This window comes from Equus asinus, chromosome 25, assembly GCF_041296235.1.
Source record: "Equus asinus isolate D_3611 breed Donkey chromosome 25, EquAss-T2T_v2, whole genome shotgun sequence".
In the NCBI taxonomy this organism is placed as follows: domain Eukaryota; kingdom Metazoa; phylum Chordata; class Mammalia; order Perissodactyla; family Equidae; genus Equus; species Equus asinus.
In genome coordinates this window covers 14,712,631-14,856,211 of record NC_091814.1, presented here as the reverse complement: position 1 = coordinate 14,856,211, position 143,581 = coordinate 14,712,631, and the positions used below count along the sequence as shown (strand labels likewise).

Sequence of the window (143,581 nt, the reverse complement as noted above, 5' to 3'; positions counted from 1 at the left end):
AACACTAGACAAACAGAGAGAAGATATAAAGAATATTATGAATTAAAATGTTATATATCTTCAAACCTACAATAAAGCAGAGAATAAAAAGATAAAAATAAAATGCTATCAATAACTATATTCTAATAACGTTGAAAGCTTAGAAAAAATGGGAAATATACATAGAAAAGTATAATTTACTAAAATAAGTTTAAGAAACAAAAAGTATGAATACTCTTATAAGTAATAAAGAAACTAAAGTACAGTTTAAAATCATTCCTACAAATTAACAACAGCACAGATGGTTTTATACGCAAGTAGTAAAAATTTTAAAGGACTGTATCTTTTCAAATTTATTCAAGGAAGGTGGGCATAAAATTCATACAATCACTTTTTAAAATAGATAAGCACTTTTTTGTAAATGTAAGTCCTTAAATATTAAATACACCAAGTTTCAGCAATTCTTCTTCTAGAAGACGTGTACAAGAATGTTAGCGCATAGCAAAAACCTGAAAACTGCAAAAATTGCCACTTTATAGGAGATAGAGGGTCAAAACTAGGATGCGTGCATACCATATGACTCAGCTGTCAAAATGAACTACAGTGAAATGCAGCAATTTGGACAAATCTTAGAACTATAGCATTAAGTATAAAAAGATTATGTACAGCATATATTTTAAAAAATAAAAACATACTGAAATCAATCATGTGAATGTGTTAAAACAATAAACAGGAAGGAAAAGAACAATAATTATTTTAATTATTAAGTAAAATACATGCTAGAAGGATAGATAGATTTAGATGAACAGGTACATGAGTACATAAACAGGGCCCTATGCCTCAAACACGAGAGGGTGCCTGGGACCAAAGATTATGATTAATTCAACTGTGTGCCTTAGAGATTTCTTAAGACACATAGAAGAAAAAGGCAGTCGGGCTCATATACTGCTGATGCTTTAACAACAGTTAAACATAAAGGATAGCAGGCACTCTTCTCTCTGGCTATAAAATCTGTAATGCAAAGAAACGTGAGATCCTTTGGGTTCTATTCTTGCAACATCCCCACGTGACTTTTACCAACTGTCTATGGATCACAGAGCAGAGAAAGAAGGGACCTGGGCATGGACCCGTGAGCAGGAGGAGCACTTTGGTGAGAAGCACTCAGGGAGCAGAGAAAAAGGTGGCATCAGAAGAAGGTCACCTCTCCACAGGGCCTGGGAGGGGACACTTTGTGAGCCCAGCTCCATTAGCTCAGGGTCATGCAGGTTGGAGCAGGGGGTAGAACCTAGTGTCCCCTGTGAAAGCCCAGGATGGGCTGGGATTTTGGAGGCTCCTCTTAATGGAGGAATAAATGGGGAAGCTGAAGTTTGGGTAAAAATTCTGCTGAGTTTGGGAGTGAGGAGTGGGTAGGTCACTGGTAATTGACCCTAAAGGATGAAGGAATGATAAAGACCACGGAGCAATGTAAGCAGAAAATGGGAGGCTTATTGTCACTTCAGGAAAAAGTCAGAGGCAAAATTCAAAAAGTCTAGTAAACAATTGGGATAATGGATCAAACAGAAATATCTACCATTAAAATATACTAAGTTTCCCCAGACCTTTTCAGCCTCCAAGTTATAGGAAGAGAGGGGTGAGGAGAAAGCATCAGGTTGTGGAGGGTCCATGATTATTTGGTTCTTCCTTTGTTGCTCCTCAGTGGTCCTCAGGGCCCAGGTCAGCAGCAGTCCCCAGAGCCTCCGCAGCAGCCGGAGCCCCCCGAGGGCTCACCCTCACAGCAGTCTCGGCTCTGGTGCCGCCGCTGGTGGAAGAGACGGGGCCTGTGGTGGCTCAGGCAGCAGCCCCCTCCCCCAGAGCTGCAGCAGCCCCCAGAGCTGGAGCCACAGCAGGAGGAGACTGGAGGGGGACACGGGGCTGGGCACTGGGGTGGGCACTTGGGGGGACATTTAGGGGTGGGACACTTTGGGAGGCACTTGGGAGGAGTCTGGCACTGCTGCTGGTTCTGCTGGCAGGACATCTCAATGGGAATTAAAGCAACCTTAAAGTAAAATTAAAACCAAATAAAATACATCACACGTAGAATAAGAATGTCTTCTACTCTCAAAGTATTTTCACTGTGCTAGTAACATGTTTGTTAGGCGTACTCTCATTCCAGAACAAAAGTCCTATAAGTGTGTGCAGCTGACATTAAAGTTCTGTGCATAGAATGTATGCTACATATAAAGATCAGTTTGTCACCATTTTATCCACGTGCCTCTACCCATGAAATGAATTCACAATTAGACAGAGGTCCATTGTCTTTAGACACATCAAGTGTATGTGTGAAATCTGCCCAGGGGACAATCAACAGAGACTTGGAGGAGCTGCTCCCTCTCCCTCTGGTCACAAGGACTGTGATCCCCAAGGCTAATCCCTGTTCACACTAGAACTCCCTCTATGTTTCCACCCTTGACCTTTCCTCTTCACTCTGTTCTGTTCTTTCATCCACCATGTCTGGGATATTCTCCAGGTCCTTCTTCTCTATAAACCCAGAACCCTCCCTTGGGCTTGCACAGACTCACCAGGACCAGACTCAGAGTCAGCTCAGGCTCCTGAGGCGTCAGAGAGGATGAGGAAGAAGGACCAAGGAAACCTTTTATAGGGAGTCCCCATCATGGGCTTAGAGGTGAGCCTTTTCTCTGGGAGGAGCAGCAGAAGCTCTTACATAACCAAGGAATGTGTGGGGCCATTCCTGACATTGCCCTCCTGGAAGTCTCCTTCCCAGAAAGCTATAGGAACACCCAGGTTTCTCACTAGCACCCAAGAACTGAATGGGCCTTCAACCAGTCACACCCTTTCCCTAAGATAAGCCTCAGATAACCTGAGAGTCCCAAGAAGCTGGTCACTGGGCTGAGACTCCAGGGTCTTGGGTCACTGTGTGCCAGGCCCTTCTCATGAGGTATATGGTCACACTTTTCACTCCAGGCTTTGTGAGGTGGGGCATATGATGGGAGAAGTAGGAATGAGAGGATAGAAAGGATTAAGAGAACTTTTCGGAAGAATCTGTAAGAATTGATATCTCTTTGTACGTGTACAATGGAGAAAATGGATAAATCAAGAATTATACCAAGATATCAAATCTCATGACCAGGAAAATGATCTTGTGATGGAGAAAGAACAAATATTGGGAGGGGTATAGATTTGAGGTCCTAGTAATACACTCAGGTAGAGAGATCCAAGAGACATTTAGAGTTACCAGCCTGGAGGTTATTATTTCCCAGGCTAAAGGGACTTGGAGGCAAAATTCACCCTGGCATTCATCATCATTTATATGTACATCCAATATGTTTATTTATTTGAGCAACCAAGCATGCCAGGCGTTTTTCTGGACCCCAGAAGAAGAAGGTTTCTTTATTCAGTGGGTCTCACATTCTGATGGGATCCACACTGTGGAGATAAACACAAATACCTAGAATATTTTAAAATACTGACGGCAAGACCCATGGGGCAGGGACCACTCTTGAAATAGCAGACTGTTTCAAACTCATTTCAGGTCATGGTACAGGATGAGGCACACTGAAAGAAAATTTGACAGAAGTTATAGTGAAGTGCTTCTCTATCCCCCAGCCGGTGGAATTGGCTTTTCTGTGTTTTTCTATTCGACCCCCAAATAAACACACACACACCCCTATCTTTACTCTCACTCCATCATCGTTACAAACATCTCTTCTCAGAGAATGAGGAAACTCAGGATGACAACAGCAAAGACAGAGTAGACTAACCACAAATCTCATTGTGAAATAGTGATTCAAGAGATGAGATTCAACTCATCTTCTTTGGCTCTCGTGGACCTTTCTCATGCAAAGAAGAATTCCAAAAAGTCCAGTGAACTATGAACTTCTCAGGGCAGAGGTTGTGTCTGATTCACCTCTGAATCCCAAATTCCTAACAGATTTACACAGACCCGAGCTGATGTGCTAAATGAATTCCATTTAACCAAATACTTTGTTAGTGTGTTGATTCATTTCACCCTCGACCTGAAAGCTCTTGGAGAGTAGGCTCTATGTCTGAAAATAGATAATAAAAATTAGAGATGGGGTACCTCTGGGCTAAAATGGACTTACAGGTTATTCCATCTCCTCCTTATTTTGGGACCCCAATGAGGATGAGGCCATCTCTGTTTTGTTCGCAGCTGTCCCTGTCCATAGCACTAGCACAATGAGTGGCACATCTTATGCTTTCAACAAGTGAATAAATTAATCTATCTAGTCCAAACTCTTCCCTGATCACTCACTGACAAGCTGAACTCAATCTCTCAGTCAACGTCACCCCCTACCCATACCCATCCCCAGCGATAATTGAGCTCTCAGTTCAAAAGACGCCCAGCGTGATGAACTTCTCCCAGGGCTCCTATTGTAGTTTAGGGATACGCTCCTTGAGAGTTGCGATCATAAGCGCCTATCTCTAGACTGCACATAAGGTCCAGATGCCAGTAATTTATTTTAACAAACATTATTAAGCATCTTCTATGTGCCAAATATACGACACATCTTTTAATTTCTTAATGTTCAAATCAATGAATAAAATCATCATTTGAAAAAAGAACAGTGATATTTAGGAAACATGAGTGATATTTCAAAGGTCATGTAAAGAGCTAAAACGTACCCCAGCTTCCTGGCTAGAGTTATAGAGGTCTGACCTCCATAGCCTGCCTACTTCTCACCAAGTTAAGTGTTCATTGTCTTGACACTCATCACTGTCCTTACAACTAAAGGAAATCAAGTCGACACGACCAGTTCTCAGGGTGCATCAGAGGGAGAAGCAGAGACTCAGGGTCCCCACTGAAGAGCAGACCCAGGAAGGCTGTGTGGATGGAGAGAATTAGTCCCAGTTAAAGGCTCCTGGGCAACCAGCCTGGGAATGGTAAGTACTGAAAGCAGACCTAAAAGACAACCTGGAGTGTAGGACGGAATCAGAATGGAATATTTCCCCAATGACAAAAAAATCAAAAATGAAACAACCTACAGCTTCGAACTGAGGTTTCCCAGAGGACATATAGAGTCTTTGTCCAGGCACTGGTCCCTTGGGAGTCCCAAGTCAACTCTCCAAGGCTCCAGCCTACGGGACACTGTGACTGGTAAAACCTCTCTAGACTCCAGCCCCAGATGAGGGTCCCAGGAAATCCCAAGGCCTCCTGGGAGGCAGGAACAAGGAGGCAGGGGAATGTCACGAATGACCTAGCACATGCCTGGTTGTGCAAGAGCCACCTCCTGCCCCTCCCAGAGCCAAGCCTGAGGCCTATAAAACATGACCTGGATCCAGCATGTCATCTGCTCTGACACCCCAGGGACGAGTCTGTGATCCTGCCTGTGACCGGGTGAGTGGAATATGGAATTCAGAGGGGACTCGGAGCAGGACAAGGAAGGAGGTGACAGCTGAGAGGTGAAGAGCAGAACAGAAGGATGGGGAGGAAGGAGGGAGGCTTAGGAAAGAGGGTGACATCTTTATTGTTTTTTGAGGAAGATCAGCCCTGAGCTAACTGCTGCCAATCCTCCTCTTTTCTCTGAGGAAAACTGGCCCTGAGCTAACATCCACGCCCATCTTCCTCTACTTTTTTATATGTGGGACGCCTACCACAGCATGGTGTGCCAAGCGGCGCCATGTCCGCACCCGGCATCCGAACCGGTGAACCCCGGGCCACTGAAGCAGAACGTGTGCACTTAACTGCTGTGCCACTGGACTGACCCCGGGGGTGACATCTTTGATTTCTGCCACACTGAGCAGGAATAAAATTCAGAAGAAGAGGAAAAGACCATATTGTGGCTTAAGAGGTCACTGGCACTTGGCCATTCTGGAAACTGACCTGGCCTAGCAGGCAAGTGTGTCAACCTCATCTAGATTAGGGGCTTATCTCTATGTTAAGACCATGGCACTTCAGAGACTTTTGAGCACTGCATGCAGGACCCTGAAGACTGAGAAATCCCTGCTTCCAAGGGGCATAAAATGTTTACATCTGGATTTAAGTCTATATACTTTTAACCAGAGGAACCATTATATTGTTTCCTTCTGGATACTTACTCGTCTGTTCTAGATATTATCTACCATGGATTGATGCTGAAGAAGGTAAAGCTCATCACCCTTGATTGAACCTGTCAAAACTAAGTCATTATTCTCTTCCAAACTGACTGAACTCCTGCTGAGATGTCCTGCCAGCAGAACCAGCAGCAGTGCCAGCCTCCTCCCAAGTGCCTCCCCAAGTGCCCCACCCCTAAATGTCCCCCCAAGTGCCCACCCCAGTGTCCAGCCCCGTGTCCCCCTCCAGTCTCCTCCTGCTGTGGCCCCAGCTCTGGGGGCTGCCGCAGCTCTGGGGGAGGGGGCTGCTGCCTGAGCCATCACAGGTCCCGTCTCTTCCACCGGCAGCGCAGGCACCAGAGCCCCGACTGCTGTGAGGGTGAGCCCTCGGGGGACCCTGGCCGCTGTGGCGGCTCTGGGGGCTGCTGCTGACCTGGGCCCTGAGGACCCCGGAAGAACAAGTGGAACAAAGCACCAAATTTTTTGCTTCCCCTCCTCCCACTCCCTCACTTCGATATCCTGACATCCTGGAGCTGACAGGTCTTATGCTAACTTAGGCATCTCTGCACGTGGAAATTTCTGCTTCCCCTGCATTACCTTTGCAAAAATAAAGTTTCTGTTTCCTACTCAGAAAGTGTCCTGGTCACTCCCTCAGGCCTCCCTCAGTCAGCCCCTCTCTGAGGGGCCTGGGACAAGGGCAGGGCATGGCTAAGGGGTGGGTAGCTGGGCATTTCCCAGGGCTTCATTTTATAAGATATGGGAAAACATCACCAGAAGTGTAATGAAACTGAGGAACATGTGCTAACCAGAGTCTGTCTGGAGGAGAGAACGTATGTTGATGACAGAAATGGGGAAGCAGGTGGAAGTGAGAATGTGCTATTTGATCACAACACCATGGTCGTAAACTGCCTTCTAAGAAGAGTAAATTCCCAGCTAACTACAGAACTTTATTTTTCTCAATTGTAATACATCTTTTTGCTTAAGCCTTCCCTAACATAGAACTCATTCTCTCGTCTGAATCCGTGTTGAACAAATAATTACATGATAACAGATTCAAGTGGGCCAAATTACACGTGAGTCCAGACGCCTGCATGAATCCAGCCTGGCGCGTCACCTGGTTGTTAAGAGCACAGACTCTGGACCAAAGCTCTTGGGTTTAAATCCCAGCCCTTCTGCTTACTAGCTTCTCTGAGCCTCAGTTTCACCATCTCTAAAATGGGGATAACAACAGTATCTTCCTTAAAGGGTTGTTGTGAGTTAAAAAGGTTAGTATATGTAACGTGTGAAGAACAGTGCTGTCTCCAAAGGAAGCCTGTACAAATGTTAGCTATTTTGGCTGTTGTTGCTGCTGCTGTTTTGTTGCTAAAAGTGAGTCTGGGTTGCCAAAGGGACTGGACCAGGAGTGTGGGTCAATGTCCATTTGGACTCTTTTGGCAAACAGGCCTCCCAGAGGAGGCAATAGCTGATGGCCACCACGCTCGTCTTCTCTGCTTGCTGGGGCCAAGAGCAGGTGAGAGGTGGGGATAAATTGTTGGAACACTTGCAAGCCCCAGGATCCAACCAGAGCCTCTCCTTTCATTTCTTTCTCCCCCAGCTTAATCCTCCAGGGCCCACAGGGCTCATGACTCAGCAGAATGTGGGAAAACATGGCTCAGGTACCAACAGGGAAACGAAGACAACTCTCCATAGTGCCAGGCTGAGAAGAATCTGTGTGGGGAAAATTCTAGACTCAAATTGAACAGACATCCCGATAACAGAGCGGCTCTGCATACGACACGGCCGTCTGCTCTCCTCTGCCCCCGTGGCCACCAACCACAGCGTAGGTTTATCTCCTGACCTAGAACAACAGCTGGCTTGGGGGCGCCCTGCCAGCAGGCTTACCCCAACAAATATATCCTGCATAGTACACAAGTAACCATTTAGGTTCCTTTTTCAATCAACTTTAAAATTGTAAAAATAATTTGTGCTCAAAATAAAACAGCTGTAAATTATAGGAAAACAGAGAATAGGTCAATCGTCCTCACATATCCCATGACCCAGACAGTGCCATTGCCATCCCCATTCATTGGCCCCAGAGAGCATCTTGCATTCGGCTGCCTCTCAGCACATGCTCATCCTCTCCCCATGTTTGGAATAGCCCCCTTCCTCCTTCCTCTCCACCCATCAGAGTTATTCTGAGAGCGCTTAACATGTTGGAACGTGAAAAAGCAGGGCATTGCGCTGCTAGAATTCATGTGTCCTATGGCACAAGGACAATTTTACTTGAAGAAAATAAGTACATGGATAAAGGTTTATACATCTCAAAAAAACATAATACACATTTTGCTTTCAGCAAATCTCTTTCAGAGTTTTCAATTAACAGTAGTTTAGGTTTCATTTGTTTTGTTGCACAACAGATCAAAGTATTGAAAAGGATTCCCCAGGGCAGACCCTAAGACAAGAATTTCTGTGCAAGAGATATTTTAAGGTAGGACTTCCAGAAGAAACTGTTAAGGGAGGGAGAGAGCAAGGCAGAGAACCGGGAGAAGCCACGCAAGGTGCAACCCCCAGCAAAGTGCCCTGGATAGTAGCTGCTGCGTCAGCTGCAGGGGAGCTCTGGAGTGAGAGTCTGTGCTCAGATGTTGTCTCAGCTGGAGGAGGTAGAGGTGGCCTTTCATAGTCCCACACCAGTCACTTGTTGGCTAAAGGCTGTCCTAGAGGAAGCTACTTCAGACTGTTTACCTGAAGCTAAAACTTACTTAGGCATCCTGTATTTTACCTGGCAAGCCTACATCGAGGCAATGAGAACAGGCAGTGCCAAGATTTGGAAATGGAAGGATGCCAAACAGGGCGAGGCTGGTATTTGGGACACATACCCCCTCCAGTCATTTGTGGGTTCTGAAAGAGAAATTGGTGACTAAGAAGCTGAGAGGCTGAATCCACAGGAGTCCAGAGCTCACCAAGAAGCAAGGGGCACAGGAAAACAGCAGGATTCAGTTGGAGCCCCAAGGAGTAACACTTGAAGGAAGGGCAAACCAGAGATACACTGACCTTCATGAGACTGAACCCTTGCATCAGCGACCTTGCTCTGTGTACATTTTAATTCCAATGTGTAGATTCTTTACCATTTTCTGTGTACACTATCACTTTGTCCATGAATAATGATGATGAGGGCCTTGAAGTTTCTGCCATCTTGATCAAACTTTAGACAGGTTTCTTTCTGACTGTAGGCCCCATCTCCCTTTTCTTAGAGCATTTACTTTAGAAAACTTGCAATTGCAAATTCTCTCTCCATTTCTTTAAGATGTAAGTCTTCTCTCAGCCTCTTGCCTGTTTCACAAGCCAGGAATGTCTTTCTTAAGGCCCTGAGAGTTACCCCTTTGAAAGGAAATCATCAAGGAAGATAGAGCCCCGATCACCCAGTCTCTGTGAGAAGATAGGAGCTTAACTTCAACAAGCACCAAAGAGCAAACACAGGGGGTCTAATCACGTTGGCCATCCTCCCCACTAAAGCCCTCCAGTACTTTTCCACTAACTGCTCCAGCGCCTAAAGATCCTCCCACCTTTTGCTCCAGCAGAGTTTAGTTCAGTCTCACTCCCCTATTGCGAGTCTTAAATAAAGTCTTCCTGGCCCATTTCATTCTTTCTAGTGCAATGTTCTTTACAATAATGGCAGTTTTTATCTATTTGTTATATTTTCTGTCCTGTTGCCCTGGGTTATGGCTATGATCTCCAATACGATGTAAAACTGAGTTCCTTATCTCAGAAAGATTTCAACATTTTTAGCCACCCTTTATTCGCTTGAGCAACTTCATTTCTGTTTTTAATTAGCAGAGTTTTTTTTAATTTATAATGAATGAATGTTGAATATTACTAAACCGGTTTTCTGTATCTATTGGTACAATCACATGATTTTCTCTTTATTTTGTAAATGTGATGAGTTGCATTAATTGACTTTCAAATATAAAACCAATCTCTCACTCCAAAAATAAACTTAATTTGGTCATTATGCACTGCTTTTTTAATGTATATTGCTACGTTAAAATGTACTAATATTCTTAGGATCTTAAAGATTTTTGCATGTATGTTTATGAAAACATTGGCCTGAAATTTTCGTTTCCTTGATATTCTTGCCAGATTTTGGTGTCATAGTTATACTGGCTTAATACAATGTGTTGAAAGTCTCCCATATGGAAAAGTATGTGTAAAAGTGATATCATTTCTTCCTTAAATGTTTGCTAAACTTCACCTAAGGAGGCATCTGCATCTGGAGATTTCTTTCTGGAAAGAATCTTAATATTATAGATTCCATTTCCTTAGCATGTATGTATGTGTGCATATATATATAAGGTTATTTACATTTTTTATTTATTATTGTATTTGTTTGGGGAAGTTATATGTTTTTCTAGAAATTTGCCAGTTTCATTTAAATTTTAAAATGTATGGAAATAAAAATTTTATGGTGTCTTCCTACTATCTTTGTCAGGTTTGTAAGATCCGTATAATGATGTCCTGTTTTCGTTTTTTATATTGGAAATTTTGCTTTTCCTCTTGATTCTCTTGAGCAGCCTTGCTAAAATTCTATTGATTTTATTAATCTTTTCAAAGAATCACCTATTGGTTTATCGATTTTTATATATCTTACATTTGTTCACTTTTTTATTTCTCTCATTTTCCTTCATTCTATCTTTAAGTTTAATTTTCTCTTCTTTTCTAATTTCTTGAGATAGGTATTTAAAGCACTGATTTCTTTCTTATCACTGTCTTTATTGATTGCTTTTTTATTTAGAATATTGTCTTTCTTCTCTTCTAATACCTACATTTATGTCTCTAAGTTATTCTCTAAGCAAAGATTTGGCTATTTTCCGCAAAGTTTTTTTTTATCGTATTTTGGTTATCACTTAATCCACAATCCCTAATTTACATTGTGCTTTGTTTTTGATTCATGAGTTATTTAGAAGTAACTGTGTAATTTCAAAACACTTGGGGATTTTCCACTTATCTTCCTTTTTGTTATTAATCCACTGTGGTTTTATACATATATATACATATCCTGAAAGATTTCAATGCTTCATAATGTTTAAGGCCCCTTTTATGATCCAAATATAGTCAGTTTTGGTAAATGCACAAATGCACTTGAAAAAAGAATATGAGTCCTGTCATTGTTGGTTGTTGTGTCTGTATATGCCCAAAATATTAAATTTGTTCATCATGTTTTTCCTATCTTCTATATCCTCACTGAAGTTTTTAATGATTTTTCCATCAATAACTGAAATATTACATGTCCATATCTACTAATATATTTGTGGTTTTACTTTTCCATTTGGTTCTGTAAATATTTATTATTGTTATATTCAGTCAACATCCATCTAGATTTATTGTTTTTTTATTCCTTCCTACAACTTTAAGCTAATACCTGGGGTTATTTTCCTTCTGCGTGAAGATCTCTTTTTCATATTTCCCTCTGCCTGGTCTTCTGCTAATAATTATCTCCATCTCTCTTTGTTATAAAAATGCCTTTGTTTTTCAATGGTATTTCCAGCATGTATAAGTGCTAAATTGATTGCACTAATGACCTCCATTCTTCACTCCTCTTTATACTCATGCCTGTTGCTACATGACTTTGCAGCTCCTTCTATCAAAGGATAGAATATGTTTCCAGAATCCTTGATTTTCTGTGTCATCTTGTGACTCGCTTTGGCCAATGGGATGTTAGCAAACATGATAAGCGGAAGCTTGGGAAAATAGTGTTGCACATTTCTGCCTTGCCATTTCCATGAGAACATGCCTTATCTAATATTTTAGATGATCAGAGAATCATGAAGCAAAGCCAGGATGTTCCAGTCATCCCAGCTTCGTCCAACCTAGATCTGCCAAGAGCTAACTCACAGATATGTGAGCAAGTCTAGCCAAGATCAGCAAAACTGCCCAGTCAATCCAGATGTGTAGCTCATGAGTACTTGTCCCATGCTACCGAGATTTATGGTTGTTTTTTACACAGCATTATTTGGCAATAGATAACCGATCAATAAATAATTGTAAGTTGGCAGTTACTTTGTTTAGGCACGTTGATGATGTCATTAATAGTTTCAACTGACTTCCATTATTTCTGTTGAGAAGTCAGCTATCAATCTGATTTCTTGCTCCTTTGAAGATCTTTTCCCTTTTCCCTCTTATTTAGAGGGACTTTTATTTAAGTCTTAAATTTTTATTTATTTTGGTTGTCTCCATTTTAATAGGATATGCCTAGGATTCATTTTCTTGGCATTTATTGCACTTGGGAGTCACAATCATTTTTGAACCTGTGGCTTGGCAAAATTCTGGGGCATTATCTCTTCATATACTGCTTCTTTCTGTTCTCTTCTTCTGGGACTCCAAGTAGAATTACCCATGTGTTAGACCTTTCACCATAGTCTGTATATCTCTTATGTACTTTTCTGTATTTTCCAACCCTTTGTCTTTTCATGCTTCATTATTTTCTTCTATCCAGTATAACGATTGTCTAATTATCTATTCTGCTGTGTCCAGTCTATTTTACCTCTCCACTAAGTTCTTAATTTCAGCTATTTATTTTTCAGTTTTAATCTTCCATTTTGTTACTTTTTATAATTTCTACATCTCTGGCAGAAGCTCCCCACCTTGCTTTTTCATTTCCTGAGCATACTAATCATGGATATTTTCAAGTCTATGTCCAATGACTACATTAGCTAGACTTCCTGTGGTCTGTTTGTGTTGTCTGTTTTTCTCTTGGTTTTTCAGTCCAGTGATTTTTCTTATATATTTGGTTGTTCGGGGAATAACTGTAGAGCTTTGTGGGAAAAAATAATGGAGGCAATTTGAGTCTCTGAATATTGACTTTTTTTATTTCTAGCAGGCATCTAGGCTAGAAGAACAGTCAATCCCAGATAATATTAATCTGATCAGGGACTGAGATCATTCAATGCTTACCTCCAGTCTCCTTGCAGGCTGGTCTATTTCTGGTTCTCTTTACTCCTAGTTTATAACATTTCTGGTGCTGACCAAAGCCTGGAGTTTTTACCAAAGTCCTTGATCCTTGACAGCCCTGAGCTCCAATTTTTGCCCTTCACTCACCCAACTCCACTGAATTTTTTGAGAGATATGCTCCACTTCTCAACTTCCTAGCTATGGATTTCAATATAGCAAAAACATCAAGGGAAAATCTACACTAAATGCCTAGGCTAATTTCTCAGTTTCTCTTCTCTCTTAGAATTCGATCTTCAAATCTTCACTTGACTGATAGATTTGTGACACACTCAGACAGACATTTTATTACATATTATCTAGTTTTTGCAGTTACTCTCAGTGTAAATTTCAATCCAAAGTAAATCCCTGCTTCTATGCCTAAAGTCATTTAAATTGCCTGTAAATTTTCTTTTAATTTCTTTAGAAGGGTATATTACAAGTCTCAGGATTTAAATGTGTGTGTTAATTTGGAAACTAGTGTCAGCCAGCACTAGATTCACCAGTCATTTTCAAAGTTAAAGAATAATTTGATACAACTCCCAGTGATTAATTTCAAGAAATTATTCAATTCTATTTAATGTTTTGTTTATACAGTGACCACAGTGTACTGAAAATTAGAAGAGCACCCCACAAAATTCTTAGACTTAATGAGCCCCAGGATTCTCATAGAATCTCATTGAGGGAGAGCCCCTAACCAAAAGGCTAACAGAAGATTTCCTGCTAACTCTGACTGGGGGCAAGCCAGATTTAATTCAACTTAGAAAAAACCTAAAGATATGACATTTCTCACTCCCAAATGTTTTAGAGCGTATACACAGATGAATTTCAGATATTTTATTTTATCTTCAATTGGTTTGTGTGAATAAATTTATAAGTAAATTTATAAATGAAAGTTTTGCCAAATAGCTTACATTGGCCCCAAATTGCAATGATTTCAGAAGTAGCTAATTTTTTATGCATTCCATATTATTTTCATAGCTTTTCTCCAAATGGAAATTCTTTCTATAATAAATGACTTTTTTCCCATAACTCTATGCCTGTTGCTAGAAAAAAATTGCACTAGGGAGGGAGGTAACACTGCTTTACTGGACATCTCTGGGCTTAAATAACCCTGATAGAGAGCAAACTAGTCCAAAATGCATAAGTTCAGGTCCATCTGTCCATATTGAGTATGGAAGCCCAGGGGCCCACTGACATTTCTTGGAGAGCTCAGCAAAGATGAGGACTTAGTTTGGGAGGACCCTTCATTGATATCTGAGAGCCCTGAATAATCACCCATGGACATCAAGCAACAATTCTTCAGAGGTTCTGGTCCAAAGGCATATTTTGGGATCCATTTCATTGCCTTGTTTATTTTACCCTTAAGTGCTTGTATTCCACAATACCAGTTTAATCCCCACTTTATTGGCAAGCAAATTGAGGCACAGAGAAGTTAAGTAATTTACAAAAAGTAAATTTACAGAAGCCCATAGAGGCTCCCTCCGTGTTTACCCCAGATCCTGCACAGCTCTTTATCACACCTTTCACCTCGACGCTTTTTCTCCCACAAATGCCCTTATCTTCAGTCTGCTCAACCCTTACCCACATCAGCGGCAGAGTTTGATTCCATCCCATAGATATCCTATATGGTTTAGAGAATATTCAGAGATTGTTCAGCTGAATTCAGACAACTTTTTCTCTAACATTTATTTTCTTATTAAATATAATCCCTAAGATCCCTTTCCTAAGGAATGAATAAAGAGTAGGATATTATTGTGTTCATGTGAGGGAATCCTGAAATAGGAGCAGAACATTTTCAGGCATCCCTCCCCCCTTTCTGAAGGAAAATGATAATATTGCCTCTACTCCTCTCCCAGAGTCCTAAATTAGTCTTCAGCCTCCTTAGTTCTCTCTGACTCTCTGCTGCTGGGACCCCATGAATATCCCAATGACGAGATTCTTCAGCCTACTCCAGATGCTGCTTCCTGCTTCCACACCCTTGCCCAGAACAGGATCTCTTCTGTTAGATCCCTTGATTCTATTCTGGGCTCAATGCCTCCCCAGCTTTATCTAAGCACAGAGCAAGGAGGAAGCTCTTCCAAGGCCAGGGGAGCATGTTCACCCCGACACCAAAATACCTGCTGAGACTCAAGTCCCATCTGGAGAGGATGGAAATTCAGGAGGCAGAAGCAGAGCAGACTATGTGAGTAGGGCAGGACTACTCAGCTGTCAGAAGCCCAGACATGGGGCAAAAGCATGAGGGATGTGCCATGGGAATTCCTGCCTCTAGCTAAAACCCTTTTTTTTCTGTGACTCTCGCTTTATGATCTCCAATTTCTCATTGAATTTGTTGGCAGACACGGTCTCTGTTCTCTCAGAGCTTTGAGTTTAACTCAGTAAAGGTTAATTAAATACACTGATGTGATCAATCCTCAGTCCATCATTGCTTAGGAAGTCAAAGATGATAACACATGATCCCCACTCCAGGTTGTTCATAGTTCAGTGGATTTTTGAAAGCCATCTTACGATACATACACACACGCGCGCACACACATCATGTGCGTGGGTTTGAGGATTGAACAGTTCTGAGTCATTCTTTCCAATGAGATTTTGGGGACAGGATAATCCAGAAATAGCCTTGGTTATGTCATCCATGGTTTCCTCATTCTGTTTGACAGAGTCATTTGTAAAGGAATAGCAAGGGAGTTGTGTATGTGTCTGCATATGTGGGGAATGTGTATGCATATGTGTGCTCAGAGAGGGACATGAGAAGTCTCTAGTGCATGCAGCCCTTAACCTCCAGGGAAATTCACAGTTGTACCATAAACTTGGAACTACTAGAAACATTGTTCTATTGATAAAGCGGCCATTTCCTCCATGAATTTAGAATCAGTGGTTTAGAGTTTTAGGTATTTTTTTTACCCACCCTCCACTTTCAGCTGACTGAAGACCCCATGACTATAGAAACATTGTGGTTGCTATACACTGGTTCTGTTATACAAGAGATCAAGTAGGTTCTTGGTGAGTAAGGCAATATAAGGAAGAAAGGAAAGAAGGAAGGGAAAAAGGAAGAAGATGGAGGAAGGGAAGGGAGGAGGGAGGAGAGAAGGAAGAAAATAATCAGAGTGCATTTCAGAAGTTTCTTTCTAGGTCTCTCTTGACTAGAATGTCACCAGGCTCCAGGTTCACCTCTCTAAACATCCTAGGGATCTATCTACCTCAGAGTGCTGCTGTGATCTCAAGCTCAAAATTCTCTAAAAAGAGCCCTCCACCTTGCTTCCTGATCTTGTTCATGATCATTCTATTCCTTTAGCCATCAAGCTGGACATCAACAGCATCATTCTTGGTTCATCTATGTTCTCCATCTTGCATAGGCAATGACTCACTATGTCTTGTATATACCTCCTACACAGTCTCTTTTAATCCATGCCATTCTCTCAGCCCATGACACCAACAGATCTCCCTTTCCCCTGCCATCTTTCAAATAAGTTAAAGGAGAGGGTGTATCCAGATGTTTCCTAAAAAAGGACAGATCCTCTGAGACCTGGAGCCCCAAAATCTCTAACTCAATTATTGGTTCCTTTGGAATCCCCAGGCTTCAGTGGGGACCCAGCCTGAGAAAAAGGTGTGCTTTGATGAATCTTCGTCTCATCTGCAAACATCAGAAAGGTCACTTGGGAGCTCCTGTGGTGCCATGCTGGAAGAGATGAGCAAGGAGGCAGGAGAATGCCAGGAAAGGCCCTCACCCACCCTTCTTGTGGAAGAGGCTGCAACTTCTCCTCCAAGAGTCATACCGTATCTCAGAGCCTGAGCCTGAGCCTGGGATCTCCCAGGAAAGGTGTCTTCATCACAAGCTCTTCGTGTAATCTAACTCCACAGGAAAAATGTCTTTTCTGAAATCAGGGAAGCTTCTCTATATCAGGACTCACAAGTCTTAGAAGAAGAAATGGGAATGAAGGCACAAAGAAAAATGGAAGACAATGGAGAATAGACAGAAGTCCAGAGAAGGGCAGAGAAGGAGCCAGCCCTGGAATTATAGCCTTGAAGGTCAAGGTAAAGTGATTCAGGCCAGCCTCTCTTCAGCCTCCAGTGGCTGAGTTTCTACAAGTAGCTGGGAGTCTGGCCAAGGCCATGTAGATCTATGGAGGTATATTTCTTCTGATACTTGTTTACTCTACCCATATATTACCCACATAATGTGATTTAATTTCATAAGAAAAAAAGTTTGGTTATTATTTGGTGCATCTCAGTAGATGTTGAATAGGCACTGCTGATGAAACCATCGGCTGTACCAATCGCCTGCCAAGTGCACCCCCTCAGCAGCTCCCCAAGAGCCCTTCATACACCCATTCTTGTGTCCATCTCTGTGTCTAGTCTCTTGCTGCCATGGCTCCAGCTCTGGGGATGGCTGCTGCCTGAGTAGACTTGGTGCCTGCAATCCTACCATTGCCACCAGAGCTCCCACTTCCAGGGAAGTGCAGCAGTCAGTGGCTGGGGTCTCCAGCTGTTGCCACAGGTCCCAGGACTATTGCTGATCTGGGGCCTAAGGTCTCAGAGGAACAGTATTAGATGAACCAAAAGTCCAAGATGCAGGTAGTTTCCTTTCCAATCCGTTCTCTTCAACCTTTGGGGGATGAGTTGATTACATCATATCTGGAGAAGGCATAGGGTTCTCCTCAGAAGACTCACTTGCTATTGACACCAGGTACTTGGGAGTCACTGTAAATATTCCATAAGATTACCTTTTGACCTCATTATGAAAAGAAATTAATCTTGTCAATTTGCTCTTTTGTCATTTAATCTGAGGGGTAACTCAAGGGTCACAAGGATTTGTGAGCTTGTTTAACAGAAGAGAGAGATTGCCTTCAGGGAAGTTACAGCCATCAGATAACCAGCCCCCAGCTGCCTTTGATGCCCAGGAGTCAGATTTCCTAAGGGCTTATCTGGGGTGAAAGAAACAGAGATTACCTCTTTGTTTCTCAAAAACTCCTCCTGCTAAACCCTTTAGCTCTTTAAAACCCCCTACTTTCTTCCCTTGTGGCAGATTTGAGAGAAGCTATCCTCCTACCTTCTCATACTGGCCAATTTGAATAAACTTTTCTCCATCTCCAAGCACCAATGTCTCCCTGATTGGCTTACTGCACATCTGGCAAACAGTATGATTAAGAGGTTAAGAGGTTCCCTGAGATTAAGAGGTTAGGTATTAATTTTCGTAAACCAGCCAGGAGGCTTGTGCCCATGGATGGACTGCCCCAGTGAGAGTTCAAGCCATTGATGGTCACCAGCAGCACCCAGGCATCTTTCCCCTGGGGACATCTGGACTGCCCTTAGCAGATTCCTCTTGCAGTGGAAAAATGTTTTAGACCCCAGTATACTTTCAGTTTTGTATTTGCTAAGAGTTGGATTTTGTCCTTGTGCGGATGTGTTTGTCTTGTATGTGAGTAGCTTTGGTTCTGCTTTTGCCAGGTAAGTCACCACAAAATGCAAGGTCGTCAATTCTCTGTCTCTCCATTTGCATTTTGTGTGATTGGAAAGGAGACACTCATTTGGGAAATATCTAGGGGATTGTTGAACTTGGCCTTTTGTTTTTGTCCTGCAGGAGTCTGATTTTGTCTTTGCGTGGGTGCATTTATCTTGTATGTGAATCAGCTATGGGGAATATTAATTTGATCCCCAACTGTAGCCCCCTGAGCTACATTCTCCAAAATTTACTGACTTTTAGCTACAAGCTCATGAAAAAGGAAAAAGATGATTTTTTTTTATAACAGCACATGGCCACAGTATTCTTTAGACTCCAGAGAAAATTGGACAGATGATGAATCCTTAAATTGGAAAACTTTGAAAGTGGAAAAATTTTTAGAGAGCTTTCATCATAATTGTTTTTTGTTGGTACCTATGAAAAGACCAAATTAAAAAGGAAATACAAAAAATAATGACTGGCCTTAAGACCTTGACTCAGACTACAATTAAATTGAAAAAAATGTATAAGTATTGATAAGATTATAAAGGTTGGAATGTTTGAGCTAATTTTATATAAAGAGATTATATCAACTTTGCCTGAATGTGTTTTCAAAATGGGCATTGTGTGTGACTGGGAATGCTTCCCATACCCGATATTATAAGACCAGAACTTGTTGATGAAGTCCTAATGAAAGCTATGATTAGAGGTATGAGTTGATGGAATTAAGTGATTACATCTCATTTGCAACATTGTATTATAAATTGTGTGGACAGATATCGTATCTCACTGGGGGAAACATTCCCCCCCACTATTGATATTCTAAAACAGCATATAAATCATAATTTTAGCTCTGCTTTTGCAAATATGTTTCATCTTCAGAGAGATTCATGGAAAAGACTCTGACACTTACTCTGGAGTACAGGTTCCTGATGAACATCATAAAACTGAACTGGGTAGGAAATAACAGAACTCTAATGGAAAAATATGAATCATGAAACAGCTAACAAAAGATCAAGAGTTGATTACATGGAACTAAATGAACTGATGAGGATGACTATAATTTTTGTGACTTTCTGTTTGAAATTGCTTATTTTTTAATGTTTTGTCTTTTCAAATTTAAGAAAACCTTTTTCTCTTTTCTCTTAAGTAACTATGGCTTATAGCAATTTGGTAAAGTATACTTTTGTAAGTAGAATTTAAACATTTATCTTTTTCTCCCTGCATGATCCTTCCAGAATTTAGAAACTTTTAGTGAATGAATCATGGCAACATAGTTATTTGCATAAGTTCAATAAGAATCTGTTCTCCTTATAACAGAACACAATTGGAAACAATGGTTACATTACTAAAGCTTTGACTGAAATATTACATTTGAAAGAAACATGCAGACTCAGATATGACCAGACAGCTAAGGGACAAAGATTGAATTTATGAAATAAAGCAACTTGGAAATATTGCCCTGGTACCTTGCTTACAGGATTCCCAGTAACCTTACCAGTTGAGTAAAGAAGATCACTTTCCTGGCAGGTGCAAAGAACCACAGGATATTTGGAGAAAACTCAAGAGAAGAGAGGAATTCTCTCAAATCTATAAGTATTGCAGACAGAGTCTGATGACAAGTCTTTGGCTTGTCCTGGCCTCAAGAGCCTTTAAAGTTCAATCTGGGATTCCTTATAAGAATTTTCAGCAAAGCAGATCTAAAAGAGCCTGTATGATCAATGACTATTCTTGCTATACATATGTAAACAATTTGGGTCAAGCCAACCAATTAATCTTAATTTGTCTATCTTTGGTAAAAATGAGGAAAATTATGTTCAAGTAGAAACTGTTGTAACCAAGCAAGGACTCATTCTGCTCACCACAACCTTGAAGTCAATCAATTGCAAGATGAGTCAGTGGTTGAGAAAGGGCTTTATTCGATCAGGCAGGAAAATCAAACGATGGTAAAGTCATGTCCCAAAGACTATCTTAAACAAGCATAAAGTTTAAGTAGTTTTATAGGGCTAGTGAGATATGAAGGAGGGGCTCACGAATGTTGCCCACCTGGCATTGGCAACTGGAGGCATCACACCAAGTCTTTCAGTTGTCATTGATTATGGATGTCAGTATAGAAGTTCTTCTTTGAGGAGGCTGTCATATTCCTAAGAAACTCAAAAGAACAAAGTTATTCTCTATCACTACAGGTAGGTATATGTGTCAGCCAGGACTATAAAATCTACAGGGCATGCACATTTCCCAGAGGATAGCTATTTATCACCCAGGCTACATGCAAGTTAAAATGTGTACAGCTGGGTGAGCTGGGTAGAGCTTATTCTAAGCTACAATATGACTTCCTCATGTGAACTTTGCTTTAGGCCTGTATCACTATAATACGCACTTGTGAATATTAGATTCTAGTCATATAAATTGTCTTTGAAGTTTTTGTTTTCTATCTTTAAACTGGCTATTATACTTCCTTGTTGACTTTGACCCCCAACCCTGGAATGACAATTGGGTTATTAGAATTTCTCAGATGTTTGCAAAGGCAAGTAATCTTTCCAAAGGTTTGATATGTCATCACAAACCCTATTCAGTACATGACCATGAGGACTCCTTGGTAATTCTGGTTTATAATGTCCAGACTAGTTTTCAGAACTGTTCTCTTATATTCCCCAAAGGATTAGATCTATTCTTCAGGGGCTAATAAAATTTGGGTTGCCTAGTCTTCTTATCCTCTGGCCAGACATTTGATGGTAAAATGTCCTTTTAAATGTTATACTAAAACTGTTGAATGAAATGCAAAAATTCTAATAACGCAAGATGCAAAATATAACCTGGTACCTGAGAGTATTTCCAACCTCAGGTTGAAAATTTTCATTCCTTGTTTTCCCCATCTTTGCCTCCCTTTCAGCAGGAAGTAGCGAGAATGATTGATGCTCCACTTCCTACAAGAATGAGGAAGGGAAAAAAAGCGAGTGGGGATTGAAGCCAGGTATGTCAGGGTTACTGTAAATATTCAGTAAGATTATCTTTTGACTTTGTTATTAAAATAAGTTAACCTTGCCAATGTCTTGTTTAATCTGAGGGGTGACTTAGAGGTCACAAGGATTTGTGAGTTTATTTTACAGAAGAAAGAGAATGCTTCCAAGGAAGTTATGATCGCCAGATGTCAGATTGCCCAAGAGCTTATCTGGGGTGAAAGAAACACAGATTACCCCTTTGTTTCTCCAAAACTCCTCCTGCTAAACCCCTTAGCTCTATAAAAACCCCTGCTTTCTTCCCTTGTTAAGGCAGATTTAAGAGAACCTATCATCCTGTGTTCTCTTTTTGGCCAATTTGAATAAATTTTCTCCATCTCCAAGGACCAATGTCTCAGTGGTTGGCTTACTTCACATCAGGCACACAAACTTGAAATTAAGAGGTTCAGTATCACTATGATCTTCCAAACCATGTCCTTTTCTCCATACCTTAGAACAGTTCAATCCCTGCTTCCTAGACCTGTTCTGAACCTACATCTGAATATGTGAAAGTACAAGGCTTCTTTTTCTGAGTACTCCTTGTCTCTTATGTACTTACATCCCCACCCACCTTGCTCAGGGATGCTTTCTACACTTTCACTCTGCCAAATACAGCAATGCTGTGCACTAAGTATGGAAGCCTGGTTCAACACAAGAAAAACTTAAAAATCTGACTCTCCTTCATTCACAGGTAACCTATAGGAATTGAGAGGGTAGGGGGAAGGCGTGTATTTGTCAGCACAAAAATTTCATGGGTAGATATATGTGAAGCATTTCCCAGCCTTTTTGATAAACATACTCACACTGATTTCACAGCACTAATTCTTGGAAGACATAGCCCTAGTTAAGCAATGTAGCATTCATCTTTCAATGTGGATATGGAGGAGGACCCAAGAAATGCACTTAGCACAAAGATGAATAGTCTGAACTCAGTTCTGCACAAACACAAAACATTTTTACTTTTTCCCAAATGCTGCCTTGTCCTATGCTCAGATAAATCATCCTTTATAATCACTGGAAGATATCTCAGTCTCATTCCATGCCTTTCTATTCACTTCTAAGTATATTTTAAAAAAAAAATAAAAGAAAAGAATCCAGCTCAGTTCAACTTAATTCAATTTAAATTTTAATCTCAAATCCTCCCCTCCCCCAGTGCAAGTTAGACTTAGTTGATGGGACTTCCTTCTCCTTCACCTTCTGGGTAGGCTTTTATCTTCCCATGTAAACTTGAGGCCAGACAAAGGGCAGGGGGATAGGGAGAGAATGAAATATTTCTTGTTAACTGGTCTTGCAGTACAATTCCCCTCTCCATTTTTAACTCTTGAAGGAAATGAAGGAGATATGTGACCTGCAAGGACCTCCCGACAGTCTGGTGGCAAGATCAGCCAACATCACCATCCTTTTGCCCATAGACAACCCTCCTGAGCAGAACACTGGCACAACAGCTCAAGCCTGGCTTCCTTTCCCAGTGCCCAATTGCCCTATCAAACAGCAAGCATATAAACTGGCTTCATGCTGCCAGTTTTCTAAACTGCCCATTCTTTTCCTCCCATCACAATAGATGCCGAGAACAGACGCAATGCCATAACCTAAGCAAGGATTGAAATACTCATCCTTCTTTGTTGCAGACACATCTGACATCTATGAGTGGCCCCCTAGAGCCTCTTCACTTGGCTGTGTGGGAGGAGTGTCCTGCTCCCTACTACATTGTGGAGGAGAAGAAAAATGCCATAGACCTTTTCCTCAAGATGGTGATGCACTACATGACAGTTTTCCCTATTCCTAGTCTCCCCTTTATATAGGCTGGAATGCAGGTGGAGGACAGGAGCAGTGATGGTGGCAGGGCCAGTTCTGCCACTACATGATGAGGCCCATTTATATCCATTGTCTTTAGAAAGAGAGGCACTTTGTCTTCTATTGTTTTCAACCTTTGAGGTCTAGCCAAAATCCTTACAAAAGAGTATATGTACCTTCAAAACTCTACTAGAGCTTGATTCAGAATTTTCAGTAGAAATGAGTCAGTGCTTTATATACAAAATGGAGTAATTAGGACCCAGAGAAGAACTCAGGGAAAAGCATCCTTAACTTGGAAGCCAAGGCAGCATTTCCGGGCTCCCTAATTCCACCTTCCCTGTAAATGATTTAATTGCTTTTCACAGGATGTAGATGGTCTTAGTGATGGAGAAGACTTGGCCAGGAAGGGACTGATTGATTAAGGAAAAAGTGTTCCACATGTGTTTGTATGTACAGTCCTCGGATGGTTGATTAGTTTGCCACTGATACACCTTGGTCAAATGCACTTCCTGGAATTAAATCTGCAAACGTCACTTTTTGCCTCTAATTTAATATTCCATTTAATAAAGACAACTTAGTGGTTGGAAGGAGTATTTTAAAAATCTGCTATGTTGCACTGCATTTTGCTATTATACCAGTCAGCATAACCAGATGATGGACTTTTGCAAAGTCCATCATTAAAATCAATTAGTTAAAGCAGGTTCAGTCTTCACTATGTTTCCACAGGACCCCAGAGTGTCAGGACCACTCAGGATGAATGCTCATGTGTTTTCCATCCCTAGTTGCCCTCATGCTTTGGGAGAAGTTACTGGTTGATGAGTCTTTTTCCTGTCAGCACAGGACTTCTGCCTGTCGGTCAATCTTTGACTCTGACGATCAAAAGGATGGGCTCTAAAGTGGGAATTATGATTCATCTTCTCCAGAATGAAGAGATGGGAAGAAATTGGCACAAAAACATCAACATAGGGAATCAAGGATGGGATTTAAGGAAGTGACCCAGAAATCCATTTGCTTTTCATAATAACAATTCCATGAAATGTCTCTGAGATGTTTTAGTCCTTTGGATCTTGACCAATCTGTGCGACTTATATCATGCCCTGATTCTTCCTTGCAAAGATCCAAGACTGCCTAAGTTTGGACTGAAAATTGCCTGTGCTTGTTCCTGAAAACTGTGAGTGATGAAAAAAGAAAGTATCTACCCCTGGAGCTCTCTGAGCTCCACACTAGGTCAGCCTCCTTCCCCACAGAAGAGCTGAATTTTCCTCCAGGATGGCTCATCACTGTTGTGTTTGATGCTTGCCCAATTTGCTAGTTTCTAAGCTCTCTGAGGACAGAGACTGTGTCTCTCTCCTTCACTGCTGGATCCTTGATGCTGAGGATGGTGTCTGGCCTATAGCTGATGCCCAAGAAGTGGTTCTTCAATAAAGAAATATGGGATTAAATGAGTGAGAAAGAATTCCAGAACAGAGAGCAGGTGATGACTCAGGCCAAACCTCAGGCTGTGAGAGGTAAGACAGGGACACAGATAAGGACCGAGCCAACAGAAGGCCCAAGGTCCTTGCAAGCACACTTTTCCCTCGGGCTGACCCCTGTCTGCCATTTTCTCATGCCCAGCTCTCCTGACAAAGTCGGAGTGCAGCATGAATAGAGCTATGTTTGCTTCCTCTCTCTTCTGTCCTCAGCCACGCCACCTAGTCTGGCATTTCACAGTGCCCACTTTCATCCTTTGTAATTGTCTCTTTTTATTATAGTATTTCCATGTGAGGGTAGAGGGGATGGGCAGCGTACTTGATAATATAAGGGCAATGTCGCTTCCAGCCTAGCTCTGAGGCTAAATCAGAACATGGTGTCCTGAGGACCCCATTCCTGAAAACATGATGCCTGTCCCAGCCTTTCACTACCTCTCCATCTGGAATTCCCATTCCTCCATTCACAATTCTACAGAATTCTTGAAAGACCTCATGGTATCACAATTGTTTAAAGTGGGGTGATAGGCAGAGGGGAAGAAGAAGGAACTAACATCCCCTTACAATGTATTTTGTGCCAAAGAACAAGTATCTGATCCTAAAGCCTTTCATAAACTCTGATCAAAACAATGTTTTGTTTAAAATTACAGCATAATTTAAATTTATGATTATTAGAAAATACCATCTTAATTGTGATTCTTTTCTTTGGAAACACATAGTATAAATAAAGCTTTTTTTAAATTCATGACAGTGGGGTTTTTTGGAGGCTCTAATTTATTTTATTATATTGTTACAGAGTATTTCAATGATGAATTTATCAGTAATATCATAATTAAAACCAAATGCAAAATAATATTTAGCTTACACGAACTCACCATGTACAAACCTCAAGCATTATCATAGCTATTTGGCAACTGAAATGCATACAACTCCATCAACCTCATTGTTATCATCAAATTTAAGAAAATCTTCATTGATTACAATATAATATAGTAGAATTAGATTCAGCCTCACACATCCCAGACATCCACAAATAGATGTCTTTTGTTTTCTATTAATTGTGACTTCTATCAGTTCCTCAGATGGAGCTCACATTTTGAGATCATCTGCTTTTTCACCAAGACCTACCCCAGTTCTACTTTCCTTCACCCCACACCCCGTGCTGCATTTCAGATGCTATGAGGTTCTCTTAAGGGCTGTGCCTCTCAAGGCGTGGTCCCAGCTCCATTTTTCCACTCCTTACCCACTCATTTCCAAGTGAGCTCAGTTTAGTCAACACCCCTAAGACAGGAGCTGATCACTCATCCCCGTGAGGGACTCTACAGGGTAGCGGGGGATTGACACCCAAAGGCGGTAGCCCCGGACCTGATGCCTTTACACACGCTTGTGCTGCAACGCTTAGCACATGGGATCTACTTAACTTTTCAGTTGTCCAAATGTCTTCCTGACAGTCTCTGAGCTAGTCTAGAGCACTTCTGTTGGCCTCCACATTACCAATGCCCACAAAGGTACTTCCTGATTGCAGGGCATGAGAGCTAAATCAATAAATAAAAGCGAAATGTCAGCCAGTGGGCCAGAGCTGTGGGTAATTGGACCATCATCAAGATTTCCTGCTTTTTTTCTGCCGTTCCTCAAAATATGTGCCTAGGAAAATGCTGAAAGCCTGATCCTGGGAGTATGTGGTATTGTCACCTTGGGTTGAGAACAAAGACACATTCTTGGGCTGTGCATCATAAAACTCAGCATAAGGGCTCAGGTGCTGGGTTCCTTGGCCCACAATCGCCTCAGAAAGAGCCTTCTCCTCCTTCCACAGAATCATGTGAGTGTCCAGTGGTGGGGAGAGCCTGACCTGGAAGGACTGAGCGGATGTGTCTGTACTTCAGCAAGGAGAGAGCAGTAGGAAGACAGGATGGGGCGTGGTGGGCAGCCGGGCAGGAGAAGGATGGGGTTGTGAGGAGGAAGAATACACGAGCCACGTCAGGGATCCTGTGATGCAGTTTACCTCAGGCTCTCTCTTCCTTATCTTCCCAGCCATGCCCTCATTTCCTCCTCACACCCTCGCTGATTGTCATCCTCCTCACAGGTGTCCAGAGAAGCCCTGGATGGTTATGGGACAGTGTGTGTTTTGTGCACTGAATACCTGCAGGTGGCACTGTTCGCCTTGTGTCTGTGCGACAGACCAGCTGTGGGGTTATGTGCAGTGGCCCTGGAGGCTCGTCTAGAAGTCTGCCAGCTTTCATTCCCATTGGGAAAGAGGAAGGAAGGACAGCTTACTGGGCCAATTTAACTCAAAATCAATGAATGAGGAAACCATTGAATGAGGAGACCAATGACTGAGGAAACTTTGACCTGAAGCCTCTAAGTTGACACATAGTTTGTTTTGTATTTATTTTGCCCAGGCTCACTCACCTCCCACCAAGATGTCCTGCCAGCGGAACCAGCAACAGTGCCAGCCCCTCCCAAGTGCCCCACAAAGATCCCCACACAGTGTTTGCCTCCAGCCTCCTCTGGCTGTCCTCCAAGCTCCGGGGGCTGCTATGGCCCCAGCTCTGAGGACGGCTGCTGCCTGAGCCCCCACAGGCACTGCAGGTCCCCCCAACACCAGCACCAGAGCTCTGGCTCCTGTGACAGTGGCAGTGGTCAGCAGTCTGGGGGCTCCCACTGTGGCCAGAGCCCTGAGGGCTGCTGCTGACCTGGATCATGAGATTAGCAAAAACATTTGAAAGCTCCAAAATGAGTGGAACCGACCCCAGCTTGTGCATCCTGTTCCTGTCCCCTCTCTCTGTTTCTGAGATATTTCTTGAAGGTTTTCAAGTGCTCCCATGGAGGGTTGATCCTACTGCTCTCCAGGAACTCAGTGCTTCCCCTCACCTTCTTTACGTCCCTGTGAAAAAGTAAAGCTTTCCTTTCACAGTGCAACCTCTGTCTAACATGGCCATTTCTTTGCCCCACCCAGGCTGCCCAACATTGGTTACAGAATCCTGTCTCAGGAACAGAAACATAGCAGATCAGACTCCCCTCACCTCACAAGAGCCTTTGGAGGAGATTGTGTATTAGGATGGAGGTCGGGTTAGGGAGAGGTGTTGGTGGGAACGAATTAGTGAAAGCCTTGAGTTTTCCTGTGTGAAATGAGATGTGATATGATCTCATGTTGCAGTCCCCAGCGTCTGCTCATGGAGTTCCTGTAAGAATACTGTTCTGGGCTCTGTAAGAATACTGTATGACAGGGGTGAGACGGACAGAGAATCAGAAATGAGCAATGAAGAACAAGACCAAAGAGGATGGAGGAGGAGAATAGCCATTCAAATGAAGACTGAGAAAGAGAGGAGAGAGGGTAGAGTATGAAAGGTGACGAATTTGAAACTGGGGCACAGAGGGAGAGACAGATTGAGAAAGTTCATAAACGAGGGGTTCTGGAGGGTGTGGGCTGGGCAGAAGATGCAGGAGGGATAGCTTGGGTCAATGGGAGAAGGTAATAGACAGGAGCGCTGCTCAGGAGTGGAGGAAATGGGGGTAGCAAAGACACTCACACCAGGCTCAAATCACAGGAGGCCGTTCACTGGCAATCTTTGATTTTTCACTGAACTCAGTTTCCAGAGACACCCTTTGAGTGGGGGAAAACCTACTTCCTCCCCCTCCTCTGGTCCTGTGGTCCCTAAAACTTGCAGTGCAGGGCTGTTCTCTGGGACGTAAAAAGAAGGGAAAACCCTGGGTTGCCTGGAAAAGGGCGAGTGGGTAGTGGAGTGGTACAAACCCACTGTCAGATGGCACTCAAGTGGAAAATCTTTATAAATCCACAAGTCAAAGACAGGGGCACAAGTCAGGAGTAAACAGAGCTCTGAAAAGCAAAGGAAATGAGCTTCATGGGAAGTCCAGATCCTTCAGAGTACCATCTTGGGAGCCCAGTCTGACATGTGGCAGAGAGGAAAAGAGGAAGATGAATACTGCTCCTCAGTTGCTGATATGCAGCTAGAATTTGACTGATGTGTCTCAGCTGCCATTCACCCCTGAAATACACAGGTCCCTATGGATTTGGGGCCAACCAGCACAGATTCATCAATGTTTATGGCTTCGAATGCACAAACATAGCTGAGTGTGGGGTTTGCATGTTCTCAACTGAGGTTCCCAAATCTTTTCTGCACAGAGCTTGCCCATCCTTTTTCTTTTATTCTGTTATGTAATTAATTCTGACTTTTAAAGAATACTTTCCAAGAATGTCTTAAATGTCCAGGAGAAAGTAGCTCATCACACGGATTCCAAAGCCTGCTCGAGGATAATCCCCACATCTGTGGCCACTTCCTCGGGGAACCCCAACTCGGCAAGGTCAGTGATTTCACTGGCAGCCCATTTTGGGCTTCAACCTCCAATCAGGGTTCATGTTGACGCTTTTTGTTCCAGCTTCTTGAGAAATTATATGTCCAAGAATATTGGAGCAAAACTAACTTCCAGTTTATCACTTTTTAAAACACTTTTTAAAAAATGAAATAACAAAAAACTTATTTCTTTCAGATGAATTCCCAAAATATCACATAGGTTTTGTCCTCTGTCTAGAATTTTCACACTCAAATTCTGTTTTCTCTCAAAAATTTCATCTTGGATTGTACCCACAGTTATATGGTATATTTTCATCCTTGTGAAGTTATTTCAAGAACCATTATGGCTTGGATCTAACAGACCCCTGTTCTTTTGCACCTTTATTTCAAAAATTTGGCAATTCAAGTGAAACAGCACTCTTGGTTCACATCGAGAATGACCATTTCAGTTTGGGGTATAGATAAACACTGCCCTATTCGAAAGCTGGGGCAGGAAAAGAATCCGATGTGACCGTAACACAGCTATGTCTCTTTGATGCTGCTGAGTTTGAGAGGAAGCATTCAACAGACAAAAAATAAGGAAAATGAGTTCCATTCTATCTAAAATCTCTTGAGAAAAGTTTAAGGTATCCAATCTGTAACCCTCTGAGACATTTCTCATGTCCTCTTTTTCTCAGTTCTTTGAGAGTTCAGAACTTCTCAGTGATGAATGCCCCATGCATTCTTTCTGGCAAAACCTTCAATTCCAGTTTCTTCAGAATTTACCAGCTTTCCACTCGGCTCTCTCTCTAAAGTCCATCATTCATAAGTTGACTTGATCTTCCTCCCTCAGATCTTTCTTTCTACCTCCATGCCCTCCATCCTTTTTGGCCTCAATCTTCTCAATTTCTGACCCTCTATACTACCCTCAACTAAGATTCTGATACATGACAACAGGGGGATTCTGATGTCAGACCCTTCCTCCTCACAGATTGCACAAGAAAAGTCAAGTCTTCTGTTGAGAGTGTTCTCAGCAACTCTCCACGCTTACCTTTCCTCCCACCTTCCCAACCTCAAAGCTCCCACAAGACCCCTCTGTGTGAAGAAAAGTCTGACCCATTAATCTTCCATCCCCATGACAAGATTATTCCCTGGTGCTGACATGCTGGACCCTCGGGAGCTGAGGGAGGGGAGCCCACTGCACAGCCTTGGGTGGAGCCATCAAAGAACAAGTGAGAGGCAGATGGTGTGAGACAAGACTTTATTTCTCTAAATGATCAGACACAGGTGACAACACTGTGAGGCACAGAGGAGGGGGAGCCCACAGACCCTTAGAAATACATGTGTGGAGCCTTCTGGGGAGAATTCACCCCGCCCCTGTGAACATCACAGCTGCTCAGCCCCAGAAAGGGAGATTAGGGTGTCTGAGAAAGGCTGCGTCAAGCTGAGGCTTTTCCTTGGCTCTTTGGATTCTTGTTTCCTCTAGAGTTGCTCATCTCAGAATCAGGAACCCAGGTCAGCAGCAGCCCCCAGAGCCCTGGCCACAGCCTGAGCCCCCGGACTGCTGACCGCTGCCACGGTCACAGGAGTTGGAGCTCCGGCGCCGGCATCGGTGGGACCTGCGGCGCCCGTGGTGGCTCAGGCAGCAGCCGCCCTCGGAGCTTGGAGCACAGCCCGAGGAGGCTGGAGGTGAACACTGTGCGGGGCTCTTTGGGGGGCACTTGGGCGAGGGGCACTTGGGAGGGGGCTGGCACTGCTGCTGGTGCTGCTGGGAGGACATCTCGGCGGGAGGTGAGTGAGCCTGGATGGATTAAAGGAAATGTCAGTGCAAAACATTGAGGCCAGTGTCTCCTCTATGAGTGGTTTTATAAAGCCCTTCCTCCTAATACCAGCTGCTTCCTGAGCTGTGGCCTTCAGGAGAAAATGGGAACCACTCTCAAGTTAAACTGACGTGGCAAGACATTTCTTTTACTCAGCCCTCCTTCCTAAACCAATGATGATACCTTCTAACTGGGCCCCAAGTCTGTCTGTCTCCATAGAAACATGGACGCAAATATGCCCAAGTGGGTAATGACTCCTGGAGAATGTCTCTGGGCATGTGTGCATCTTTCAGGATAAAGAGCGGAGGGGATGCTGAGAGTCAGGGCTCTGGTGTGTCACAGACCTTGATGTTACAGACCACAGAGCTTCCTTACTCACTGTCCCCACACTGTCCCCAGCTGCCCTCCAAGGTCCTCTTCTTGCTGTCTCTACATCAGACACCTCTGCTTCCCCCTTCTTCACTATAGTCTGAGCTCATCTGCCCAACACTCCCAGCTAAGGTTCTGTCCCCTTCCAGACACTCACCGATGCAGAGGAGGCAGGAGAAGGCTGTTCCTGAGGAGGCTGTGGATGAGGAACCTGGGGCAGGCGCCCTTTTATCCTGTGCTGGGTTTGTGATACACGGCCTGAGCATGCAGCTGCTTTCACAACCGGGGGAGCGTGACAGTGCCACACACTTCCTAATTGCCTCCCTCCAGTATCTTCCTGGACAGCAGACTAGAGTTCTATTAAAGTGGAACCAGGATATCCTTGTGACTGCCCAATTACTTCCTACTCCGATCTGCCCTGGACCAGCTGCTGCCCCTTTATTCATTCACTCACTTACACACCTTGACACAGGCTCTGTTATTTTTACTTCACACACCAGTAATAATATACAGAGCTATATGATACCATTCTTCCCTGAGTACCTCACAGCCTAAATGGACCATCACTTAGATGAGTAAATACATTGGGTCTGATGGGCTATTTGGTATCACAGAAGTGCTTACAAAGACCTCAAACCTAAGATTCCAGCTTTTGGAGGTCAATCCCCCATTACACTCTAAGTCTCAAAGGGTGGTAGAGCCTTTAGCTGTTCTCTGGAGTTGACAATTGGACAAGATCATCGTCCTGTGGGAGTGTGATGTCTGGAGTAAGGGATAAAAGTTTGGAGCCAGTTCTTGTCAAAGACAGAAAGGTTCCTAAGAGGACCTCTTTGTCCCCATATGGCACCATGGGGAGCAGCAGAGGAGTTAGAGTGAAGAAGGGACTTACAACTCTAGATGTGACAAGATTCATATTTGATATTATTGAGAAGGAGGAGGGGGCCAGTCCAGTGTCACAGCAGGTAAGTTCACACGTTCTGCTTTGGCAGCTTGGGGTTTGCTGGTTCGGATCCCGGGTGCAGACCTATGCACTGCTTGTCAAGTCATACTGTGCCCGGTGTCCCACATAAAAAGTAGAGGAAATTGGACACGGATGTTAGCTCAGGGCCAGTCTTCCTTAGCAAAAAGAGAAGGATTTGAGGCAGATGTTAGCTCAGAACTAATCTTCCTCAAAAAATAAAATAAAATAATTTTAAAAAAGAAGGAGGAGGAGGAGAAGTGGGAAGAGGCGGTGGAAGATGGGGAGAAGAAGATCCAGTTCTTCACTGTGGCTCCATTGCGTCCTCATCTGCCTACCTGTGGGACGTGTGCTATTGATTCTAACTCTGTAGAAGTTGATGGAAGGAAATGGCTCATGTGCTTGGAAGAGTTGAGGAAAAAGTGTGCAAATGATGATAATGAACCATTTTTCAAAATGGTTGATAATGGTAAGGTTGACGATGCTGGAGGTGATACGTGTAGCTCATTTGATAGCATAGACCTCATAATGGCTAAGCTTTACGTAAACTGAATACTGTCTTCCCATTTGATTCAACTGTGGTGTTACAAATGTATTCCTCATCAAATTTGGTCTCAAATATGATAATAAAATATATTACATTATATTCACCAAAAAAAATTATCATTGGAACTTTAACCTTCACGTACTTAAATTTAATTGAATGAAATTAAATAAAACTTCATCACAGCTAATGTAATATATTACATTCTGATTTTCTGTAAGCCTAAAGGACTGGCTACCTGTTTTTAGATACAAATTAATAGTAAAGGCCACAGTTTCCTTTTTCTCTCCAATCTACAATTTACTCATTTTGAATCAGTGATTCCAACAGTTCTTTCAAGTTATGTGTGCAAACCTGAATGGTCCTGGACATGGAGATGGGTGTCTGATGGTGGGCACAGGAGAGCTGGGCAGGTTTCCATGTCCTCTCTGCTTCAAAACAAGATCCCGCTTCCACTCTGGGTGTGCTTTACCCCCGGTGTCACAGGTAGGATGAACACTAAACAAATATTTATGTTTGTGATGACTGAGCCCTAAGGCAAACTGCAGGGGTTTGCAGGATGGACAGGAGGAGAACTGACTTTGTCTCAGGGTTCAAGCCTAGATGCAGAAAGGAAGAATTAGTTTTCTGTGAAATGTGGTTTTTCAGAAATAAGTCCAGAGGCCATTTTTAATCTCAAGGATAAGCGATTTTGAATTGCTGTGGGGCTACACCTTGTGTGTAACACATGCCCCCCGGTCAGTGCGGCTCAAACCATTCCAGAGCCTGTTAGCAGAAGTGCTTGCCACCTCCACCCCAAGTCCCTGTCTTAGTCCCTGTCTCCACATCCTGATGTTCTCATTCTTTTCCTCTCTGAGATGGAGCTCCTTCATCTCACACCATCCTCCTGGAAGCTGCCCCACCTCACAGTCCACCCTTTGCTTCTCAGAGCAGAGTTCACAATGAGCCTGAGGTGACAGAAGACACTTGAACATACAGCCCAGAGCATGAGGCGACTCCAAATATGCTGTAGTCCGAGGATGTCTTAGTAGGAATCTGGGACATCACATGGGGAAGAAATTTTCCTGGTTGGTCTACGATGAGGATTTTGTGGCCTAATTACACGTGTGTTAGCTCTGGAACAGGAAGCACTTTATCCAAGGCCCGGCTCCAGGGTGAGCCTTCTGAGCAAGGCATATTAGTAATAAATGAGCAAACAAAGAGACGAGGGTCAGCCCTTCTCCTGAGCAATTTATGACCGATGCTGTGAAGAGAGGAAAATGAGATGAGCAAGGCCGAATGTGGCGTGCTGGGGAGACAACTACTCCTGGAGTTCACAGCCTTTAGTTCTCTTGTTATCAGATTTCAGGTACACAGATCTGGATTAACAATAATCCTTGGTTTGTGTACATCATTGGTCCGTGCAAAGCCCTCTTAGTTAATTTACCTTCTGCTTATCTGACTATATATTATTCAAATAACAAACACACAAAAATCAACCCCCAAGTGAAAACCAGAACTTTGATAGTAAGTTATAGGTACCTACTTACTTCTCCCACATGCATTCCCCTGCCTGTCCCAGCTAATGTAACTACCATCCTGAATCTTATATTTATCATTCTTTGCTTTCTTTTTTATATATTTTTGTCACATTTATACTTATTCCTAAAAATCACTATTTAAAATTTTTTGTTATTTTTAAGTCAGATTTCTTGAGGTATATTTTACATACGGAAAAAAACACCCATTTAAGTGTACAATTCTATGAGCTTCAGGAGGAAGGGCTAGTAATAGGAGGCTCAAGTCCATGGGAGAAAAGACAGTGGATGATGTCCCTCTCCCAGTCACACTCCAAGATCAGGCTGAACCTTCAGAGGGGCCCCGAGCATGATGTGAGCACCACTTCCGTTAGGCTGATCTCTTCTCTCTGTATTTTCATCCAGACCAGGACACCACTGGGCAATTACATTAGGACACCAGTTGTAAGCAGGAGGTCCCAGGTACATCAGGAGGCAGAGTAGCCTACTTTTGTCGTTTTGTCCAAGGCTAGCCTCATCCAACAAAGCTGATGAAGACAGAAATGAGTTTCCAACTATTTTCTCCCTCTTCATCCTCACCACTGAGTCCGCGTGAAAAGTAGTGTCCTTTTCATCACTCATGTTTTCCCCTTCTGACCCAGTGTCTAATTGTGGGATTCTCAATGATGTGAGAGAAATGGCCTCAAGGGGGTCAAGAACCTCTTCTGGAGACAGAGGATGTCAGTGAGGGCGTAATTCCTTCCCCAACTGTCTCCACCTCCTCCATACTGAGCTAACACTCTGAAGGCCCACCACAAATCTTTCCTCCACAGGGTCTTGAAATAACTCATGGGATCTCTATGCTTTAGTGTGGGTGAGTTCTACAGTGAAGTGAGAAAAATGAAACTGTCCAAAGCAGGAAGCCAGTCGTATAGGTTTTAATGGTCATAAAAAAATAAGACACATTTCCTATTAAAAAAAAAAGACTTCATTCAAAGTATCATTTAATTAACTGTGTGTACTGCTTTACTACCTGCTTTTTACCAGTTAACAATAGGCTATGAACATTTTTCTCTGTAAGAAAATATAAATCCATGATATATCATTGTAATTATAAAAATTATTTAAATTATATATGGATTATTAGTTTATAGACCTAATTATGCATTTCTTTGACTATAGCTAGATAGTATAATAGATTCAAACATGCAAATAGTTTTGAGTCTGGATGAATTCACTAAAAAAACCATACACATTTTCAGTTCTAGTCAATTTGTTTATTTGCCCATCAGCACCTAATGTGGCTCTGCTCCTTTCATGAATGAAAACTCATGCTTCTCCCTGGGTACCACGAGTCATCCAAAGGGCTCACTTCCCCCAGGCAGAGCTCCACACCAGTCCCCCATCTCATTGCCATGAGCTCAGGAGGCATAGTGGACTATATCTGAAGATCATGGCCACTGGGGCAGCCTGGAGACATTGTATGCATTTAATTACATTTATCACTTGGAATTTGTTTTATGATTTATTCGTCTGTTTGTGTATATGTCTTGGTAGACTGGTAAATGCAAGAACAGAATTCTTTCATAGACAAACTTGTCCCCAGGAAAGTACATGAGACAGAATCTGAACCAAGGCATGTGAGCTAAAAGAAGGAAGGATGGAAAGGAGAGGGTCAGGCTCACAGACGGCCCCAGGCAGAGGTATGTGGACAGTCACCATGCTTCCTGGTTGAATCTCATTAGTTGGACATTATGCAAGTGCCCAGGAAAAAGGAGGGAAGCCTAGTCCTAGGGGTGTGCCAGACTGTCACCCTCTCCCTGATTGGGAAACCAGCAGCATGCATGGGCATGCATCATGAACCCAGAACAGGATAAAAGGGATCCTGCCCTGGGCTCTTCATCCACAGCCTCCTCAGGAACGAGCCACTCCTGCCTCCTCTGCATCCGGTGAGTGTCTGAGGGGAAGGGACTCTAGCTAAGATGCTGGGAAAGAACCCCAAGGTCATAGCTGAGGAGAGGGAAACAGAGGGATCTGGAATGAAATCCCAGAAATAGGACTGCAAAGAGGGCAGCAAGGAGGGAAGTGAGGGCCAGGAAGCAGTCCCTGTGGGCTGTGACAGGAATTCTGGGACCTACAAAGGCCACAGAAATGCATGATTCCTTCCCTTGATCTTTCTATTCACGTCCACACATGTTTCCTGTGACATCCATCCTTCAGAAAGCTTTCTGGAAATGCTGCATCCCCTGTGTGTTTCCTTTAAGATGCAAAACGCTGGATGCCCACTTAGATTGGCAGCACTGGGTGCTGGGTGGAGAGCAAAGGTGGAGCCATCTTGTATGATCAAACTAACTCCACATCAGTTTCCCACCCCTCCTGCAGCCTTGGCTCAGGGAGAAGCTGGTCTTAGAAGCGAGGGGTCCAGGAAACCAAGAGTGAGGAGATATTGAACTGTGGAGTCTCAACTGACAGGGGCTTCTGCTTTGTCCAGGCTCACTCACCTCCCGCCGAGATGTCCTCCCAGCAGCACCAGCAGCAGTGCCAGCCCCCTCCCAAGTGCCCCTCGCCCAAGTGCCCCCCAAAGAGCCCCGCACAGTGTTCACCTCCAGCCTCCTCGGGCTGTGCTCCAAGCTCCGAGGGCAGCTGCTGCCTGAGCCACCATGGGCACCACAGGTCCCACCGATGCCGGCGCCGGAGCTCCAACTCCTGTGACCGTGGCAGTGGTCAGCAGTCCGGGAACTCCAGCTGTGGCCAGGGCTCTGGGGGCTGTTGCTGACCTGGGCTCCTGATGCTGAGATGAACAACTCCAGAGGAAACAAGAATCCAAAGGGTCAAGGAAAAGCCCAGCCTGACGCATCCTTTCCCAGATACAACATCCTCACTTTCCCAGCCTGAGCTGGGGTTGTTCCATGGAGGACTTGGAGCTCTCTCCGGAAGGCTCTTTCTGTCCTATGTCCAGGATCTCACAGTTCCCCCACCCCCTGCATGTGCAATGATTGGCAGGGCCTGTGCTTGACTGTGAAAAATAAAGCTTCTCTTCCTCGTTATCACGGGCAGTCCACGTGTCACTTCACTCTGTCCCTCCCCAGGTGGCTGGATGTGTGCCCCTCCATCTGCCCCTCAGGTGCAGCAGTGCCCTAGAGAGGATGCAGAATCCTAGGCTTAGACTAGAAAAAATAGAGGTCTGCCAGTCTTTTTATGCTGGACTGGGAGGCAGTGGGTGAGAGGAGGAGATTGAATGGGGGGCCTATAACCATCACTAAAAGGAAGGACTTTTCTTATGAAATGTAAGGTGGGGGTTCCTCTCACAATGGGCTCCCCACGCTCCTATGAGGAGCTGCTATTTGCTTGTTGTACTGTTTCTGGCATTCCCATTGAGAAACAGAGAATGTGTGGCAGGCAATTATCTTCTCAGAAAATAGGAAGAATTGGGCATTTCTCAACCAGGGGAATCTGTCCCTCCAAGGGACATTTGTAAATATCTAGACACATTTTTGGTTGTTTGTAGAGGCTGAGGCTGGAGGGTATAATCCTACTGGCATCTAGTGGATAGGGGCCAGGGATGCAGCTAAACATGCCACAAAACACGGAACAGTCCCCACCCCGTTACAGAGAATGCTCTGGACTGAAATGCCAAAGCTGAAAATCCTAAGAGTAGAATAAAGAGGCAGGAAGAGGAAGGGATGGCATCAGGAAGGAGAGATAACTCCATCTGCTCATCTGCTCAACAAAAATCCCAGAGAGAGCTGGGGGTGGGGGCAGAGGAGGGGAAGAGAATTAGTTGAAGCTAAAGAAGTTGTGGGTTAGAGGGAGGGACAGGGCTGAGAGTTTAGGAAATGCGACAATGTGGAGAGTGTGGATTAGGAGACACTTAGGAAAAAGGGAAGGGAGCATAAGAAGTGTCTCTAAGATTATAGATTTTTGGTATAATTATAACATCAAAAACTTAGTGCTTATCATATACTAGGAACCCCTAAGTGACTGAAATGTTCTCATTTAATTTTCTAAACAACCTAGAAGGTAGGTGCTCTTAATAACCCCATTTTACAAATGGGAAAACTAAGGATCCAGACAGTTTTGTACCATGACCAAGTCCACACAGCCAGAAAGTGGTTCAGCCATCGGACTGTGGAGGCCATGCTCTCGGTTACCGTCACTTGGCACCCCTTGAGACTTTTCAAGAGATCTTTGAAACAATTAGTTTTTTTCACTTAATATTTATTTAGACCTGTTTAACTTTGTGTTTTGTTCTTATTTTTGTTTTGTTTTTTAAAAGCTATAGAGCTAAGAACCAAACCGTGTGAGTGATAACTTTGTTAGACGTTTTTTTAATTTACTTCCTCATATTTAGGACCTAAAATATGAAACTCATCTGCCCCCCTAGGTGGAAATCATCTGGTTAGAGATTCACCTCACTCTGCCTGCCAGAGGTGAAATACTGGCGTAAAGGAGCAGTGCAGTCAAGGCATCCGGACGGTTCTTAGAATAAGTCAAAGGGACATCATGGAGCCTGAACTAAATTCAAATTGAAAACTTGGGAGAAATCAGTGTGGGGCTGGAGATACCAAGGAAAAACAGAATCCTGTGTAGTACTTTGGGAGTTCATTGAATCAAATATATGTTTTTTTATTCTTGGAGAATATCAAACTATTTACTTTCACTTTAATATCTAAGGACTCAGAGTTTCTAAAATCTTTGTGATTTAATAAAGAAAAAGGCTCCCAAGGAGTTTGCTGTGAGACACTCTGAGCATATATGATCCACTCTCCAGCGCAGCACAATTCTCTATGGTAGGAACCACAGCTGCCATGTTTGGATCTATCACCACGAGCTACTTGTCACTCAAAACCTGAGAAATTCCTGGGCAGCACTCCTCCATGGGACCAAAACAGTGGAGACTCATGGTGGAAATATGCCTCAAAAAACGTTCAGGATAAGTAAGCTTGGCTGAGAGGTCAGAGTCACTGCCACGTATGTGAGCCCTTACTCTGCTTCACATGAAGGAAGGTTGGTGGACCCAGAGCCATAAAACTTGCAAATCTGGACAGAACCACAACACTTCTCCTGGAACTGAGGACCACTGAGTGCAGAGTTCCTGGAATGCCCTGTTATACCATATTTGAGCATCTCAGAGTGGGCAGCCACAACTGTAGGCTTTCCTGTAGCAGAAGAAACAGACACATTTGCTTTTAATAATGTTTTATTGAAACTATCATTTTTAATTACATGTGTGATATAAAATATTTGCCCTATCCTTAAGCATGCTTTTATCTCAGAGGAAAATACAGTGTTATAGTAAAATCTAGAGTTACAGTAAAATGAATGATAATTCTATAGAGCTGATTTAAATGAAATTTCCACAGAAATTAGTCAGTCACATCAATTGCGTCACGTCAAGCATACATATTAACATTACCACATCTATCGAATGCTATTCACCTACCAATTAGAATTCACCTTTCAGCTAAATTCCCCCTGTTATCTCAGCCTAGATGAATCACCTCTTTCTCTTGAGCTCCTCTTGAAACTCAGAAACATAGAGTGAGTGATGTATTGACACACCATTCATTAAATGTATGTTAGTCTCTTACTTCCACCTCTGATTTCAACTATAATAATCTGTGGTCGATTGTCCTCTCATAACTTTATAGCCTTTTCTCTCCCCCAATACCTCTACCTTCAGACAGCTGTCACCTGAAAAAGCAAAGAAACAAAGCCAGGAATATTTAATTCTATAATCAGTGCTTTTAACGTGTCACTCTGGTCTCTTCTATCAGCCACATTCTGCCCTCAAACACCAGCTTTGACACCTCCCTCTTTGCAGGGACCCATCTGCCTCCTGGTTTCACCAGATCCTCTCAGTGTTCCCACCTGAACCAGCTGCCGTGTGCAGGTCAAGGCACTCATCCCATTGGTCCTGCTGCACACCCAATGTCAGTCCCTACGGACATCTGACCTCATCTCAACCACCCGCACGTGACACCAAATGAACACATCAAGGCAACAGGAGACTGATACCAACAGCTCTCGCCTAAGCCAGGGATTCCCCACACTTATTTATTACAGCACTCATCACCTTGTGTCATAATTATCTCACTACCTGTCTGTCTGCACCACTACGCTATGAGCTATTTCACCAGGACTGTATCTTATTTATTTATGATTCCCCGTATCTGTCACAATGCCTAGTGTGCACTATCAGTTTGTTTCTTGTAAAGAATAAAAGAAAAACAGGATGGAAAGAATGAATGAACAAGGAAAGAGTGGGAGAGAGGGAGGGAAGGAAGAAAACAAGCCCACAAGAAGCTTAAGGAATAGGTGTTTGGACAGTCTTGGGGCATCCCAGATCCCTCCTCTTAGAAAAGCTTACTCTCTCTCCCCCTTCCCTCTCTGCTACCATAACCCTGCAGCCTATAAGTGATTGACACAGGACCTGGTGACAAGGTCCTATCCAGACTCTCTATGAGCCAGAACTGTCCATGACATCTACATCTTTCCTCAAGGTGTTCAGACAGATACTGTCTGAGCACCAAGCATCAGTCACTATAGTCTTCTCCTGCTCAGGCCCAGGCAAAGGTCCTTCAGTCCCTGGTGTGTCACAGCTGAGGAACTGGAGGTAAGATTTGGAGGAGAGGATGGCAAGAATTGAGACCAGAGAAGTCAGCCAATTCCTGATTGGCCAGAAACTGGTACTGCCTGCCAAAAAAAAATGTGTTTGTTCTGTGAGCAATAGGTAGGCAAAGCAACAAGTAATCCCATTCTCCAACCTCCAATTCTTTATGCTCTACCTCATATGATCCAATCTTCTCAAACCTTGATATACATTAGAATCACCTGGGGATATATAAAAAATCCAGATGCTTAGGCTGTACTTCAGGTCAAGTCAATCAGTCTTTGGGGGTGGAGCTCAGAGTTCAGTATTTTTTTAGAAGCTTCTCAGATGATTCCACTGCGCAGCCAAAATTGAGAATCTCTAATGAAGATCTCAGTTCTCCCCAGAAATTTCACCCTCCATGACCTCCAAAAACCCATCTTTTCCCCACTGCCTATCCCCAATTCTACTTCCTAAATACTCTTTGGCTCCTGTGTTTGACTTTGTAAAATAATGAAACTTCCTTCAACTCCACCTGCCAACTCTAAGCCTCTCCTGACAACTCAAACTCTTCTGGCTGTTGGATGATTCAGCCCATTCATCAGCTCTTCCAGGTGGCAACTGACCTACAGTGAGTGCTGCAGCCCAACTCAAGGGTCAAAAGATAAAAGAGATCAGATTATAGACCTCCCACAATGGCTTATAAAACCTGAAGGGTTGGAGGGTGACATGGGGTTTGGAAACAGAAAACTCTCCAGTGTTGTATCTGAAGCCGTTCACATTTTTTATCACAAAACCTGATTTTATAGAGTGATGATTATTAACTACAGGAATGAATGTTTTCCTAAATGTACTTTGGGAAATATGACATCACTTATGAAACTGGGTACTGATTTATTTATTGGCTGATAGTGGAAAGGTAGGAGGACCCAAGAGAGATCCTTGGTTCAAAAATCTTCCAGGGGCCTTTTAACAAGTTTAAAGAGTCTGAACACAGTAGGGTGTAAATAGGACTTTTTCCCCTCCAGTCACTGCCTTCTACTGTGCTACACTGGCTCTCCTTGGATGCTATGGCAGATGTGTCCCATAACTTTCTAGCCATCTTCAGGGATTCAGAGATTAGCCCATACTGTTGAGCTGAATATAGCTCAGTATAAGAATCTTAACTCCTCCCCTTTTCCCAGTACAGTCCAACCCTCTTCTAAGGGACTGCAGTGGGAAAGAGACGTGTTCAGCTCTATCATTCCTCCTTCACCTCCTTCTCTACCCTGTGGGTTCCCTTTCTCATCATGTGTGTTGGGACTGGGATGAGGGAAATGGGAAGGAGGTAAACACTTCATAACTGATTGATACTGCATGTGTCTCTTGATGGCTGTTTCCCATCTGGGCTGAATGCCCATGAGGGCTCTCAAGTGTCTGGTTCTTTAGGGAGTCTTTCAAGGAGGTATTCTCATAGCACCGTAACCTGATACGGAATGTTTGAACTCTTTAGACACTCCCCGAAACCCCCATTCCCATTGATACAAGCCAGAATGTCTTGATGCTAAGGTCTTTCACCCTGCCAGCCATACTCCTAGCAAGACCTTGGCATTACAGCTCATGCCTAGCTGACTTCCAACCTGTCCACTTGGCTCAGAGAAACTCATGAACTCTGGCCATATCAAATTGTGGTGGGATGGCTGCTTCTCCTTTTCTCTACTCTCCTTCCTATTTTCTATTTCCAATTCTTTTTCCGCCCTCTAGAATAACCACCGAGAAATATTCAGCAAGTCCAATGATGAAACTGAGATATGAAATTTCAGTCTCTTGTGCTTTTCAGGCATCTCTAAATTCTAAAATTTTTCCCCTTGAGATTTCTATACTTTTCTTCTAGTGGAGGGTAGGAGGACTAAACTGTCCCCCTCCCGATGTGAAATATAAAGGAAAAGCCACAGCATTCTATCCTACTTTGAAAACTTCTCATCTCTTTTTCAGCCCCAAAATCATATATTCTATAGTAGGAGGTAGAGTAATGGCAGCAGGGTTCCTCCAACCTCTCTTTACAAGGTGGAGGGTTCTTAGTTTCTATTGTTTACAAGTGGGAAGTTGTTCTTGTCAAACCTCAATAAAACAGGAAAAGATTAATTTAACTTCCTCATACAGTCTGAATATACATGGATGCATCTCAGTGGTCATGACAAGAGTATATATCTCAAAATGATAAACTTTGTTGGATGAGGATTTTGTGGCCCAGATAAGAAATTAAGGACAAATGTTTTCAAGTAAGAACACAAAGTTGGGAATGGTGGAGCAAGGCTCTCTAAAATTCTGCTTCTGCATAAAAGCATCTAGAAAACTTGCAAAAATTGCCCAAATCAACTTTTGCAAAACTCTGAAAATTAACAAGGAACTTTCAAAAAATATTAGAAGTGTCCATTCCAGAAAAGTGGTAGGAACAGTGAACTTTGTGATATTTTAACCTTCCCTATTCCCATCCCCCTGTCCCCAGATCCATAGCAGCCTTGAAAATCAAAATCCTAGTAACCACTGGGGAGAATAGAATAGGTCTGGAATTTGCAAAAGCCCCATCCACAGAGAATTGTCATTTTCTGATCTATATGGAAATTCTCTGGAAATCCCAACTAGCAAAGCTTATCTTTATTCCACCTGACTCAGACCTCACTCACTGCAAACAGGTTTTACCCCAGGGTGTTTGTCAAAAACAATTAGTGACAACTGTTTAACATCACAGAACAGTTGGGCAAGCCAGAAACTGACCAAAAACCTTAAATGGAAAAGCTAGGCATGAGATGCCCATCAGAGCTTTGAAAAGCTCTGACATATTGCGGGGAGTCTAAGAGACCATCTAGATATACAGGGTGGTATACAACCCTGCAAAGACCTGGGAAAACACTAACATCTTGCCTTTGACTGAACTTGAAGTTCTGCATAAGCAGCAATTGAAACCTAAGGCAGAATTGTAAACTGCCTTCTGAAGTCTTAAAAACATGGCCAGAGTCAGCCCTGATGGCCTAGTGGTTAAAGTTAATCTTGCTCTGCTTTGGAGGCCCAGGTTTGGTTCCTGGGCATGGAACCACATCACTCATCTGTCAGTAGCCATGCTGTGGCAGCAGCTCTCATAGAAGAACCAGAAGGACTTACAACTAGAATATACAACTATGTACTGGGGCTTTGGGGAGGAAAAAGAGAGAGAGACAGGAAGATTGACAACAAATGTTAGCTCAGGGAAAATCTTTCCCAGCAAAAAAATAATAATAATAATAATAATAATACAAAAAAACCATGGCCAAATATGTACACAGAAGATCAATAAGGAAATACAAGACTTGAACAGCTCTATAAACCAATTAGACCTAACAGACATCTTGTTGACCACTCCAACTACAATAGCACAATACACATTTTTCTGAAGTGCACATGGAACATTCTGCAGATAGACCATTTTTTAGGCCACAAAGAAATATCACTAAATTTAAAAAGATTGAAATTATACAAAATATGTTCTCTAATCACAGTGGAATAAAACTAGAATTCAATAAAAGAAGGAAAACTGGAAAATTCAGAAACATGTGGAAATTAAACAGCACACTCTTAAACAGCACACTCTTAAACAGCCAATAGTTCAAAGGAGAAATCACAAGGGAACTTAAAAAAATACTTTGAGATGAATTGAAATGAAAGCACAACATACTTTTAAAATGTATAGGATATGGCAAAAGGGCTACTCAGAAGGACATACATAGCTGTAATTATCTATATTGAAAAAGAAAAAAATCTCAAATCAATAATCTAATCTTCTATTTAAGACACTAGAAAAAGAAGAGAAAAACAAACCTAAAGCAGAAGGAGGGAAATAATAAAGATTAAGTTAATAGCTGCATTATTCTTAATAATCAAAAAGTGGAAATAATCCAAATGTCTGTCAATTGATAAATGGATAAACAAATGTAGTATATCCATAAAGTAGAATAGTATTCAGCCATACAAGGGAATGAAGTACTGATACACATTACAACATGGAAGAACCTTAAAAACAATAGGCTCGGGGCCTGCCCCATGGCCGAGTGGTTGAGTTCATGCTCTCGACTGCGGCGGCCCAGGGTTTCACAGGTTCAGATCCTGGGCGTGGACATGGCGCCACTCGTCAGACCACGTTGAGGTGGCGTCCCACGTGTCATGACTGGAGGGACCCACAACTAAAATATACAACTATGTACCGGGGGGATTTGGGGAGAAAAAGCAGAAAGAAAAAGAAAGAAAAAAGATTGGCAACAGTTGTTAGCTCAGGTGCCAATCTTTTAAAAAAAAAAAAAATAGGCTAAGTGAAAGAAGCCAACACAAAGGCTCATATATTGTATGATCCCATTTACAAGAAATATCTAGAATTGGCAAGTCCACAGAGGCAAAAATCAGCTTAGTGGTTGGCAGAGGAACAGTGAAGAAGGAGGAGTGACTGCTAATGGTTACAAGTTTCCTTTTGGGGTGATAAAAATGTTCTGGAATTAGACAGTGATGATGTTTGCACAACTTTGGGAATATACCAGAAATCACCAAATTTTACACTTTAAAAGTGTGGAATTTATGGTAAATTGTGTCTCAACAACAATAAAAAGGTGGCATTTTCCATCTCTCTCCTCTCATCCTACCTAAGTATGACTCAGATGAGTGTTCCCAAGTACACTCATCTGAGTCATACTTTTGGTGACAGGTGACAGGAGACTCTTGAACTGACAATTAACTCTGACGGGTTGGAAAAAAAGATTCATCATTGGTGTATAAGCTCCGTGGCCTAATTAAAATGAATCCAAGGAGGTAAACCTGAGAGGCTGAATGCATGCTCCATAATGCCAGTTAGCATTAATAAGTCAAAAACTCCTCCTAAGATCACCCATGTATACCAATCTCTGTGTTTCTTCTAGAATCTCTGGATCATGGGATGCCTACTTTCCTGGGGATTGGACTGGCAGTGATGACCCTTGTAGAGTTACTCTCATACTACCTGCATGTCTGGGGAAGGGCAGCTCCTTCTCCTGAATTAAAGGCTAGGAATAGGATGTTGAGCCATTCAAGACCGGTAGGTAGGAACGGAGCTGAGGGAAGCCAAACAGAAGATGACTTGTACTCCAAAAAGAACACAGAAAACTCCCCACGGATAGTTTCTGAATGCTTTGAATTTGGAACTTGCCAAAACTATGATTGGGGTTGCTTTTCAACCGTTGCCCCCAAATGACTGAAGATTTCACCCACTTGACCCAAATGGCTTCCATCTCTGCTTCTGGAGAATCACAAAATATGTAAAATAAGTGTTTACAATTCTGCAGGGATCTGAACCCTCAGACTTGTTGAGACAAGACTCAGCCCCAAGCATCCCCCTGGAAACAGTTGTCATTCCTCCCTTGATGGTTGCCGCCTGTGTTAGGCTGTCAGCTCCCTAAGAGCAGAGACGGGGTTTCCCTTCTTCCCTACTATATTCTCAGGATGGTCCACGGGGCCTGGCCCATGGTACACACTCCACAGAAACGTTTTGAATAAAGATATATGGACTTAAGTGAGAGAAAATTCCAGGAAGGGTGAATATGGATGACAATAAGGAAGACAGGGGCTCAGGCCAAATGTTAAGCTTGTGGAAGTGGGTGGGTTCTCCTACCAGGATCACAGACCAGAGACCCGATGGACTTGGCATGAGGCCCAGAGTTCATTTCACAGAACTCTGCCCTTCCCCTCATCTGGCATTCTCTGAGGCTTAGCAGCACTGGCAAAGCTGGTGAATACAGGGTCATGTTGTCACCACTCCACTTCCGTCCTCAGCCTTACCACCCAGTGTAATAGAAAGACATTCCTTTTCCTGAATAGTATACCTGGTGGGACACCCAACAATGTTAGGATAATGGCCACTGAGTTTGAAATGAAACTGAGGGGGTAAATGCTTCACTCACCCTCTTCCAGGTTTACCATCCTGAGCCACCATTTTCTCTGACCCAGAGCAATTCATTTTCCCACAAATATCTCTAAAGAAAGAACTTATGAAATCTCTATGTTTCAAAGAGGATGACTTAGAAAGTGGAACAATATAAAAGGAAATTAAACCCCCTTATAAAATCATTTTTTTCTCTAAAAACAGGTAGCCAGTCATATAGGCTTTAATATTCATAGGAAAATGAAACACACTTACCATAAAAGTGTTTTAATTAAATGAACATGTATATTGTTTTAATCAGTTATAAATTGCTATAATCAGTTATAAATAGGTCATGAATATTTTTCCATGTCATAAAACATAAATAACATAATTGAATAAGGAAATCTTTAATTTAAATAAGAGTATTAAATTTTGATTGTTGATAGTTATTTTTCTTTGAAAATGTGGTATAACGAATGGCAAATTCAAGTGAGAAAAGTCTTCAGTTTACATAAATAGATCATACTCAAATTTCACATATTGTCAGGTTTTCTACTCATTAAACATTAACTCAGCTCTATGACCCTCTTTCCCAGGAACCCTATGTTTAGGTTCCTGGGTGCCACAAGATCTTCTTAGGGCCCCTGGTTAGCCCAGACAGGGTCTCAGCTCTATTCCTCCATTTTTCACCTGCTCATCTCATTGCCAACAGCTCAAGGGAACAGTAACTAATTACATCTTCATGTGCCAGGGTGCTCTGGGTTATGCGCAGGGTGGAGGAAGGCTAATACCAAAGACCATGACCTCAAGTCTGAAGATGTTATGCATAGTTGTATTATAACCTTTAGCACTTGATATTTAATTGTATATTTACAAATGTGTGTGCATTAGTATTTCTCTCTCTCCTTCCTGACAGGTTGTGAGGTACCCAAGAACAGAAAAATGACATCTTCATCCATGTATGCCTAGTTCCCAACAAGGCCCTTGGGCGGTACGTGTGTTAAAGATTGTGAGCTGAATGAATGATGCAAGGAAGGTGAATGGCAACCCCCAGTAGGCCTGAGTGAGATGAAGGTAGTCAGTCATCAAAACTTCCTGGTTCCCTCTTGTCAGACATCTTGGTAAGTTCACAGGAAGACGACAAATGGAAAGTCAGTCCTGGGGGTGTGTCAGGCTGTCACCCTCCTTCAGGCTGTGAAAGCAGCAGCATGCTCAGGCCATACGTCACAAACTCAACACAAGATAAAAGGACTCCTGTCCTGGGCTCCTCAGGAACAGTCTTCTGCCTCCTCTGTATCTGGTAAGTGTCTGGGAGGGGAAGAGACTCTAGTTGAGATGCTGGAAAGGATCACTAAGGTCACAGCTGAAGAGAGGGGAACAGAGGAGTCTGGAATGAAATCCCAGAAAAGGGGCCACAGAGAGGGTAGTAAGGGGAGAAGTGAGGGCCAGGACGGAGTCCTTGTGGGATGTGACAGAAATTCTGGGACATACATGGCCACAGGAAGTCAAGATTCCTTCCCCTGTTCTTTCTATTTGTGTGAACACACATTTCATCCATCCTTCAGAAAACTTTCCCCAAACAGGTGCATCCCCTATGTGTTTCCTTTAAGATACAAAACCCTAGATGCCCACTTAGATTGGCAGCACTGGGTGCTGGGTGGAGAGCAAAGGTGGAGCCATCTTGTATGATCAAACTAACTCCACATCAGTTTCCCACCCCTCCTGCAGCCTTGGCTCAGGGAGAAGCTGGTCTTAGAAGCGAGGGGTCCAGGAAACCAAGAGTGAGGAGATATTGAACTGTGGAGTCTCAACTGACAGGGGCTTCTGCTTTGTCCAGGCTCACTCACCTCCCGCCGAGATGTCCTCCCAGCAGCACCAGCAGCAGTGCCAGCCCCCTCCCAAGTGCCCCTCGCCCAAGTGCCCCCCAAAGAGCCCCGCACAGTGTTCACCTCCAGCCTCCTCGGGCTGTGCTCCAAGCTCCGAGGGCAGCTGCTGCCTGAGCCACCATGGGCACCACAGGTCCCACCGATGCCGGCGCCGGAGCTCCAACTCCTGTGACCGTGGCAGTGGTCAGCAGTCCGGGGACTCCAGCTGTGGCCAGGGCTCTGGGGGCTGCTGCTGACCTGAGCTCCCGATGCTGAGATGAGCAACTCTAGAGGAAACAAGAATCCAAAGGGTCAAGGAAAAGCCCAGCCTGACGCATCCTTTCCCAGATACAACATCCTCGCTTTCCCAGCCTGAGCTGGGGATGTTCCATGGAGGACTTGGAGCTCTCTCCGGAAGGCTCTTTCTGTCCTATGTCCAGGATCTCACAGTTCCCCCACCCCCTGCATGTGCAATGATTGGCAGGGCCTGTGCTTGACTGTGAAAAATAAAGCTTCTCTTCCTCATTACCATGGGCAGCCCACGTGTCACTTCACTCTATCCCTCCCCTCAGTTCCTTGATCAACAAAATCCAGCTCTAGGGGAAGAACTTTAGATCTGGACCAGGAAAAAACAGCAGATCAGTTTCCCCTGCACACATAGAAGGGCTGTGGAGTTTTTAGTTGGAATGGCGACTGAGAGAAGTGTGAGAGTTGTATGGGTTTGAAGCCCTGCCACTCTCAGTGACTTTCTCTGTGAAACCTGAGTGGGTGTTGATACAACCTGGGAACTGCCAGTGTGTGATGTGATACTTTTATTTTATTTTGATAAGCTATTTCTGTGTCTAATGAAGAAACAGGGAATCATGAGGCAAAGAAAGAAAACAGGCAGAGGAAGGAGAAGGCAAAAGATGGAGGAAGGAGATGTGAACCTCAGGAAGGCAGGTTGACTCAGTGGACTCTGAGAAAACGCAGGGAGAGAGATGAAAGGTGAGAGAAGTATTTAAATTAATAAGGTCCAGGGGGAACAACATGGGTTGGAATTTAGTTGAGGAGATGAGTGGAGTGCGGGAAATGATAATTTTAGGAAAGAGAAAATGAGAAGTGTTGCTGGAATCATAAGTGGGTGTTATCTAAGGAGCAAACATTTATTAAATTGTGAACTTTACCATGAACTTCAATAAAAGTCCATGTTTGGACCTAAATTGTGAAACTTAGATGCTCCTGAGGTTGAAATAATGTTCCTACACGTGAGCCGAGAGTAACGTCTCACATTGCCAGAAAGCCAGAGAAATGTCAGAGAGCTCAAGCTAGAGTCAAATTGCAAACAGTAAGTGACATTGATGTTAGGGACTGAGCAGAGCAAGCAGGAGGAAAATAACTGTGGATAATCTTATAAGTTCACTAAGTTAAAAAAATGATTTATCAAACCCGGAAATTAATTATTAAAATTTTGAGATCAAAAAGACCTTGAGAGGAGTTTAATACCAGACGTACACCAACCGTATCCAAAAAACCAAGAAACAATTCCTTGAAGTAGGAGTCACAGCTCTAGCTGTTAGTCTAAGTGTGATCTGAAATCACCAGAGATCCCTCAGCCAGGGACAAAAACAACATGAGTCCCAGTGAAGAGGATGACAGGCCTGGCTCCTAGGGAAGAGCTTTGCCTCGCCTCATAGGGCCTGCCAAACCTCGAATGCAAGGTGTGAGGACTGTCGACATAGAGACCCAACAATTCTGTGCAGACCTGACATGGTATTCCACAGGATGGACAAATCTGGAGAATTAGAACATGCCATCTGACAGGGCCTTTAGAAAAAGACTTGGAGGCTCAGAAATCCCCTAAACTGCCACTTTGAATAACCGACAGAGTTATGACTGTGGTTGAATCGAATCTGAGTGAAGAGAAAAAGGAGCAGGGTCAACTGATAAAGTCCCTGGTTAGGACACCAAAGAGCTCTTGGGAAGCTAGAAGTAATAAAAGAACATCTTAAAAGTGGAGCCCAAAAGGGGAGATCCCAGTAGTGAAGAAAAATAGATTCCCCAAACCTCATCAGGGTGACATCAAGTCCTTGCCTTGGACCCATTTATTCACTCAACACATTTTCATTGAGCATCTATTATGTGCTCAGTTCTAGACACTAAGGATACAGCAGGGAATCAGAGGGATAAATTTCTCCTCTCGAGATCTTACGTTCACATGGGTCTATAGGCGACAGCCCCCAATTTTACATGAAATTCAGACAGTGAAACACAGTAGCTCTCTCTTCAGTTGGCCTCCCCTCCCCTGGGGGTGAGGACATTGTGTCAGTTCAATAAACCCAGAGAAGACACCTAGCTTGGGCAAAACACTGAGGCTTTGAGATAGTGTCTTGGAGGTGACAAAAAAGGACATTGAGTGTTAGCTTCCACATCAAAAGACAGCAGCCAAGAAAGGAGAAGGGACAAATTGTTAACACTAATGGGACAATGTTAGTGCACACACAAACCTCTGTCCTCACGCCCCACCCAGTCCCCCTCCTCACTCCAGAGCCCAGGGAAAGCACATCTCCCAGGGGTGCTCTTTCTTCCCATGAATGTCACTTACTTGATCACCTACAAGGGGATGGCTACACCTATAGGCCTTCCTGTGAAAGGATAACCAGACACATAATCTTCATCAATGTTTATAAAAAACAATAATGCTTTGCCATCATTGTAATTAATGTTTGTGATTTAAAAGATTTGTGCCATTCTTAAATGTAATGTTTCAGAGAGCAATGCATCTCTAATGTTGTAATAAAAGGTGATGGAAAAATACTACACAGCGTACACAATTGTAATTTCCCAAATCCTTGGTCAACCACTGATACTCAGGTGTTCACAAGCCTCACCATTATCACCCTCGTCATCACTGCACCCATTAAGTATGATTCATAGCTCAGCTAATTTCCCTTAGCCACCCCAGTCAGTTTGAATCACTCCCTCCCCAAACTATTCCTGGAGCTCTTGGAATAAACATCGCAGCCATTAAGATACTGACACAATGGCCCTCAGATGTATCTTAATTTACAAACCATGCCACAGCAGATTCTATAGATTTCTTGTCTTTATCTCTGATTTTACTCCCCGCATGCTTGGTCCATTGTACCTCCATTACTTTATGGCTTTTTCTTTCCCCAGACATCATCTGTTAACTGGAGAAGCAGGAATTCAAGTTTAGGAATGTCTGACTCCAAATGAAAGCTTAAGAAGCCCATTATTCTGCCCCCTGTTCTGTCTCAGATCCCTCCAGTGCCCCCTCAGGTCCATTCCCCCTCAGCAACAGCATTATTTCTTCCTCCTGGGAAGGACCCCCCCGGGTTCTGAGCTCCTCTTGGTATGACCATCTAGGCTGGCTGCCCATAGACAGAACAAGGATCTATACCTCTGCTCTTGCCACTTGTCCAAGCACCGTTCTCACAAGCCAGAGACCTCATCCCATCTATCAGCCCCAAGTGATAGCAGGTGATGACATCTAGCCAACCTCTCCCTCAGAGTCACTGTAGGCAAAAGGGAACTGAGCTCCAAAGACTCTGACCTGGGCCCTGAGGATTTCCCACACATGCGTGTTATGGCACTGACCACATTGGATCAAGCTTATTTTATTGCTTATCTGTCTGCCCCATTATACTGTGAGCTACTCAAGAATGGGGACCAAATCTTATTCATTTCTGAATTGCCTGTGTACAGCAGAATGCATGATGTGCCACCATGTTGATGCAACACACCCTGTTTTGAATACTTGAGAAAATGGATGGATGGATGAGTGAATGAATGAAAAACTTAAAATGACTATCGGAAAGCTGAGGCACAGGTATTCGAAGAGCCCTGTGACTTTCCCCACAGGAAAAGTCTTTCCACCTGCCCAGGAAGATACCAAGGACCTAGGGATGGAGATTACAAGAAGCTGAATCAGCTCAAAATATAGTAAAGAAGGAAGGGAGGGAAGGAGAGAGAAAGAAAGTACAGAAGGAAGGAACAGAGGGAAGGAGGGCGGGAGGGGGGAAAGAATATAGAGTGAAAGAAAGGTAAGAAATGACAGGCTCACAGAAAGTTTAAAGGATGGGTGTTTGGACAGTTTGGGGGCTCCCTGCCATCAGAAAAGCTCCTGCTCCCTTTCCCCCTTTCCTCCCAACCACCATGACATGGAAACCCATGGTGAGTGGTGTGGAGAGCTCCACACCTCCAAGTGATGCCTGTGTCTCTGCCAGGGTGCCAGGAGGACCCCGAGAACCCAGGATCAGTCACTAAGTTGTCCTTCCTGCTCAGAGTGCAGGCATAAGTCCTCCAGGACTTTCGTGTGCCCACCTTCCTCCCCGCAGTCAGAATGTGTAAGAGATTGTAGGAAAATATGCTGCTTGGAGGAACCGGAGTTGAGAAATGAAGGTAGGAGTTGAGGCAGAGAGATTTCGGGTTATTCTGTGGATGACAGGTGAGTAACACATTGATGCTCGCACTCTCTAACTCCCTAATTGTCTCTTTTCCACCTCATGGGACTTGATCTAAGAAGTTCCTATAGAAGGTTCTAAGCTGTTCCAGAAGTCTCATCCTCTCTGATTTTGAAAACCCATACCCCTCTCTCTATAACTGCTTAGCTCCCCCTTCCTGGATACTGTAAGGTAAAAGTGTATGACTTTGTGAATTAATGACTCTTCCTTTCAATGCCACCCACCTGCCCTCTGCCTGTCCTTTGCACCTGAAACCCCCACCCTTGCTTTTCAGGGATTCCACCCATTCCTCAGCACTTCCAGGCCCACATTGACCTGTAGGTAATGTTGGAGCCTGGAGCAATGCCAAAGAAGAGAGGACATGGATTACTGACCACCCACAGGTGACCCATAGGAACTGAGGGCCTGGAGGTGAGGTGAGATCTGAGGATATAAAGCTTTTCAGGGTTGATATCTTATGCAGCATTTCATAGACTCCTTAACCATGAAATGCTGATGTCTTGGAATTACAGTTAATAACACCAAGAAGGACAGTCCTCCTAAACATAGTTAGGGAAACATGGCCCAGGCCTCGGAATTTCATTACTGATTGGCTGCTAGTGGAAAGGGAGACAAAACCCAGAGAAACCCTTGAAACACAGACCTTCAGAAGGCCTTCTAATTGCTTTATGGAACAATCTAAATTCAGTGAGTTACAAGAAGAAACAGTTTTTTTTTGTTCAGTCATCGCTTTCTGTGCTGTGTTAAATCTCTCTTACCGCTATCTCAAGCAGATTCCATATCCATATCCAGGATTGAAAAAGCCAGGCCATCCAGGATGGGTCTGTGGACAGGCCCACAGACATCCACTGCATTTCACTGCATTTTCACTCCACACTGACAGTTCTGGGATGTTTAGAAACTTTAGAACTTACTTTCCAACTGTCATCTCCCAGTAACTGGAGATTTCACGCCTAAGAAGCAAAAGTGGCCACTCTGCAGCTATTTTCAGTCCCCCCATGCAGCTACCATGAGAAAGTGCTCATTCCATCTTTCTGAAGTGTCTCTTTCCAGTCCAGGATCTACTGAAAGAAACCTCAACAATATGAGCTCAGTGACCACTCAATCAGAGTTCTGGGGGTGATTCTGAAAATACCTCCCAGCAGAGGACGGGGACCACATGCTGGAGGCAGGAAAAGGCTGGTGAGGATGTAAATGCCTCCACTCTTCCTCTTCACCATCCACACTCAGAGCCAGCCTTCCTTCCTGTAGCCCAGTGCAATTACACTCCCACAGGCAACTTGAAATAAGTCATAGCAGTGCTACGCAAGTTTTGGGTAGAATGGGAAGATGAAAATCGTAGTGAAAGTAATTTAATTTTGCAATGAGCATAAGTTAATTTTTATTTAAAATTATAATTTAATTTAAATATGGGTAAAGTTTGGTTATAATCCTAACTATGATTTATCTTGAAAAACATATAGCAGGGGTCACCCCATGGCCGAGTGGTTAAGTTCACGGGCTCTGCTTCTGGGGCCCAGGGTTTCACCGGTTCGGATCCTAGGCGCGGACATGGCACCGCTCGTCAGGGCATGCTGAGATGGCGTCCCATATAGCAGAACCAGAAGGTCCTACAACTAGAATATACAACTATATACTGAGGGGTTTGGGGAGTAGAAGGCGAAAAAAAAAAGATTGGCAACAAGATGTTAGCTCAGGTGCCAATCATTAAAAAAATAGCAAAATATATTTATTTTAATACTAGAGATTAATTGAATGAGAAATTCATCTCTAAAATTAAAATGAAATTCACAGGGGAAATAGCACTCAGTTTGCATCAATTTATCATATACATAACATAGATATAATGAGGCCAGCTCCATTAGAGGAGATGCACCCAACACTACCACAGACTTCATAAGCAGAAACACGTTCAACAAAATCATCTCCATCAAACCTGTCAGTTATTCACATTTGCAGACATTCCTTAACTAGTTCAAGTAAATGAACAACTCTTGACTCTGTATTTTTATGATCTTTGAATGAAGAACACACATTCCCTGGGATCTTGATAGAAATACCATGCCTTTTATAATATGCTAATTGTGATTCCTGTCACTCCAGTTGTCGTTTCCTTCTCTATACTCGCTCTCAAGCACTGATTTGGCTCCACTCCTCTCCTGCCCATGGATCCCCTATTGTTTCCCAGGTTCCAGCAAGTTTCTCTTAGGGACCCCTCCTCCTCTAGCTTCACCTTTTTCTCCATTTCCCACACACAGCTCACTCTGAATGTCCAATGTTCTCAGCTCAGTCACCATGCCCAAGAGCAAGAGCTGATTTACCTAGATCCCAATTTTCATAGAGAATATACAGGAAAAAAGAGAACACCTAAAGAAATACTGACTTTGTGGTTAGTCACTTACATTACAGCACTTACCGCATGGGAGCAGACTCCTTATTGACTTGTCTGTTTGTCCAATTAGACAGGTCAGGCTATTGTCATATTCAACTCTACATTCTACTGCAAAGCATGAACGTAGGACACAACCTCTGTTAGGAACATATGTAGGCCTGTGTGGCAGGTATTTGAGCAAGTACCAGGGTTTCATGATTCCCTGTTGTCAAACATATTGCCTTGCACCTGGAGCTGGGCTGGGAGTGCTTTGTGCAGTCACCCTCCTCCAGCAACACACTCATGCTATGCATCACAAACCCAGGAGCTTCTGTCCTGGGCTCCTCAGTCCCCAGCCGACTCAGAACCAGCTTTCTCTGGCATCCATGACATAGCTGAATGCCCAGCGAGGGTAGGACCTGAGCTAGCAGTGTCGGGAAGACAAACCCAGGCCTTCTCAAGAAGAGAGGGAAGCAGAGGATCCAGAATGAGGCAGCAGGAAGAGTATGGGCTTAATGAGCATCTTTATGAGATGTTTCAGGGATTCGGTGACTTGCAAAGGCCATAGATCCTCAGTACACCCTCATCCTTTTCCTAAACATGTTCTGAAAGATGCACTTATCCCACCAGACATCCTCGAGGAAGGTTTATCCCAAAGTTTTTATTCTCCTCAATCATTACATGGAGACAAGATGCTGTGGGGGTCCAATCAGAAAAGAGTCAGTGTTCTGTTCTAGCAAGAGGCCAAAGAGGAAGGCATCTTCCTATGCTAAATTAACTCTGAATTTATTTGTTTTCTTTCCACATTTCTTAGTTCGAAAGTAGAGTCCAGGGTCTATAAAATCCATCAGAGAAGAGACGGTGGCCAGAGGTCTTTGCAATACCATGCTTATTTTATTCTCTCTAGGGTCACTAACTCCTGCTGAGATACACCGTTAGCAAAACCAGCAGGAGTGCTAGCCTTCAAATGCCCTCCAGTGTGCCCACCCCACTGCCCAGCCCCAGGTCCTCCTCCAGTCTCTCCCTACTATGGACCCAGCTCTGGGGGCTGCAGTGGTTCTGAGGCCGCTGTGACCACAGCTTTCACAGCTGCTGCCTGAGCCACCACAGCACCATCTCTTCCACTGACACCAGCACCAGAGCCCCGATGGCTGTGAGTGTCCTCTACCAGGGATCTCTAGAACAAGGCTAGAGACTCAGCAGTGCCAGTTAAGTGCCACCAGAATTCCTGCTTTTGGTTAATCTACTCAGAGGTGTATAGAAATGGGACCAGAATCAACAAATAAAGTTTATATTTAAGACACCAAGACAATCGGGGTAAGCCAGAAGTTATGTCAGTTATGATTCCACCACTGAAAGCTGACCTCACAAGTGAATTCTCAGTAGTCGTAGGAAGACAAATTCTTCAGTCTTCACCTGGGGACTTCCCAAGCCAAACCCAAAACTCATTTGTTCAATCATTCATTCGTTCAGCAAGTATTTATGTGGCATTGGTCTACGTGCTTGAATTAGTGAGGAACAAGACAGACACAACTCCTGCTCTCAGGGAGTTTACATTCCAGTTTGTCCATTGGAAGCATCTTCTGATTTCCTTGCAAGCCACCAGATTTAAACAAAAGTGGTTCTATACTCGCTTGACCTCTCCTCCTTAGGCATTGGATAGATACTAGTGAAAAGTTGCTAAACCTAGTGAAAACACTCTTCATGAGCAAAATTTTGAGAACCGGATGCTGTTGGTTTGGTGGTGACAAAAAGAACATCTAACGTCTGTTTGCTTTCCCACCAAAGGTGAGAGTTAAGTAAGGCAAGGGGAGAAATTGCTGGTACCCATGGTGAAATGTTTGTTTGAAAATTGACCTCTTCTTGTCCCCTTCCCGGGCTTCCTTACTCAATCCCTAAGTCTCAGAAAAAAAAAAAAAAAAACACATTTGCACAAGTTTCTGGAAAGCGCTTCTGTTTTCTACTTGACTACAATATATGAGAGCACTAAAAAAGGATGGCCACACTTACAGCCTTTCCTGTATCAGGATAATCAGATGCACTTAACACAATAATAATGTTTTGTCGAAATCTGTCATTTTAAGATACATTTGAAATGTAAATGATTTGTCCTGTTCTTAGGGACTTTCAACATATCATAATTAAGGAGGAGATATATCATAATAGATGCAATGAGAAAATACTACACAGTTGACGTAACTGCACTTTCCACAAGCTTGGTCCACTTTACGTCAGCTGCGTACAATTATTACTATTATCAGCCTAATTATCTTCACACAACCAATTATCGTTCATCTTTGGTCCAATCTCTCTTAGCCATCCCAGCCAATTTGAATCACCCTCTTCTCTGAGTTACTACTCCTGGCTCTCTTAGAATCAATACCACAGTCACTAAGATACTGACACAATGGCCCTTAAATGTTTGCTAATTTGTCAGGCACGTCACCACAGCCTCTGTAGATTTCTTATCCCCATCTCTAGTTTTACTTGTGACAGCTCTGGTTCATTATGCCTCTCTACGAATAGTTTTTTCTTTCCTCAGACATCTCTACCTTAACACAGCTAGTAAGAGAAGAAAGGAGAGACTCAAGTCTGGCAGTTTCTGTTGCCAAAGTAGATGCTCTTAATGAGCATGTTATTCTGCCCCCAAGGACTTAGAAGCCGCCAATGTTCCCTCAGCCCCGCTCTCCCTCCCACGTGCCAGCATTATCTCTTCCTCCTCGTAGATGCTTGGATGTCTCTTGGATTCTGCAAGCTCTTCTTAGCTGCTTTGCCTGGGTTTACTGTGCCTAGACAGATTACAGGTTCCACCTCTCTGTTCATCTCACCAACCATCCCAAATGATAGCAGATGACAACATCTGGATGCATCATTCACTCAGAGTCACCACAGAGCAACAGGAGACTGACGCCCAAAAACTCTGACTTCAGGCCCAAGACTCCCCACACACATGTATTACAACATCCTCAGTTGGCTCATGCTTATTTCACTACTTGCCTCTTGGCCTCACTACACTGTCAGTCTAAGGATGGGGATAGCATCTTCTTCATTCCTGAGTCTCCTTTGCCCAGCACAGCATGTACTATCTGAATATAAGTGCCTTGAAAGAATGAATGATTTTTATGAATAAATTGATGAAAATCAAGAAGGGAAGACCTACAGGAAGACTGAGGCACAGATGTTTGAGCAGTTTTGGAGGTTCTTGGATTCCTTCTCTCCTCAAAACTCTTGACATCTGTCAAGGAGACGCAAAGGGCCTGGGGTTGGGGAGTGTAAGAAGCTGCCCCCAAAATAAGACTGGCCACCCTCACTGCCTCCCAATCCCACCACCCATTTCTTGCCTGCAAACCAAAATGGCAAAAGAGCTCTAAGATTTGTTCAGTCCTCACTGAAATCGGAATCCTTCAACTCAATTTACTTTCTATTTCCCTACTCCTCTTTACTCAGGGATTTTCCCTAAGTTGTGGGTTTAGAGCCCCAAGCTCTAAAATAAGTACAGAAAGAGTCATTTTTTAAGTTGATGCAATAACATGTAATTATTTGCCTTTTTATTTCCTCTAGAGTCACTATACTTCTCCCAAGATGTCCTGGAAGCAAAACTAGGAATAGTATCAAACCACTCCCAAGTGTCCCCCCAAAGTTCCTACTCAAATATCCTGCCAGGTGCCCAAGTGCAGTCCCTTCCTGCTAAACTTCAGCTCTGGGAGCCACCATAGCTTCAGCTGTGAAGGGGAAATCGGGATCTACATATGAGCCTTAAGGATACATCTCTTCAGATTGGCATTGAAGGTATGTGGCACTTTCTGGCTACCCCTTCCCATTTTCCCTAAGAACAACTCTGCTGCTTGCCATGGAATACAATTGTTATGGGAGTAAGAGGAGACAGAACCGAGAAGGAACTGTGAGTTGTATGCAAAGGGAGAAGGATTTTGTGTTTGCTGATTCATCTTGGACTGTTGATATGGAATGTCCAAAATCCACTCCAAGGAGATAAACCTGAGATCCTGCACTGCCCATTCTTGTACCAACTGTAATGACTAAGTCATGAAGTTCTCCCAAGATTCATCCAGCCAGACCAGTGTCTGCATTTCCTTGATGTCTCAGTACCACAGGAAGTCAAGGCTTCTTGGGATGGGACTCCTGAAACTGGTGACTCTCAGGGAGTTGCCCTCATGCTCTGAGGGAGGTGACCAGGCCATGACCTTATGGCGATTCTCTGTCACCACTAGATGGCTGCTCTGCACGAGGGACCTGAGGAGCACCTGATCTCATGAGGAAAAGGAGGGGTGAGGGAGAGGAGCAACTCAGCAAAGCGGAAGTGAGATTAATAATCTCCATCTCCAGGTTTTGTGTGGAGCCTTCCAAGACAGGCAGTCACAGATGGGACTAGGGCAAAGCCTGAGAGACTAGTGTTTCAAGAAGGACAGGGAAAACTGCCCATTGACAGTCATTGACGAGGGTGTTTTGATTCTTTGAAATGTGCCCAGAGTATGTGACTTGTGTTACTTTTTCAATTATTGCTCCCTTGTCTCTCCTCTACCCTCCCACCCCATTCCCTTACCTTCCACCCCCAACCCCACCACCGCCAATGACTCAGGGTTGCAACCCATGGGGAGATAAATGGCTTCCATGCTTGCTGCTGTCATAAGGACAGGTTTTGTTTCTGATAACCCAGAAATACAGAAATAAATATTCATTTTTAGAGCAAAGTCTAAACCTCAACATCTTATTTTTTACATGGGCCATGGCACTTGAACTCTGTATGCAGACCATTTGTCACTGGAGTAATTAATTCTTTATGTTTGTTCGATCTACTAGACTGCATACCCCCTGAAGAAAGATACCGCGCCTCTCCTTTTTGCTGTTCTACTCCCAAGGCTGGCCGTGGAGCCTGGCCCACAACTGTTGCTGAGAAAAGAAAGAACAGTCCCAGATTTCTGGCTACAAGCTGGCCTGGTTTTAACAGCTCAGCCATGTGTTCTCTGGTTACTATAAACAAATTCACAGAACTCCAACATCAGACAAGCTAACTGTGTGACTATGAGGGAGCAAGACAAAAACAAGACCATTCTGAGCGCCAACAAAACAAGACCAGTGTCCAAACCACAAAGATGACCAAACATCACCTTTTCTCAGCTAACAAGAGGGATTGCTGCTTCTTTACCAATTACAGCTTTGCTCCATTGCCCCTGCTGTCAAGTTAAAAACTACAGTCATCCCCTGGTGTCTGTGGGATTGGTCCCAGGACCCCCTGGGGATGCCCAAATCCATGGATGTTCAATTCCTTTGTATAAAATGGAATAGTACTTGCATATAACCTACATACATCCTCCCTTATACTTTAAATCATCTTTAGATTTCTTATCATACCTGATACAATATAAATACTAAGTGAATAGTTGTTATACTACATTGTGTAGGGAATAAAAACAAGACAAAGCAGTCTGTATATGTTCAGTACAGACATAACCACTGCAGGTCTTTCCATCCACAGTTGGTTGAGTCCTTGGATGTGGAACCTGTGGGTACGGAGAGCCGACAGTCTTCAGACATCCTATCATGGAAATGCCCTTTTCTGACAGCATCCAATCCAGAGAAAAGGTTCACTTTCTTGAGCTCTCCCCAAAATTACATAACATAAGCCCAAATCCTGCAATAAGTACCTCTCAATGTTTCCCGATGGTGTACTGTCTCCTTCATTGCAATAAGCCAATCAACACAACTTTGATCCACTTTGTTCTACTGTATTTCTGGTAGTTTTTAGATGGGAAATATTGACGATGTTCAAAAAAAGTTTAAGTGAGGGCATGTAGAAATGAATAACTTAAAGGAGAAGGACTTTCTTAGGGGGCTGGTGGTGGCAGTCAGGAAGGGCAGGGGGCTCCAGGTAAATACTGAACCTATGAGAAGAAAGACAGAACTTGATGTCTCCATCCAGAGTCATAGACCAGGGACCAGGGTGGACCCTTTAGAAGGTCCAGAGTTCCCCAGCAGCACACCCTCATTAGAATGGCCCCATTCCCATCTAGCATTCTCTTAGCCTTCATCACCTGCAAAACTGGAGAAATATGAGGTTTTCAACACTTTGTGTCCCTTTTCAGCTTTACCATGCAGGCTGGTATGAGAAAGTATCCATTTCACATTTTATGAGTAATTCCTTCCAAAGAATCATCAGTTGGTGGGGTCCTCAACAATGTGAGGAAAATGGACACCCTAGCAGAGTCCTGGAGCCAAGCCTACATACATCCCCTCAGCAAGAGACTCCTTCTGGGGACAGAAGAATATCAGAGAAGACAGTCAATGCCATCTCTAACCCTTTCCCCCTTCCTCCATCCCAAGCCACCATTCCTTGTAACCCAGTGCAATTCATTCTCCCACAGGCATCTCAAAATAAATCATGGAGTTCCTATGTTTTAAAGTGAGAAAGTTTGAAGTGCATGTTCTTATAAAGAATTTTGTGTCTAAAAGCGATTAACTATGGACTACAGAAAAGAAAATATTTACCATAAAAATATTTTATTTAAATTAACCATCTAACTTAAATATAAATAATTAATGTTCTGTTGTAGTTCTGACCATAATGTTTTGGAAACAAATAGCAAATGCAGTTATTATGATAGTAGAGATTAAGTCAATTGGAAATTCATTTCTAGTACTGTAATAAAATTCAATGGGAAAATAGAATTCAGATTTTATTTTTAAAAATCACCATACACAATCCTTAGAAATGGTCAGATCTGCTCTATTAAATGTGATGCATATAACATCACCACCATCATCAACATCATTAACAACATGTTTAATAAATCATCCTCATGACCCCATCAATTAGCTAAAATATTTCACACTCATAGATCATTCATTTTCTGATAATCAATATTATTATATCCCACAGAAAACTAAATAGGGACAAACTGGATTTTTCTCATACTAAGTTTAAGTCTTGTGATCTCAACTATTGTAAGTCCTTTTGATATTTTGTCTGCTCATTTATATAATCCTACCGTAGTTCTCTGAAGGGCCCCACCTGCTCCAGACAGGGCCTGGATCCCATCCTCTGTCCATTTTCTAACATGTCTCATTCCCAGGGTCCAGTAGTCTCAGATCACCCAACAACCCCAGAAGTCAGGAGCTGATTACATCTGAAAAAATCATTACCCTGGGGAATATGCAGAGCAATAGGAAAGAAGTCAAAAAAAACGAATATTTGAGACATTTCTATCACAGGATGAATCACATGATATCAGAGGCATATGTTTTCTTCTCTGATGTCTGTCCAGTTAAACTTGAAATGCTCAAGGTCAGGAAATGTGTCATGTACGTCTCTACATCCTCACTGCCCAGCAAAAATGCAAGGGGCAGAGCTGAAGTTAAAGCATCTGAGCTGAATTAGTGAAAGGAGAAATGACAGGTCCCCAACACACCTGGTGAGCAGTCATCAAGATTTCCCGGTTCCCTCTTGCCAGACATCTTCACAAGCATGCAGGAAGAAGCTGGAGACCTTTGACGGGAGTGTGTGGTGCTGTCACCCCCTCTCTGATTGTGAAAGCAGCTGCATGCTCAGGCCGTGTATCACAAACCCAGCACAGAATAAAAGGGCGCCTGCCCCAGGCTCCTCATCCACAGCCTCCTCAGGAACAGCCTTCTCCTGCCTCCTCTGCATCGGTGAGTGTCTGGAAGGGGACAGAACCTCAGCTGGGAGTGTTGGGAAGACAAGCTGAGATTTGAGTGGGGAAAAGGGAAGCAGGGGTGTCTGACGTAGAGACAGCAAGAAGAGACCTTGGAGGGCTGAGGGGAAAGGGTGGGGACAGTGAGCAAGCAACTTCTGTGGTCTGCGACATCAGGGTCTGTAACACACCAGAGTCCTGGCTCTCAGCATCCCCTCCACTCTTTATCCTGAAAGATGCACACAAGCCCAGAGACATTCTCCAGGAGTGATTACCCACTTGGGCGTATTTGCTTCCATGTTTCTATGGAGGCAGAGAGACTTGGGGCCAGTTAGAAGGTATCATCGTTGGTTTGGGGAGGAGGGCTGAGTAAGGGAAATGTCTTGCCGCGTCAGTTTAACTTGAGAGTGGTTCCCATTTTCTCCTGAAGGCCACAGCTCAGGAAGCAGCTGGTATTAGGAGGAAGGGCTTTATAAAACCACTCATAGAGGAGACACTGGCCTCAATGTTTTGCACTGACATTTCCTTTAATCCATCCAGGCTCACTCACCTCCCGCCGAGATGTCCTCCCAGCAGCACCAGCAGCAGTGCCAGCCCCCTCCCAAGTGCCCCTCGCCCAAGTGCCCCCCAAAGAGCCCCGCACAGTGTTCACCTCCAGCCTCCTCGGGCTGTGCTTCAAGCTCCGAGGGCGGCTGCTGCCTGAGCCACCATGGGCACCGCAGGTCCCACCGATGCCGGCGCCGGAGCTCCAACTCCTGTGACCGTGGCAGCGGTCAGCAGTCCGGGGGCTCAGGCTGTGGCCAGGGCTCTGGGGGCTGTTGCTGACCTGGGCTTCTGATGCTGAGACCAGCAACTTTAGAGGAAACAAAATTCTAAGGACCATCTCAGCCTAGTGTGTTACTTCCCAATATGCCCATCTCCATGCCCTTGGCCAGCACTGAGATGCTCCTGGACAGCAGCTGAGCTTTCCTCAGTGGCTTTTCCTATCTATTCTCCAGGATCCCACAGAATGCCCACCTTGGTATCTTCCAGAACTTGCAATATCTGCTCCATCAATTGTCATCACCTGTGGCTGACCCCATGAAAATAAAGTATTTTTTCCTTAGCACCACTAGGCTGTTGTTGACTTTTCTCCAACCCAGGCTGCTCTGTGAGTCTCTCCTCCCTTCTGCTCCTCCGGCCAACACTACTTTGCATAAGGAACAGATCTCGACCCTAGACTAGAAAAATAACAGTTCCAGTTTTTCAAAGGGGCCTGTAAGAAAACTTTCTGTTGGGACGGGAAGAGCAGGGGTACTAGTTTCAACCCCACACCAGTAAAAGACCTTCTTTCCTCTGTAACACAGTGTAAGAAATACTCTCACTCATAACCGGAGTCTGTGGGGACGTGACTGCCACTATCAGAGTATGAAACAGTATTCCAGGATCCCCAACTAAGAGACAGGGAGTGGGAAGACAAAGAACCCAAAAACTAGCAGAAAAGTTGCTGAGAGACCAGGGGAGGAAAGGAAGTCCTCAGGGTGATTATTAACTCAGTTTCTTCAATAAAGCTCTGGGGGCACATGGTGAGAGTTAAGACTGAAGAGGTTGCAGAATCAGAGGAGAAGTGGTGCTGAGGCTCTGTCTGGGAGTGTTTGATGTGAGAAACTTGGGAAGAAGAAGGTGGAAGTGAGAGAAGGATGAAGATGGATGAAGATGAAGGTAATCATAAGATCAAATAGTAAATATTAGCAGTTACTATGAGCCAGGCCTGGTGCTAACTGTTTGGCATATAGCTCCTCAATTAATCTTCCCAACAACCCTGGGATGTAGGTTCTCTTATTATCTCATGTTACAGATATGGAAACAAAATCATTGCACATTTTCTTATCTTGTCAAGGTCACACAGCAGTCTGGCTGTAGGACCATCAATGCAACCACCAGACTATCTTGATTTACTTCAAAGCAAGTAATAGAATTCTGGGGGTTTTTTGAGGAAGATTAGCCCTGAGCTAACATCTGCCACCAATCCCCCTCTTTTTGCTGAGGAAAACTGGTGGCCCTGAGCTAACATCCATGCCCATCTTTCTCTACTTTATATGTGGGACACCTGCCACAGCATGGCTTGCCAAGCAGTGCATAGGTCCATACCCAGGATCTGAACCAGCGAACCCTGGGCCACCAAAGCAGATTGTGAGAACTTAACTGTTGCACCACTGGGCTGGCCCCGTTCTTTTTTTTTAAGTAAATTCTCTTTTATTTTTTTGAAAGATTTGCCCTGAGCTAACATCTGTTGCCAATCTTCCCCCTTTTTTTTTCTCCCAAAAGCCCAGTACATGGTTGTACATCCTAGCTGTAAGTTGTTCTAGTTCTTCTATGTGAGCCACTGACACAGCATGGCAACTGACAGACTCGTGGTGTGGTTCCGTGACCAGGAAGCGGACCCGGGCCACTGAAGTGGTGAGTGCTGAACTTTTAACCACTAGGCCATCAGGGCTGGCTCTAGAATTCTTTCTAAATTACTTGTTTTCAGCACAGCTCAATGTGTTTAATATTGCTTTTCAAACTCTACACCACTAAGATTCCAAATCCTGTAAGTCATAACTGCAATAGGACCCCATTTGGGGAAGGCAAGTGCTATCTCTAATATCTCTGAACGAAAGTGTAGCCATCGACTGACTACATCTAACCACCCACTATGGAAACCATCCCTTGACACACAAACCGAGTGACATTTCTCATTGAGTGAAAATTATTGAAATAATATTGAAGTAGACCTAAGCCAGACTATTTCTTAAAACTAAAAAATAGAAAAGACATAGAATTCCACTTTTAGGTATATACCCAAAAGAATTGAAAGCAGGGCCTCACACAGATACTCGTACACCCATAGTCACAGCAGCACTATTCACAACAGCCAAAAGGTGGAATCAATCCAAATGTCCATCAACAGATGAATAGATAAACAAAATGTATAATACACATACGAAGGAATATTATTTGATCTTAAAAAAGAATGAAGTTCTGATACATACTACATCTTCGATGAACCTTAAAAACATATGCTAAGTTAAATAAGTCAGAGACAAAAGAACAAATATTGTATTTTTCCACTTATATGAGGCTTTAGCAGTCCAGTTCAGAGAGAAAGAAAGTGGAGCAGAGGCTATCAGGGGCTTCAGGGCGTGGAGAATGGGGAGTTACTGTCGAAAGGGTACAGAGTTTCTGTTTGGGATGATGACAAAATTCTGGAAATGAATCATGGAAATGGTTGCACAACATTACGATTGTACTTAATTCCACTGAATTGTACACCTAAAAATGGTTAAAATGGTAAATTTTATGTTATATATGTATTACTAGAATAAAAAAAAGAAATTAAAAAAAAAAGACCTAATAGAGCCTGAGCTAAAGTCAAACCAACACAACACCATGTGAGTTCATAGAATTAAATATTTTTTAAAGCCTTGGGGAAGTGGCAAACTGGAAATCAATTGTCCCTCCAACGCTCATGGAAATCCAGTTCTTTAGACTTTGGGGACAAAAATGTAACAGACAGTCCACAAGATGGGGTTGATGTCAAGTCTGCTCCAAAATATACAGCCCAGCTCAACTGGCTGAGATAGGATTGTCTGAAGAGGTGGATGCAGATACAGGACTCATACTATAGCAGGATATGGATTCATAGCTATGGACAGGCTATTTGCTAACCCAAAGCTTGAGAAATTCTTAGGTAGTCCTCAGCCAAGAAGCATAAAGGATGTTGAGTCAGATAACACCCAGACACACCTAACACACACATGAACGCACACACATAATAAACACATGCTCACATACATATATAGGCATACACACTGATGTTCCAGGATGGAAAAATTTGGCCTCAGGCTAAGATATGTTTCCATCTATCTGAGAGCCCTAGTGTTGAGCAGACACAAGCACAGGTTTGATAAACTCAGGAAAGACCTCAGCCTGGGTAAAACCTCGGTTTGGATATGGTAGATTTGGTGGTGGCCAAAGGTCTTGTGAAACAATAGGTCTCTCTAACCCCCACCATCTGTCCCTGCTCCACCTGGCACTCCCCATTCCAGGCTGCTCAACATTCTCCCTCCTTCAGCATCTCGGAGCCCAGCCCTGCCTGCACAGGGTGCAATGACCTGACACGGAATGAAAAGAAGGAGGTGGCAGATTCTCCCTGCCTCAGGGAAGCCTGTGGGCCCTGAGCAGAGGAGTCAGTAGCTATCAGGGAAAGGCTGGAGTTACACCCTCTCTCCCCCATGGCTCTGCCACCCTCTGATTCTGCAGTGACAGGGCATCACCAGCCTCATGCAGGTAACGGTACGCCTTGCATGCATCACTCTTTCAGGCTAAGCATCACTGATGAAGGCACCTCCAACCCCTACACCAGGAAAGGGCTGTCTGTGCAAAAGATTCTGCCCCAGGTGCTCTCCAGCTCCAGCCTCATGAGAGAGGAAGGAGCTGGTTCCACACTGAGGTAGGGAGGGGAGTATGGCCTCCTCCCCTTGGTGTGGTGTCAGACTTTGACTCTTGGAGTAAGTGCTCACAGAAGATTGTGCAAAGTCACAGCACTTAAAACACTGCATTTTACTTAGTTGGTTCCACATTTGCCCATCACAGTCATGAGATGCTAGAAAACAGTATGATGCTCTTGGTATTGTCAACATTTTGTAAGTGTTTGGCACATATTCACACACTGAGCAAATCAGTGATAAACAGCAGGTCTGAGGAAGTTTAAGAGGCAGAGTCAGGCCTTCCTGAGTCCTTCCTGGGGAACTTCTTAACCCCTGTCCAGGAAGATGCTGCAGTCTGGACACGAGGAGGATGTCATGGGCTGTGCCTCACACAGAAAGTCCTCAGGCCCAGGATGAAAGGGCTTCTCCTCCTTGTTGTTTTCCCTCTACATAATTCTTACCTTTCTGCTCTATAACTTTGACTTTTTTAAGCTAAAAAGGCCTTTGTTCCTCTCCTGATCTCAGATTCCACTACAAGGACTCTTCCTTTAATTTGTCATTGAAGGACTTCTTCAATCTCCTCACTGCTTCCTAATTCCTGGGTCTTTTCATTGGCTACAAAGGCAGAGGAAAGAGGGGTGGGACAAAAAATGGTAGTGACCAGAACTGAGGAGAGGTTGTGGGACAGAGGAGAGTTAAGAGGTGTCTGGCATACAGCTCGATGACTGAGCAGTTTTGGACAGAAATGGTAGTGCCTGACTCAGGGTTGAGAGGTTAGGGAAAGGAAGGAATCAAGGATGACCCTCCAGTCTCAGGTTTGCATCGGGTTGGACTGCAGTGTTATTTCATCCCTGAGCTGAAGAACACACGACAGGGTGTTGATTCAGGGGGACTCTGACGAGTGCAGCCTTAGATGTTAAGCTTGAAGTCTTTATGAGATTTTCAAATGTGTAGAATGCTTAGAATCACTGCAGAGGTAAGAAAACCTTCTAAGAACTTTAGGGTCAAATACACCCAGATTTTATTCCCAATTATGCTGTTTTTTAACTGGGAGCCTGGACAAATTACTTAACTTCTATGAGCTTTCAGTTCTTCATCACTGCAGGAATGATACTTTTAACATCTCCCTCACAGTGAGTGAGTGCTGTGAAAAGCAAATAAACGTGTCAAAGCATAGTATCGAACACATAGAAAGTGTTTGGTAAGTGGTAGCTTCTATCATTATTACTATTATTATTATCATTGAAACATCAGCTATTGGTCAGTAAACAGAATTCAGTTCTCCTCTTCTCCCATCATGCCAGCCCTTCCTCCTGACTTCCCAATTTCTGTTATTGACACCGAGTCTCACTTACCAGTCCTAGAAATCCCAAAGCCATTTTGTGGTTTCCCATCCCTCACATCTAGCCGACCCCCATGCCCTAGAGAGTTAGCAAGTCAGCTCTAGGAGGACTCACACATCTGCTCCCTCTTCTTCATCTCTGGGGTCAATTGCCTTGTTTGGTCCTTCTGGCATCTTGCCAGACAATGTCCAAGCCTCTCTCTCTCTCCTCTCTGTACTTTCCCGTCAGCCTAACGGCAGATAACACTTGCAGCAGCTCAGGTCAAATCTCTCATTAAAAACCTCCAATGAGACTCCATAGAATTAAAACAGGCCCAGCATGTGCCAGGAGGAGAAAGGGACCACTGTTGAGAACGTGGTGAGGAATGGGGAGAGCAAGACAGGAGAGCCCGGCAGACAAGGTACCAATCTCATAGGACCTTGAGGCCAAGGTCAGGAGCTTGAGTTTTATTCCAAATGCCATGGAGTATTTTAAAGCAGAGGGATGGTCTAATCTGATCTATGCTTTTGTTCATTTTTTAATGATTGGCTTCCACGGGGAAGAGGTGGGGACAGAATGGAAGCAGGTGGGCACCTAGAAGGCTACCACAGTGCTACTTGAAGGAGATGATTACGACCCAGGTGAGGCAACAGAAACTGGAGATGGGGAGACGCAAGCCAATACAGGAACTGTTTAGGAAGTGGACTGGACACGATTTGTTGATGGATTGGATTAGGGAGAAGGGGGTCCAGGGGAGACAACAATGGAATTCTAAATGGCAAGTGCTCTGGGGGGGCTTGCGATCTTCCTACTTGGAGATCCTCACTTTTGCAGCAACCACCCCAATGGTGACTCAAAGCAAAGTTCTGCCCCGGGTGTATCTTTTATAGCCTGAGAAGTTGGGAACAGAGGGAGGTAAGAGTCATTCCACAGCGTGAGTTTGTGCCAAGGAGGAAATCTGCTGAAACTCTCCAAAGGACGTTCACCTCCTTTGGAGGCAACACAACATAACAAGGCCATGGCCTTAGCTCCATCCAAGGCCCACCACTTCCAGCCTTTCCTATCTCTCTATCCACGCCTCCAGCCACTCCCTTACCTGCCTGGGCTCCGGCTACACGGGAGTGTCTGCAGTTCTTGGGAGCCATCCCATACTCTGGCTTGAGCTACAAGCACTTAGTCTGGCATGCCCCCTTGACCTGGAGAAATTTTACCCATCCTGCTGGACCCAGCCTAAATCTCAGCTCTTCGAAGAAATCTCTTCCCTGGCCCCCGACTTGTTCCTCCATCTCCACATTCGATAAGAATCAGCAGTCCCACTATAGCATGTGATCGCTCGTCTACCTGCCTCTTCCACTAGAAAGTGAGCTCTGAGGCCTCTGTTCCCCTCCTCCATCTCACATTTCTGTAACCGCCCATCCTCGCCCTGCCCACCACTGACACTAACTTGCACTTAGGATAATGAGCTGCTTGCTCTAACAAGACCAGAGCCACGTCAATAGGCTTGGTGGCCAGCATTAGGTTGTCTGGAGCCCTGTGTGTTGATTGCTAGGCATTAGAGCTTTGAGACCTCAGAAACCTCTGTGCAATATATGCCCCTAGAGACAGCCAAAGGGACCCACATCAGCCCCAAAGCAAGAGATCGGGTTTATTCAGAAGCGCAGAGAGCAAGGGAAAAGTAGACCCGCGCCAAAGACAGTGCAGTCGTCCCTCAGTATCCGCGGGGGATTGGTCCCAGGACCCATGGCGGACACCCAAATCCGCAGATGCTCAAGTGCCTTAGGCGGCTCCTTACCCACGGGCACGGAGGGCCGACTGTAACCAGGTGGGCGCTTGAGCAGCGGGAAAGGGAATCAGCTACAGCCGTGGCTCCACACTCCAGCTGGCCGCGAGGCAGCCCAGCACAGGCTACGAGAGCGACCAGAGCCACCTAGCGGCCATCTGCGGTGCGTGTTCCTCAGTCCCTCCCCAGAGACAGCTTCCAAATCAAGGGGGAGCTACCCCCAGCTGACCACGGAATTTACAGCTCCAGGGGGCAGAAATTACCCTACCAAAGTTTTAAAAAGGAACAACAGAGTAAAAATGTTTATAGCATTTATTCAACAACATTAATATTCTTACATATTATTAGTGCTACATAATTCCCATATAGCACAAATGCAAAAAGTCCTAACTTATTATGAGAAGAAAATTATTTCTCAATTTTGAAAAATTGGGAAAGGACAGAGGCAATTCACAAAAGCACTGTAAATGGCCAATAAATACGAAAATAACTTCAACTTCTTTAATAAACAACAACAAAAACATCTCTTCCACCTGCCTTTTTGTAATGACCCGATTCTGGGTACTTGAGGCTGTGAAGAAGAGGCGTACACATGGCAGCGGTTGTGGCCCGGATAGTGGAAAGTTACTGGATTTGACAGCATAGTAATTACTTCTAGGAAAATCATCAGAGATTATTTTTTTAACGTGTGTGTCATTCTTTAGAGAAGAACTTGCTTCAATGTCCAACAATAAAGGAATAGTTAACTAAAATATTCTACATCCATAAAATGGATGAAATATTGCTCAGTCATTAAAATCACTTTTAAAGATGGACAAATTCTCATGATGTAATGTGAAAAAGCAGCATATGCCGTACACGTGTGGTGTTGATTTTGTATTCACACAAACACACAATATTTTTCATGTTTCTACAGTTTTCAAAAATTTAGTGAATGCGCATTACTTTATCAGGAAATAGCTTTATTTTTTAAAGAAAGTAATTAGGCCAGGTGAGATTCTTAAGAATTAGAGGTCCTGAGGCTCCCTGGCGCGAGGGGAAGAAAGGGCTTAAGGTTTCAGCGCTAGAAAAGTCATCCCTCATTTTACCAGTGAAGAAACAGCCGTCTCTGGTCTTCTCGGGTCACCCTGAGTCAGTGTCCGCCTTTCCTGACCGCTGCTGCATGGCAGAGGGCAGCCCCTTAATCAGAAAGAAAGAGAAGGGGGACTGTCGGTCCGGTGCGCAGCCTCCCCTGGGTCCAGCTGCGAGCTCTGGGAGGAGGACCCGAGTCTGAGCAGGCACGTCCCAAACCCGTGGCAGCTCTGCCTGAATTTAGGGCTGTCGCACTGGCCCTAATCTCAAAGTTGACTTTTTCCGTCCCACTTGCAGCGCCGCTTCTCACGGCTCTCTACAGACATTTTATCACTTTTGCTGTTGTTGCTTAAAAAATAAATAATTCCATTGTATACACATGAACTACCTCTGGCATCGAAACGCTCTGCTTTTGAAACCTTTTTTCAAACAAACAAACAAAAACTCAAACGTTTTGGGGGGCGCTTCCTTGGATCTTTTCTAAACAGAGAGAGGTTTCTGGGAAAGCCACAACCTCGCTCTTTGACTACTGTGAGCTCACATCAGGCCGCTTTCTACAAAAACCTTCTGCCTCTCATCATAGAGAGGGGAACAAAGTGGGGAGAGCCTTCCAGAAGTTTTGCACTTCACCTTAGAAGAAGGGTCCAGGCATCCCTTGTCCAGCGCTGCTCCTTCCACTTCCCCAGGTCTCTAACGAGGGAGGGAGGTGGATGGGAGGGAGGGGAGGCGGAAGAAACCCTATGATGATAAACAATACTTTAGGAATTTTACTCTGTCGTACTTGTGCATTCGCCCCTTAGGGAAGTTGTAGTCCCTATTTTCTTCCCAGGTGTCAATACAATTTAAAATTCAATTGAATTAGAAAGAAAAAAATTAAATCTACAGTCATTTTGAATTCATAGAACATTTCATGGGTTTTTATTGTTAAACATACCCGAACCACAACACAGACTTCACAGGGTCCATGTTGTCTTCTGAACCGTGATCCTCGTTGATTTCAAAATGGCTTTCCTCTTGTAAATGGTCCCCACATTTGCCTACAGGGTGATTCCAGGGGTGCTGTCATTGTTTATCTCCATTCCACGTCACCACAGCAGGTGTTAGCAGAAACTGGCAGCTTGGGGATAATTTGTTTCCCTAACAACACACACACACACACAAATAGACAGACACTTATTCACACATATCTACCCACAAGCTTTTCTAGCTCCAGACGCCAAGCACCACCTGGAGTCCAAAAATAGCCAGCATACTTGTTTTACATAATTCTGGAGTAGGAGGAGTAATCACTGAAGCCAGAAGTCTGTTTAATTTGGAATCTAACCTAAGGGTGACCAGATGGCTGCATGTCCTTGATGCAATTCCTCAGGCTGCCTGCAGAGGGGGTTATGGGCTGCGGGAGAGCACAGGGTTTGGATTCTGGCACTGTGGGTTTAGACATGGCAGGGCTGCTTCCTCTATAATGGAGATGATAATCACTTTCCCACCTACATAAAAGCCTTAAAAATAAGATTAAGAGTTAAAGAAACTGTGGGCTAAAACTAATAAAAATGATTGTGTACAGGAGAAAGAAAGAAGACAAGGAAGGAAGTTGGACTTTGTTGAATGTACCTTGTTTCATAGTTTTGGCTTTAGAATATTGTAAATGCTTTTAACACATGATTAAAAACAAAAGTATTAAATTTAACAATCTCTAAACAGTGAAAACAAACTACAACAAATGGGTCTAACTGTATGTAAGGTTGACGGCATAACTACACTGAGAAAAGAGTGACTTCCGGTAACTTTAAAAGATGGTATTTTGACTCTACATCTCTATTCCAAGGAAGGAAGAATCTTGAAAAAATCTTACCTAGCATCGCAAGAAAAATGTTATCATTAATAATAATATCGGCATTACCACTTGAATATTATAGCTGTATTGTAAGATAAAACGAAAAAGACCAAAATTTTCAGCCAAAGAAGAAAAAAATACAAGAATAATACAGAAGAAGTATATATCCTAAAATGTTAATTTAAGTTTAAATATCATTATTCATTCATGATTTTTTCTTGAAAGAATTGTGTTTCCTAGTGTTGTTCACTAAAAAGACCTAGCAACAGTAAAAACTTAGTAATATTTTTCATCCATCGTACCTGTACTAAGGTCTCTAAGTACCATTTCCCACCAAAAGAAAGCGGGACTCCTTGGAGGAACATCTAAGGCCAGATCCGAAGCAAGTGACGCACAAGATGAACCCAGGACATCTCAGTATAGCAGAGAGCAAGGAAGCCACGGTAGACTACTGGGGTGGTGTAAAAAGACACAAGAAGCTAAAACATGTGACAATTTGAGAACCCAAAACAGTAATCATTACAACTGATCAAGGCACATCAAAAAACAGAGAACTCCATCAGTCCATAATGATACTGTTTATTTAAAAATGGTTATCTTCGGAAATTGCTAGGCCACCAACTCATTATTCTGAAAAGTGGCAAGAGAAAGAATTTAACATTTATTGTCTTTCCTAACTAAACTCTTTCAGGTTAGCACAGAGTTGATGAGGAAAATTCTTTTTGATAAAAACAATTTTAGTTAATGAATGAAGAACGAATGATAGAATGAGACAATCACCATTTATTGGCGCCTAAAGAAATGATGCAATAATCATCAATATGTGCTTATAGCATTAGGTGAAAGGCTTATGGGGAACTGTAAAATGAGTGGATGGATAGTACTAACACCACCCAAACCTACAGATCAATCTCAACATCACTAAGGGGAGAATATCCAGACCATATGTGCCTCCTGTATTGTGCAGGAAGAGGGACATCACATCACATTTAATGTAGGCTTGCCACAAAAAAACAAAAAAAGAACTTAATTTAAGCTTCTGGATCTAATTATCATTTTACAAGAAATACTGGGGAATATGGGGACATCACAAGAAAATTAAATGACACCAGAAAGAAGCAATCGGTTGAAATCACCACATGAGCAGTTCTTCAAGACTGATAACCTGTTTCTTTAAAAAGTAAATGATGTGAAAGCAGAGGGGGAGTGTTAGAGATTAGAAGGAATTTAAGATATATCAACCCAATGTGTGGATCTTGTTTGCATCCTGATTCAAAAAACCAACATTAAACCCACATTTTTTAGATAATTGTGATATCTGTACTCTCTTCCTTACACATTAACAAAACTCCTAATTTTTAGTCAGGTTCATGGCTTCCCAGAATAAATATCACAGGTTCTCTTGCACCTATGCATGGCTGTGTGACTCGGTTCTGGGCAACTGGATGCCAGTAGAAGAGTCAGTCCCAGATGGCTGTGGAGCTGAAATGCCAGTGCTGAGTGGCCGCACTCTGGAATTTCATGTAAGAAACCAAAAATAATTTTATGTGAGAAACTCATAACTTATTAAGCTGCTATCTTTTTTGTCTTTTATTCTTAGCCAAATCTAATTTTAACCTACACCATTCTTTGATTAAATTTCAATGACTATATTTTTAATTTCTTATAGTTCTTTTGGTTATTTTTGCATAGTGTCTATACATTTTCTTATGTTTTAAATTTCTTATTTAATATTTTTAAGAATATGAAACATACTTATCTTTGTAATATTTATCAGATAGCTCTTTAATGTGAAATTTCTTGGCAATGTAATCCTACTCTTTATAGAATATATTGACTTTCACTGGAGATGAACTCATTTTTCAAAATTATGAAGCACACAAGAAAAGAATCCATCATGCGTACATTTTCAGTGGGACTTCATTTGTGTGCATTTTATGTGGCTTATGTTGAAGACAAGTCTCTGTAGGTTAATTTTGGGTTTGTTTCTGTCAAATACCACAGGTCACCTGCCAGGGACCAATTTTTATTTTACTTACTTAGCTAAGGGATTCTCAGACCACAAGTGTAGTATACATTGGAAGAATGGCAAATGAACCAATATTAGGCACAAGCCTGTGGTTATTAATTTTAAAGGTTTATTTTTGCTTCTCACCATAAGCCCAGGGTAAGGCATACAAGCTTCCTTGTGTCTTGTGGTATCCTTTTTCTAGTCCTTTTTCACTGAATATGTCTCCTTTATTGCTCCCAACTTTGTCTCTTTCTTTTCATGATCTTAGATCTCAAACTCCCAGAAAATGACTTTCCCTGCCCTCAGCCAGCTGCCATATCCACTTATAGGCTTCCTATTCTGGTTATAGTTTTCAATTCTTCCTTCAATTATGGAACTTGGGAATTTTTCTTACTTTCTTGAAAGCATAGATATGCATTAAAAGGATATTTATTCTATTTTATCCAACATTTCAGAAGGTTATAGCATAAAGATTTTAAAGTTTTTCAACAAGCAATATTGCCAGAGCCAGTAGATGATTCTGTGAAAGTTACGGGCTGTCTCAGCTGTGCTAAGGGAAAGAATTTCTGCTCTTAGGGGCAAATATGCTCTGGGGACTGTTGTGGAGTAATCAGTGGTACTCGATGTAGGAGAACCTCAAAGGGAAGCCAAAACTCAGGGACCAATTGTTGATTCTCATTCCATTGCTAAGCAAGGCAGAGTTTTTATACAATTTCCAGACTCTAAGGTTCTTGAGGACAATGCTTATGTCCTATATCTTGGTGTTTCCCTGTTAACTCAGTGCTATGATTTGTATAATATAGAAGTTGCTTGAAAACAAGTGTTGATTGACTGTTGACAGCATAAACTCTATAATTTAATCCTCACTTTGTACTTTGTACTCATCAGAAAATTACATCAAGGTGTGGTGCATTCTCACCACAAAACAGCACATTAACCCTGCACTCCACCCAGTTCAGAAACAGCTGAAAAATGCCTGGGCTCATTTTTGACATTACATCCATTCTGTGATGAATTCACGATCAATAAAAAGTAGAAATGATTAATATATTGCCTATTAAGTTAAAAATAGTTTTAAAAAAACTTTTAAGGGTAAATAGCCCAAAATTCACATCTTTAGCATTTGAAGAGATTATTAGAGATCATGTAGTAGGATCACTCATTCAGTGTCGGAAAAATCCCTTCTGCAGTAACCGGGTTAATGCTTGAACACATCTAGAGACAACATGTTAGTCACTGCTTCACAAGATAGTTTATTTCATTTTGAAAATTTTAATTTGTTAGAAAGCCTTCATATTGTTTTTAATATTAATGTAACTTTTTTCTTATCATTGAATAATTATGTTCATTATAGAAAAATGTGAATATAAATAAACAAAAGATAAAACCACTCATAATTTGTTGAAATGATTCAGAACGTAGTGGTTTCTGGAATAGAGAATGTTACATCCTATATGCATCTAATAAGAGGTCCAGAAGGAGGTGAAAGAAAGGATGAGTGAGGGGAAATATTTGAAGAGATATTGGCTCTCAATTTTCAAGAATTAATGAAAGTCATGAATCCTCAGAAACACAAATCTCAAGGGAAAATGGTTAAAAGTACCAGAGAAATGAAACAGGACTACCTCTACAGAACTGAAAATCAGGCTGGCAGCACCTCTCTTAACCAACAGTGTCAGAAAGTAGTGGGCAAGTATCTTCAAAGTGATCCGAGATAATATTTGCCAACCTGGAATTTTACATCTGGCTAAAATATTGTTTAAGGGTCATGACCAAATTAAGCTATTTTCAGATGAAGATTGATTTTACCACTAACAGATAATGGCTAAAAGAACTACCAGAGTATTTACTTCAGGAAGAAGGAAATTGAATCCAGAAGAAAAGAATTACCTGAGGTAGGCAATGATGAGAGGGAAAAAGATGAAAACATGGATAAAAATAAACAGGCTTTGGGGGCCAACCCATGGCCAAGTGGTTAAAGTGCCACATGCTCCACTTCAGCAGCCCGGGTTTGCGGGTTCAGATCCTGGTGCTGACCTACTCCACTCATCAGCCAAGCTGTGGGGGCATGCCACGTACAAAGTAGAGGAAGATTGGCACAGATGTTAGCTCAGGGCTAATCTTCCTCAAGCAGAAAAAGACAAAAAGAGGAACACTGGCAGTGGATGTTGGCTCAGGGTGATTCTAACTCAGCAAAAAAATTAATAAATAAACAAGCTTTGACAGTATAAAGCAGTAGAAGTTAGGATGGAGTTATAATATTGGACAACAAGAAAATGTAAGTCAAAAATATGGCCATTTAGGTTCAAGTGCTTTAAGGTTTGTAAGTGTAAAGAGCTACCTATCAGATAAAGGATAGAGGTCAGCCCCAACACTGACCTGGGACAGAGGTTTGACCCCACAGATACATGAGATAGAGATCTGACCCCACAGTTACATGAGGTAGAGGTCTGACCCCACACTGACCTGGGACAGAGGTCTGACCCCACAGTTACATGAGGTAGAGATCTGACCCCACACTGACCTGGGACAGAGGTCTGACCCCACAGTTACATGGGATAGAGGTCTGACCCCACAGTTACATGGGACAGAGGTCTGACCCCACACTTACATGGGATAGAGGTCTGACCCCACACTTACATGAGATAGAGGTCTGACTCCACTACAGCCAGCTTGTTCCCACGGCACATAGGCATGGATTAAGATTTCCAACTCTGGCTCCCTGTGGCACCACATGATAAGTGCCTTGCCTGGATCCCTTACTTCCAAACTTCATGCTCACTTTCTTGTTGAGGATTGTAAGATTTTATCTTTTAAATGAAGGATATTTTATTTAGTATGTAAATAAATTTTAAAAACTTTAAAGTTTTCTAATAAGTAATATTGCCAGAGACAGTGTGGTAGAGATAAAAAGAAAATGGGAAAAGGGAGAGTTACTGGGAAGGAAAAATGAATACAGCTTGGTGACTGGTTAGATACAAAATCAAGGGAAAGGAAAGAGTCAAAGATTTCTCTGCAGTTTCCGACATGGATAGTAACAGTGGCCCCACCATCTGAAAGAGAGAAATCTGAAGGAGAATAACTAGTTGAGAGATAGTTATGTTTACTTTGAGATGCTTCTGAGATACCCAAGTGAAATTATTCCATGAGGATCAGAGACTTTTAACCCGTAATTTGCAGGAAATGTCATGGCTGGAGACAGAGAGTTGGGCCACATCCATGTAAAGGAATTACTCAGATTGCATCTTTCCATCTAAAATCCTAACCAAGGGCCAAGCATGTATTAGGTCCTCAATAAAAATGGGAGGAGTGAGTGAATGAATGAGATTTCTCTGCAGAAAGAGAAAGACAGACAGCTATGGGATGAACCTCGGGCATAATGCACAGATTTAGAAGTAGAGTTAGGAGAGAGAATAACAGAGGATAAATGATTTTTTAAAAGCCCAAAGGATTAGACAATCCTGAGGGAAACGCAGTATCACAAAGGGAGGGGCAGAAAGTCATCACCAGTGGGCCGTGCTGCACAGAGGGCTAGGATCCTGGGGACTGAAGAACGATCGCTGCACGCAGAGCTCGAGAGGGCTTGGTGACCCTGGAGTGAGATCATCTGGCATAACGGTTGGTGGGATAAGCATTACTCAATGGGATTGAGGAAGACTTAAATGAGATAACACAATGAATGGCACTCTTTGGAATTTGGGGAAGACATCAAGAAAAGAAGGTAAGGGAGCATGATAGCTAGAGATGAGTTAATGCCCCCGTTTAAAGCTAAGGTAGCTTTAGCATAATTGAAAACATAGGAGAGAGAACTAATGAGCCCCCAAAATGTCATGGTTCATCATACCTCCAGGATAAAGTTGCAAGAGCTGAAGGGAGCTTTACAAGGTCCTATCTTATCTGTTCCCTGACCAGCTGTGTAACTCACCTGCCCTGACTTCCTTGAGCTCCAGCCATGCAAAGTTGTTTGCTGCAAAACACATGCACACCTCTCCAGCCTCTGCACTAAGACTGTTTAATTTAAATATTTTTTCCTATCTTCTCAGCCTGACCAACTCCTATGCATCCTTCAGGACTAAATTCAAAAAGTACCTTTTTCCAGTCCCTCAGCTGGATGAGCAGTCCCCTCTCTGTGGTGTTGACTTCCTGTGCTGACTTTAAGCATTTACCACATTACACTGTATTATGACACTTGACTCTCTCCCACTACACTACGGGAGAAGAGTTACTTCCTTGTATCATACACTACCTAGCATATAGTACACTATCAATAGATTTTTAATAAATGAAAGATTGCCACTATAGATGAATAGGAAGTCACTGAATGGGGGAGATAGAGGAAGGATGTTAATCCCTGACTTTCAGATACATGTAGTCTCATTTCATAGGCATAGAAAAGTGGCTTTTGAAGACTACAAATTAATTTTCCAAAAGTGCAGAGCTGATATAGCTACATTGTTGGCAATAGAACTAATATATTCTTAAGAATGAGAAACATTATTAAATGAGATACGTTAGAAGCCATAGATGTTGCCCTGATGCAATGTCTGTAAGAGAAGAGGAGATACTTGCTTTTCTCGGGTGGACACATCCAGAGGCAAGCTGACAGATTTATCAGGGCCAAATCATTCTGATCTGCTGCAGCGTCATTCACAGAAGAGAGGATGTTTTCCTTATCCACTATGAATGCCAGTTTTCCTGTTCAACTTGCTCCACCCAGTTAAGATGAAACTGCTATCCTGCCAGGTGGAATCTCTTACCACAACTGTTCAATGGTTTAAAGAGACCAAGATAGATCATGCAATGGGAAGGAAGATCCTGTGTGACTAACCTGATTTGGATGACTTTCTTTAACTTCTGCAATTCTGCACCATCCTGGTTCTCCTCCACCTAGATTTCTAGAATCTGAGACCCCAAAGCAGGCTTATGAATTGTCTAGCCCAAATTCCTGAATAATTTCTCTGACTTCATCACCTTTCTTCTGTTCACTTAGAACTCAACTTCCTCCTAACAGCCCAATTTCCCCCTCAATTCACCTCTTGACTTTCTGTTTTGCACATCCATTCATTTATTCGTTCATTCATTCATCCAACACATATTTATTGGGTGTCTTCAATGTCCCAGTCTCTGTTCTTTACACCGAGGTTACTACAATGAACAACAGAAACCAGGTCTGTTCTCTCAATAACTTTCACTGCCTAGGTGGGACCACATCCATTCCCAAAGGTGACTTCACCTTTGTATGACTTACTATGTATTTAGTTCAATTTTCAGGGATACTGTGGGTAGAGTTCCAGCCCCACATCCTGCCTCATGATCATGTCTTGCTAGTACTTCAAACTCAACATGTCCTGGACCAAACTTACCCTCTTCCTCCCCACACTAGTTTTTTCCCCTGACTTCTCTGTTTGTCAATGGTATCATCATTTCCCAGTCACCAGGCACAGAGCCTCAGAGGCACACTCGTTACTTCCTCTTCCTCAGTCCCAATACATCATCCAGTTCTGCCTATTCTTCTTCCTTCTGGGCAAGGCTTTTCATATCTGTCATTTCCATTCCTCACCCGCAGCCATGTACTGAGTTCAGATCTTCATTTCAAACCTGGGATGTTGCACCTTCTCACAGTGAAATACTGTGTTCTCTCCATTCGCTTCTTCCTCTAAAGCATCCTAATCATTGCTGCCTAATCGACTTAGGGTCATGCCAGAGGGTACTGCAAGTGTTATGTAGATCAACCTCTATCTTTCTAAAGTATTTCTTTCAAGACTACTTTCCTACCATCACATTTCACAAAGCCAATGCAGTTTCAACTCCTTGATTTAGTACTCAGAACCATCCATGATCTGGCCTCATCTCTCCCTATCTAAGGATGGGTCCTTGTGATCTTTTCTACACCACTGCCTCCTCTTGGATCTCTTGTCTCCTCCCTCTGTCCCAGCTTGAAACTACTCCTCTCCTTCCCAGAAATGCAATAGCTCAATGTTCAGAACATTGGTTTTGGAGTCAGACACATCCAGTTCAAAACCCTGTTCTGCCAATTACAAGTTGTGCAACCTTAGGATGGCTATCTGACAGCTCTATGTCTGTTTTCTTGTTTTAAAAAATGTGCGGAAAAAACCTATCTTGTGGGAGAGTTGCGAGGATTCAGCAAAATAATGCCCAGCTCATAATACACGACTGGTCTCACTATCAAATCTGTGTGCCAAGCAGCTGGACTTCCAAGCGACTTCCCTGGTGATGAAAGTCTCTAATGGGGTCAACGTAACTGTGAGCACCCCTTAAACATCTGTAGCTGCCAGCAAGGCAGTATCCTCATACCCATGCGCTTTCCTGCTCTGTGCGATGGTTCCCACTTTTTCTGCTCAAATAGCGCCTCCTCAGAGAGGCCTTTCCTGGCCCCCACCTAAAATCCTCATACACCTTCAGTTCATGTCTATACTTCTATCTGCTTTATTTTCATCACAGCACTCTTCTCTACTTTCTTGCTCACTTGCATGTCTGCTTCCATCTCAGAAGTTGAGGTTCATGCACGTAGGATCTTGGTCTCATTCCTTGTTCTGTCCCAGCACCACCAACAGTGTCTGATGAAGTTAAATAAACGCATAAACGAATTAATCTCTGCCTCTCCAAAGTGTCTGCATCCTTCAGACCCAGCTCAGATCCCTTCCCCCATGAAATCTTGTGACTAACCCAATCCGTGTTAACTAGCCCTCATTTGAAGTCTTGTAACAAATCCTCAACTAAATTCAGTTGAATCACTATAACCATTGTCTATGCCATGTTCTGCTTGTGATGTTTCTTGTGTTTGTATGTATTTGTATGTATTGTATTTATTTATCTGTATAAAATGTTATTTCTTGTATGTGATGTTATCATTCATACCCATATGATTATTCATATTTCTCAAATCAGACTATAAACTCCTTGAGGTCAGCAAATACTTTCGTGCAGCTCCTAGAATGGTTTAGCACCATACTTTACATGTGACGCACCAATAAACATTCATTTATTTATTGACCTCTAATTTGTTCCTGGCACAAGTTTAGATGCCAGGGATGCAGTGATGAATACAGCACTGTCCCTAAGGAATTAATTGGGTAACATTCAATTATCTCAGTGTACAGATTAAGAAGAGGTGGCTCTTGGCTCTCTTGGAAGGCATTAGAAGGCCTGGTTCAATCAGAAATTGTCACTTGTTAGCTGGATAATCTCAGGTGGGTCACTTAAACTCTCAGAGCCTCTCCTGATCTGTTAAACAGAGATGATAATACTTATCTTATTGTGAATAAGAGATTGTGAATTGTGAAAGAGATATGCAAAAACACCTTATAAACTGCTAAATTCTATATAACTATCAACTGTTATTATTACCACTGTAATATCATAATGTAAGTTGAAACTGGAGCCATAAAGAACAAAAAAAATTCAACAATATCGTCACTGTCTTATTAACAATAGTGTCTTACTATACAAAGATAATAAGAAACCCGATTCTGCCTGTTACAGTGTACTGGTTAAGGATCTTTGAGTAGACCCTCGTGTTGCCAAGTTCCCCTCAGGCCCAGCATTCCAAGGAGTGACTGCTGCCACCTCAGAAAGAATGCCTGTGCCACACAGACAGCTTTACCTGCTACTGGAAATCAGAAAGGCTGTGAGGCCATGAGCCTCATCCAAAGTATCTTTCTAGGTTTCTGTAATAAAACTATTCTTAGAATGCCCAGATCTCTCACTCTTCAAATTCCCCCTGCAGTGGCCTGCTGGCAGTTGGGGATCCATGAGCCTGGCAGTACCACCATCCATTGTCAGCCATCGGATGGATATCAATGTGCCTCATGTACAAGGTGTCTACTCCCATTTGGATTCACGTGTCTCTCAGTGAGTCATCGCCTTTCTTTCCTCAACCTCCTGCTTGAGGGTCACCCCCCACCAGGCTGGCTCTCCAATCTCTCTGTTTTCTGTCAGGCAGTTCTCCCTTCCCGCCTCATCCCTCCACCAGGTCCAGGGGCTTGTTGCTTCCACACACGGCACTGGTATAAGAGAGGCATGTCCACAGGTAATGCCATCTATTTGTAAACAGTTTCCACAAATCACCTCCCACTGGGAATCACAGAATCTCAGAGCTGGAAGTGATGGCCCCGCCCACCCAGAGCAGGGCTGCCCTTCAGAGCCTCCCTGACAGGGGTCATTTGGCCTTGGCCTTGAACATCCTGGATGAGTCAATGGAGCATTTCTGACCTCACCTCTCAGCCAATACCTCTTGCTGAGTGGATGCCATGACAGAGCTTCCCAGTCACTGGGTCATTGATGAAGCAGCAGCCAGGAAGCCAAGCTGTAATTTTCTCAGAGCCTGGGTGTGTCCACAGAGGCCCGAGTGTCCCTTCCCCTGGGGGGTGGTGATTTCTAAGGCAGTTGAATATGACACTGAGTCTGAGACCATGGATTTTGGAGTCCAGCAGACCCCAGTTTGAATCTCATCTCCCTCATTTGTCATCTGGAGGCCTTGGGCATAAACTAGCTGTGCGACTTTGGCCAAGTCACTGAAACTCTCTGAACCCGTTTCCTCACATTTAAGAAATGGGAAAATAAAAGTCTATATTTTGAGATTATTGTGAGGATTAAATGAGATAATATATGTAAAGTGCTAGCCTTGTGCCTGGAATAAATAAGTGCCCAACAAGTGGTAGCTATTGTTACTATTATGATCACCATTATAATTGTCTGTTCTGTCTTGAACCAGCAGATACCACTGCAGTGGACGGTCTTCTCCTGGTTTCCTGGTTACTGAAAGGAGTAAGTAAGGTCTATGCTCACAGGCTTGGGGTTCAGACCTCTTCAGGATGACCCCACCACCCCCATCACAACCACCTCCAGAGAACGACCTTCCCAAGTCTCTGAGCATGGCATGCCACCGCACCCCACAGAGTCCTAGAAGCCCATGGCTCCTGGTCAGACCTCAGCTGCATGGATGAGGCCTGCAGAGGGAGCTTCTCAGTCTCCTGGAAGGTTCAGCTTGAAAAGGTTTCCTCACTCAGCAAGCAAAGCAGTGGGTCAGTGATCCTCTGCAGCAAAGAAATGTTCAGATGGCCTGGCTCCAAAGCCCCCAAGAGTTGCAGATCCAAACCTTTGCCACACAGCTGCTAGGCTGGGTAGGAGGGTGAGGCTCTGGAAGGGTTTGGGGACCAAGCAGAGCAGTTAGGAGCATAAGCCCAGGAGCCAGGCATCCAATCCTCTCCATCATGCACCAGCTGGGTGACTTTGAGTAAGTTGCTTATCCTCAGTTTCTCTTCTGTAAAATGAGGATAACAGCACCTACCTCACTGAGTCATTGTGAGAATTAAATGAGATGATGCATGTTACGTCAAGTCCTTAGAACACTGCCTGGCTCCACGTATGATTTCTGCTGCCATAATTAAGTACTAGAAAGCCACTGTTGTTCAGGCATGAATTTTAGTTTTCTGCCTTTTACAAATGTGTCAAGCCAGGGCTGAGTGACAGGTGGTGGATGGGGTAACAGAACACGATAAAAATACACAAATGAAAGAAAAAACAGGAAAGGCAGAGGTAGAAGCTTTATTATGATATGTCTTAAGGAACAATTAAATCAGTAGGCATTGATTGAACACCTACTGTGCACAAGCCCCTGCACACAGTAGGGTCCAATGGACCCGTGGAGTCCAATGTCCCACCCATGGCTCTCAGGTTCCCAGGGAGGAAAATCACATGAGGGTCAGGGAGTTTTATGGGGCTGAGAACAGGGTGGGTTCCTGAATATCCAAGTGCAGTTAGCTTTATGAAGGCAAACTTTGCCCCCTCTGCAGGAGGCAGAGACAGCAGGGAGCAGCAGGCCCGGCTCTCTCGGGCTGGGCAGGTGGCTTTCGCGCAGCTCTTCGGGGCCACGGGCCCCTCAGCAGCCACCGCAGCAGCCGGTCTGGGTGTTGCTGGAGGCCTGGGATCGCTGGCTGCCACCCCCGCAGCAGCTGCAGCAGGTCCTGCGCTGCCGGCGGCGCCTCCTGGGGAAGCAGCAGCAGCTGGTGCTGGAGCCGCAGCAACCTGAGTCGCCGCAGCAACCTGAGTCGCCGCAGCAGCCCGAGTCACCGCCGCAGCAGCCGGAGTCGCCGCAGGAGCCGCAGCAGGAGGACGAGGCGGCGGGTGCCGGGGCGGGACACGGAGTGGGGCCCTGAGAAGACCCCTTGGAAAAGCCTCTGGAGGCCCCTGCGCTCTGCTGGGAGGACATCTCGGAGGTCGTCACGGCGAACCTGGAAGAAAAGCAGCTTTTCACACGGGAGCAGACTTTTCTTTCCAACAATGAACTCAGGGCTTTTGAGATTTGGCCTTGTGAGCAAGTGAGCCTGGCCTGGTGCCAGGGAAAGGAAGCACCAAGAAAGAAGGAACGCAAAGGAAGAAACCCCAAACCAGTGTTTGCAGTGAGTTAAACATGCATAGAGCAGGAAACGGTCTATGCAAGGGATCAATTGTCTTCTACTTTCTCTGACTAGAATAAGGACCACCCAGGTTCTCCACAATGGAAAATAAAGACAACATTGTGGCAATTTATCTGTATGATCCAGTCAGTCCAAAATCTTTGCTTGGCTCTTTTCCCCTCCCCCATTTCACTGCGACCTCACAATCTTCAAGTGATATTCACATAGTTAGCACTGTATTGGTGGCCTAGTGGTTAAGGTTAGATGCTCTAGCTGATGGGCCCAGGTTGGTTTCCTGGTAAGGGAACCATGTCACCCATCTGTCAGTTATACTGTAGCAGCTGCATGTTGCTGTGATGCTGAAAGCTATGCCACCAATATGTCAAACACTAACAGGGTCACCCATGGTGGACAGGTTTCAGCGGAGCTTCCAGACTAAGACAAACTAGGAAGAAGGACCTGGCTGCCCACTTCTGAAAAAATCGGCCATGAAAACCCTATGAATAGCCACGGAGCATTGGCTGATACTGCGCTGGCAAGTGAGAGGCTTCGCCATCAGTTAGAGAAGAGCCAAATCACAGATGCATCCTTGCTGCCTGGATCTAAAGAATTCACAAAGCGCTGGTCGTTTTTCCTGCCTCTGCCTCTCATTCACCTCAGCCACAAGGAAAAGGAGAGTGATCCAGCTGATGGAAATACATCCCAGTCCAGAGAGCCAAAAGACCTAGGTTCTAGTCACATCTCTGCTACAGAATTGCTGTGAAATCATCTAAAAGTCACTCCCACCCCCAGTCTGGCCTCCAGGTCCTCACTGGGACCATGAGAGGCTGGCTCACTTGAAGCTTACGGCTCTTTCCAGGGCTTTTCTCCTTCCACATCTACCTGCTAGCTATCTTCTGGCTTCTCCTCTCTGCCTTCCACTCTTCCCAACCTCCTCCACCAGGCCCTGCTTGGAGACTTACCAGACTCTGGCTCCACTGGAAGACTCACTCAGTTCTCCAACTGGAACAGGCCACCTTCTAGGTAGTGGACTGAGCAATGTCCAGCCAGAGAACCTTTTATAAGATTCCACAGGCCCTGGCTCTTGGGAGGGGCCCGTTTCCCAATAGACATGCTCACCTGACACTCACATCCCAGAGACATTCATCACTCAGGAAGTACCGTAGGTGGTGCACGTGGGTATTCAAGCCACTTCACAGAGGTGCCAGCATAGCTGTGGCATGTTTACTTTCCAAACAGGACACTGCTCATAACCGGGAAGGCTATGTGTGGTTTAAGAGAAGCCATGAGGCTCAACTGAGGAGAGGTCTGGGACCCTTTCTTGGGATGCATTCTCTTTGTTCTTTTCTACAACGTACATGCACACACACACACGCGCGTATACACCCAGCTCCCCTGGTTCACACATCCATCTCTGTGTAGTAATCTACGTGGTATTGGTAGTTCACTTACTTGTTGTCTTGGTTCGCATCTCTCTGGCTCTTGGTCCTTGGCTCCTCAAGTCAGGCCACACACCATGCGAAAAGTCTGCTGGGTTTCATCCAGATGCTTTCAGATGGGACTGAGTAAAGATGATGGTGGGGATGCACCTATGGGAATCCCAGTGGTGATTTATCTCCGTTACTGGAGATGGGAAGAAAAACTCAGGCAAAGTTATGGAACCATTAAGGCTAGAAAAGCTGTGAATGTAGTCAAGTTACCATATTCCCGTACAGCCCTGGTGGGCCTAAGAGAAAATGTATAGGATGCTAGCCCCATTGCAAAGTGCCAAACCAGCCCATGGGACCCTCTGCTCCTTACCCCACACCCAGTCTCCCTTTGAAGATAGGTTGTCCCTGGGACCACTGCCCAATGGAAAGAGAAAGAGAAAGAAAGAGAGAAAGGGGGAAAGAAAGAAAAGGAAGGAAAGAAGGAAGGAAGGAAAGTTCTTTCCCAACGTCCAAAGTGTCCATGAAAAATGGTTCTTTCAAAATAATTAACTTTTAAGAATTAGGAGAGACTTCTGAGGTCAACTGGCTTCAAAACTGCTTCTTAATCCATTGAACTACCCACAACCATGAATGTGAGAAATAAGAGAAATCCAAAACTAAGAATTCAAGAATTGATTGTGAGAACAGGTTTGGGGATGAGTGAGCTGGGAGTGGCATGAGGGAACAGACTATAAAAGATAAATCACAAAAGACACCAGTTTTGTTTAATATGGCTTTAGAGCCTGATTAACAAGTTGTGTTCCTAGGGGCACCGGTTGGTGAGTATAGGTGAGACATTCCAAGAAGTGAGGTCAATGTTAGAAAAGAGAAGGAAGTAGTGAAGTGACGACATGAAGGCAGGATCTCCTCTGAGAGATGATTTGGTCAGGAGCATGCTCATCATATAGACTTACTGTGGTCTCATATACTAACTTACTTTACCCATCACTGTTAACTCTTGTCAAAGGAAGGGATAATTGTTCATTTGTATATAAAAGGCTGATTCAGAATTATCATTTCTATCATAAACTTTCTGAATATCTCCTGAAGGAATCAGCCTATTCCTAAAGGAAATGGAAAACCCAACACAGTGACAAAAGCCCCCTGTTCCCACTCCCCACACTACAACCACACACACGCACACACACACATGCACACGGAGACAGTCTTTGGCAGAGGAGAGCCTCCTCCTTGGTTCTCTACTCATACAAAAAGGCAGGCTTTCAGGATCCAGGGAAAATGGGCTCAGACCTTTATACCTTCCTCCTAAACTCACTCCCCCAGAAATCAAGCCCCCACTCGCTCTCCTCTTTAGACAACTGAGGAAGCACCTGGGATTATAATAATCAGAAAAGTAAAGAACATCCATTCATTGGAGCCCAGGATGAGCACTTCAGATGACCTTATTCCCCATAATTAGGAGATAAAGTCTTTTTTAAACTGTCACCCATGCTTAAAGGCAACCCGCCCAGAGTACTCATCTCATTGTGATCTTTCTTTCCGAAAACCCATTCCTGACTCTCTTAATGCAAAGATTGGGCCAGGGTAATGGTCTCAAACATGATTCTTTCCTTCAAGCTCTAGTTCCCAAATTCAGAGCATAAAAGGGAATACTGTTTCCCAGAGGTCTAAGTGGCTTCGGTGCCCAAATCTGCTTCCCAAACTGATTTTTACAGTGTTCACTTGCAGTAAAAGAAGGGGAGAGGAGATGGCTTGGTGCAGGGCGTGGAAAGTGAGGGGTGAACAAAACATAATCAGGAGGCAGTGACATCAGGAAGAAAAAGCTTTATTGTTACAGAGAAAACAGCTGCATGACTGAACTCCAACCCAAGTCCTCCAAAGAACCAAGTCTGAGAAGAGAATCAGGCCAGTGACTATCAGAGGTTGGACTTCTAGACCTCACAGTGTGATGAACTTGGGCAGGAAGAAGAAGAAACTTCAGAGCAGCTCGGAAGACTTTCCGTGGGAAATGGGAGAAGAGAAAGTCTCAGACTGGGCAGGTCATCGGCACTTTGGCTCTCCAGTGATGCTCCTCAGTGCTCCTCGTGGCCTAGGTCAGCAACAGCCCCCAGAGCAACAGCCAGAGCCCCCAGAATTCTGACCAGTGCCACTGCCACAGCAGTCAGAGTTCCGGTGGTGGCGTCGAAAAGATCTTCGACGTCTGTGGTGGCTCAGGCAGCAACCGCCACCCCCAGAGCTGCAGCAGCCCCCAGAGCTGGGGCCACAGCAGGAGACTGGAGGTGGGCAGGGGGCAGGGCACTTCGGGGGGCATTTTGGGGGACACTTAGGAGTACACTTGGGTGAACATTTTGGGGAACACTTGGGAGGGGGCTGGCACTGCTGCTGGCTTTGCTGGCAGGACATCTCAGCAGGAGCTGAATGAAGCTGAAAAACAATACAGAAGCTTTAAGCTCAACTAGCTCAAGATAACTGCCTTGCATTTAAAATTGAACTATGAATTCACAAGATTTCATCTTTATGATGATTAGATTTTTAAAACTCAATTTCACAAAATCAGTTACAAGAATTATGCAAAAGGTTTCAACCTAGGACCTCCATAATTTCAAAAGAATTCCTCGAAACTTCAAAAAGACACCAATCCTTCTTTCCCTTCCCCTATCATCCACGCTCGCTTCCAGCAGAACCCTCCCTTCCAAATCCTCTCTTCTCCTTGTCTTTCTTCAAGATTGTCCTCAGCCTCCACACAGGGCTTCTCTCTGCCCCAACTCCAGCACCAAGAGTGCCTCCTGGTCCTTGAGATGCACTTTACCTTGCTCAGGCACTGGAGCAGATCACCCAGGAGGCAGGTGGACTGAAGTGCTGTCAAAAGCTCCCACCTTTTATATGGGTTCAGCTCTGACCTGGCTTCAGGAGGTGCAGACCATGTATGGGATGCTGATAGCATCTTTCACAAGGGGCATGGGTGACTACCCACACCTCACATCCTAGGGACCCAATTCCTCCCTCCATATGCATGTCAAGTATTAACCTACAGGAATATCCCCTGAGAATTGCTGGCCACTAGGATAATGATGGAGCTATGCAGATTGCACACAACGTCTGTCAATCTCACAGGCAGCTCTGCTATGCTCCCTATTTCCTGGACTGGATCAGTAGGATTCTAGACCTCTGGGATGAAGAGAAGTTCTCTTTTCTCTTTGGTATAGGAAATGGAGGGGAAAACTCCCAAGATGGAGATTAAATGGCCCTTTTTAGAATAAAGATAGAGCTCCAAACTAAAATGCCAGGCCCAAGCCATGAGGTAATGTGGCTTTTTCATCCTTAGAGGATGCCATAACCTGGACTAAGAATGCTTGATATCTCAATGATGTTATTTTAAGCAGGTATAATGCAGATGGTGTGGGTGGTTGGGCTTCTCTCCTTACCTGAACTTGACCCACCAAAAGAACTCACAAATAGCGTTGATTCAGCACTAACAATTCCTTTGAAAGGGCAGAAGTCTAGGAATGGCTTCTCTTTCCACATGTGGTCCTAAAGAAAGTATCTTTGGCCAGCCCAAGGTGAGGCAGCAGGGACCAGGTGTATGCTGAGGGTGGAGCAGGAAAGCTAGACTCATATGGGAGTTGCCAGAGGCGAGGCGTCAGTTCTGGTCATCCCTAAGCAAAAAGCATCCAGCCTAAAAAGGTCCTTTTTGTATAAATGACCTTCAGATGGAGGGGGCAGGAGAGCATAGTTTTTGCAAGTCCGTGATACAATCCAAAGCTTTTTTCCCTAGAAACATGCTGAGGGCAAGTTAGGTCCCCAGGAAAGTCATCAAAGTCTATTTAGCTGAAAATAGACAAAATACGGCATATTCACAATGAAAACTGCAGTGAGAGGAAATAAGACAGAGAGAAACATGACAGCTCAGCTCTCCGCTGGGTTAATGGGCTGCGATGAGAAGCGTATAGCTTAATTATAACACAGCTTTTGGAGAGAGATTGTCTGGCATCAGTTCCCAGCTTTGCAAACTCAGGCAAGTTACTTAATCATCATTATAAAAAGGGGCTAATAACAATTCATAGGCTGCTAAAAAAAAAAAAGAAAATAGAGAGAAAGTTCTTAGAATCGTGTCTGGGACTCTTAGTTCAAAATGCTAGTTTAAAAACAATGTAATCATTATGGATACTCTTAAATCCATGAGAAAGTATCTTTTTAAATTTCAAATTACTGATCTGCTGATTTTTGAAACCAAAACTATTTGTTGCGATATCAGATCTTAGCCCTAATGTTTTCTTACAGCAAAATATTGAGTGCTTGCTTGCCACCGGAGAATGAGGTTACAAGAAAGCATAATCATTATGAAAAAATACAAAATAAGGAGGGAGAATTTAAAATTCACTTTTAATCCCATCTCCCAAGTATTCTTAATATTTTGCTATTTTCCTTCCAGTCTCTTTTTTACTTTTTCCAGTCTTTATCACTTTATGGTTTTTTGGTGGTTTGTGTTTTGTTTTGACTTTACATAGTCCTTATCACGGTACTTATATGAGTTTATTTCACTAACTTTTCATTTAACATTTTAACATAAACATTTCCCATATTGCTATTCATTCTTCATAAGCATTATTTTTGGTAGCCATGGAACATGTCATGGAGGGCACAGAATCCTTTAATAAGTGGTCAGGAGCATGAGTCCTAGAGCCAGTCTCTGGGTTTGAATCGAGCTCCCCACTTGCCAGCACTGTGATCTTGGACGAGTAATATGAGCTCTCCGTCTCCCTCCTCATCTGTGATATGGGGAAAGTAATAGTATTTATCTCATAGCATCATCTACAGATTAAATGAGTTAACATCCATAAAACTCTTGTAATAGTGCCTGGCCCGTAGTAAGCACTCAGTGAATATTAAAAGTAAACCCTGATGCTGTGCCCCTTCTGAATGTCAGCACACAGAGGGTGGGGTGGGCTTAGATAAATACCACCAGGTGGGGAGGCAGGGAGGCTGCTTTGGGTGCCAGAGCTCTGTGCATGGGAGATCCATCTGCTCCTCCTTTGCTGAGACATTTAAGAAAGGATACATAACACAGGCTCTGAATTTCTGGAAAAAGAAGCCCAATACAAGTTAAAGGAATTACCCATTTAATACATGGGTATGATGAATTTTAAAAGGAACAATGTCCATCCCCTTTTCTTATAATTATTTGGGTACATGGCCACCAAGCTGACCGCCACATGATGACGTCTATGAGTTTAGTGCTTTGCAGGCAGCAGACCCTCACTTTTCATTTCCTTGAGTTGAATTGGCTATTCAGTAGGGAGAATGGATGCCTACAACAAATCCAAACCCAGATTTTCTTAACAAATTCCTGGCATTTCATGGAATTATAGACTGGAAGTTGTGGAAAGGACCTTAGCCATCATTCAGAGACAGTGGTTCTCAACCCCAGTGAGGCCTGACATTGACATTCTCCAAAAAAAAAAAAACAAAAAACACTTCACTGGGTGGTTCTCGACTACAGGCAGGATTGAGAATCCCTGACTTAGATCACACCCTTTGATGAGGAAACTGAGGCTCAGAGATGGAAAGAGGCTCGCCCCCGATCACACAGGGAGAGAGAGGCAGAGCTGGAATTCCAAGCTCTGTCACAGGCCCCTGCCTCTTGAAAATTTTATTTCTTTTTGTGATTTTTTTCTAGCAAGCTTTAGTTTGCCTAATTTGCTTGTTAAACATAGCTATTGAGGTTGGAATGAAAATAATAATAAACATGGTGAATCACTGTCTGAATTGGATGTTTAGAAAAGTTAGCAATAATCTATACCACTACTGCTCTAAGGAACCAGGAATTGAGTACCTGTGTCTGAAAGGCAGTGTCTTGCGTCAGAGGGGTTGGGCCAGCTGGCAGGCCCCCAAGAACCCTCCCAAGGGTGGTCCTTGGCTCAGAAGTTCAACCTTGTCCATGCCTCTGAGCTCATCAGTCCTGGCTGTGCTGAGTCACTGCAGCTAACTCACAAGAGACTGATGACGTCAATTTACAAAGAAAAACATGAGTATCAAATGTTGACCTGATAGATACATTCTCTCCCTGTAGGAAAACTCCTGGAAGAAGTCAAGTCATAAGCTGGATGTGCTCGGTGAGGTGAGGTTGCATAGTGGCTTCCAGTTTGATGGTGAAGAAAAGTAGGTGTTCGCATCAGGTCATCTAAATACCCTTAGCCCTGGACAGATTTGAGTGGCCCTGAAAACATCTGCTCCCTGGCTGCCCTTCCTCTGTGCTCCTTTATAGATCAACCCTCCCACTGCTAGACCCTGGCCTGGGAACTACCTCTGGAGGGGCCTTTGCTGAGCACTGCTCTCATCCACTACATGCTGATTTTGGAGTTCAACATTGGGAAGGTAACTTTATTATTTATTTATCTTATTTCCACTACTCACTATCGCCCTGACACACATTGTAGTACACAGAATAATGTTTCTTCCCCAAAGATGGCCATGTCCCCATCCCCTGAACCTGTAAATATGTTACCTTATACTGCAAAAGGGCTTTGCAGGTGTCATTAGGTTAAGGATTTTAAGAGGGGGGAATTGTCTTGGATTATCCAGGTAGACCCAGTGGAATCACAGGGGTCCTTATAAGAGGGAAGCAAGAGGGTCAATGTCAGAGAAAGGAGATGTGACAAGGGAAGCAGAGGTTGTTGGAGTGATGCACTTTGAAAATGGCCATGAGCTAAGGAGCATGGGTTGCCTCTGGAAGCTGGAAACAGCAAGGAAATGGATTCTCCCCTGGAACATCTAGAAGAAACACACTTCTGCCAGCACCTTGATTTTAGCCTAGTAAGACCCATGTTGGACTTCTGACCTACAGAACTATAAGAGAGTAAATTTGTGTTGTTTTAAACTACTGAGTTTGTGGTAATTTGTTACAGCAGCAATGGAAAACTAATACACACACCTAGATTAAAAAAAATACCTTTGAGTTTCAGAACATGTTTCAATTACTTAAAATGAGATCAAATTTATTAAAATTATTTCCATTGATGTTTGGGATTGAAGGTTTACATCTCTGAGTTTGACAGGATGTCTGGCCAAAGAGAAGCTCAGTGAAGAGATGACAGAGAAAATTGTCAAAGATAAACAAAGATGCTGCCTGGGCTTATCCCAGCTCTCCCACTTGCTAGCTGTGTGACCTCTCTGAACCTGTTTCCTCATCCACAAAGTGGGGATAATAACAGTGCCCATCTCACAAGGTTGGTGAGGATTCCTTGAGATAATGCCTATAAAGCCCTTAGGCCTGGCATGCAGGAAGCACTCAGTAATTCTTAGCCTTCCTTATTCTCGTTGTCTTACTATTGTCTTCATCAGTAGCAGGAAGTGATCACTAGAAACCCAAAGATGTCAGGACTGTTGCTAGGATTCCCAGGCCCCTCTTCCAGCCTTACAGCTGCCAGCAAGCTACTTCCTGGATCAGGGCTTGACGAATTCCGTAGAGTAGGATGGACAGATGGCCACCACTTTGGGCCTATTTGAATTGCTAAGACACTACTTGTCCCTCTTCTCAATCAGAAAAAGGGCTTCTTGCTCTTTCCCCCATGGAGAGCTTTTTACTATTTGTATGGTGTTTTTGTATTCATGCCTTTATTTGAATATTTACAATAACTCTATGGGGTAGAACTCTCTTCTCCCTGTTATAAAAAGAGAAAATTAATTCTCAGATAGTCCAAGCAATCCTTCTAACGTCACACAGATTAGAGAGATGCCAGGCTTTGACCCCAGCTCTTTGGGCTCTAGATCTTGTGCTTGCTCCTCAAATCATAGTTCCTTTTAGCCCAGAGACATGGTGGACAGGCCAAGAGTCCACAAGGGATTAGAATATAAAAATGGTCTAGGGAAAACTGGATAACCACATGCAGAAAAGTGAAATCAGGCCCCTGTCTTACAGCACTCACAAAAATGATCTCAAAATCATTAAAGACTTAAACATAAGACCTGATACTATAAAACTTCTGGAAGAAGGGAAGAAGCTCCTTAACATTGGTCTTGGCAATGATTTTTTGGATATGACCACAGAAGCACAAGCAACAAAAGCAAAAATCAACAAGTGGACCACATCAAAAGCACAGCAAAAGAAACAATCGACGAAATAGAAAGGCAACTTATGAAATGGGAAAAAATACTGGCAAATCATTTATTGGATAAGGACTTAATATGCAAAATATATTAAAAAAAACTCGTACAACTGAATAACAAAAAAAATCCAATTAAAAAATAGGCAGAGGAACTGAATAGCCATTTTTCCAGAGAAAATATCAAAATGGCCATTGGGTAGTTGAAAAGGTGCTCAACATCACTAATCATCAGGGAAATGCAAATAAAAACCACAATGAGCTATCACCTCACACCTGTTAGAATGACTATCATCAAGAAGATGAGGTACAAGTGTTGATGAGGGTGTGGAGAAAAGAGGATGCAACTGTGCACCTTGTGCATTGTTGGTGGGAGTGTAAGTCGGTGCACCCACTACGGAAAACGGTATGGAGGTTCCTCAAAAAATTAAAAATAGGGGCCGACCCAGTGGCATAGTGGTTAAATTCGCATGCTCTGCTTCAGCAGCCTGGGGTTCACAGGTTCAGATCCTGGGCACAGACCTACACACCGCTCATCAAGTCATGCTGTGGCAGCGTCCCACATACAAAACAGAGGAAGATTGGCCCAAATGTTATGTCAGGGACAATCTTCCTCAAGCGAAAAGAGAAAAAATTGTCAACAGATGTTATCTCAGGGCCCATCTTCCTCACCAAAAAAAGAGAGAGAGAGAAAAAAAATTAAAAGTATAACTACCATATGATCCAGCAATCCAACTTCTGGGTAAATAGCCAAAGGAAATGAAAATAGGATGTCAAAAATATATGTGCACTCCCATTTTTATTGAAACATTATTCACAATAGCCAAGATATGGAAACAACCTAAGTGTCCATCAACAGATAAATGAATAAAGAAGATGTGGCATATATATACAATGGAATATTATTCAGCCATGAGAAAGAAGGAAATCCTGTCATTTGCCACAACATGGATGGACCTTGAGCACGTTATGCTAAGTGAGATAAGTCAGACAGAGAAAGACAAATACTGGATGATCTCATTTATATGCGGAATGTAAAAAAGCCAAACTCACAGAAACAGAGAGTAGGTTAGTGGTGACCACGGGCTGGGGGGTAGGGAATTGGGGGGATGTTGTTAAAGGGTACAAACTTGCCACTAGAAAATGAATAAGTTCTGGAGATCTAAAGCACAGCACAGTGACTGTAGTCAATGACACTGTATCACATACTGCAAAGTTGCTAAGAGACTAGCTCTTAAATGTTCTCACTGCAAAAAAAAGAAACGATAATTACGTGACACGATAGAGGTGTCAGCTAACTCTACAGTGTTAATCATACTGCACTGTATCCATGTAGCCAATCAATGCATTGTACGCCTTAAACTTACACCGTATGTCAATTATATCTCAATTTTTAAAAATGCACACAAGCAAACCATAAATACCCATCTTCTGAAAAGATAGTGCAATATGGCCTTAAAATGGGGCTTTCATCTTGCCCCAAGTGACTGCCGTGCTGGGTGGAAGAGCCCTCTGGCAATTCTGGTCTCAACCAAAGAGCTCTTCTTCTTGCCTGCCTGGGCACCACCACTTCCAAGAAATGAACGCTGAAGACGTAGGTGGAGGCAGGGACACCAGAGACTTACTCACAGAGCTGCCTGGGGCCCTCAGGTGCCTGTAGCACTTCCTGGAAGAGCCTCACCTCTGGGCCCCAGCCAGCCCAGCTCTGCCTGCCCGTGGATCCCTGATGTGTGGGATGCTCTCTCCTCTTGAGGCTCTTAGTCAGCTGCAGTGTTATCATCTCCATCAGGAGCGTTTCCATGGCTGGAGCGTGGAGGCTGGGATGCCGTGGGAGCCTCCAGAGTGAGTAACCAGAGAAAGGAGGATTCCGCCTCTTGGAGAGTAAGTAAATATCCGGGGTGGGGACTCAGAAGGATAAAAATAGCTGAGGAGGCTCCTGGAAGCACATACACTGAGGAACCTTATTTTCCCAGCTGGCAAGGCTGGAAGCTGCAAGCACAGGTGAAGTGGGCAGGCAGCAGGGAGCAGCTGGCTGCAGAGCACAGACATCTGTCACATGGAGTTAAAGGCAGCTCTCTCTGGTTGGGGGGCGTAACACGTGACTTGCTCTAGGGAGCTGGGCTATCCCTCACATCTGTTTGATCTGCCTGTGTTTGCCATCATCAGTGGAATGTCTTCAGCAGGGAATTTTTTAGTCTCCCCAACTTACACTGAGGACCTATAGGGAGCCAGGCCTGTGCTAGGCAGTGGAGAGACAAAGGTGATAAAGCCCCCATCACTGCCCACTGAGAATTGTCAGTCCAATAGGTAGACAGGTATGTCTGTCCCAACAAGCTATGATAGGAGCAGATTCTGATGAGTATGGACCAAAGTTTAAGCAAAGTACTTCAGAGAAGAAAAAGTGTATAGCTAGTTACAATAGCATAAACAATAGAAGGATCCCATTTGTGTGGGTCTCTCCAAATATATCTGTATATTGATAGACAATACATGTAAATAAACAGGAAAAAAAGCTGGATGAATCTGTATTGAAATGTTAACAGTAGTTACTTCTGGGTGGGGGATTGTAAGTGTTTCTTTTTTCCTTTTACTTACTCAGTTTTCTAATTTTCCTGCAACGAATACACGTTTAATACACGGATAATAAAATGTTTAACTTAGCACAGAGATATGAAATGCACTGAAAGTGTCAGAAAATACTTCATGAAAGTGGCATTTGATGCTTTTATTCACTTTTGCAGATATTTGGAGTGTCCGTCAAGCACCAGGTTCCATGCTTGGTACTGGAGGCACAGGCAAGCAGTTAGATGCAGTCCTGTCACTCCTGGGGCTCAGAACGCTGCCCTCACTTCTCTTCAGTTGCCACCTGTCTGATCTCTGCAGCCCTCTCTGTCAGAGTCACTTTTTCAGACGCTTAATCACACCCTGCACAGCATTGCCCTGCTCCCTGTGTGGATGTCATTTACCCCCCGAGATCATGAACTCCTTGGAAGCTGGATCTATGTGTTATCCTTCTATTGAGTGCCCAAAGCTGGGAAAACATGAGTACCCTGGGTGGCATACTGAACAGAGCCAATTGGAAGGGAGGGGACATCGTGGCCTAGACAGGAGTCAGTCTCAGTGCCAGAGGCCCAAGGGGACTTATAGCTCCCAGCCCTTGACCCAAGCTCAGCCTGAGGATGGTGGGTTCTACTCTTGTTCATGCCACTCGCCGCCAATGGGCTGCCTCATCCACAATGTGCACAGAGAAGAGATCCAATGTTCACAGAATTGAAATGACTGCTCCAAAGGCAGGCCCCACACCCATATTTGAGAAAAAAAATTCTCTCTACCCAAAGACACCACCTTCTCCCTTAAGATCTCAAAGCTCCATTGACTATGTTCATACCCAAGGCCTAAAGAAATCTAATTTGACTTTGTAAACCTGTGGCCTAGCTCTGGACTGAGTACGTGGTAACCATGGTAAATGGGGAAGAGAGGTGATGGGGAGAGGGAAGGAAGACATGAACAGAGGAGGGAAATGAGTGACAAGTATAGTTCTCTCTTCCCACTACAGGTCATTCTCCTTCAAGTAATGGTGATTCTGTTAACAAATAAAAAATAATAATAGTAAGGAGAAAGTGGATCTCACTTGTAACGAAGAAGAAAGACATTCATATACCTTAGCAACTGGGATTTGAGATTATAGGTTGCAGTGGCTTCCTCCTCCTCTCTCCTCCTCCAACACACGATCTGGCCATGTCCACAAGCCCATGCCCACCACTGCCCTGGACTGTCCCGGCCCTGCAGTGCCAAGACTTCTGCAAGCTTCTCAGTCAGGCTCCCAGTTCTGGCAGACAAGAGGAGCGTGACTGAGTCATGGTATAGGAGTCTGAGCAATTTACCAGATGCTTAAAGTCTCTAGCTTAATGACGAAATGACCATGAATTTCCTGCTGTCTTTGTGCCAGCCTCCCCCACCAAAATCCAGAGAGGGATCTGGGAATGTGACTGTCTCAGTCCCAGGTCTTCAGATGGCTCCATACACGGAATTCAGTCTCTAAACCCTCTTTCTACTCCCTCTACTCATTCTCTTCTCCCCTACCTCTGCCTCAATATCCACAGGTCCTCTCACTCCTTTAAATATCATCCATCATAAGGATCCTCATCACCGCCATGTGAAGGCCTCTCTCCCTCCTCCCAACTCCCTGCCCTGCATCCCTAACCCTCTGATGACATAAACCTCATTCCACAGTTGACAGTTGACAGTGAACCCACCATCACTACCTCCCCAAAGTGCCTCAAGTCCCTTAGTAAATGGCCCCAAGACCCAAGGCTGAGAATCATCCTAGCTTCTCCCTCTTCCTCACCCCACATCCAGTGATGCACCCAGGTTTTCTCCTCCCAGCTCTACTGTCTGCTTTCCTCAGACCATCATCATCTCTCTAAAATGTAAATCTCACCTATTAATAACTTTCAATGGCTCCCTATTACCCCCAAGGGGAAAAAAATCCAAGTTCCTCCAAATGGTGCCTGAGTTCTTCTCCTACCTCCCGGGGCTTGTCTCCCCTGCACCATATGCATGCCACAGCCACACCCAGTTGTCACAATCCCTAAACGCATCTACATGCACCCCTGCTTAGAACGCTCTTCCTGCTCCACTCCTGCATGAGTCCAAGGACTGCCCTCTGAGGAACCTGCCCTGACAGGACCCCAGCCCTAGCCCCCTGCAGTGGAGAGCCTCTTTGACAAGGCACGTGTCATGTCCTGTGCTCACGATTGGCCTCCCCTATTGGATTCTGAGGGTCTCTACATTAGGGTCTGGGTGTTCCCTGGGGGTATCACAAAGGCTGGCACATAATCAATACTTTCAGGAAGTCTTACCCTTTTTTCTGCACTGAGAGCTTCTTGGGGGCAGATGCCTGCATTATTCATCACTATGTGTCTTCAAGGCCCAGCACAGAGCTCACAGCATTCAGCAAGCATTTGTTGAGTAAAGAATGAAAGAATGAGAGCTGGTCTTCATTTTCAGGGAGGGAGGAGGTGCACAGCACTAGCATAGTCACTGCAGAGCACATTCTGACCTTGACTCATCCTGATTCATTTGGAAACTGTGACTGAAGTCACTTCTCTTCAGCATGTTGCCTCGGTCTCCCTGGGATGCTGGGCAAACAGGAGACTTTAAACACTGGAAATTCCGGATCCCTTCTAGAAAAATTGAGGGACATCAGGTCCTACTTGGTTTATTCTAGACTCTATGGGTCATCTGGAGTCTGTCAGAGATCTGGCCCATCCCTCTTCATCCAGAGGATGGAATTGACCCTAGAAGTCAGGACCAGTGCCCAGGGCTCCAGCCGCTGAGCCCATGTCCTTTCCATCTCCATTGTATGAACTGTCTAATTCCCTGGACACACCTAGACTGAGGGAGGACGTGGGGAGGTGGAACATGGGAATAGAGTCCTGTAGTGCCTAACACAGTGTCCACTCACCTGCCAATTGCCCATTTGAATGACGGGGAGCTCCAATAGACTCTGGGAGGTCTTAGGGGGAAAGTGACTCCTGGTTTCTGCTGATGATCACCCGTAGGCTGCTACTTGAGGGGAGCAGGAGATGGGCCTCCAATTTGGTGGATGCAGTTACTGTTCTCCCAAGGAGGTTGATCTTTGAAATCCCTTTGGAAGTGGCCAGCTTTCTGAACTTCTGTCAGTTCCTGCAGATGTCGCAATATTCCTAGTTCTCAGGGGTCTTCTGGTGTAGAGAGGGCTTGGGTCCTGGACCAGACTCTTCATATACCAGATAGTTGATCTCTTCAGGTTTCCAGTTTATTGCTAAACCCCAAAACCCAGAAGATGCTTGGAACAGAGTAGACATTCATTAAATATTTGTGGGTAGAAGGAGGAAGGAAGGAAGGGAAGAAGGAGGGTGATCCATGTGCCACTGTTTGCACCAGCCACCACTGAGCCAGCTGAGAGAGAAGTGTGAGCCTCCTATGAGCACCTAGGTGCCTCATTTGAGAAGCTGAAGCCAACTTCCCAGAACAGAGGCCACCTCCCACCAATCCCAAGACTCTTGGACGCAAATACTCATTTACCAGAGCAGAAAGCATCTTGGGTCAGAAAACTTAACAGTCAGTGAGGCGTCCTTTGTGGCACATGGCAGGGGGCTATAACCCTCCGTTGTTATGTCATTCCAGCTCTGTCTCTTCCCGGGGCTTTCAGCGCATCTCTCCCACAAGCCACCCCAGCACTGTGGAAGGACCTTGTCTCAGAAGCACTGTGGGCCTCAGTTACTGAACTGCCATGTTTCTCTGTGGGATCCAGGAGATAGAGGTGACTAGAGCAAATTTTATTAAGGACCATGGTGAGTCATTAACAACTTTAAATTGAAAAAAGGATCCGTTAAGCAGAGTGAGTATAGGGAAATAAAATTGAATATGAAACAGGGAAATTTGCTCTTGAGCCTCAGTTCTGCCATATCAACTCTATCACCTTAGACACATCACGTGACTTCTCTGAATCTCAATGTTCTCATCTCAAAAATGGAGGTCAGTAGCATGCTACCCAATCCAATGAGATCACATATAGCAAAGTACTTGGTGAGCCATAAAGCATTATAAAAATATAAACTAATACTGATAATATAAACATAATCAAATAATGATGATAATAATCAAGGCCAACCTATGAGTGGCTCTGTCTCTCACGTAATCCTGAAATTTTACATGATGTCAGTGAGCCTGGGGGTTGGAGGAAGGCAAGACCTGGCAAGGAAAGACCCCAGGTGACAGCTAAGTGTCAATGACACTTCCAGGGCATTGCTGGCACCTGCCTGGATGACAGTCCTCAGGGCAAATACTATCCTGGCCCAGAGTGTGAGAAAGCAAGAAAGAACCTGGTGGCTAATCTTTGTGACCTGGACTTGACCCTTCTGGGACTCCTCTGATGACTGGGGAATGAGCACACCATTCTCCTCAGCTGGTTCTGCAGGCCCTCAGGAACCAGAATGTCGGGGCGGGGGCAGTGCCTGTGTTTGGGCAGCCGCTCTGCCTCTGGAGCAGCATATCCTTGTGCAGGATAGGAAGAGGCTAGGTGAGATGACCTCTTCAGGCCCATCCTGTCCAGGTAGATCCCATGGAACAATCCTGCAGGTCTCTCACAGGCTCTGTCCTAGGGGATCACAGTCCCTTGAACTGTGGCCAACACCCGACACTGTCAACTCCACCTAAGCAGTGATCCCACTCACGGGCACACCTGGCTTAGAGCAACTTCTCTCTGACCTTGCATCAAGAGTGTCACATACAAAGACATTTGAAGCTGCTACTGGAAGTTTCATCCATCAGTCAATCAATCATTCAGTCCTCGAAAACAGATCAGGCATTATGCTAGACCCTGAAGATACGGATGAAAAGAAACTCTAGCTACTGTCCGTAAGCAGTTCCCATTCTGTGTCAAGGTAGGTTTGGAGTGGACAGGCACATAAATATATACATATAAGACAGTAAGACGTGTGCTGATGGACTCTCCCAAGACATATCAGGACCGGAGAATGGGGTGGGCAGTGATGGGGGAGGTAAAACTCCATGTTCTCTCTTCATGCACACCTGACTGGAGGTGAATGACTTCCCACCAACACCTTTGCCCGCTCCTTTAATCTTCTAAGCTAGGAGCCAGAAAGAATCCAAGTTCTGCCATCCTTTATCTAGGTGACCTTGGGAAAGTCACTTATCTTCTTGGGGCCTCAGTTTCCTCATCTGTAAAATGGGAATGGTAATGGCTCTTCATCTATTCACTCAAACAAACCGCAATTATTTTTTTGAGCAGCAGCGATATGCTAGGCTTTGGGAACACAGAAGTGAGAAGACACGTGGTCCTTGATCTCATGAAGTTTAAGCAAAGACAGACATTAAACTAGGACATCACATTAGTACTGAGAGCTATAAAAGGAAGAACATGGAGTCCTACAGAATTGCAGGAAGAGAACCTCACCCAGCCATGTCCATTCTCTCAGTGATGTTATGGGTATTCAATTAAACAGTAAATATGTAAGAGCTCTTTAAACTGTAAAGTTCTGTGTAAATCTGTGCTGTCCTGTCCTGCGTGTTTTTGCCTCTCCCACTCAAAGCTGAGGAATTCAGAAGATGAGAAAGATGAAAAGGAAAACAAACCTCAGTTGAGATCTTATTATGTGGCAGATGGTTCCTTGCAACCACTCTCAAGTGGCTATTGTTTCACAGTTTGTAGGCTGGGTCAGGGATGCTCAGGAGACCATGCCCAGGGTGGCACAGCTCAGGGGTCAGGAGCAAAGGTCAACCAGGACCCTCTCACTTGCTCCATAGTAGACAGGAGAACCGTTCTCCTTCCTAGGGTGTCCACCTCCAGCCCTGTTCCTTGATTTCTGCTTAGTTGGAAAGCAGCAGACTGATATCCAGTCAAGATGCTTAGAGAGGAGAGAGGTCCACTCAAGAGAGAAATATAGCCAGGTAAGAAATGGCTGTCTGGCAGAGAGTCCAGTCATTACCCCTCTGATGGGACTTAAATCGTTCCAAAGGCTTTGCCCTGGTGGGAAGACAACCCTGTCAAGCTTTGAACCAGATCCAGATTGGCACTGGAGTACAGCGAGTGGAAACCGAGGTCCAGAGAGGGTAACTGGGGGGCCAAGGCAACAAACTGGTGAGTGCTAGTGCCCTGTGGTTTGGTGATGTCAACCTCCCCCTGTTGGTTTAACCACATCATACTCCACTCCCTCAGCCAATGCCCTCAGGTCCTTTCCTTGTCCATTCAAAATCTGCTCTCTGTAAACCATCTGAAACTTACACTAAGTTTGGCCCCTTCGTGGGGAATGTATTTGTGTTGTAGCAGGTACTGACTCCAGGATAAAGGAATGAACCTGTAAGATGGGGATTAAGGCTTAAGCCCTAGGAGGAGTCCTGGGTACTGGTATGCAGTGGTGCTTGGGGAGGATTTCTCCCCGGATGAGGAAACTGAGACCCAGAGCCGGAATGGAAAAGAAGCTTGCCTTGAGTCACACAGCTAGTAAGTGGCAGGGCCAGTCCTAAAACCCAGGTTTTCTGAATTTCAATCCCTTCAAAGAAACCATAGGTGGTGCAGACCTCAGCGCAGCCAGAGGACCCTTCCTCCACTGGAAAGCTTCCTCATGGGACAGCAATCCTACTCTAGTACAAGGGAGAAACTAGAGATGAAGCATGTAAACCTGCTTTCCTAACACCCAGGGAGTTGGGGATGAATTTTGGTCTCCACTCAGGGCTTTCCAGATTTGTCACCCTGGGTTGCTTGCCTGATCGCCTGCGTGCGAACACATCCCAGAACTTCGGCTGGGGTTCTCTGAAGATGTCATCTGTTGTTGAGATGCTCCCTGGTGGTGGTGTAGAAATATCCAAACTTTAAAGTCAGACTTGTTTGACTCCCAGGTCTGTGGTCTTTGGGAAGTTATTTAACCTCTCTGAGCCTCAGTTTCCGTGTCTATAATGATGGGAGAAATATTGCCTGAATTTTGCGAGTTGGTCTGAGAATAAATAGATAACAAATATCAACTCAGTGTGTGTGATGCCTGACATGGAAAGTGCTCAACCAATGTGTTTCCTTTCCCCTCCGTAACCCCTTCCTTTCTATAATAACCAGAGAATTTCGTGTAGTTAGTTTAGAGGAAGTCAGCAATGTGATATAGATAAGACAAAATGAATGTGGAATCTTTTTTTTTTTAAAGATTTTATTTTTTCCTTTTTCTCCCCAAAGCCCCCTGGTACATAGTTGTACATTCTTCGTTGTGAGTCCTTCTAGTTGTGGCATGTGGAACGCTGCCTCAGCATGGCTCGATGAGCACTGCCATGTCCGCGCCCAGGATTTGAACTTACATGTATTATATATAATATATATATAATATATTATATTTTTATTGTATAATCTATATAAATCATATATAATGTATAATATATTTAATATAGATAATATAATTTATATGATATATTTATATTATATATTAATATACTGTATGTTATATACTTTATATTATATTGATTATATTAATAATGTAATTATTATAATATATATTTATATAATATTGTTGCTGTTATACGCCATCAAATTGGCTCCCAGTCCTGGAGACCCTGTGAGTGAGTGATGTCTACAATGTCTTGTCCTCAACAGCCCTACTCGGCTTCTGTAGACTCATGCCTATGGCTTCCTTTGTGGAGCCAATCCATCTCATATTTGGTCTTCCTCTTTTCGTGCTGCCTTCTATTTTTCCTCGCATTATTGTCTTTTCCAAAGAATCCTGCCTCCTCATGATATGCCCAAAGTAGGACAGCCTCAGTTTTATAATATATATATGTATAAAATATATATTTTCTATATAATCTATATATTACCTATATTAAATATATTATATAACTTATGTAAAATATACTATGTATAATACATTAACTTATTAAAGCATTTTAATAGTATCTGTCACATAGTAAGCACCATGTAAGTGTTTGGTATTATAGCTAGATACACTGCATAGAAGGCAGACCACAGTCGCATGCTTTGTGGAGGAAGGCACAGTTAATTCTGAGTACTTGAGATTGGTAGCATTACATTAGTCTTGAAGGAGAAGGAGGTTTGTAATGACGCCTGGGTCAGCTTCCTGCTGTTACCTCCCAACACTGGAACGCAGCAAACTCTGATATACCCAAATTCTGGACTCATGCTTTTGATTCTGTCTCCCCCTACTGTCCAATGTGTGTATAGCAAATTGAACGCTCAGTGTCTTTGCCAGTAGAGAACGCCCAAAACTCTGATCTAGAGAGCTTACAGCCTGACTCAAGAGACTTGGACAATTATGTGACATGGCTGTGGAATAAGAAGGAACAGTAGAGAGAAGCAGAGTTGGAAGGAAAGTTGGACAGAGAAACCCTTGGAAGACAGATGTGTTTGTTTTCCAGGGCTGCCATAACAAAGTACCACAGACTGGGAGGCTTAAGCAACAGAAGTCTATTTTCTCACAATTCTGGCGGCTGGAAGTCCAAGACCATGGTGTCCACAGGGTTGGTTTCTTCTGCAGCCTCTCTCATTGGCTTATAGATGGCCATCTTCTCTCAGCGTATTCACATGGTCTTCCCTCTATGTGTGTCTCTGTCCTAATTTCCTCCTCTTGTAGGAGCACTAGTCATATTGGATAGCCAATTTGGCCTATCCAAATTTGGTCAACTAATGGCCTCAGTTCAATTTAATTAAAGGCCTTTTTAAAGGCCTCATCTCTAAATAGTCACACCCTGAGATACCAGGGTTTAGAACTTCAATATGGGGTTAGGGGTTAGGAAATTCAATATGAGTTTTGGGGGTCAAATTCAGCCTATAACAACAGATAAGAGGAATGGCATCCCTTGGGTACCAAAAGTGACCCCTGTACTCTCACGGATATCCATGGAGACGGGGACAAAGATGGAGATGGCTGGAAACAAGCTAAGATCCCCTATCCATGCCCACCCTGCAAAGGGTTTAGCAGACTTTAGAGGATGGGTAGAGATCACACTGAGGCCTCAGGGGAGCAGTGCAGCATGGCAGTTTCTGGAGGATGAGCTTTGAAGCTTCTGCCCTTGAGCACCAGGAAGTTAATCCCCATCACAATCCCTCTCCATGCACCTCAACATTCAACTGAAGCACCAAGGTGTTGCCTGATATTATTCCAAGCTTATTAAAAATGAGGAGAACCAGTCCTGAGACCATCACTGACCCCTCCAATCAGCCTATACAAAGACTGTACTAGACATTCTAGAAGCATTCTCTGAAATAGAAAAGTTGCTTGGAGTAAGAAATTAGTATCTTTGGGGAAATAGCTATGGCTTATCTCCCTTTTTCCTCCTTGTGAGTGAGGAGGGTTTGTTTTTCCCACTTCTTAAGCCAAACAAAGGATCCATAAGAAAAGCCCTTATGGTGCCTGCAGGAAAGTGAAATGGGTGTATCAAATCCCGTTTGGATGCTTGATGTGCTGCAGAATGTCAGAGGCATAGAATAGAGAATAGTGAGGAGGTGCTTTGAAGAGCTTGCCATGTGCCCCTGGAGTTTGGGAAGCATTCCTGATATAAATGCTGAATTACCACAGCACCAGCCCAATCCATCTACTGAGACTCCCATACACCGGAGAGCAGAGGATGCCCAAATGAAGCCCACTTAGAGAGGGAGAAGGAGGGAACATGGAGGACAGTGGAAGATCAGACCATCCACTTCTCCCCACTGCAGGTTCCTGGGCATGGGTTAGATCTGAGCTGATAAGGCAGGAAAAACTCTTAAATTGCACTGGACTGAAGTCTTTAACTCCTGAAAGTGACCAGAAAGCTATAAGATCTGCCAGAGATATCATTAAGAGACTAAAAAGAGACTGAATATAGCATCTTGAAGTGTCTGATTTGATAAATAAGTATATAAATAAATAACCCATTTTCCATCTATGGAATATTAAGTTCAAATTTTCAATAAGTTCTCTCTAGGAGCCATTTTTCCGCTATTGACAGAATTTATTGCTGATCAAATACACGATTATTGTCCCTCTTACAAGGCGAACTTCTCCCCCAAGAGAATCCACCCAGTAGATTATTTTCCTTAAAAGGCCATACATACTATTTCTGTATATATATATATATATATATATATGTGTGTGTATATATTTCCTTACTTGAAAACTGCTTCACAATGAGTTGTCCTTTCTAATTTCCTGCATTTCAGATTTATCTCTTTGCTAGAGGGTTTTTATAGTCACTTTTTATTCATTGTTAATAGACTAGTGGAGGGGCCGGCTCTGTGGCCGAGTGGTTAAGTTTGCGCACTCCACTGCGGCGGCCCAGGGTTCGGATCCTGAGCGCGGACATGGCGCCACTCGTCAGGTCGCGTTGAGGCGGCATCCCACATCCCACAACTAGAAGGACATGCAACTAGGATATACAACCGTGTACGGGGGGGTTGGGGCAGATAAAGCAGAAAAAGAAAAAAAAAATATGTTAGTGGAAAACTTCTTTCTTTAATAACTCTGTAGTGATATTTTGAAATTACTAGTGATCTATAAATATCCATAGTTTTATTTGCCATTAAAAAGCATTTATTGTGTAAATCACTTGCAATTTCTATAAATTGGGGCTTGTTCAGAAAACAGTTCGGTAAAAAGTAACTATTGTAGGGGAGGACCAGGTGGTATGGCGGTTAAGTTCACCTGCTCCCCTTTGGTGACCTGGGGTTCACCGCTTCTGATCCTGGGCACAGACCTATACATTGCTCATCAAGCCATGCTGTGGCAGGTGTCCCACATATAAAATAGAGGATGATGGGCACAGATGTTAGCTCAGGGCCAATCTTACTCAGCAAATAGAGGAGGATTGGTGGCAGATGTTAGCTCAGAGCTAATCTTCCTCAAAAAAAAAAAGTAACTATTATATACATTGAGTTCAGTATGTTGCAACTTCATAGAATTCAATACTATTAGTTACATAAATATTTGTGCTTTCTCATTTTAGTGTCTGACCCCAAGATCATCATCAATCCTAAATGAAATCTGTCAAACTCTGGAAACAGCTAAATTTGAGGGTAAGAATAAACTTAAAAACTGCTACAGGAGATATCAGTGAAAATGGTGGAGTAAGGACCTCCAAAACTCTGTCCTCCATAAAAATAATGAGAAAACTGACAAAAGATGGTCAGTGTTTTTTTCAGAACTCTAGAAGCACTTATTCAAGAAAAATGACTGACTCCTGATAAGAACAGAAAGCTTTACAGCATTTTAATGTGCCCTAGTCCCACCACCCCCTCTCCAGCTTCACAGTAGCCTTGAAAAATAGCCCACATTCACACTGAAAACCAGTAATTGCAGTGACCAGAGGGAGCAGAACAGGGACAGAGCTCTTTTAAAGCCTCATTCCTAGAACATTGTCATTATTTGTTGTTGTCATCATCTGTCTCATGGTTGCCTGGAAGATCTATTTGCAAGGCTGTACTTGACCTCATTTAGAACTCGTTCTGTGCAGAAAGCCTTTTTGTCAGGTGGAAGAGGGCAATTGTTGAAACAATTATTGGCAATTGATTAACTTCCAGGCTGCCAGGGCTTTGGAAAACCCTCATTTAGCTAAGCTCTCAAGTCTGGCTTATTTTGAGGCTCTGTGAAAGCAGGAAGTGAAGGCTAAAGCAGAGTTGTCAACTTCCTGGCTCTCTGTTCAAGGTACGCCCCAACACACATACAGAGGCTCTCAGCAAAGACTGGGAGACTTATTAGTTCTAGGAGTTTAAGGAAATCTCTATCCAACCATTAACTGACTGGGAAGCTAACTGAGAAGACTTCTGTGGCAAAACTGACAAAATACAGACTTTACAGAATTTGTTCAGAAAAGTCACTAAAAAATAAAAAGCCTACTACGAGAGCAACAATAAATACTCTTGCGAAGGAGGAGAATCTGATTTCCAGAGTTGCTACATTATATTATTTAGTGTCCAGTTTTCAACAAAATATTATGAGACATCCAAATAAATGAGAAAGTATAGCCCATACGTACACAGAGGAAAAAAGCAATCAATATAAACTACGCAGAGAAAGTTAAGACACTGGCCTTACTGGACTAAGACAAAATCAGCGCTTTTAAATACATTCAGAAATCTAAAAGAAACTATGTCTCAACAACCAAAGTATGAGAATGGTGTCTCATCAAATATAGAATATCAATGAAGAGATAAAATTATTTTTTTACAAAAGTAGAAACTCTAGACTTGAAAAGTATAACTGAAATTAAAAATTCACCAGAAGGGCTCAACAGCTGATGTGAGCTGGCATAAGTATCAATGAACTTGAAGATAGGTCAATTGAGATTATCCAGTCTCAAAAACAGACAGAAAAAAGAATAAAGAAAAGTAACAGAGCCTCAGAGATCTGAGACACCATCAAACACACCAACATATACATAATGAGTGTCCCAGAAGGAAAAGAATGGGAGAATGGAGCAGAAAGAATCTTTCAAGAAATAATGGCCAAACTTCCCAAATTGGATGAAAAATATTAAAGTCCATGTAACATAACCTCAAAGAGATCTACACCTACATACCTAGATACATCAAAATAAAACTGTCAAAAGCCAAGGACAAAGACAGAATGTTGAAAGTAGCCAGAGAGAAGCAACTCATCACATACAAGAAATCCCCAACATGATTAATTGCTGATTTCTTATCAGAAATCATGGAAGCCAAAAGGCAGGAAAAAGACATATTCAAAGTACTTGAAAAATCTTTAAACCAAGAATTCTATATCTAGCACAACTATCCTTCAGAAGGGAAATTAAGACATTCTGAGATAAACAAAAACTGAAAGATTTGTTCCTAGGAGACCTACTCCACAAGAAACACTAGAGGGAGTCATTCAGGTTGAAATGAAGGACACTAAACAGTAACTCAAATTCATAGGAAGAAATAAAGAACATCAGTAAAGGTAACTACATAGGAAAATAAAACAGACAGAATAAATGTGCTTTTGCTTGTAAGCAACTCTTTTTTCCTCCTATCTGATCTAAGAGGCAACTGCATAAAACAATAATTATAAAACTGCATTGATGGACACACAATGTATAAATGTGATTTATATGACAACAATAGCACAAAAGGAGGAAGAGGGAATGAAGCTATACAGAAGCAAAATTTTGGTATACTGTTAAAATTAAGCTGGTATTAATTTAAACTAGATTGTTATAAATTAGATGTTAATTGTAATCCCTAGGGCAGCCACTAAAACACACACACACACACACACACACAATTTATACAGTAAAAGAAACTACAGGGGACTTTTAAAAATACTCCAGAAAGTATTTTTTAATGCAAAAGAAGGCAGTAATGTAGGAATAGAGGAATAAAAAGACATAATACGTATAAAAAACAAAGAACAAATGTAGACATAAATCCTACCTTATCAGTAATTATATTAAATGTAAATGGATTAAATGCTCTAATTAAAAGGCAGAGATTGGTGGGATGAAGTTAAAACATTATCCAGCTATATGATGTCACATAACAAAGACAAAAATAGGTAGAAAGTAAAAGGATGGGAAAAGATATAACATGCAAGTAGTAACCAAAAGAGAGAGTAAGGGGCTAGATAATATCAGACAAAATATACATAAAGACAAAAATTGTTACTGGAGACAAAGAACATATTATTATAACAAAAAGAGATCTAACAACTATATAAATATATGCACTTAAAAACAGAACCCCAAAATACATGAAGGAAAAACTGATAGACTTAAAGGGAAATTCACAATTCAACAGAAATATTTTGTTTTCAATGATGGATAGAACATCTAGACAAAAGACCAATAATGAAATAGACTTGAACAACATGACATAAGAGACATCTGTAGAACATTCCATCCGACTACAGCAGAATACACATTTTTCTCAAGTGTACATGAAACATTCTCCAGTATAGAACACATGTTAGGCTTCAAAACAAGTCTTAAAAACCAATTTAGGGGGTTGGCCTGGTGGTGTAGTGGTTAAGTTCGTGCACTACACTTCGACAGCTTGGAGTTCGTGGGTTCAGATCCAAGGCATGGACCTACACACCATTCATCAAGTCATGCTATGGCATCATACCAAATACAAAAAGTAGAGGAAGATTGGCAACAGATGTTAGCTCAGGGCCAATCTTCCTCACACACAAAAAAAATTTAATTTAAAGGGATTGAAAACATTCAAAGTATGTTCTCCAACCATAATGGAATGAAATTAGAAATCAATAACAGAAGGAAATTTGGAAAATTCACAAATATAAGGAAACTAAATATCATACTCCTAAAAATCCAATAGGCCAAAGAAGAAATCACAGAGGAAATTGCTATAGTCTGACTGTTTGTGTACCCCAAAATTCATATGCTGAAATTCTAATTCCCAAGGTAATGGTATTAAGAGGTGGGGCTGTTGGGGGGTGAATAGGTTGTGAAGTCAGAGCCCTCATGAATATGATTGGTGCCCTTAAAGAGAGGCTCCAGAGAGATCACTCACCCTCTTCTGCTGTGTGAGTACACAGAGAAAAGGCAGCTGTCTATGAACCAGAAGTCCTCACCAAACACCCAATCTGCCATCACCATGATCTTGAACTTCCCAACCTCCAGAACTGTGAAAATGTTTGTTGTTTATAAGCCACCTAGTTTATGGCATTTTTGTTACAGCAACCTAAAAGGATGAATACAGAAGTTATAAAATACTTTGAGATGAATGAAAACAAAAACACATACCAACCTAGGATGCAGATAAAGCAGTGCCTAGAGGGAAATTTATAAATGCTTATATTCAAAAATAAAAAAGACCTCAAATCAATAACCTAAACTTCTACCTTCATGAACTGGTAAAACAAGAGAAAATTAAACTCAAAGCAAATATTAATCTAAATAATAAAGATTAGAGCAGAAATTAATGAAATAGAAAATAGAAAAACAACAGAGAAAACAAATGAAACAAAAGTTGCCTCTTTGGAAAGATCAACAAAATTGACAAACTTTAGCTAGACTGACCAAGAGAAAAAGAGGGAAGATTCAAATTACTACAATAAGAATTGAAAGAGGGGACATTACTGGTGACTTCACAGAAATAAAAACTATCATAAGAGAATACCTTGAATAATTGTATGCTAAGATTAATCACCAGTGGCTATCTAGTTGTTCCAGTACTATTTGTTAGGAAGGCTATTCTTTCCTCATTGGATGGTCTTGACACTCCTGTCAAAAATCAACTCATGATAGATGTATGAGTTTACTTCTGGCCTCTCAATTCTATTCACTGATCTATACATCTGTCCTTATGACATAATACACAGTCTTAATTACTGTAGCTTTGAAGTAACTTTTGAAATTGGGAAGTATGAATCCTTCAAACATATACAAATATTAACTCAAAATGGATCAAAAAGCTAAATCTAAGAGCTAAAACTGTAAAACTCTTAGAAGGAAACTGAGGGGTAAATCTTCATGACCTTGGATTTGGTAGTGGTTTTTAGATATGACACCAAAAGCACAAGTAACAAAAGAAAAAAATAGATAAATTAGACTTCACCTAAAATTAAAATTGAAAACTCTTGCGCTTCAAAGGGCACTATTAAAGTGAAAAGACAACCTACAGAATGGGATAAAATATTTGCAAATCATATGTCTGATATTCAAAATCTATAAAAAACACATGCCTCAACAATAAAAAAACAGATAATCCAAGTGAAAAATGGGCAAAGGATTTGAATAGACATTTCTCCAAAGAAAACGTACACATGAAATATACTCAAAGACACTCTTTGGAGAAATGACAATCAAAATCATAATAGATACCACACTTCACACCCTCTAGAATGGCTATAATCAAAGAGATGGACAATAAAAGATATTGGAGAGGACTGGGGAAATTTGAACTCTCATCCGTTACTAGTGGGAATGTCAAATTGTGCAGCCATTTTTAAAACGGTTTGGCAGTTCTCAAAAAGAAACTTTTTTTCATCTAGCAATTCCACTCCTAGGTGTACATTCAAGAGAATTGAAAACATATTTTCACATAAAAACTTGTAAATGAATGTTCAATAGCATCATTATTCGTAGCAAAAAAAGTGGCTATTAATGAATAAACAAAATGTAGTATATCCGCACAATCAACTATTTTTCAGCCATAAAAAGGAATAAAGTATTGACACATGCTACAACTTAAATGAACCCTGGAAACATTATGCTAAGTGAAAGAATCCAGACAGGAATGGCCACATATTGTATCATTCGATTTTCACAAATTTCTAGATTAGGCAAATCCACACATGCAAAAGTATATTAGTGGCTGCCAGGGGACAGGGGTGGGGAGTTGGGGAGCAGGGATGGGGATGGAGAGGTGAGTGATTGCTAAGAGATTTCTTTTCAGAGTGATGAAGATGTTCTGGAATAAGTTAGTTGGGATGGCTGCACAACTTTGTGAATATACTAAATATCATTGTATTGCACACTTTAAAAGGCTGAATTTTATGGTATGTGAATTAATATCTCAATTTTTAAGAAGCTGCTAGATAGAGCCTTCCTGGGTCTCTGGGAGGGCCGAGTCCCACAGTCTTTCTGTTGTCCAGGCCAGCCTGGTGGCGCAGCGGGTAAAGTGCACATGTTCTGCTTTGGTGGCCCCGGGTTCACTGGTTCGGATCCCGGGTGTGGACATGGCACAGGTTGGCAAGCCATGCTGTGGCAGGCGTCCCACATATAAAGTAGAGGAAGATGGGCATGGATGTTAGCTCAGGGCCAGTCTTCCTCAGAAAAAAAAAAGAGAGAGGAGGATTGGCAGATGTTAGCTCAGGGCCAATCTTCCCTGGAAATAGAAAACAAAATCAAAGTCTTTCTGTTGTTAACTCAGATAAAAAATTGTATTAACATTCCATTTTGTTTAGTATGCACTACTACACCAAAGAATAAGTATTACATTGACCAAATAAATCATATTTCAGGAGAATAATGACAAATGTTGTGGTAGATTATAGAATACAAATACCCAGTGTTCTAGCAGGTTAGGGAGGAGAGATCAATGGAGAGTGGTTGGTGAATGGGGTGGAGTAGCATGGGCCAGGAGTCAGGAAGTCTTCTGCGAGAGGTGGAGCTGAGCTAGTCCTTAATGGATGGGTGAGGCACAGGTAAGAGGGTTGAGGGGCAGCTGAGAGGGGTGGGCATGAAAGGGCTCATGTGGAGGCCAACTGAGACACATCCAAAACTTCCTTCCATGCCTGCCTCTGAGACCTAAAGTGGGGTGGCACATGAGAAGGACCAAGGAAGCTGGATCATGGGCTGATTTGGGAAGAGAGGAAAGCTACTTATTTACATATTTCCAAGAAAGAACAAGATCATAGAGCCTTGAGAAACTGTATTCTCGGCCCAGGGGCTAGGAATCCTCATGCTGCTTCATGGACTCCCAGCCTAGCAAAGAAGATAATTTGGGAGGTTTAGGGCTCCATCTTCAGAGTCACTCAGGCTCTCCCTGGGAAGGAGGGATTGAAGAGTCAGGGAGCAGAATGTCAGGAATTACCCTGCAGGTGCCCAGGTGTAGGAGGAGCCACTTCCTGCCCCTCCCAGAACCAGGGCTCACCCTCAGCCTGGTCAGGCCAGAGCCTATAAAACACATCTCAGGCACCCGCTCCTCATCCACCCTGAACCTCAGGGACTGCCTGTCCACATCTGGATCTGAGCAGGTGAGTGGGTCTTTCAGAACCTAGAGAGAGCACAGCTGAAAGGCTGAGCAGCCATTGGAGATCACCCGGGAAGGAAGGGAGGAGGGGAAGCGGAGGAGGGGAGACTTTACCTTGGGTCTGGTAGGATCCACTTGGGAATAGTAATCCTTAACCTGGACAGTGAGTGATTAGCCAGCCTTGATTCTTGCCAATGTCTGGCCTCTGGCAACTGAGACAGCCATCTGGGGAGGACGTATCCGAAGCCATTTACCTTTCACAGACACTTTCATGGATGCCTAGAGAGGATGGCAGATGCTGGTGACACCCAGCATTACCATGAAATACCATCTAGTGTCCTTTCCTCCACCTCAAATGTGATTTCCTGCCTTCCTTCTGCCTTTCTTTCTTTTCTCATTCATTTATCACTCATATGTTATCCATATATCCAACAGTTATTTATTCAGCTCCTACCAATTACCTTGTGCTGTTTTACACACTAGAATAGAGAAGTGTGCAAAAGCAGGGGAGTGGAAATCCCTGTTCTTATGGAGCTTCCATTTTCGTGGGGGATCTACATTTACCAGGCATCTTCTATGTGACAAGAACTGTGCCATATGGTAGAGAGATAAATGTGAGCAAGAGGGAGGCTTTGGCTTGAACTTGTGTGTGTGTGTGTGTGTGTCCACGCGCGCACATGTGTGTCTGTGCTTATGGTTAGTTCTACTTATCGGTAACCTGGGGATAGAGTCCAAAGGAGGAGACAATGTGCTAAGATTTCACAAGCCCATAAAACATCTGTATTGGGTTTTAGGTTGACTGAGCTCCCGCCTAGATGTCCTGCCAGCAAACCCAGCAGCCATGCCAGCCTTCTCTTAAAGGGCCCACAACTAAGTGCCCCCCAAAGTGTCCCCCCAAGGACCCTCCCAAGATGCCCTGCTCCAGTCTCTTCCTGCTGTGGCGCTAGCACCAGGGGTGTTGTGGTCTCAACTAACAGTGGCATCAGAGCTCCAGCTGTTGCCATTGCTTTGGGGCTGCTCCCCACCTGGGCTCTGAGCATCAGTTGAGTGACTGAGAGGCCAGTGACTGACCCTAGCCTTGTGCTTCTCTTCCTCAGTCCCTTTCCATCCCTGATGCGCTCTTACCTGCAAAGCATGACTATGTGCCTCAGAAGCAGCCATTGGCGTGGCAGCTTTGGGGCTGGGCTCAACTTGCTTTCTTGACGTGTGGGTGTGATTGCTCTGAACAAGCTGCTTGGCTACAATAAATATTTTAAAATACCCTTGGCCCTGCATTTTCGGTTTTTTTTTTTTTTTTTTGATTCTTGCTTCCACTCTACTTACCAAGTCCTACTCCTTCTCTCTGAATATATGCCTGCGTTCTTAATTTTACCTAAATAGGAGAAAAATCAATCTACCAAACAGAAAGGAATTAATTTTTGTATGCTTTGTTTTAAGAAACCTAAAACGAGGACACATCACTGAAACAAATAAATTAGGGTCATACCAGGATATCAGGAAGAATCTTACTACAAAAATATGTTCAAAATTTTCCTTTATATAATCATCTTTTAAGTGAGTATGACAGAAAATGTCCTTTTATGTAAAAAAGACATGAATTTGAACACTATTTCATAACTGCCCTTTCAATAAAATATGATATTAATCTATAAGTTTGTGCTCAGTCTTTGCTGCTGAGTTAGTTGTTAGAGGATTTGTACAGGGGCCACCCGGTGGCATAGTGGTCAAGTTTGTGCACTCTGCTTTGTCGGCCTGGGGTTCGTGGGTTCAGATCCCTGGCAAGGACCTACACACCCCTCATTAAGCCATACCATGGTGGCATCTCACATAGGAAACAGAGGAAGATTGGAACAGATGTTAGCTCAGCAACAATCTTCCTCACAAAAAAAGAATTAGAGGATTTGCGCAAAGGAATACCCTGGCTTCACTGGGTTCAGATGAAGGAAACACACAGCCACCTGCTCTGATTCTTAGTTTCTTCTTGTATACAATAAGGCTAATTAAGCCCTCTTGACATCCACACATTAAAGCAGAAGCCCATGATCAGGTACAAAGAGATGAGAAGAGGGTGCCTACATGGCTCTTCACTGTCCTTCCTTCTCCACAACCTCGGGGTGGGAGTACCTCACAGACACAGCTCCATCAGCCTTACATCCCTCTGATGAATATGATGGAATGAGCAATGAAGTTATCTTAGTACACATCCTTGCTGGATCCCCAGAATTGTGATTCAAGGGAGGCCTGAGGAATAGAGTTTGGTCTCAGTGGGAATTCCCAGCATCATTTGAAGACCCCAATGAAGTGGCCCCAGTCACCTGAATGCCTATAGTTACTAATTACATATTTCCTTTTACTTGTCAAATTCTGTCTCTCCACTGGAATACAGTCAAGGTGGACAGAGACTATATTTTTTTTACATCACGTTCTGTCTCCAGAGTTGGCCATGTAGTCAGTAAATACTTGCTGAGTGTATGGAGGAGTGAGATTATGAACTCTGATTCTTACCTTACTAGTGGGGACAGCTCAAGAAAATCCTTCAATTTTTCCCATTGGAGATGCTTTGCTCTTTCATTCAGTCTAGCATACCCCTCTCTCATTTATTCTCATGAGACCTGCTTGATCTTTATCTGGTTTGCTCAGCACAAAATCTTTGGGTATAGTTCCTTGGTCAAGGGCATTCCATGGCACAGATATGCACTGGTTGGCAAATGTTTCCTTAATGCTGACCTATTCATCTAAAACGTCTTCTAATTCCAGTGGTTAAATACCAATATTGGATATAAGTGGTCATAGGTCATTGTTGTGTGTATACAGTGATGATATCTGATTAAGATAGTTTTATTCCCTGATAGCCTATAAATGGTGCTATCTGAGTCATGAGAAATGATTGGTTCCACCTTTGTGTGGATTGAGACGCAAGTGCACAGATGTTGCTTAAAGAAGGGATGAAGCAGACAGCAAGGTTGTTATGGACTTGGTGTGAGGGAGGAATTTAAAATGCACGTCATCAATGACCTGGGAACCCCATCAAACAAAAGAACTGACAGTCTGGGCCATACAGATGGACTGATGTTTGGAACTTGCTGTGACAGTCACATCCAAAGACAGCTTAGTGGACTTTAGATGCTGTTATAATATCAGTACAGATGGATTATACATACACTAGTGTATCTAATCTGTGTGTGAATTTACGATCATTTCAGATTGAGAAACTTGTTGGCATTATATTGAAATGACTGAGAATGAATTTTGGGAGTTTTCTGGGAGGTCAAATTGTCTGAACTTTATTCTCAGCTTGAGTAATTTGCTTAACCCTGGGAGCCTCAGTTTTTTCATTAGTGTTCTGGGGATGTGAGTAGTACCTACATCACAGGATTGTTACGAGGATTAAATGGGATGATATGTGTAAAGCACTTAGAACAGTACCTGGAACAAAATAAATGGTCAATAGTCATTATTGTTATTTTCTGTTATCTGTTATTATGTATGTGATATGTATATATTTATGAGTATGTGTATATATATATATATCTATAGCTAGCTGTTCTGTTTTCAATAGCCTCTCTGAGACTCACCTGGGAGGGGCGCTGTGAGGTCACCAAGGTGCTGGATGATACTGCTCCCCAGGGAGCGGATTGAATTGCCAAGTGGATGGAGAAGAAATACCGAAAATACCAGGAGAAGATTAATACCTTGAAGATTCATCAGCCAAGTGTGAATTATTGACCTCAGTTTACCTCTGAGGATGAGCTTGTGGTTGTCCCTGTGGGGCCAACAGGACAGAGGAGAGAAGTTCTGAGAGGGTGGTTGGGAGGGGCCACAAGGGAGTCACTCACAGCTGAGCTGCCTGAGAAGATGGATCTGGGAGAAACTGAGGAACCCTCTGACGAACATGCGCTTGGCAGCCCCTTGCTCTGAAGCCCTGATGAGGATGTTGGTGTCAAAAGTCTCATCTTAAAGAGTCAGAGAATTTGGAGGAGGCCTTTGTCTCAAAAGTCCAACTCTGCTCAACCTGCACCTCAGGAGAAGACAGGGAGGAGTGGGGGCCATTCCCCTGCAGTGGAGGAAATCTAAGTAGAGGTCATTAGAAATAAGACCCAAGAGAAGGAAGAGAGGATGACAGTGACCGGAACACACTGGGAATGTGAAATGACAGTTTCATTCTAACCTGATTTCCAGACAGACCTTTGGAGAACACCCGGGGAAACAGAAACCTCTCCCTGGTAACCGCTGGGTCCCCACAAGGCTGTAGCACCAGGAGAACAGGAGAGAAGGAGGCTCCCCGAGGCTGGGGAGGCCCGTGATCTTGCGCTGTGGTTCCTCAGAGCCGTGGACCGTATCAGCCACAGCCCGGACTGCTGACCACCCCCCCAGTGGTGGGAGCTCCGGGAGCCTGGGGGATCAGGTTGTGCTGCCCCAGTGCTGGGGTCTCCCAGGAAGAGACTGGAGGTGAATGTGAGCTGGCCCCTGGGCTGGCGCTGTAGGGGCATTTGAGGGCCCTGGCATTGCTGGTGGTGTTTGGCAAGGTATCTCAGCCTGAGGGTGAATTAAATGAGACAGATGCATCACACCTGAGATAGAGAGAATTTTGCCCTTATAAGCCTATTCACTGTGTGCTGATAAATAGTTTACAAAAGACGTTAGTATTCATGACGAATCCTATGATCCCAAGTTAAAGGGACAGGAGTAATGTTCCTGCCCATGGGATTCATGCTAAGTCAATGTCAAGTTTGGTCTCTCGCCATTTCATTCACGTTTCGTATCTACACACCCAATTGCTATCAGTTATAAGATGTACCACTATTTTGTGCACCATGAAGAAAGAAAAAAGCTGCCACTTCAACTATTAAATGCCAGCGATTGTATGATTCCTGATTTCAGGGCTGTTAAAAGCGTAAAAAGTGTGTGTCTTAGAATGGATGAATTGAGATAAGGAAAAAATCCATCCTCCTTAGGTCCTACAACGTGTCTGTGACACTAGAAGGCCCAGACCTGCCCATCCCCCGGTGCCAAGGCCCTTGCTCCCAGCTGGCTCCAGCTTGGCCCCCAGCACCTGTTAGTCATGCTCCCCCTCTTACTGTTCCTCTTCCTTCCTGCACACTCCACCCTCCCGGTGATGCTCTCTGGAACCCAGGGGTTCCGCTCAGAGCCAGTTCTGCGGCTCCCACAGGTACAATCACCCTGGCAACCAGTCAAGGGAAATCACAGGTCCTGGATGAGACAAAGCCCATGGGGGACAGTGTCAGTGTATCTCTTACAAGGCTAGAACTCTGAGTGAGTTCCAGCTCTGGCAGGAGCAGGACAGGTGAATTCTCTCACAGTGCCCTGCCTCCTCTCCCCGCCCCACCTGGAAGCCCTGGTCAAGTCCAGGTTGTCCCTCCGTGTTCATGGACTCGATGTGGCTGCAGCAGGAGCCAGATGGGACGTGGGTCTGAGCCCCTACTTCTCTGTGTAACTTAGGAAATGGTGATTAAAACTATCTGAAACTTAGAAATAAGGCAAAAACAGATTTCTGAGCAGTCTTTCTAATTTATACTATGTGCTAGTAACTAACAACTCTGTCTAAGGTTCATATAATCCGGGAGATTTTTGGGGGGTGAGTGTTGATTTTACTTATTCTATTTATTATTAATTAGATTTATTAGATTAGTTGATTAGCTAGATTTATTAATCTAACTTTAACTCTGTAAAGTTAGATTTAACTTAGAAGATTTATAAGTTGCAAATTATTTATGTCCAGTAGGGAAGATAACCCAATGATTTCATTGCCCTTTAAGACATTAACCAGTTTTGTGTCTAAATTTGCAAGTTTATTCCAGCACTCTTTCTTTTTCTGCCTAAATACACTTTGGTATCTCCTATTCACCTTAAGCTAGCTTTATCATCCTGCTGGTTCTCCTATTGATTGAATGAAATAAATTTATTTATGCCCAAAATATATTTGTATGAGAGTTATGTTTTTAACTTTTGAAAATTACAGTTTAACAAACCCTTATATCCGCTCTTTTGAGAGTGGAAACCAGGGCCAGGACCAGGAGATGACAGTGTGGACAAGACGATCAGAAGAGCTACCCTGACATAGGGCAAGAAACTCTGGATTAGTGATCCAGTAGATTTGTAAAACAGGTGTGAGAGATCTATCAGGGAGGGGTAAGGGTTTTCCTGGACTGTGGACACAGTAAAGTTCCAGGGTTTGGTGGGGAAGAGTTCTCTGAGATATATTGAGTTCCAGTTCCCAGGAACCTCCAGATGAACAAATCAAGGAGCTAGACGGAGAGACCGTCATGCAGGTCCGTGACTTTCCAGATAAGGTGAACTTCAAGTAAATTTTCTGAAATCAGCCCCAGGCCATTCTTAACGTGACATTTATTTATTCATTCACCCAGCCAACATGGCTTGGGCAAAAAGCATTTGGCTAGTCTGTGGGGGAACATGGGCAATGAGACAAAGGGTCTCTGCACTCAGGAATCACACACTGATAGTGTGAGGGCTGTAGAGATGGACGCAAGAATACCTACAGGCAGCTGTTTTTTTCATTAACCTGTGAGCTATTTCCCCATTTTCTGAGACATAAAGGGACACTAGAAGACTGTTAAAGGGCTGTTTATCCTCCCCACTCTGGTTTTCCAGAGAATGGATCCTCTTCCATTCTTCCATCTCTTATCCACCCAGCCACTTCTCAATGCAGATGCTCATGTATGTGCTTACTCACGTTCATGTACACTTCATGTAAATGCAACTCATGCAGGCTCATGCACATGCACACACATACATGCATACATGCACACACAGCCTTGCTTTCTTCATTATCCACTTACCCCATGGTCAAAGTGAATGAGGAAGCAGAGGATGATATCACCATGAAGATAGTTGGATGAACCAATGTGTTCCAATCTCATTGGAAAACAGTGACTCAGGAGGTTCATGCCCCAAACACCATCTTCTTTGCAGTCGTCGTCAGAAAAGTCACTACATTCTGCAGTCCTTGAGGTCATGGCCACATATTATTCACCTCTATATCCCTATGCTTAGACAAGCATACTCTGAGAATGTTAGGCTTTCAAAGAATGTCTTCTGAATTAAATGCTTTGTTCACATTGTTGATTAACTTTATCTCTGAACTAAAAGCTCTCAGAGAGCAGGGATGTGAAAATAAGATAGGATAAATAGGGGGATAGAATCTCTCATTTAGAAGCAGACAATAGAGAACAATGCTCTCTACCCATCCTCCCCTGTCCCACCAATCAGGCTTTAGGCAGTGTGAGGGCAGGGTTTGTTTGTCTGTCTTAATCAGAGCTGTTAATATATCTTCTTTTAACTCTAATTTGTTTTACCTTTAAACATCTTTATTGAGAGAGAATTCACATGTTATATAGTTAAACCATTCAAAACGTACAATTCAAAGGTTTTCAATATATTTACAGTTGTGCAATCATCATCACAATTTCAGAACATTTTCATCACCCCAAGAAGAAACCCCATACCCATTGTCAGTCACTCCCTAACCCTCACCAGCAACTGGAAACTATTTGTCCACTTTTTGTTTCTATGGATTTGCCTATTCTGGACATTTCATGTTAGTAGAATCAGACAGTATGTGGCATTTTGTGACCAGCTTCTTCCACTTAGCATAATGTTTTCCGGGTTCATCCTCAACATGTCTTTTTAAAATAAGTGAATAACCGAATGGATAAATCTGTCTAGAGCAACCCAGAATTAGAATATTGAGTACATGGACCCCTAGTTTGGCCATCCCCTACCTGGCAGGAAATGAACTCACTCTCCTTAGAAGTCCCAAGGAAGAATTTAAACTTACAAAGGAAGTTTTCAAATCATCTAAGTATCTGGTTGAATTCAACTCTCTGAGGTCAGGCTCTTTATTGACAGTCAATCGCACATAATGTCTGGGCAAGTAGCCAAGACATGGCATCAAGTCTTTCTTTTAAGTACATGCTCATTAAGCATATATCAGGTGCAGGCTATTGTGCTAAGCCCCTTCCTACTTCTCACTTAATATTCAAAACAATTCAGTGACGTAGGACTTGCCATAACCATTTTACTTACGAGAACTAATATTCATAATGTTCAAGCAATTTTCAAAGATTACCCAGTTAGCAGATTGTAGGTTCTCTGATTCCAGCAGCAGATCCAGTACAGCATGGTTCCTCTGGCTAAAGCACGTGCTTAGGTTTTAGAGGGATAGTTTATTCTAATTATCCTCCTTACCCTAGACAGTGGAATAAACTCAAGTTTAACACACTGAACCACTTTAAAAAGTGAGTCTGAGGGGAATAGAGACCCAGAGGTCCAAGCGAAGGACTGAGAAGGAGGCAAAGGAGCAGGTGCTGAGGAGATTCAAGGCTGTGGAGCCACCTGAGATGGCTGCACCCACGACAGGGCAAGGAAGAGAAACTTCTCAGATGAGGGGAGCCAGAATAGAACATTTCCACAAGAACAAGGAGAAACTGTGGCTCAGATCTGAGGTTTCCTCAGATAACATGCCCAGAGGAGATGCCACGAACAACCTCAGCAGGCATTGGTCCCTTGGGAGTCCCAAGTCGACTCTCCGGAGTTCCAGCCTCAGGGAGAGATGTGACTGGTAAAGCCCCTTAGACCCCAATCCCACAGGCGGTCCTGGGAGCTCCCAAGGCCTCCTGGGAGGCAGGAACAAGGAGGCAGGGGAATGTCAGGAATGACCCGGCACGGCACGTGCCTGGTTATGCGAGAACCACCTCCTGCTCCTCCAGAGCCAAGCCTGAGGCCTATAGAACACGACCTGGCTCCAGAATCTCATCTGCTCTGACACCCCAGGGATGAGTCTGCCCTCCTGCCTGTGACCAGGGTGAGTGGGAAATGGAGCACAGAGGGGGCTCTGAGCAGGACAAGGGAGGAAGAAGAGGAGGCACTGGGGAGAGGGTTGGGAGGTAAAGAACAGAACAAAGGAATAGGGGAAAGGAAGAGGCTGAGGAACGAGAGCTGTGTGTGCTTTGTGCCACACCAACAGGAAGAAGAATTGATATGCTTTGAGTCTCTGGCTCTGTGTCTGGGATTTTCTGGAGCAGCTCCGATAGGCCAGGGGAGCTAACTGCACCCCCCTTTCCCAACTGTGTTCAAGGTCTCCACTTTGGTAGGTGGAAAAAGCCAATTTTGGAATATTTATACCTAGACATTAGCAAAGGCTTCAAAAAATGTCTTTTTATAGAGTGCTGACTGTTAAACATCTTCCAGAGCATCCCCAGTGTGTCCTGCAACATCTAGTTGGGAGCTCAGCTTGTACTGAGAGAATGGGCATGTCAGGGGTTGCAAATACTCTACGTAGCCTTGTGCCGATGGAGCCGTCCCAGCTTCCCTCTGGAAGGGAGAATAAGAAGCTCATGTTACTGGTTTCTTAATCCACACACTTTTGTCAGGAGGAAGGACTCAAGTTGTTTCTTGTAGTCACAGATGTATCTGTAGGATCTAAACATCATTCCTCTTCCATGTATATACTGATTTTAAAGGAAATATAATAATGACCTTTGATTTTGCATATTTAGAGTTTCATTATCATCCTTTAGGTTGACTGAACGTCTGCTGAGATGTCCTGCCAGCAGAACCAGCAGCAGTGCCAGCCTCCTCCCAAGTGCCTCCCCAAGTGCCCCCAAAAATGTCCACCTAAGTGCCCCCCCAGTGCCCAGCCCCGTGTCCCCCTCCAGTCTCCTCCTGCTGTGACCCCAGCTCTGGGGGCTGCCGCAGCTCTGGGAGAGGGGGCTGCTGCCTGAGCCATCACAGGTCCCATCTCTTCCACCGGCGGCGGCACCAGAGCCCCAACTGCTGTGAGGGTGAGCCCTTGGGGGGCTCCGGCTGCTGCGGCGGCTGTGGGGGCTGCTGCTGACCTGCCCGTGCAGAAGCTTTTAGGGGAAATGAATGATCTAGAACTTGCTACAGCCTGATGCTTCCCTCTGTCCAATTCCTCTCACCCAATCTGTGGGTTGGCGGGGACCACGAAGACTCATAGAGATTCCTGGGAAGAACCTTGTGTTTGATTGGGCAGCCCAAATGCTCAGCCTGGATATAAGTCTTCTTTCCTCTTTCCTTCATGTTATAATAAAGCTCTGCCTTCCTACCCACAAAACGTCTTGGTCATTCTCCTCCTCTTTGTGATCCCCGATGTTTCCCAAGTTCAGGGCCTCCAAAGCCACTCTTTATGATGCCAGGACAGACCTGAGTAGGTGATAAGGGAAAAGCTGCTCTGAGGACCTGATTCCCTCCACCCACAGGGCGGGTGGAGCTCCAAGAGGGTCCCCTCTGACCACAGTAGCTTTGTCTTTTTCCCCACTGAGCTATACAAAGGTTCTCGCTGTCTCTGTGTTCTAGAAGTTGAGAAAGGTTGGGAAGCACTGTTTTGTAGACTTGTTGGAACCCTAGGAAGAGGGACAAATCTCCATCCCACACAACTGTTCTTCTGTTAGAATAAGGAGTTGGGTAAAATGTTGAGACCTTCCCCTAAAATACAACACATACTCACTGAACTCCCTCCCAGGGAGGAGAGTCTGGTTCAGATCCGCCCTTTTGACTTACTGCATCAGTTACATGCTCCCTCATCCCAGGAGTCAATCTGCTGCCCGAGGACCCTGTCCTGTCACCGGCCCGTGCACTGGGCCAGGTAAGTTTACAGTGATGAACAGTGGGGCTTATTTATTAGAAAGAACATTAACATGTAACTTAGAAAATAACAAGAAGAAAAGGTGGACAGACTCTAGGGGAGAATGGGGCTCCCATCCTTCAATACTTATCTGCTCTGTTCAGTCACCACAGACATCAGGGCAGAGAAGCACCTGCTCCAGGATGGTTGAGGCCTTGGGTGTTCACAGGGGAAGTAGGGGCAGCAGGGCACAGCAGGGGAGTGAGGAACTAATGCTCCTGACATTCAGGCTGAGAGGTGTCTGCCTGAGGATGATGGACTCAGCAGAGAGAGGTTCTGGTGAGGATGGAATCTCTATTAAGATGCTCAATCCCCTCGTCCCCCTCACTGCTGCTGACAAGAAACAATAGCCGTCGTCTGAGTGGCCTGAGCTGACCCACTCTCTCCCATCTTAAATCATCTCTGGGCTGAGTCACTTTCTTTTGATTATGCTCTTCCTGATTTTTGCCAGTCTCATTATTAATTGAATTTTCAAGACCCTGACAAGGAATCATTTCGAGCTTTTTAATAATGTGTTTATTGGTCATTTCTAAAAAATCTATTATAATGTTTTCTATTTTCTTTTCAATTTTCAAGAGCTTGATATATCACGGATGTTAACCTTGATCTGTCTTTATTAAAACAGTTAATGTATCAAATTTTATTGGCTTTATTTGTAATGTCTTGTTATAAAGACATATTTAGATTTTATATAATAAACTATGTCTTTCTTTGCTTGTATAGCTTCAGGGTTTCTTTAGACGGTTTAGAAGTTTCCCCTTGTCCTTAGTGTTTCCATGTCATAAACAAAAGGAACACAGCTGTCCCCTCAAAAAATAAAAACCAGTATAAAAAGGGCCCACCAAGTGCAGGAACTTGGTTATTCTGGGGGTGGGGAGGCTTAAAGGGAGGTGGCCCCTGAGTCTGTTTCAGGGGCTTCTGTCAGGAGTAAGTGCAACTCACTGTGGCCTTCCTTCCCCAGCGCTCTGCTACTCATACTCCTCATAGCTCCTCATACTCCTTTCACAGGGAGCAGGATCCTTTCCCCATCTAGCCCTCCAAACACAGGAGATTTCCCCATCTAGTAATTGTTTTTAACTGCCTCTTACCTTGTGTTTGGTATGTGTGCATGGCATCAGAAATTACATTCTGGCATTAGAAATTACATTCTGCCACTATAGCAGAAACTCAAAATTGTAGCAATTTAAGATAGAAAGCAGACTACCTTCACTTGTGTATCATGAAGTCAGAGGTAGACATCCCATCACTGCCGTGGTGGCTCCATGGAATCATCAGAGAGGACGCCCTTCTATCGTATTATTTCATTGCTAGGGCTCCTGCTTCCCACAACGCACTCTGTGATCTCAGGTTGCTGATGGTGTTCTAAGCAGCAAGGCCACGTTTTAGGCGGGCAGAAGGGAAAGGGCGCGTAAAGGCTGTCCCCAGGTCATCACTCCTTTACTGAGCTTTTCTAAGCCCAACAGGTCCTTCAATCTCACCGGCTGGCTGGAAGTACAAGAGAGGTGGAGAAGGGTGGGTTTCTGTATCTGGACGTTGTTTTGTGTCTGGACACAGTGTAGAGATTCTGTAGTTAGGGACGAAGGGGGAGAATAAGCTGTGGGCACACAACCAGTAGATCCTAGTTGTTACCACTTTCAGGGAAAGATGTCTGGGTGGCTGGGTATCGGGAGTCAGTGACACAGACTCTCCCAGGTGTGCTTCCTTTTATCTGGAAGAGTCACACAGGTGGCCTTTAATATAAAACTTAGGAACATCATACCCACAGTGACACCTTCATGGGCTGTGAGGTGTGCACTGGGGCAAGTCCAGGCAGAAAACTGATTAGACAGGAAAGTTGGGGGTTCCCAGAACCACAGCAGGGAAAGTCTGGAGTGCTGTGCGGAGCTCCTTGGAGAGAAGCACACAACCTGGCTTATCCATACATGAGGGAGACTCGGGGTTACTTCTGCCTGTCTCCTCATGTCTCATCCACCAGTCACCTGGTCAACCCAGTCACCCAGTCAGAGATGTGCCAGGGACCTGGAGTCTTGATCAGTCTCTCAGGGGCGGAAAGAGCATGAAGCAGAAGCTCAGAGCACCTGAGGCTCTGACAAGAGCTGTGCAAGTATAACACTTAGGTTATATAAAACATTAGGTTTTATAGCTCCGTCCCTTTAAAAATAACCTAGTAGGGCATTACTATTATTATCCCTTCATTATTCTTTTTAAAAATATTAAAACTAGGTTCGTGTAATTAGGCTTCTATATTAAATCAAATCTTTTTAAAATACTAAAATGCTCAATGCAATTTTCGTGGAGTTGCACAAAACATTCAATTTGGTTCGGGAAGAATTGACTTCTTTACAATATCCATTCTTCCCTCCCAGAGGAAAACATGATTCTCTATTCAATTTTTATTTTATACCTACCTTCAAAGCTTCGTAGTTTCATTGATATAAGCCCCTAAGTTGTTAAGTTTATTTTTAAGATGAAAATTTATTATTTTCTAGCTTATTGAAATATAATTGACATATAACTTTGTGTAAGTTTAAGGTGTACAATTGATGACTTGACACACATAATATTGTGAAATGTTTACCACCATAAGGTTAGCTAACATATCCTTAACCTCACATAATTACCATTTTGTTGTTGTTGTTATGGTGAAAACATTTAAAATCTACTCTCATAGCAACTTTCAAGTATACAACACAGTGTTGTTGTTAACTGTAGTCACCACGCTGTACATTAGACCCCCAGAACTTACTTATAACCAGAAGTTTGTACCCTTTGACCAACCTCTCTCCATTTGCCCCACCTCCAGCCCCTGGAAACCACTGTTCTGCTCTGTTTCTATGAGTGTGGTTTTTTAGGTCCACATTTAAGTGATATCATACAATATTTGTCTTTCTGTTTGATTATTTCACTAAGTATAATGCCTTCAAGTTCCAACATCGCAAATGGCAAAACCTTCTTTTTATGGCTGAATACTATTCCATTGTGTGTAGGCATGTAAATATACACAGCATGCCACATTTTCTTGATCCATTCATCCATCAGTGGACAATTAGGTGTTTCCATGTCTCGGCTATTGTGAACAATTCTGCAATGAATGTGGGAAATCAGATATCTCTTCAAGAGAGTGATTTCATTTCACTTGGATATATACCCAGGAGTTGGATTGCTGAGTCATACGCCAGTTTTATTGTTAATTTTGAGAAACCTCTATACTGTTTTCCTACCGGCTGCACCAATTTACATTCCCACCAACAGTGTACAAGGGTTCCCTTTTCTCCATATCCTTGTCAACACTTGTTTTCTCTTGTCTTCTTGACGATAGCCATTCTAACGGGTGTGAGATGATATCTTCAATTTGCATTCTCCTGATGACTAACGATGTTGCGCATCTTCTCATGTACCTGTTGGCCGTTTGTGTGTCTTTTTGGGAAAGTCTCTATTTAATTCCTCTGCCCATTTTTTAATGGGATTGTTGGGGGGAAAGTTGCTGTTAAGTTGTATGAGTTTTTATATACTTTAGAAATTAACCCCTTATGGGATATATGATTTGCAAATATTTCTTCCCATTCCATAGGTTGCCTTATCATTTTGTTGATTGTTTCTTTTGCCGTGCAGAAGCTTTTTAGCTTAATGTGGTCCCACTTGTTGATTTTTGCCTTTGGTGTCATCTCCAAAAAATTGTTGCCAAGATCCATGTCAAGGAGTTTTTTCCCTATGTTTCCATCTCAGATATTTACGGCTTCAGATCTTATGTTTAAGTTTTTAACCCATTTTGAAGTTAGTTTCTGTGAGTGGTGTATGACAGAGGTTCAATTTCGTTCTGCTGCACATGATTATCTAGTTTTCCCAACACCATTTATTGAAGAGACCATCCATTTTTCACCGAGTATTGTTGGCTATCTTGTCAAATATTAGTTGACTGATATATGTGAGGGTTTATTTCTGGGCTGTCAATTCAGTTCTACTGGTCTATGAGTCTATTTTTATGCCAGTACCATAATGTTTTGATTTGTAGAATAGTTTGAAATCAGGAAGCGTGATGCCTCCAGCTTTGTTCTTCTTTCTCAGGATTGCTTTGGTTATTCAGGTTTTGTTGTGGCTCTATACAAATTTTAGAATTTCTTTTTCTGTGAAAAAATGCCATTGGAAATGTAATTTTTTAAAGTACCATTTACAATAGCAGCAAAACAACATAAAATATTTCATATACATTTTATAAAAGATGTCTCTTTATGAAGAAAAATTACAAAATTCAATTTAAACACATTAATGAAGACCTAAATAAATGCAGAGAGGTACCATGTTCATGAATGGGAAGATTTAACATCCTAAAGATGTCACTCTTTCTCAAATTAATCTATAGATTTTATAAAATTCCAAACAATATTGTAACAAAACTTTCATGGAGATCAGCAAGCCATTTCTAATATTTGCATGGAAATGTAAAAAAACAAGCATCAACCAGGCACACCTAAAAAGAAGAATAAGGAGATATCCTTATTCCAGATATTAAAATTTATTATAAAAAGTAGAAATTAGCAGAGTATTAGCACAGAGGAAGACAAATTTGTCAGTGGAACTAAGCTCAGAAATGGACCTACATATATAGAGAGCATCATACATAAGATGGGAAGTCTTGAAGATTACGGAGTGATTTCCTGTTTGAATCATGATGTAGTAGATAACATAAAACATTTCCTCTGCTGTAAACAATTAAAAAGCTGAATAAAAGATGTAAAACAAGTGTCCCCAGATATTGGACCAAAACCAACACAGTTACAATCCTTGAGAGAAGAGAAGCACAAAAGGTAAGTCCCGCACTGAATATGACTTTCTTCCAAAGTGACAAACTAAACAGAGGAGACAGAGATCAGAGTCCAGTGCTGCTAAGACAGCTAGGATTTGGGGAGCAGGGTCCCAGAAATGAGAAATTCACAAAGGAGAATATCCGAAACTCTGCATTCAAATTCCCCTGTGGGTCTTGGGCCAACGCCTAAGCTGTTTGTGCTGAGCACGATACTGAGAAGGCCTAAGAGAGAAGAGCCACTGGGAGCTAGAGAACTAAAGACACATCAGGAGATGCACAGCGTGAGGCAGCTAGCAGCTGGAGTTTGATCCCACGTACAGTGGAGCAAATCTGGGTACTGTGAGCTTTCAGTTAAGACCCCAGAAAGTTCTAGGACTATGACTCACACCCTAAGAAGAAGGCAACACCCTGGGAGTCAGGAAATATATCTACTATAACACAGCCTAAAGCAAAGCCACAGGGTCAAGGTGATCCTCCAGTAACTGAACTCCCTGCCAGAACAACAGACTCTTCAAAAGAAGACCCAGAACCTCTACAAGGTATCATCCAGAATATTCAGTGTATACATTTTTTAAAAATCAGTCATACAAAGATGCAGGAGAAAGTAATCAACATAAAGAGAAAAATCAGTGAACAGAAGCAGTGCAAGAGATGGTTCAGACACTAGAGTTTACAGACAAGAACGTAACATCACTATGATAAATATGTTAAAGAAAATAGAGGAAAAGTTGAACAAACCAGATGAAAAAGAGGAGATTTTCAACAATAATTGGAATCAATAAAAAATCAAGTAGATATTCCAGAACGAAAGAACACAGTATCTGGAGTTAGAAACTTATTGGACCTAACAGCAGACTGGGAATGACAGAAGACAGGACAAGTGAAAAAAGGTCAAAAGGAAATATACAAACCTATGCACACAGAGAAAAAATGGGAGAAAACAGAGCAGAGTGAATAAGACAAGTGCATTACGCTCGAAAAGTCAATTGCACATAACCGGAGTCCAGAAGGAGAAGGGAGAATAGGATAGAGCAATCTTTGAAGAAAGAATGGCCAAGAATTTTCAAAATCTGATGAAAGACACACAGATTCAAAAAGTTCAACAAACTTCAAGCATCATCCACTAAAGATGGCCACATCTAAGCAAATTATAGTGAAATTACAGGAAATCAAATCATCTCCAAAGCAGCCAGGGGGGGTGGGGGGGGGGGAAGGAGGGAAGGGTAATATATTATTTTCAAAGGAGTAACAATAAAAATGATGGTTGACTTTTCAACAGAAATTATAGAACCCAGATGATAGTGTAATCACATCTTTAAAGCGCTGTGGAAAAGCATATTTATAACAGGCCTAAACTGGAAACCATGGAAATGCCTATCAACAGTTGAATGTTGCAGTAGGCAGAATAGTGACCCCTAAGGATGTCCAAATCCCAATCCCCAGAACCTGTGAATACTTGACATGGCAAAGGGGACTCTGCAGGTGTGACTAAATTCAGGGCCTTGCGGTGGGAAGATTATCCTGGATTACCCACATGGGCCCAGTCTAAATTACGGGGGTCCTTAAAACCGGAGACACTTTCCTGACTGAGTTCAGAGAGGGAGATGTGCACACAGAAGAGCAGCCAGAGAGATGCAACACTGCTTGCTTTGAAGATGGAGGAAGCTGTCACGAACCAAGGAATGTGGGCAGGCTCTGGAAGCTGGAAAAGGAAGGAAGCAGAGCCTCCAGAAAGGAACGCAGCCCTGCCTGGACCTCGATTTTAGGCCCTGAGACCCGTATTGGATTCCTAACCCACGGCTCTGTAAGGTAATAAATTTGTGTTGTTTTAAACCAGTAAGTTTGTGGTAATTTATTATAGTGGCAATAGAAAACTAATACAAATGAATTAAAAATATATGTGGTATATTTATAAAATGAAATATTGCACAGCTATAAAAAAACAAACAACAAAATAGACGAATTTCACAGATACAACATTGAATGAAAAAAGTAAGACATAAAATAGCATACACTGTATGATTCAATCGATTTCTATTTATAAAAAGTTCAAGTACAGACGAAACTAACCACTGGTGATAGAGCTCATAATAGTGGCAACTCTTTGTACTGAAGGAAAGGGAGCATGCGGCAGTTTTTTGAGGCGCTGGAAATGTCCTTTATCCTGATCCAGATGGTGATTACGTGCGTGTACACATATGTGAAACTGCATTGAACTCTGCACTTCAAGTTTAGGTCATCTCCTTTTTTAAAGTTATACTTCAATATGAAAAGATAATGGGGGGAGGATAGAGTACTCAATTGTTGTTGGGACAGTTAATTATTCATAGTAAAAAATATTTTTTAAACTTCTTTGCTTTTTAATTTGCTGGTTCTCCACAAGAGGGCACCCCTGCACAAGAGCAAGTCCTCATTCAGCACAGCATCGCCACCATTGACAGCCTGCCCCAGCCTGGCTTTCCAGCTCCTCTCCAGCCATTTCCCCTCATAGTCACTGTGCCGTTTTAAACCATGTGTGGGAGGCATACCTGTAGTCAAACAATCACAGTAATATGTGATAAGTGCTGTGGCAGAATCCTTGTTTCAACAGTCAGAGTAGATCTGGTAAGGAATCTATGTGGCTAGATTAAAAAATGAGCATAAATTAGCAAAACTCAAAATGCGTGCAGTCTGTCTCTGCTTAAAAGTCCAGACCTTAGCATCTGGGAAAGTTTGTGTGAATTTTGACCCCTAAAAGTCTTAAAAAGGGATGTTCTTGAGTTGTCGACATCAATATTTAATTTAAGAAGTTTATAAGTGCAATAACTCTTCGGAACTCTCCCACCAAAAGAGGACATTCTTCTTCCATTCAAATAAACTCCACCCACCTGTACAGATCAAGTGCAGTCTGTTTTCTATTTATTGTGGTCTGTTGATGTTCATTCTTTCTTTCTTTCAACAGTTACTGAACACCTCACTATGCCCCAGGCCCTGTGCCGTCATCTGGAATCAGAGGTAAATGATGCTAGTTCTCTGTCCTCGAGTGGTTCACACCCTGGAGGAGATGGACACAATAACTACACAGACAGTAGAAGCAGTATGGGAGCCATGGAGGACTGGGGGGGCGGGGGGGGGGGGAAGGAGCAGTAAGGGATGGTTTCTGGGAATAGGTGATTTTTGAAGTTGTGATAGTTGAACAGGAGATGAAGGACACCTTGGGTGTAGAGAATATTGTTGCTAATATATACCAGCATAAGTAATTACAAAGGGACATTAGCATGATGCTGCCACAAAGGTACCAGATACATAAAGTGCTTTGAGAAGACTGAAAAGGGAAGAATTAATCTGCCAGAGTCAAATCTGGGAAGATTTTGTGTGCCATCTCCAGGTTGACCTGGAGAAGTGTGACGATTCACTGGTTGAAAGGTGGTTTGCACAGACAACCAGCAGGTGGCGTCCACCCTCCTCCACAAGCATGGGGCCAGGCTGGATCCCTCCCAGAGTACACCCCCAAGAAAGGAGCCCAATACAGATGAGGCCTAGGTCAACCCCACCCCCAGCACACACACACACACACACACACACACACACACACACACTCCTCCAGCACATACCCTGAGCTATTTTGTACCCACAACCCAAAGACGAGAAGAAATAAGAAACAGCCATGGTGAACAAAGCACAGTATTTGCTTTTGTCTTATAGGAGAAGGTAAGTTCTGTGCTTTCTCTTTCAGAGAACAAAAAATTGTCTACCGAATGCCAAGGAAAGAGAGAACTAAAAGCAAGGATGGATTTCAGAATAGTGAGGAAGCTGGACCTAAGGCTAGGGGCATAGGGAGGCAGCCTTGGTGTGGTGACTTCTGAGGCTCCTTGGTGACCCCTGAGCTGCTATACCCACACCAGGTGAGGCTGGCCCAGGGTGTGGCAGCTGCTGCAGGCAGGGGCTGTCACCACAAGAGAAACACGCATGAAGAAAGGTGTAGAGGAGAGAACAGGGCTCTGGAGCCAGAAGAGCTGACTTGCCAGATCTGTGATCGTGGACAAGTCCCTGACTCTCACTGAGCCTCCATTTCTCAACTTGTAAATGGGTTCATAACACCCTCCCAGAGGAACTGACAAGATCAGCACGTGGAAGTGCATAATGGTGCCCAGAACATAACAGCTACGCAATGAATGGTGGTGTCTGGTCCCCATTGCTCTCCTCCTCTCTCACTCCCTCCGGCCACACTGGCCCCCTCGCTGTATCTTGCATAGATCAGGCACACTCTCATCTCAGGGAATTCACACTGGCTATTTCCTCTGCCTGGAATGTTCTTACCCAAGATATCTCCTTGGCTCATTCCCTAACCTTGTTCAAGTATTTGTGCCAAAGTAGGCCTTTTATTAAAGCAGATCTGATCAGTCCATTTAAATTGCAACTTATTCTTCATCCTCACCACATATACTCTCAATCCTTCTTATTCTGCTCTATGTTTATAGCTCTTATCACCTTCTAACATTTTGCATAATTTACTTTTTTATTAGGTTTGTGGTTTACTGCCTACTCCTCCCACCCCCACTGTTATCTATTCTGCTCACTGCTGTATGTCTAGCGTCACTAACACTGACTGGGACATAGTTGAGGCTCAATAAATATTTACTGGTTTTGTGAATGAATGACCTTCTGTCTCTAAGAATCAAGTCCCCTCATCTGTCAAACAGGGAGAGCTGGTGTTAAGATGAAAGGTGGTCCCTTATACAAAATGGCCAGTAGGAGGGGAGGCACTGCACCATGGCAGACTGTTTTCCAAGCGGCTGTCAGGAGTGTTCAGAAGGGGGCCGGGGGGTGAAGGGATTCCCCAGACACATACCTGGAGCCCAAGGTTCATTCCCTGTGCAGAGGGGAACAAACTTGCTGGGTTTTGACTCTGGGGAGAAGTGTCAAAGGGTAGGGGGTTTAAGCAGGGCTCTCTGTCTTTGGGCGTTGGCTCTTATTGTACCCCACTACACTCTGGGGACTCAGAAATCAACAGAGGTTGTTCTTTGCCCTGTAGGTGCCCACAGTCAACCTTTGTCTTTTGGAAGAAAGCAAAGCTGGATTTGCATCCCAGCTCCACCGCCACGGAGTTTTGATCTTGGACATGTCACATAATTTCTCTGAACCCAAGTTTACAGCTCTGTCAAACAGGGATAATAATGTTACAGGCTCTTAATTAATACCGACCCTGATATCCATTCCCCTGCATTGAGCCCAGCATATATGGGGTTAAAACCAAAAGCACTCATCCCCTTTCTCTGCTTCTTTAGTTACTGGCTCATATGTAACTATCTGTTTCTTTAACCTTTGACTCCCTGAGCTTTACAACCAAATAGAAGTTACAAATTGTGAAAGCCCAGGTGGGCTGATGCTGGGCTCACACTAAAGTTGTGGCTAATCACAGGTCCTTGAAGTTTATTACAGGGAAACTGATGTCCAGAGAATATCAAGAAGCTGAAGCTTCCCAGGCCCCAACTCCTCAGCTTCCTGGCACCAGAATCTACCATCCACCATGGAGGCAGACAACCAAGAATATCTGCCTTCAGATTCCCTTATCTCACCATTCCCCCTCTCTACAAGCAGCCTCACATGGCCAAATGTAGGCTGGTGGGAAAGTGCAAATGCAAGGTCCCAGGCTCTCCTTCTCCCTACAAGCAGCAAACCTTTAAAACCCTTTACCCACTTCCTAACAGGGAGCCAGCAGTTCCTAAGGAGCTAGCCTGCTGTGTGATCCCTTTGCCTGGCAAAGAAAATAAAAACTGACTTTTTTTCCTTTTCACCCAAACTTTGTTTTCATTATTTGGATTGGCACCAAGTTCAGAGACTGAGCTTTCGGTAACAATAATGGCCACTGCACAAGGTTATTTTGAGTGCCCAGCACACTGCTTACAGACAGTGTGTGCATTTGATGAAACTATTTCCCTGCCCCTTCCATCTTGAAGCTCTGAGATTTTGTTGAGTTTCGTTCTCCTAAGACACAGTGGTGCGTTTCAAGACTTTTCCTGAAGAGGGTGCCAGTGCACCAAGGACTCCTAGGTCACCAGCTGACGCTGGTCAGCACAGAGCAGCAGCTCGTGGGCAGACGCAGCCGAGATTCTGTGGGGCTCCAGACCTGGATCCCCTCTCTCAGTGCCTCCACCCAGGCCCTCCGTCCTGTGCCAGCCTGCTGTCCACAGGCTGCCCAGCAGCTCCCCTTCCCCCAGCTCCATCCATCAAAACGCCAATGTTCCTTTCAGGCACTTTATAAAACCATCGTCCTGGGTGAGTGATGAATTGGTCTGATAAGGCCAGGATGTTGCTAGGTAATATTCGCTCTTCCCAGGTAACGTGGATTTAACAGGGGCCTTCTGAAGCGATATTTGCAAACAGGTGGGCATGTCAGATGCTAAAATCAAGTGCTGCTCATTCAGACCAACCTTCGCTTCATGGGAAATACTGAGGATTTAGTGCGTACTCACGGTGAGCTTACATTGGATTAAACATATAAAATTGCTCATATTCCATCATTTTTTACCTACAAAACGACAATTTCATATGGTCCAGATTAATATTTCACCCCTTTCGCCCCCTCTCAATTTCACTACAAACCTTAGCATTGTTTTTTTTTCACTGTTCCCATCACATTTCTCCCTCACATACTGTTTTCACTCTTGTTATCTTTCCTCCTGGGCCTGCAATTTCAGATTCTTACTCTTTGCCTCAGCCACACCTCACCTTTGTGGGACATCTCCCTGTCAGGGCAGCAGCTGTGATGGGATTGGCCCCGCCTGGCATCTTCAGAGTGCGTGCACCTTGGGCACATCAGGGCTTCATACGCCAGGGCCTTAAGGGCTGCAAATTCCCGCAGGCCAGGACATCCCACGAGCCCTCCCTCAGGCTCCCAGCATACTTGTCCTCTCAGACTCTGGCGCTCAAGTCCTACAGAATGACTACCTTAACCCCTCTGAGTCTAATTGTTCTCAACTGTAAAATGTAAAAGGACAATGCCCATCACACAAAGTTGCCATAAGGAATCAATAGAGCAATGACTGAAAAAAAATCTAGCGCTGTCTCTGGGAGCTGATAGTCACTCCACAAGTTACAGTACTCCTCTCAGGACCCCAGTCACAGTCTACAAAACCAAAGCCCCAAAGCAACCTAACTGTCCCATCCACCCCTCCCTAAAGTCCCATTTTACTGTTGCACCCCCACAGTTCACCATCTTGTCCAATGTGGTCTGGTCCTGTTCTCCAGGCATTCTGGAATTACTGCCTTTAAAGGTAAGAAGCCCAGATCGCATACTCCTGTGACCACAGGGGACAGGGCTGGGCCTGGGGCCAGGGCTCAGTAACTCCCAGTGGGACTGAATCCTGCCTCTCCAGGATTCTCCCATTCTGTCCTGGGACTCTGCGACCAGCCCCTCCCACACAGCACAGTTGTGACTGCAATACCAGATCCGTATGACAGTTCTGATGTTTCCACATTTATCTCAAATCATAAAAATACCTCATATTTGATTTCAAAAAAGAACTGAGTTGCCATTAACTTCTACTCTTTCTCCACAGATGTGGAGCCACCTGAGAGGGGCCGAGATTCTTCCCCCAGCATGTCTCTCCAGGTAGGATGATGGGAGAAGAAGCCCTGATTAAAACAAACTGTCCCAGAGGAAAAGAGCCAGTCCCTAAGAAAATAGATCTGGCTCTGAAGGTTAAACAAAGAGGATCTGTGGAGGGGGGCAGAGAGGTCTGCAGCCCTGGAGGGAAGGGAGTGGTCAGGCTGGGGTGAGGGGTGCTGGGAACTGGCCCTGGGAACCATCTGCCACCTTCCTCCTCCCCCTACTACACCCCCCTCCATTTCTTCTTAGCATCTCACTCCCACCCCTCACTTCTCCAGTTCAAAAAATCTGTCAAGGCATCCAAAAGTAGAGAGGGACCCGAGCTGGCTTGGGAGGACTTAGAAATGACTGAGGAACACAAGAGCAGGTGCTCAGCCTCGCCAGAGACAACAGTGGATCCCTTGAGGGACTTTCAACGGGGAGGTTGAATGTTTGTTCAATTTGAAATTTTAAAGTGATGCGTGACTCTAGTTACAATTTTAGATTTTGATTTTGAAAAAGACCAGACTAATAGTATTAAGCTAGTAAAAACATAAAGTGGGGCCTTCCTCTTCCAATGAGAATGGAGTTACAGCAACAGATTTATCCTCCCACCTCAAACAACCACAAAACCTGATAAAATATATTAAATGGTTGTCAAGACACTGGATGTCAAGCAGTGGATCTCCAAGAGATGAAAACAAAGGAAGTGAGTCTTAGGGCTACCCTAGCTTCTTGACCTGAGAGGGTTTCCCTGCTGTGGTGGAGGGAGGGAACCGGCAGAGCCCAGGGTTCTCTCCGAATTGAGGAAACAGAGCTGGGTCCCGCGAGGCCAGGGCAGCTAGAATTTGCAGGGCAGGTGCTGAAGAGGATAGAGCTGCACAGAGAGAGTTCTGATTACAGGAGAGGACCTCTCTCAAATCTTTAGCTGAGTGGTGGTCAGAACCTGTGTGTGAGGAAAATCCCAGACGCTGGGGGTGAAACGTCTGAAAGGATGAAAGGGAACAATCCCAGGAATCTCCTGTTCCCACCAACCAGAGTGGAAAAGCCCCGGTTGATGGGGCACTGGGTAGAGCACTCAGAAAGGTTTCGCCTTGGCAGTGAGTGGAGCAAACTCAGTTGTAAACTAAATGCTGCTCCAGGCCCACCTAAGACTAACACATCTTAAAAAGCAAAACTTGAAAGGTCCAAACTGCTTCCAAGTAACTGAACTGTGCCCCAGAACACGGCTCAGGAATATTTATAAAAACAAATATATAGATAGCCCACAACAAGGTGAAATCCACAATGTCATCCATCAAAATCTACCAGGCAGGCAGAGCAGGAAAACATGATATAAAATGAAGAGAAAAATCAAACAATCAATATTAACCCAGAAATGACTGGTGCTGACAGATGACAGAATTAGTAGATGAGGGCATTAGAAATGGTAATATAACTGTATTTCATATGTTCAAAACTCTAACAGGAAGATTAAGTAGAGACATGAAAGAGATTAAAAAAAAAAAGACCCAAATCAAACTTCTTGAGATAAAAACTAAAATGTCTGAGAAGAAAAATAACTAGATGTGATAACAGCATATTCAACACTGCAGAAGTAACGATGAGTGAAGTGGAACACATAGCAATAGAAATGATGTCAAATGAAACTGAGGAAGCAAAAACTGATAAACGAGTGGAGGAAGCTGTGGGACAACTTCATGCGGCCTAAGATACCATAATTGGGGTCCATCGGAGAATGCTGTGGGGTGGGGAGAAAATATCTGAAGAAGTAATGGCCAACGTTTTTCCAAATTTGATTTAAAAAAAACTATATACCTAAGAATCTCAATGATCTCTAAGCACAAGAAACAAGGAGAAAACTATAGCAAGGTACATCATAATCAAATTGCTTAAAACCCATGTTGAAGAAAAAATCTCTCCTCAAAGCAGCCAGAGAAAAAAATACATTATTTACAGAGGAAGAAAGAGAACAGTGAGAGCAGGCTTCTCGTCAGAAAAAAATGCAAGCCAGAAGACAATAGGGCAACATCTTTGAGTTCCTAAAAGAATAACTTGCAAAGCTAGAATTTATGCCCAGTAAAACTATCTTTGAAAAATGAAAAAGAATTAAGGATTTTTTAAAGACATTCAAATGCTGAAAGAATTCATCACCAGCAAATTAGAACTGGAAGAAATTATTAAAGGAAGTCCCTAGGCAGAAGGAAAATGATGAATGGAAACCTGGAGCCACACAAAGGAATGAAGAGCACCTGAAATGGTAATTTTGTGGGTAGACATAAAAACACATTTTTATCATTTAAATCTCTTATAAAATGGTACAGTGAACCAGAATGCTGAAACCTAACATCTTATCACAATGGCTCATCAGGGTACCAGCAGCATGGGGCCCAGCTCCCCTGGGAAGTGCCCCTGAGAGGGGTTAAGGCCACAGCCCTCCACTCTTGCCCAGCAGGGGGAGCCTGTGGACTTTGGAAAAGACACTGCCGCCCCACTGGCCTGCCCTTCCTGATGACAAACTCCCTGGGCCAGGTAGGATGGAGTTCTGCAACAGCGACAGAGATGGAATCCCTCAGGCATAAATTATAAAACCTGAATGGATGGACCATTGGGCGACCAGTGTCCTTATCCAGGCCTTCCCACTAACTTGCTGTGAAACTTTGTTTGGGCAACCACCTCTCTGGGCCTCAGCTCCCTCATTTTTAAAATGAAGGGTGAGACTAGCTGATGTCTAAACACCGTCCATTTCCCACACTCTGTAATTCCTTTGTCCTACCCTATTATAAGCCAGCTGGGCCCCTCTGCTGGTGATCCGGGGGAGCCTCAGGTGGTAGAGAGAGGTGGAAGTGTTAAAGAGAGAAGGCTTTGAGAAATCAGAACCTGAAAATCAAGCTAAAGTATTCTCTGTGCCTGTCAGCCACCACCCCCTCTTCCCATGTGCAACCACTGTGCATAGCACTTTGAGTAATTCTTCCATTTAATTCTCCATCCCAACCCCCAAAGCAAGGGAGATAGAAATAATTATCCCAATTTTACAGATGAAGAAACGGACACCCAGTGTGAAGAAATTTGCCTAAAGTCAAACAGCTAATAAGAGGTGGGGCTGGCTTGAGCCAAATGCCATGCCCTGACACAGGCTGCCAGGTCAGGGCTCCCATGCAACTCTGCCCTGACCCTCCTAAGAAATGCCTCTGTCTGCTGTCTGCTCCTCAGAACCACACGCTAACCTGGAGGGGCTCTCGCAGTCCTCTGGCCCAACCTTCTCATTTTACATATGAAAAGCTAATTCAGAAAGTTTTTAAATGTTTAGAATCTCTTACATCTGACCAGTTCTTTTCCGATAACAGTCCACTCTAATCAGAACATGGCTTAATGACAGTTCTGCTCCTTATACTGGGATCAAACCTCTGAGTTTACACAGAACTGCCGAAGTATGATCTCAATCCCTCACAACAAATGTGAACGTTCCTAACAAAAATGAATGTTAGGGGCCGGCCCGGTGGTGTGGTGGTGAAGTTTGCCCACTCCACTCCAGCAGCCCCGGGGTGTGCAGATTCAGATCCCAGGTGTGGACCTACATACCACTCATCACGCCATGCTGTGGAGGCGTCCCACATAAAAAACAGAGGAATATTGGCATAGATATTAGCTTAGGGACAATCTTCCTCACAAAAAAAAAAGATAATTTTTAAAAATATCCATTTTATAGATGTGGATATTTCAGCACAGTTTAAGTAATGTAGTCATAATGACATAACCAAGCATCAACTAATGAGAACTGTAACCTAATGCCCCAATTCCCATCTCCACCTTTCCTATTACATCTCTTTTCTTCTAAGTCACTCTCTATTTCCAAAACCTGTGATAAACAATGTGTATGTGAATGTATGTGTGTGTGTGTGAGTATGTGTGTATGTGTGATTACCATGTTTATGATAACAGGAAAATGACAAGAAAAATTGCTCAGAATAAGACCAGTTGGATGAAGCAGTGGCAAGTGGCACCAGGAGCAAGAAGGACCCTTCCTTTCCTGCTGAGACGGGCTCCCAGAGTCCAGGGCTGTCAGAGGGTCCTCCCCTGCCTGCCTCCTCTCCTGGTCTGAGTTGGGCCACCTCCCCTGTGCCTGGCTGCATTGCAGAGCAGGGCTCCGCTCTGTGTAACAGGTCTCCCATCCACCCTCCCCAGAGCAGGCCCTGTGCCAGCCCCATCTCCCGGCCTTCTCTGGAAGTCAGGGAGGAGCCAGGGAGCAGCAGGGGCCCCTTGCCCTCTCCTCATCTTTAATGAAGAAACGATGTAATCACCTCTCAGCTGCCTGGACCTAATTAACACCTGCTCAGAGTTTCGGTTGCTGACTAAGGGCACTCCTCCCTCTCTGAGGCTTCTGTGGGAAAGCCTGTTGCAACTTGCTGGAGGTGGGACAACGGGATTAAGGTCAGTGCAGGGACAGGGGTCCCTCCTGCACTGATCAGGAACAAGCCAGGCACTAACTAAACAACAGGCCTGTTTTGAAACCCCTCCTCCTGTGTCCTGCCCAGACCAAGAAGGCAGAGAGGCCCACCCAGCTCCCCCAGTCCTCATGTTCTCCCATCCAAACTGCTTCTCCAAACCCCTCTCTCATCGGTATACTTCCCTTTTCCTCAGTCAGAAAAATCTACAAAACTTCAACCCAAATCCAAGTTAGCATCTTCCCAACTTGGCAACTTCCCAAGTCACGGCTCAACTTTCACAATTCCAGCCCCATTTCCATCTCCTCCCAAAATTCACACCCTTTGGAATCACAACAGAATTCATCTCAATTATTTGAAGATGCAATAAATAAATAAACAAGGTCTTTACGGAATGTGATAAGCACTGGAAAGAAAACAAATAGGACGATGTAGAAAGACTG

At 43.6% G+C, this 143,581-nt stretch overlaps 7 protein-coding genes, 2 long non-coding RNA genes and 2 pseudogenes across 10 annotated transcripts; 6 read left to right on the top strand and 5 right to left on the bottom strand.

Moving 5' to 3' along the window:
* Positions 1-1,458: 1,458 nt before the first annotated feature.
* Positions 1,459-2,672, bottom strand: LOC123280640 (late cornified envelope protein 2A-like). Its single transcript, XM_044758096.2, has 2 exons — positions 2,538-2,672; positions 1,459-2,014 (listed from the first exon to the last, which is right to left on the bottom strand). The coding sequence occupies exon 2, from the start codon at positions 1,991-1,993 to the stop codon at positions 1,694-1,696; it is 300 nt and encodes a 99-aa protein (XP_044614031.1). The 5' UTR covers positions 1,994-2,014; positions 2,538-2,672; the 3' UTR covers positions 1,459-1,693.
* A 2,608-nt stretch (positions 2,673-5,280) lies between these two features.
* Positions 5,281-6,654, top strand: LOC123280668 (late cornified envelope protein 2A-like). Of its 2 annotated transcripts, none has more exons than XM_070497623.1 (2): positions 5,281-5,332; positions 5,595-6,654. In XM_070497623.1, the coding sequence occupies exon 2, from the start codon at positions 6,157-6,159 to the stop codon at positions 6,457-6,459; it is 303 nt and encodes a 100-aa protein (XP_070353724.1). In that variant the 5' UTR covers positions 5,281-5,332; positions 5,595-6,156; the 3' UTR covers positions 6,460-6,654. The 2 variants fall into 2 exon arrangements, with proteins under 2 accessions (XP_070353724.1, XP_044614113.1); XM_044758178.2 differs by having other exon boundaries at positions 5,292-5,332; positions 6,047-6,654.
* Positions 6,655-27,106: 20,452 nt separating this feature from the next.
* LOC106848345 (late cornified envelope protein 3A-like) lies at positions 27,107-27,378 on the top strand (annotated as a pseudogene).
* A 2,844-nt stretch (positions 27,379-30,222) lies between these two features.
* Positions 30,223-31,454, bottom strand: LOC106848347 (late cornified envelope protein 3D-like). Its single transcript, XM_014868163.3, has 2 exons — positions 31,325-31,454; positions 30,223-30,779 (listed from the first exon to the last, which is right to left on the bottom strand). The coding sequence occupies exon 2, from the start codon at positions 30,756-30,758 to the stop codon at positions 30,495-30,497; it is 264 nt and encodes an 87-aa protein (XP_014723649.3). The 5' UTR covers positions 30,759-30,779; positions 31,325-31,454; the 3' UTR covers positions 30,223-30,494.
* Positions 31,455-35,978: 4,524 nt separating this feature from the next.
* On the top strand, positions 35,979-37,215 carry LOC106848348 (late cornified envelope protein 3C-like). Its single transcript, XM_014868164.3, has 2 exons — positions 35,979-36,114; positions 36,657-37,215. The coding sequence occupies exon 2, from the start codon at positions 36,678-36,680 to the stop codon at positions 36,939-36,941; it is 264 nt and encodes an 87-aa protein (XP_014723650.3). The 5' UTR covers positions 35,979-36,114; positions 36,657-36,677; the 3' UTR covers positions 36,942-37,215.
* Positions 37,216-47,842: 10,627 nt separating this feature from the next.
* On the top strand, positions 47,843-49,050 carry LOC106848350 (late cornified envelope protein 3C-like). The gene is made up of 2 exons (XM_014868167.3): positions 47,843-47,956; positions 48,494-49,050. Exon 2 carries the CDS (start codon positions 48,515-48,517, stop codon positions 48,776-48,778), a length of 264 nt encoding a protein of 87 aa, XP_014723653.1. The 5' UTR covers positions 47,843-47,956; positions 48,494-48,514; the 3' UTR covers positions 48,779-49,050.
* Positions 49,051-62,869: 13,819 nt separating this feature from the next.
* LOC106848349 (late cornified envelope protein 3D-like) lies at positions 62,870-64,133 on the top strand. Its single transcript, XM_044758169.2, has 2 exons — positions 62,870-63,023; positions 63,566-64,133. Exon 2 carries the CDS (start codon positions 63,587-63,589, stop codon positions 63,848-63,850), a length of 264 nt encoding a protein of 87 aa, XP_044614104.1. The 5' UTR covers positions 62,870-63,023; positions 63,566-63,586; the 3' UTR covers positions 63,851-64,133.
* A 7,401-nt stretch (positions 64,134-71,534) lies between these two features.
* Positions 71,535-72,772, bottom strand: LOC139041998 (uncharacterized). The gene is made up of 3 exons (XR_011498170.1): positions 72,584-72,772; positions 72,280-72,387; positions 71,535-71,757 (listed from the first exon to the last, which is right to left on the bottom strand). It is a non-coding gene; the product is annotated as an uncharacterized lncRNA (long non-coding RNA).
* Positions 72,773-85,045: 12,273 nt separating this feature from the next.
* On the bottom strand, positions 85,046-87,008 carry CRCT1 (cysteine rich C-terminal 1). Its single transcript, XM_014868219.3, has 2 exons — positions 86,875-87,008; positions 85,046-85,747 (listed from the first exon to the last, which is right to left on the bottom strand). The coding sequence occupies exon 2, from the start codon at positions 85,723-85,725 to the stop codon at positions 85,396-85,398; it is 330 nt and encodes a 109-aa protein (XP_014723705.1). The 5' UTR covers positions 85,726-85,747; positions 86,875-87,008; the 3' UTR covers positions 85,046-85,395.
* Positions 87,009-89,149: 2,141 nt separating this feature from the next.
* LOC139042051 (uncharacterized) lies at positions 89,150-90,385 on the bottom strand. Its single transcript, XR_011498252.1, has 2 exons — positions 90,152-90,385; positions 89,150-89,766 (listed from the first exon to the last, which is right to left on the bottom strand). It is a non-coding gene; the product is annotated as an uncharacterized lncRNA (long non-coding RNA).
* Positions 90,386-122,985: 32,600 nt separating this feature from the next.
* Positions 122,986-126,299, top strand: LOC139042047 (late cornified envelope protein 2A-like; annotated as a pseudogene).
* Positions 126,300-143,581: the final 17,282 nt, after the last annotated feature.

What these genes read in the sequence shown, in the direction of transcription:
- LOC123280640 (XM_044758096.2), bottom strand. Translation starts at nt 1,993, where the DNA reads ATGTCCTGCCAGCAGAACCAGCAGCAGTGCCAGACTCCTCCCAAGTGC.
- LOC123280668 (XM_070497623.1), top strand. Translation starts at nt 6,157, where the DNA reads ATGTCCTGCCAGCAGAACCAGCAGCAGTGCCAGCCTCCTCCCAAGTGC.
- LOC106848347 (XM_014868163.3), bottom strand. Translation starts at nt 30,758, where the DNA reads ATGTCCTCCCAGCAGCACCAGCAGCAGTGCCAGCCCCCTCCCAAGTGC.
- LOC106848348 (XM_014868164.3), top strand. Translation starts at nt 36,678, where the DNA reads ATGTCCTCCCAGCAGCACCAGCAGCAGTGCCAGCCCCCTCCCAAGTGC.
- LOC106848350 (XM_014868167.3), top strand. Translation starts at nt 48,515, where the DNA reads ATGTCCTCCCAGCAGCACCAGCAGCAGTGCCAGCCCCCTCCCAAGTGC.
- LOC106848349 (XM_044758169.2), top strand. Translation starts at nt 63,587, where the DNA reads ATGTCCTCCCAGCAGCACCAGCAGCAGTGCCAGCCCCCTCCCAAGTGC.
- CRCT1 (XM_014868219.3), bottom strand. Translation starts at nt 85,725, where the DNA reads ATGTCCTCCCAGCAGAGCGCAGGGGCCTCCAGAGGCTTTTCCAAGGGG.